This window comes from Lampris incognitus, chromosome 5 (assembly GCF_029633865.1).
Source record: "Lampris incognitus isolate fLamInc1 chromosome 5, fLamInc1.hap2, whole genome shotgun sequence".
In the NCBI taxonomy this organism is placed as follows: domain Eukaryota; kingdom Metazoa; phylum Chordata; class Actinopteri; order Lampriformes; family Lampridae; genus Lampris; species Lampris incognitus.
Genome location: NC_079215.1, coordinates 41,698,603 through 41,842,781, shown reverse-complemented (window position 1 = coordinate 41,842,781; position 144,179 = coordinate 41,698,603). Strand labels below are relative to the sequence as shown.

The window sequence follows — 144,179 nt, the reverse complement described above, 5'->3', positions numbered from 1 at the left end:
TTGAGTCGGTTCATCCTGACACAACGTTTCTCCCACGAAACGTTGTGTCAGGATGAACCGATTCAACTTCCTGTGATTTCCTTACCTGGATTATTGAGCATGCATAAAAACATCATACTCACACTGTTGTCAGCATATTGCATATTTTGTTTCCTAGTATTTTATAGTAAAAATATCTGGTCAAAAACATAGTCAATATTCATCTAAGATAATAAATTAGAAATTTGGAGATCCACACACACACACACACACACACACACATCAACATTCCAAGGTCCTTGTGAGTGTGCTCTCTATAGTCGTCCATACAGACAGACAGACATGTGACACTGACTCCATATAGTTGTGAAAATACTTTATGTGAGTTGTGGATGTCTTGTTCCCTCAAATGTGAATAATAACTAGTAATGAATAACAGATTGGCGTACATGTGTGCAAGTTTGTATGCACGTTAAAGCATGTGACTTGGAATATATTTATCTCTGTGTGTCCAGTTGTGTCCTGATTTATGTCAATACAAGATTTGCCCGCATGCCTAGGTAACTGTATTGGTAACACCTGTTTTGTACCATTGTCCTGGATTGGGTGTGATTACCATGCCGTCATCCAGTAGTGTTATGCTCTGTTTGTTTGTGTCACTGTGTGTGCGTGTGTGTGTGTGTGTCTGTCTGTCTGTGTGTGTGTGTGTGCATCTGAGCATGTGTTTGTGTATGCCCAAGTGTGTATAGGTGTGTTTGTGTTAGCTGTGGTTATGTTTGTGTCTGTGTTTAAGCAGATGAGTCAAGGGTCTGTGGCGTAACAGAGGACAGATGGGGGAAATGGCTGAAACTAGTCTGAAGGAGTTAATCCACTTAATATCCACCACGAATCCCGAAGCTAGCCGTAGGTGGGTTTCCTCTCTAACCACTGATAGCAAGGAAACAATGTTTCACAACGCCAACATTTTGACCAGCATCGTGTTGGCTTATCAGTGGAAAATGCATACCTTGTACCATTCCTAATAAAAGGGATTATATATATATCAACACGGATACAGGAAAAAGATTATATATACTTAGTTAGATGTAGGAAAAAAAACTAATCCATAGCAGTACAAGCCTTTTTCGTGCGTAACGCAATCATCAGCTGCCAAGTTGGCTATACAACAAAGAAAAAAACCCCGCAAATAAATGCTACGTTGCCTCGCACAACGGCCGTGGTTTTCCCCCCTACATCTATCTTATTAGTCCACTCCTCATCTTTTGAGCGCTTTTATCAACACCACTGACCGTTTCAACAAACAAACAAAAAACCCGCTAAAATCCAGTGAGTCAAGTAAATTCTTTATGAGACAGCACACGCCTGTTTCATGCCACAAGCAATCATCAGCAGTCAATAAAAATTTATTTTATTACACGATTTCATAGATTAAATTTGGAAATCTCGTGATACCGGGTTGTAACTACTGTACACTACAAAACACTCCCTGGCCGATCGGCTAGGGCAGGGGTGGCTAACCATGTGCCATGGAGAGCCATGTGTATGCAGGTTTTCGTTCCAGCCCGACTCCACACCAGGTGACTTCATTGATACGTTCTTCCTCTTTGGTTGAAGGGTTGCTAATCAGTGAAATCACCTGGTGTGGAGTCCGGCTGAAATGAAAACCTGCATACACGTGGCTCTTCATGGCAAATGGTTAGCCACCCCTGGTCTATGGGGTCGGCCCCTTTAGTCGAGCGGTCAGTGGTGTCGTCTTGTAGTGGGATTCCACCTGGCTCGAATCCAACAGCCCGTGACAAAGTAGCTCGGTTGCAGTGATCTGTCTTGATGAACATCCCAGAAATGAAGCTACACCTCCATACCAAGACGCATTACAAAAGAGCGGCTCGACTTTTAAGCTCAAATACAACCCACCATTACACACTGACTGCCAGCAAATCAGCAAACGTACCAGAAAACGGAACATCACCTGGCACAACCCAGCCTACAGTGATACCGTGGCCACAAACAGGTAAGCAGTTTATTTTAACTTTTGGATAAGTGCTTTACACCAGACTATCAACCGAGAAAGATATTCAATATGCACACTATCAAAATTAGTTACAGCTGCATGCCTAATATTCAGCAAATAATGTCGTCCCACAACACAAAAACCACGAACAAATTAACGACACCTTCATCACAATCGGACTCCCCCAGCTGCAACTGCCGTGTGAACGACTCAAAAGAAAATGCCAGACGAAGGGCGTTAGTATCTACCAAGCTATGGTGACGAGAAATGTCAACAGCAAACTAGAGACATACGTCGGTCTAACAGAGGGAACATTCAAAAAGAGGTTTAATGCACACGTGTAGCTGCAGAAACAACGGTTTAAAGAATGTAACATCTTTAAGCTGTTATATTTGGTCATTGGCGGACCGAAACATTAATTATTCAACCACCTGGAAAATCCTCTCAAAGAACAAAGCATATTCAACTAGCAGTAAAATGTGCAATCTATGTCTAACTGAAAAACATTTTTGTCATTTGCAAACCAGAAATGTCCACATTGAATAGATATGAGCACATATTTTGTAATTATAAATAAATCATGCCAATAAACAAATACTCCCCCCCCCCATTGGAACGTTAGCGATCACGTGTTTTTGAATTTTTATATGTTGCACCTCTCCCTTCCCCGTTGGATATTGTGCACGTGATGTGCATGACGAGGCAGTAAATGGTATGTCCTTTCCTCGAGTAGCTTTATTGACAGCTGATGTTTGCTTATGGCATGAAACAGGCTTGTACTGTCTCATAAAGAATTTACTTGACCCACTGGGATATATATATATATATATATATATATATATATATATATATATATATAAAACTTTGTTAAAAAGAAACACTCAACGGTAGGGATAGTGCTCAACAAATAAGGAGCAAAATAATCCGGTTAGTCAAGTAAGTTCTCTATGAGACAGTCCAAGCCTGTTTCATGCCATAAGCAATCATCAGCTGTAACATCTCCGGTGTGAAAAAGGCCTTAACACTGCTACTTTAGTCTTCCTTATTTAGTGAGATTTGTAAGTTCTCATAGCACTCTAAGCAGGGTCTCCAAACCTTCCCCAAGTTTTGCAACAAGCTTTTAAGGGGATATCTGATTTTCTTCAGTTTCAGAAACCGCATTGTGTCTCTGATCCATCTCGTAGAGTTAGAAGTTTCTTGTTCCTTCCAGGAGAGAAGACTGAGACGTCAGGCGATCAAGGAGGTAAATACTATTTTTACATAAGTTTTGCCTTTAGGGAACAAGTTTCACGACTCCACCTGGGGTTTGGAGTTATGTTTTTTTTTAAACATCTTACTTTAGGGCTTAAAAAGTCTAGCCCACAATGTGCTAGGGTTGGGGCTGGACCAGAACATGTGAATGTAGTCTTCTGGTTGACCTTCACAGTGAGGGCATGAAGGGGAGAATTTTGGTCAGCCTTGCCTTGGACAAGTGGGAGAATTTTGGTCAGCCTTGCCTTGGTCAAGTGTGCTCTTAGAACAATGTTGAGTTGTGTTAAGCTGTGCCTAGTACAAGGGGAAGAGGTATGTATTAAATCAAGTACTGGCATTTCCCCTCCAAGGTCATCATCCCAATGTTGCAGATCCTCCATTGTGATCTGCTCTTTCAATATGCAAGATATGTAATATGTTCCTCTTATTTAAAATGGGAAGTGCACCTTCTTCTTTGTCTCAATGAATTCTTATGATATCTTGGAATATATTCTTGAAATGTGTGATGGCCATGAACCTCATGGTAAGCAGTTCACCTGTTGTTCCAGGTGTCACCTCACTGATTAGAAACTGGAAGAACTGGAACCACAGGTGACTGTCATGAACCACCTGCTAGAATAGAAAACTGGTATTACTGGTGGTACTGGCGACCTGATTTACTAAGGCCATTTGGGAAAAATGTTGCACGCCGACACACATGTACTGCATAACCTTCTATTTCAATGTGTTTATCTTGCTTGCTTTAATGTGTTCTTCTTCACATTACTGGGCAACAAGTAGAGCTGCACGCAACTCCTAACAGCTGAAACATCTCTTTTTAATGTTTTAATTGGAAATGGCAGAAAATGGGTGTGACTTATCCAGCACACTCAATATGTGTTTAAATACTCCTTAACCAATGCTTTGGACGTGGGAGCCGTTGATAAAACTGGTTTGTTTGAAGTATCACAGTCAATATGTGGACATTGTTCCCTCTTTTTCTTTACAGTAACGGTTACACAATGTGTGAAGAGGTCATTATGTTTGTGTATGTGTGTGTGGGGGGGGGGGACAGGATTTGTAGGCATAATGTGTCAATATATGTCAGTGTGTCATAGGTGAGAAGATGACCTATTTTTTTGTTCTTAGTTATATTCTTGTGTTGTTTTTGCATTGTTGAACTAAGTCCTACTTTTCCTCTTATTTTTGACATGTCACTGTTGATGCCAGTCCTCAGATCTTTAGCTGCAAATACATTTATATTCACAAGACACATGCTGACCTACTTCCTGCTAAGAAGGGGTCAGAGGCAGTAGAGGATGGTAACGACACACAGCAAAGCTTTGTCTTTTCAACGGCAGCCAATTGTGCCTGATAGAGGAATTTCTATTTCCACTTCTGTCTCTTTATTGCACTTAGCATTATCACAATCTTCTCTCTTGCTCTCTTTCTCTCTCTCTCTCTCCTTGTCTTCTTTTACTCTGTCTCCAGCCTCTGTTGCCAAAACTCAGTCCCATCTGTTGAAATACAAAACAAATGTATAACAGCCTCATACATTTCCATCACCATGGCAGTTCCACATCAGCTCAGATTTTGTTTGAGTGAATCATAAAACTTTTTTTTTTTTGCCTTACTTGGTTCTACTTTGTGATTTGAAATCCTGTTTCATCCTGTTTCAAAACTGCAGCGTTGTAGCTTTAATTGGACTTTTTTTTAGAGCCGTACCGATATTGGGTTTAATAATAATAATAATACATTTTATTTGTGGGTGCCTTTCAGAGCAATCAAGGACACCTTACAAAACACAGTTAAAGAAAAAAAACAAGCAACACTGTATCAGACAGTATAAGATCAAAGCAAAGCAGGGTAGACAATAAAAAGTTAATACAACAGATAAGTATAAAATCATCATCAGCACAAAACTCGATGAAGCGTGAATCAGACTGAATATACCAGTTTGAAAAGGTACTTTTTGAGATGGGATTTGAAGGTTGAAAGAGAATCAATGTTGCGAATGTCTTGTGGGAGAGAGTTCCATAGGCGGGGGGCAGAATGACTGAAGGCTCTAGACCCCATGGTAGTCAAGCAGGCCAATGGTGTAATGAGTTCAATCCAGTTTATTGTCATTAAAAACAATGTGCAGGCACATGGTAAAAATGAAATGAGGGCTGTGGCTTCACCAAACAGTGTAAGACAGATACAGACAAACACAGCAAACACAGTATAAGATATACACACATGAAGACCAAAAGCTAAAAATAAGTTAAAAGAAAGAGCAAGAGTACAAAATATTTTAAAATATCTACAGACATTCAGTGGGTGGCCAGGTTCAGTTGGGCAACAACTTGTGGAAAGAAGCTGTTTTTGAGCCTGGTAGTGCCGGCTCTGAGGCTCCTGTAGCGCCTCCCAGAGCGCATGGGGGAGAACAGTCCATAGTTGGGGTGGGTGGGATCTCTGCTGATGCTCAGACCCCTTCAAAGGCAGTGTTTGTGATAAATGTCTTTTATGGCTGGGAGCTGGGTACCGGTGATATGCTGGGCCGTCTTGACGACCCGCGGCAGAGCTTTCTGGTCTACTGAGGTGCAGTTGCCGTACCACACTGAGATGCAGCTGGTCAGGATGCTCTCTGTGGTGCAGTGGTAGAAGTTGGTAAGAATTTTGGGGGATAGACGGGTGCTCCTCAGCCTCCTCAGGAAATGCAGGCGTTGCTGGGCCTTTTTCACAAGGGCCTGGGTGTTTAATGTCCAGGAAAGTTCCTCGCTGATGTGGGCTCCAAGGAATTTAAAGCTGGAAACACGCTCCACTTCCACCCCATTGATGTGTACGGGGGAGTGGCTGCAGCTTCTAGACCTCCTGAAGTCCACAATCAGCTCCTTCGTCTTCTGCACATTAAGGACGAGATTGTTGGAGAGCAGAAGAGGATCTGAGAGTGCAGGAGGGCATGTGGATATGAAGGAGTTCAGAAAGATTTGAAGGAGTTCAGAAAGATATGAAGGAGCTAGCTTATTAAGGGCCTTAAAGGTGAGAAGCAGGATCTTGAAGTCAATACAGTATTTAACAGGGAGCCAATGGAGTTGCTGAAGAACAGGAGTGATATGATCTATGGAAGGAGTTCTGGTAATGATACGGGCAGCGGAATTCTGGACCAACTCAAGTTTATGAAGACACTTGAGGGGAAGACCAAAGAGGATAGAATTGCAGTAGTCAATACGGGATGTAACCAGGGTGTGAATGAGTATGGCAGTGCTGTTAGGTGTAAGTGATGAGCGAAAATTATTAATATTGTGTAGGTGGAAGTATGCAGGCCGAGTAACCTTGCTGACGTGAGCGTCAAAAGATAATGTGCTGTCCAAGATGACACCCAGACTCTTAACCTGAGGCGATGGAGGAACTATAGAATTGTCAATAATCAGCCAAAAAAGTAGATTTAGTACCTACTAGGAGGCCCTCAGTTTTATCACTATTAAGTTTGAGGAAGTGGTATGAAAACCGGGATTTAATTTCTAGTAAGCATTCAGAAAGGGAAATGGGTGGAAGAGTGGAGGTAGGCTTGGTGGATAGATAAAGCTGGATGTCATCCCGCTAGCAGTGAAATTTAATACCAAATTTCCTGAAAATGTGGCCAAGAGGTAATAAGTAAATAATAAATAGGAGGGGTCCCAATACAGAGCCCTGGGGAAAACCAGTAGTAACAGGAAAGGACTGTGATCTCAGATTTTTAAGTTGGACAAACTGAGTGTGGTCAGAGAGATATATGATCCAAACCAGTCAAGGGGGTGCCAGTTATTTCAGTGGAAGCTAATCTCTCTAGGAAGAGGTTATGTGAGATGGTCTCAAAGGCTGCGCTCAGGTTGAGAAGGACAAGTATGGTTAAGAGCCCAGAGTCAGCTGCCATCAACAGATCATTAGTGATTTTCACCAAGGCTGTCTCCGTACTGTGCATGGAGTGAAAACCAGACTGAAATTGTTCAAACAGATTGCTGTGCATCAAGTGAGTGTGTACCTGAGATGCAACTGTTCTTTCAAGTGTTCAAGTGGTTTACTTGTCATTACCTCAATAGACCTGTTTTGGAGAATATAATGTGACCGGAAATTATTTTTCTCGAAACGGTGTCTCCTCCTCCTGTCTTAAAGCCTGTGCTAACCAACTGGCTCCAATGTTCATACAGATCTTCAACAGATCCCTGGAGCTGTGTGATGTTCTCTCCTGCTTCAAATGCTCCATCATCATCCCAGTCCTAACGAAACCCTCCATCACAGGACTGAATGACTTAAAGGTCTGTTGCTCGGACGTCTGTGGTCATGAAGTCCTTTGAATGACTGGTGTTGGCCCAGCTGAAGAACATCACAGGACACCTGCTAGACCTCCTGCAATTTGCCTACAAGGCAAATGGGTCAGTGGATGATGTAGTCAACATGGGACTGAACTACATCCTGCAACACATTGATTGCCCAGTGACATGTGCAGTGGTCTGTTTGTGGACTTCAGCTCGGGGTTCGACTCCATCATCCCAGAATCCTCTTCTCTAAACTCTCCCAGCTCACTGTATCCCCCGCCATCTGCCAGTAGATCACCAGCTTTCTGAAAGGCAGGAAACAAGAGGTGAGGCTGGGGGAAGTCACTTCTGGTATACGGAGAGTCAGCACTGGTGCTCCCCAAGGATGTGTCCTCTACCCATTGCTCTTCTCCTTCTACACCAGCGACTGCACCTCCAAGGATCCAGCTGTTAAACTCCTGATATTTGTAGATGTCACTGCAGTCATCAAATTCATCCAGGATGGCAACGAAAAGTCCCTTGAGGCAAATCTGTAATTTGTGATATTGGGCTATACAAATAAAATTGACTTGACTTGATGAGTCTGCATATTGGCGGGGAGGCTGAGCAGCTGGTGCTCTGGTGTAGTCAGAACAATTTGTGGCTGAACATGCTCAAGACTGTGGAGATGACAGTGGACTTTAGGAGACATCCCTCAGCACTGCTCCCCCTCACAATATCCAACAGCCCTGTGTCAAACATGGAGACCTTCAAGTTTCTGGGAACTACCATTTCCAAAGACCTCAAGTGGGACACCAACATCCACTCAATCCTCAAAAATGCCCAGCAGATGCTTTTCTTTCTTTGGCAATTGAGGAAGTTTGGTCTGCCACAGGAGCTGTTGAGTCAGTTCTACACCGCAGTTATTGAATATGTCCTGTGCACATCCATCATGATCTGGTTCTGAGCAGCAACAAAACAGCATAGAAATAGACTGCAGCGATCGGTAAGAACGGCAGTAAAAATCATTGGCATTCCTCTGCCCACCCTGCAGGACTTGTACACATCTAGAGCTCAGAAACAGGTGGGCAGAATCAACACAGACCCCCCCCCCCCACATCCAGGTCACAATCTGTTGAAACTCCTACCCTCTGGCAAGCACTACAGAGCAATGTGTACCAAAACCACCAGACATAGTAACAGTTTTTTCCTACAGGCCATCTCTCTCATGAACCCTTAACAGTATGGCTTAATAATGATGGAACCTTATCATGTAAATATGATACCTTGTAAACAGCCCCCTCTGGTCAATATGTCTCACCTACAGATCTACGATGTGCACTACCTCTTTTTAAATTAGATTTGCAATACAAATTCACAATTGTTAATACACATGCAACTGCTGTATAGTGATTATAAATTATCAGTTTTATTGTTGTAATTATAACATAAATATATAATATAGTATATATTGGTATATAATGTAATATTATATAATACCTGCTGCTACTACTTTCGGCTGCTCCCATTAGGGGTCGCCACAGCGGATCATCCGTCTCCATTTCTTCCTGTCTTCTGCATCTTCCTCTGTCACACCCTAAATGTCCTCCCTCACCACATCCATAAACCTCCTCTTTGGTCTTCCTCTTTCCTGGCAGCTCCATATTCAGTATCCTTCTCCAAGTATACCCAGTATCTCTCCTCCACACATGTCCAAGCCATCTCAGTCTTGCCTCTCTTGCTTTGTCTCCAAACCGTCCAACCTGAGCGGTCCCTCTAATATAATCGTTCCTAATCCTGTCCTTCTTCGTTACTCCCAGTGAAAATCTTAGCATCTTCAACTCTGTCACCTCCAGCTCCACCTCCTGTCTTTTTGTCAGTGCCACTGTCTCCAAACCATGTAACATAGCCGGTCTCACAACCATCTCGTAAACCTAATATAATATTAGTATATCCATCCATTCATTATCCAAGCTGCTTACCCTAATTAGAGTCGTGTGATGCTGGAGCCTATCCCAGCAGCCATTGCAGTCATTGGGCGGCAGGTGGAGAGACACCCTGGACAGGCCGCCAGTCCATCATAGGGCCAACACACATTCACACCTACACACAATTTAGTACGGCTGAGTCACCTGACTTGCATGTCTTTGGACTGTGGGAGGAAACTGGAGCACCCGGAGGAAACCCACGCAGACGCAGGGAGAACATGCAAACGCCACACAAAGGACGACCCCCAAGGTTGGACTACCCCAGGGCTCGAACCCAGGACCTTCTTGCTGTGAGGCGACCATGCTAATCACTGTGCCACCGTGCCGCCTAGTGTATAATATAAGTTAGACATCATTCAATCATAACAACACTCTGTATAGTTGTGATATGTCTTGTTGTGCATACTACATATTTACCTCCCCCATTCTATTTATTACTCCTATTTATTTCTTTTGCTTCTCCTTTTTGTTGCCTTTCTTTCTTTTTTTTTTAAATTTTATTTTGAGTGATATATGTAGATACTAGAGGCTGCTGTAAACCAGAGTCAAAGTCCTCGTACGCATAAGCACACTTGGCCAATAAAGCTGATTCTGATTCTGAGGCTTAACTGTGATATAGGACATTACAAATAAATGCTCAGTTGTGGTAAGACACAGTCCAGCTTATTGTGCAACGCTGGACACACATACGGCCAAATGATGACGGCTGTTCTCTATATGGAAATGAGGTTGGTGTATGCATAGAGAATTAGGAGATAGCCAGCATGGTGAAAAGCTATTACAAAAGTAGTACAAGTAGCCTCAGCAAACATGAACCATTAGAATTTCCACAAATAAATTCACTTTAGATATGCCATTTTTAGCTTTACTATTTACTGTTAATATTTCCCTCTGGCACCAACATACCAAGACAAATTCCTTGTATGTTATTGTACTTGGCAATAAATACCATTTTGATTCTGCTCTTACAGATGTGCAGATTAAAATGGATGCCGGTGGTTAGAAGTGCAGTTTATGATAATTGTTTTCCTCACAGTTGTTGAAATTCAAACCAGAATAATGATCTCATGTTCCAGATAACTCATAGTATTTGACAGCTCTGCAGTAGATTTTATTGCATGGTGTAAAACTGCTCTGCCAGTACTGTACATGTGTTTATAGCTGATTTAGGTGACTCAGATACACCTCATGTCCTGGAGAGAGGTACCCTCTAACAAGTACACATAACCCCACACACAGTCACACAAACACATGAGTGTACACATACTGAGACACACACACACTCACAAACACATACTTACACACACTAACACACTCATACTGACACACGCACTAACATGCACATACTGACACACACAGACTTACACTAACACACTCATACTAACACACTCATACTGACACACTAACACACACATACTGACAAACACACACACACTAACAATCACACATAGTGACACAGTGCATAAGAGGCTCTTTCACTTTGTTCTCCTTTCCCCATCTCTGCCTCTTCCTGTAATGCTTCTGACCTACATTCTGCCACATCTGTTACATAACCACGGTTGATGGCCACTGCTGTCTCAACAACAAACCCCCCCCCCCCCCCCCCACACACACACACACACTCCTCTCGCTCTCTCTCTCGCTCTCTCATACAAGTACGCCTACTTAATTCACTATTACTTAAGAGTTTGACTTTGGACATTCATTACAACACTAGAGAAGAAAGTAGGTAGACTGTTCTAACTCACTCCACCCCCCCCGCATATGGACCCACAGGGCGGGAGGCTCTAGTCTAGTTTATGTGTGCGTGTGTTGCGTGAGACGAGAGAGAGAGAGAGAGAGAGAGAGAGAGAGAGAGAGAGAGAGAGAGAGAGAGAGAGAGAGAGAGAGAGAGAGAGAGAGAGAGAGAGAGAGAGAGAGAGAGAGAGAGAGAGAGAGAGAGAGAGAGAGAGAGAGAGAGAGAGAGAGAGAGAGAGAGAGAGAGAGAGAGAGAGAGAGAGAAGGCAAAAAGAGAAAATGAGGTCATGCCAATATGTTTTGTATCTCAAGGCATCTGTTTAGAGCAACCATTACCCATGAACACCAGACTGCCCCCTGAGAGAGTTCACCGTGAGTCACCCTAGCTGGACAAGTCTCACAAGGCTTACACCCAAACTTTAAAATCATGCAAGCCTGTAATTTCAGGAATGGGTTGGAAGGTGCAGGTTTTCCAGCAGCAACTCTTTGAAAAGTTGAGGTTTGTGGGATTTATTGTGAGAGTCTGCTGAACCAGGTCTGGCTGTGTCTCTGTGGCAGTTATGTCATACACATTATGTTGGGATGGTAACAGTCCTTGTGTGTGTGTGTGTGTGTGTGTGTGTGTGTGTGTGTGTGTGTGTGTGTGTGTGTGTGTGTTATTGGCTGCTCCCTGAGGGAGAGCCAACAGAGAGCTTTTAGAGCAGTTTGCCTGAGTTTACACTGCAGAGGAATGTGACGTAACCTCCCTCACTCACACCCTCCTTCCTTCCTGCTTACCCCCCTCCCCCCAACACACACACACACACACACACACACACACACACACACACACACTGTACACTCCCCTTTCTCCCTACTTCTCCCTCTCCCCATCCTCCCTACTGACCTAGTTTTACTCCTGGCCTGCTTTTGAAAAACCTTCTACATAATAACGCTTTTGAAAAAAAAACTCAATGAAGTAAAAGAGGAAATGAGAGAAAGAAGGGAGGATGAAGGGAATAGATTAAGAGAGGAAGAAAGAAGAGTGCACAGAAAGGGAGACAGACACAGAGACAAAGAGAGAGACTTTTTTTTAAAAAGAGACAGACAGACAAAGAGAGACAGACAGATAGACAGAGCGAGAGAGAGAGAGAGAGAGAGAGAGAGAGAACAAGAACGAGAGAGGTGTGCCGTCAAGCGTTGCTGTTGGGTGTAATGTCACCTTGCTTTAGCTGAGTGGTGGGTGGCGATGCGGCAGGCGGTAGTGCAGCCTAATTAGACTTCTGTCATTTCCCAGCAGAAAAAGGGAATTGGATGAACACACCGCAGTTTCACTTTACAAACACAAAACAAGGTCCCCCTGTGTTCAGACACACTCAGCCGCACACCTTCACACCCGTCTCTCTGTGATAGTGTCTGGGAAAACCGATGGCTGTCGTGAATTGTGATAATCTATGATTGCTGCCTAGCCACATTTGTCAGTTTAATGTGGACTAGCACTAGAACGACCGTGATTTCACTCCTACATAAAACGACCATGGGTGGTCAAAATGACCGCCGGTTTTTAAACTCTATATTCTGTCAAGATAAATACCCAATTGAGATATTAATGCATTGCATATGCTAGTATGTCTGTTAGGAAACAACTGACACCAAAATTTACATTTTAACGGCTATAATACTATTTTTAAACAATTTAAACTTCAGAGAGACATGGTCGAACTTGAATAGCAAAGCTGAAAAAGTGAAAATATTACCTGAAAAACAAAACGGAAAACACATATTGCTAATCTAACAAACGTAACAAGGCTTATAAAACGTGAAATGTAAATAATAATAATAATAATAATAATAATAATAACCATTGAAACAGTCCCAAACAACGACCGGAACTTAAAAACGACCATGGGCGGTCAAAATCACCGCCGGTTTTTAAATTCTATATTCTGCCAAGATAAATACCCAGTTGAGATATTAATGTATTACACGCGTTAGTATGTCTGTTAAGAAACGACTGACACCAAAATTAACATTGTTACAACTTTAATACTATTTTTCAAACAGTCTAAAATCGCCGCTGTCCCAGAAATGTTGGAAATCATACCTGAAAAACAAAACAGAAAACACATATTGCTAATCTAACAAACGTGACAACGCCTAAAAACGTGAAATAAAAAAAAAACGTTGCGAAGGAAATGACGGAACCAATACACATGACATGACGAGCCGATGACGCGCAAAATACGCGTGGTCATTTTGACCGCTCATGGTTGTTTTAGGTAAATCTTAACTTTTTCGTGTAGTTGATCTAAAACTAATTTTAAAGCAAATGCAGTTTTAGGAGCATTTATAGAGTGGCAGGTCTGTATCGTTTGTTTGTTTTTTTCTCTCTCTCTCTCACAAAGTTATCTTTGAAAATCCAAAACAGTCAAAATGACCGCCAAGGTCGTGCTAGTATATTCTAAAGTTCCGGTCATTGTTTGGCACTGTTTAAATTGGCACTATTTATTTCAGTTCTTTTTGTACTGTAGCGAATTCGGGGCAACGACAGGAACTGCCGCAGCCGGGACGCAAACCCATATCTCCCACACCTTGGGAGATATCGCTAACCGCTCGACTGAAGGGTCCAACCCACCCTTCAGTCGAGCGTTAGCCAAGGGCTAATGTGTCTACTTATTCATGTACGTTACACTACTCCCTCCTCTCTCTTTCCGGAAGCGCGTCCCCGCGCTTCAGCATATCAGCTCCCTCACGACTCTGGGTGCACGCGCTTCCGATGACCTCACGGTCCTTCACAATCTCACCGTCCCACTTCTGACACCAATGTAGCGAATTCGGGGGGCAGCCCGGCCGGACCGTCACAGCCTTGATGCGAACCCGGATCTCCCGCACCACAGGCGACAACGTTAACCAGTCGACTAAAGGGTCCGACCCATTAGCCAAGGGCTAACGTGTCTACTTATTCGTGTACATTACACTACCCCCCCTCCTTCGGGAAATGCTTCAAATGGCCTCACTTCTGAAACCAGTGTAGCTGCATTGGTGTCAGAAGTGGGATGGTGAGACCGTGAGGTCATCGGAAGCACGTGCGCCCAGAGGCGTGAGGGAGTTGATATGCTGAAGTGCGGGGACGCGCTTCCCGAAAGAGGAGTGTAGTGTAATGTACACGAATAAGTAGTCACGTTAGCCCTTGGCTAACGGGTCGGACCCTTTAGTCGACTGGTTATTGTTGTCACCTGCGGTGCGGGAGATATGGGTTCGCGTCCCGGCTGTGGTCACGGTTCCTGGGCTGCCCCCCTGAATTCGCTGCAGTACATTATTATAGTTATTAAAATGTTAATTTTGGTGTCAGTTGTTTCCTAACAGACATACTAACATATGCAATGCATTAATATGTTGAACTTAAAATATAGAGTTTAAAAACTGGCGGTCATTTTGAATGCCCAGTAGATCTTATAACTTTTTCTTCTTTTTTTTGTGATTGATCTAAAACTCGTTTTAATGAAAACAGGTTCCAGCATCCCTGCGACCCTGAGAGCAGGATAAGCGGTTTGGATAACGAATGGATGGATATATGCAATTTTAGGAGCATTCAGGGAGCGGCAGGTCTGTATCTTTTTTCTTTCTTTCACAAAGTTATTAAACTTTGAAAGTCCAAAACGGTCATAATGACCGTCTTGGTCATTCTACTGCTAGTGCTGGAAACAATAAGTCTATTAATCGATTAGTCGATCGACAGAAATTAACCAATTGCAATTTTGGTAGTCGATTAATTGTTTGCATCATTGACCAAGTCAAAATATCAAACATTTGTTGGTTGCAATTTCATAAATGCAGTGATTAGTTTGCTTTCCTCTGATATAGATCATTAACAAATGAACATGAGGGTTTTTTTTTTACTGTTGGTCAGACTATGTAAAACAGTTTTAAGAGTTTATAACTAGATTGTTTAACACAATCTTGGAAAGTGAGAGGATGCCTGAGGAGTGGAGAAGAAGCATACTGGTTCCGATTTTCAAGAATAAGGGTGATGTGCGGAGCTGTAGTAACTAAAGAGGTATAAAGTTGATCAGCCACAGCATGAAGATATGGGAAAGAGTAATAGAAGCTAGGTTAAGAGGAAAGGTGGCGATTAGTGAGCAGCAGTATGGTTTCATGCCACAAAAGAGCACTACAGATGCGATGTTTGGTTTAAGAATGTTGATTGAGAAGTATAGAGAAGGCCAGAAGGAGTTACATTGTGTCTTTGTGGATTTAGAGAACGCATATGACAGGGTGCCAAAAGAGGAGGTGTGGTATTGTATGAGGAAGTCGGGAGTGGCAGAGAAGTATGTAAGAGTGGTGCAGGATATGTATGAGGGCAGTGTGACAGTGGTGAGGTGTGCGGTAGGAGTGATGGATGGTGTAATGACCTACTTTTCACTCTCACAGATGATAACACCGTTTCTGAATTAGCCGTGGAACTTCGGCATGTTTATTTCGCTCCATGCATAACGTGCACATAATCCGACTGCCCCTCGTCTACCTTCCCGCTCCCGTGGCTGCTCTGTTTACTATCCCATAATTCCCTGTGTCCTTAAAGGAGTATTCCCCAAATACTGAACATCACAGATGGGTTCAAGGTGGAGATGGGATTACATCAAGGATTGGCTCTGAGCCCTTTCTTGATTACAATGGTGATGAACAGGTTGACGGATGAGATCAGGCAGGAGTCTCCGTGGACTTTAAGATGTTTGCGGATGACATTGTGATCTGTAGCAAGAGTAGGGTGCAGGTTGAAGAGAGTCTGGAGAAGTGGAAGCATGCACTGGAGAGAAGAGGAATTAAAGCGAGTAGGAGCAAGACGGAATACATGCGTGGATGAGAGGGAGGACAGCAGAATGGTGAGGATGCAAGGAGTAGAGGTGATGAAGGTGTATGAGTTTAAATACTTGGGGTCAACTGTTCAAAGTAACGGGGAGGGCAGAAGAGAGATGAAGAAGACAGTGCAGGCAGGGTGGAGTGGGTGGAGAAGAGTGTCAGGAGTGATTTGGGACAGAAGGGTACCAGCAAGAGTTAAAGGGAAGGTTTAGAAGATGGTTGTGAGACCAGCTATGTTATATGGTTTGGAGACAGTGGCACTGATGAAAAGACAGGAGGTGGAGCTGGAGGTGGCAGAGTTGAAGGTGTTAAGATTTTCACTGGGAGTGACAAAGAAGGACAGGATTAGGAATGATTATATTAGAGGGACGGCTCAGGTTGGACGATTTGGAGACAAAGCAAGACAGGCAAAATTGAGATGGTTTGGACATGTGCAGAGGAGAGATGCTAGGTATATTGGGAGAAGAATGCTGAATATGGTGCTGCCAGGCAAGAGGAAAAGAGGAAGGCCAAAGAGGAGGTTTATAGATGTGGTGAGGGAGGATGTTTAGGTGGCTGGTGTGACAGAGGAAGATGCAGAGGAAAAGAAGGAATGGAAACGGATGATCTGCTATGTGCTCCACCAACAGGAGCAGCCAAAAGTAGTGGTGGTAGTAGTAGTAGTAGTTGTCGTCGTCGTAGTAAGTCAGACTAAGTAAAACAGTTTTAAGACGTCACTTTGGACTCTGAAAACTTAAGATGGGCATTCGTCAGTGTTTTTGACTTTTAACAGACTAAGTAATCAATCCATTAATCGAAAATAACAATAGGCAATAATAATCAATTATGAAAATAATTGTTAGCTGCAGCCTTAATGTGGACAAAAACTGCTTAAAACTTTACTTGCAGATAAAAACATAATTTCCTCTTGAACTCTAAAAAGCCACTGCAAATAGAAATGTAGCAATGCTTCATTGTAATGATGAAAATAGATTATTAATGTTTAGTCATTGTATGCTTTAAGTTCCAACATATCCCAAGCAAAAATAAGTTTACAACAGAATCGTTCATTTGCCCATTTGTTTGGGCCTACATTAGATCACACATCAGAGGAGATATATTGGTATTTCATAGACAACTAGGTATTTAATTTAAATTCTGACTCCTCTGTAACTGACAGGCCACCTATTGTACGCAGCTGAAATTGGCCATTATGCAACCATTGTTGTGAATGTGCTCCCCTGCCAAGTATTTGCTGTCACACTGCTGACAGAGAGAGCTGTTGTTAAATATCAAGGTTTTCATACTGAAGCAGCCAACAAGGATTTTTCATGCTGACATTTTTCCTTCTTCTCCCAAGGCAGTTATGTAATATGTTGCACTTGTTGGAGTGTGATGCATTATGGGAGATTCTCCCTGTCTAAACTACTTAACACGTCTGTATTGCTTGATAACACTGAAAACTGCAGAATAATGTTTGACAGAGGTAACTGCAGGCTATAACTCATGCACTTTTACTTCAAATGTAATATTTTAACTCTTAATTCTGTTTACTATGTTTATACACTTGGTCATAGTAAAAGCTTTCAGATAATAACCAAAAGCTGTGTAATAGCATCTATAACTGCTTTTTGAGGGGTTTGTATATGATCTAAAGAGAAACATGAGTTTATGAACTCGTGTTTCTCTTCAGATTGCAGCTGAATAGCTCAGTAGGTAAGAACATTGGCTTTCCCGCCGGAGATTGGGGGTTCAAACCCCAGTTGGGACAAGTCTCCAGTAAGAGTCCATGGCTTAGACTCCTAATGATATACAAGCTAACTACCTCAGATATGCGTCAGAGTAACACAAATGTAGTCATACCGGCTCGACATCGCCCAGATTAACAAGGTCCACACCAGTTGTTAGGGAACCAGGACAACCTGATGAGAAAATGGGTTACTGGAACAAGACATTCATGGACAAGGGCCAAAAACCTGGAACTGATGGAATGCTACTATAACCGCAGATCCCAGGAGAGTGGCTATATGGGATGTATGTGGGAACTGTGGACCAGTAGGAGACCTAGTACTTCCATATTGACCCAGACGCAGCTAGTGACTCAATGCCTGAACATTAATAGAAGGAAGCTACTGTCACAACTTGAGATGGCGAGGCCCCAACAGGATGGCTATACAATTCAGCACCCTGAAAGGGCGCACAGGTCAATATATGAATGAAAACTCAGAAAGGAATTGGCAACAACACCAGGGCAATGACACTGCTCTATCAACCAGCTAGTGGTTGATAGAGCAGTCACCCAAGACTCTGAGACCAGACAGACCAACTTGAGCATGACCTGGATTAACTACAAGAAAGCCTGCGATTCAATGCCCCCACACATGGTTACTGGAGTGCTTGGCACTATACAAAGCCAACAGGACACTAATAGCCTTCATCAAGAACTCAATGTGGCAGTAGAAAAAAAAACACTAGTGGCCAACTAAAAAAATTAACACAGATAACCATCAAATGTGGCATATACCAAGGTGATGCACTATCCCTGCTGCTGTTCTGCATAGGCCTGAACCCCCCCAGTCAGCTCATCACAAAGAGTGGATATGGATGGATACAGGTTCAGAAGTGGAGATATCATCAGCCACCTTCAATACATGGATGACATCAAGCTGTATGCCAGGAATGAGCGAGACATAGACTCAGTGAGCCACCTCACCAGGATCTACGGCAACAACATCGGGATGCCATTCAGACTGGACAAGTGCAGTTGAGGGATGGTAAAAAGAGGAAAGAAAGGTGGTGAGAACTGAAAGGGTTAAATTACCAGATGGCAGGATAACAAACATTCAGGACAGTTACAAGTACCTGGGTATTCGCAACTCATTATGACTGACAATCCATGAAAACAGTGTGAAAACACGCAATATTCGCAATATTTTGATTTTAGCTCCAGTCGAACAGTATTGGCGGCGGTCCAGTGACATCACATTACGTCTTACACGTCGCAAACATCATTGATACTTCTGTACGATCTCTATTCTGTGGGCTGTGCACTACCACACCAGACAAGACCCAAGATGCAGGCTGTGCAAAGACGCCCCTGAGACAGTCCAGCACTTAGTAGAAGGGTGCGAAATGCTAGTTGGGAAAGCATACACTGAAAGGCATAACTAAGTGGCTGGGACAGTGTACAGGAATATCTATACTGAATACAGACTAGAAGTCCCCAAGACCAAATGGGAAACACCGCCAAAATGTGGTTGAGAATGGCAGAGCCAAGGTCCTGTGGGACTTCAAGCTCCAGACTGACAAGCAGGTGCTGGCTAACCAACCAGATATTGTGGTGGTCGACAAAGAACTGAAGATAGCAGTAGTGATTGATACACGAAGTCAATGACAAGCGCAGCAAATACACCAGACACCACAGTAATCCAAAAGGGGGAAATAATGGACGATGTGGAAAGTGTGGGAAACCGCGGCACAGTAAAGATGAAAATTGCCCGGCTAGAAAATCCAAATGTAATACGTGCAACAAGGTTGGACATTGGAGTAAAGTGTGTAGGAACAGGAAAGCAGTGAGTGAGGTTACAGAGGAAACAGAGCAGCTGCAGTCATGCTTTCCTAGGGCTCTCAGTAAAGCAGATGGGTCATCAGAGCAATGGGCCATCGATTTGCTGGTGGGCTCCACACCGGTTGAATTCAAAATTGACACGGGAGCTGATGTTAACATCATCCGCGCGGAGACCTACCACTCACTCATCCCCAAAAGACCAATGGAGCCTGCAGATATTCCACTGGAAAACCCAGGCGGCAAGCTGCAGTGCATAGGACAGATCCAGAGCACTGTGTCCTACAAAGGAAAGACTCACCCACTCACACCATATGTCATCCGTGGATGCACTGTAAACAACTTACTCAGCAGGCCGCTGTCTGTAAAGATGAACCTAGTGAGGAGAGTTGATGAAACGGTGTGCAACAGAGGACATCAACAGGCATATGGTGAGCATGGGACATTAAAGACTGAACCTGTGAGAATACAGCTGAAAGACAATGCTCAGCCATATGCTGTACACACAGCCCGTCGTGTACCTCCCCCTATGCTGAAAAAGGTAAAGGAGGAGCTCCTGAGGATGGAGAGAAATGGCATCATTGAGAGGGTGACACAGCCCACCCACTGATGTGCACCCATGGTGCCAGTCTTGAAGAAGTGCACAGGTAAAGCCCGCATCTGTATTGATCTCAAGAGGCTGAACGAGGCTGTGAAGAGAGAACAGTATATCCTGCCTACTGATGAGATTACAGCAAAACTAAGCGGGGCCACAGTCTTTTCTTCACTCGACGCCCACCAGTGGGTTCTTCCAGATACTGCTGCATCTAGACAGCTGTAAGCTCACGACCTTTATTACGCCATTTGGCAGATTCAAATTCAGGCGGCTACCATTCGGATTACAAGCACACCTGAATCTTCCAGAGGAAGATGAAGGAGACTCTGCAAGGGCTCGAGGGCGTTGAGGTCTTCATGAATGACATTCTTGTCTATGGGGCCCCAGAGGAGGAGCATGGCAGTCATCTGGAGAAAGTAATGCAGCGCATAGAGATGGCTGGTTTGAAGCTCAACCGTGAGAAGTGCTCCATCAGGCAGAGTCAGCTGCAGTTTCTCGGGCATCTCATTAACCGGTCTGGGATCCGGCCTGACCCCGACAGTGGAAGCTATTCAGCAGTTGTCGCCACCAGCAGACGTGCAAGAGTTGAAAAGGATACTGGGAATGGTGAATTGTCTTGGAAGATACAGCCCCAACCCCTCAACAGTAGGACAGCCACTGTATGAGCTCCTGAAAAACAAGAATGCGTGGACATGGAGTCACACACATCAAGGAACTGTTGACAGCTGCACCAGTACTCGCATACTACGACGTAAACAAGCCCACTGCTGTGTTGGCAGATGCAACTAGTTATGGATTGGGGGGGTGTACTCCTTCAATTCCATGGGGAGCAGTGGAAACCTGCGGCATATTGCTCCAGATGCCTCACAGAAGCAGAAACACGCTATGCCTAGATAGAAAAGGAATGTCTGGCTGGTGTGTGGGCGTGCAAGAAGTTTGAAGATACATCAATGGACTGGAGTAGTTTAAGCTTGTAACTGACCACAAGCCACTAGTGCCTCTCATTAACAGCCGCAGCCTGGACAATGTACCTTTACAATGTCAGCGTCTTCTCATGAGGCTCATGAGATGCAATCCAGTAGCAGAGTATACTCCAAGGGAAACTCTAATCTCACAGACACCCTGTCACGCAGTCCACTGGCTAGCATGTGCACAGAGACTGACACACCCAGTGAGGTGGCATGCTATGTGGCTAGTGTAGTGGGGGGGATCCCTGCGTCTACAAGAAAAATGGATGAAATCAGAATGGCAACATCAGCTGACGCTGAACTGCTGTCTGTCATGAAGCTCATAAAGACTGGATGGCCTGAACACTTAAGCAATGTGCCTATGGATGTGAGAGAGTACGTCTAAGCAAAATCAGAGCTGTCAGAATACAATGGCATTGTCCTCAGAGGAAGCAGGATCTTCGTGCCAAGGTCAATGAGATATGAGATCCTTCAGAAAATTCACGAAGGGCACCAGGGCCTAGTTAAATGTAAGGCGAGAGCATGTTCATCTGTGTGGTGGCCCGGACTCTCTATGGAAATAAACAAGCTTGTGACATCATGCCAGGTGTGCCGTGAACTGAGAGGAACACAACAAAAGGAACCTCTCATCTCTACACCTCTTCTGGAGTGACCCTGGAAGAGAATTGCAATGGATCTCTGTGAGCACAAACACCAAACCTACTTGGTAATCTCATATTATTACTCCAGGTTTATAGAGATACTGCACCTGCCCTCAACAACGAGTGCATAAGTTATCCAAAACCTGCAAACAGTCTTCACCAGGTTTGGCATTCCAGCTGAGGTGGTGAGCGATAATGGGCCTCAGTTTTCAAGTGCGGAGTTCCAGGAGCTCGTGAGGCAGCTCAACTTCAAGCACTGCACATCCAGCCCTCACCACCCACAGGGCAATGGGCACACAGAGAGACATACAGACGGCAAAGAAATTTCTCATGCAATTTCTCAAGATCCTGTGATGGCTCTAATGAACTATAGGTCCACTCCCTGCTCCACCACAGGCTACAGCCCAGCTGAGCTGTTGATGGGGAGGAAAATCATTACCACGCTCCCCACTTTGGAGAAAAATCTCCTACCAAAATGACCCAGCAGAACAGCTGTGAAAGAAAAGTATGGGAGGGATAAGGCTAAACAGCCCCACTACTTCAACCACCATCATGGAGCCAGCCCCTTACCTGCCCTGCAACCAGGAGATGTTGTGTTCTCCAAGTTGGACCATGAAAAGTCATGGTCTTTGCCAGCAGTGATTTCAAGTGAGAGCACCATCCCAAAATCCTTCATCACCAGGACGCAGCAAGGAGCAGAGCTGAGGCGGAACCGCCGTCACCTCCAACCAGGGCCAGTTCCCCAGCCCATCCCAGCAGCGCCCAGTGAGAGCACAGGGACAGACATCCATTCTGATGGAGCCACCATGTTAGAGACTGTTCCTGTCAGTCTGAGTGTGGCTACACCCACAACCCATCTACCCGGCCAGACTGTGACCAGATCTGGACGGGTGTGCAAGCCAGTCAATAGGCTTGACCTGCAGACAAATGCGATCATATGGCCTTTGGGGGGTGGGAAGGACAGAAGGGTACTGAAAAAACCAGGGAGAAAACAAAAGAAAAGTTGTATTGACATTGATGTCGATGTTAATTTGTGTTTATAAAACTGTAACCCTTGGTTGAATAAGAAAGAGACCGGTATGTGTTGAAATGTCTCAATTTGAGTTAATCTTGATTCATGATATGTGTTGTTGAAATAGCCATTTCTGTTAAAGTGTTCGTTTGATGTCATTGAAATAACACAAAAGAGGGGGGGATGTCATATACGGTAGTCAAATGCTCTTGCGCATATATTGTGTGATATACGTTATTCAGGAAAACGTAGGGGCTAGGTGACCTCGGGGAGTTCCGGGAGAGTGTACATGAGTGTTGGTGTGTTGCCTGACAGTTATTCATTAAAACTAGCAAAAGCTAAATAAAGCCTCCGTCGCAATTATTTACACATGGGACACGCTGTTGTGTTTGAATTCAGACCACAATGTGACATATTCTTAGGGCCTGTCACTACCTGATCCATACCCAGAAACATGATTTGTTCTAACCTCAACCCCAACCTGAGCAAACCTTAACCACACTTAGTTTGCGCCTGTGTGAGCCAATAATAACATGGGATATGCGTAGAACAAATCGGGTTTTTGGTACGGATTGGGCAGTTACAGGGCCATCAAATTTTTCAAAATATGAAAGTTGGATAGATGATGGATAATATGATTTTGGAGGGAAAGCAATACTTAACACTTTACAATAAATGAACATATTGAACTTTTAAGTAAAAAAATAAAAGATTAGTCTGTACCTAGAGGTTAAACTATAGTATGGGATTAGTGAATGATGTCAGTAGTAGCAAGAACAGCAGTTTGAGAGCTGTGGGTAATGTGAGCTGCTGGACCGTTAATGGAACAGCATATTTAACATTTTGTCCCGCCGGAGTATGACCGGGTAAATAACATGGCTGTCCATGTGGGTAAATGTAGGACGTGAACCCAGTGTGTGATTAAGTCAGTGGACTGTGTGGTGATGTTATGACATGGCACACAGGGGCCGCGTGTCCCGTTTGAAACTGCTCACAATCAATAAGTCCTCTCTGAGAGGGATGAAAGGACAACATGTGAAGAAGAGGAGGAGGAGTGGGGGAAGTGATGAAGCAAGCAAAGTAGGGCATGTGAGCAAAGATGTTCTGGCTGAATTTGCTCTGGATTTATTCTATAGTCCGCTGGACTTAGTCACAACTTGTGTTATTGGTTTCATATAAGAGATAGCCTGTATTGTGTCTGTTTTGGGTCCCCCCCCTTTTTTTTCTCTCCAATTGTATCCGGCCAGTTACCCACTCTTCCGAGACATCCCAGTCGCTGCTCCATCCCCTCTGCTGATCCGGGGAGGGCTGCAGACTACCACATGCCTCCTCTGATACATGTGGAGTCGCCAGCCGTTTCTTTTCACCTGACAGTGAGGAATTTAGCCAGGGGGACGTAGCGCGTGGGAGGATCACGCTATTCCCCCCAGTTCCCCCTTCCCCCTGAACAGGCGGCCCGACCGATCAGAGGAGGCGCTAGTGCAGTGACCAGGGCACACACCCACCCCCGGCTTCCCACCCGCAGACACAGCCAATTGTGTCTGCAGGGACGCCCAACCAAGCCAGAGGTAACACGGGGATTCGAACCGGTAATCCCGATGTTGGTAGGCAACAGAACAGACTGCTACGCTACCCGGACGCCCTGTGTGTCTGTTTTTATGATGCATTTCATGATGGTATTACAAAGAGGACAAAAGGTCAAAAAGCTAGTAAAATGAACACCCTTTTATTGTGTTTCTTTTTCCTCTTTTGAATCTTTCACAATCAAAAATGATTTGTAACAATTTTGCATATCCACATGTGAAGTATAGCAATACATAATCACTTCTGGACAAGCCTTTTTCAGTTTTCTCCATTTTCATAAAGCCATTCAGCAAACAACAAATGTTATACAGTATTACAGAGTACAAATGGTATCTGGGGTAAAGGTAAGCATAGGTAAATACACAGCACGACCAGGAAGAGCACAAGGCAGATGAATCAACAAGGGAGACAGAAAACACACGTAATAATAATAATAACCAAAATAGTAACGGAATAAAATATAAAATATTAACAATAGTAACATAATAATAATAATTAATAATAAAATAAAACACAGGAAATACAGATAGAGAACTTTACATTTATACACAGTGGCCAAAGGCAGGCACCCAAAAAAGTGGAACATCTAACAAAGTAACCGGTCCAGAGACTGCATGGTCTACTGCATGTACTGAAACTAATACAAGTCCAGCAGTGGAAAAAGATCAGAGCCGCTGGCCTAGATGGAGACAACAGACACCGTAATAAAGAGGCACCTTAAAAAGAGGGAGAAGAGCAGCTTTTCCTGTTGCAACTGAAAAAATTATTTCCTTTATTTCAGAAAACCTTTGAATTGTCTAAAAAAGAAAGATTTTTTTCACTTATTCGACTTGTCGGTAAGTGAGGAATGCCTACGTCCTTGTGCTTGTCAGGTTTTGCCAACAAACCGTGTGTGACAGACTTAAAACAGCTGATATGCCAAATACTGGCCCTGACTGGGAGGCCCTGTGTGTCTGCCGGGTCAGGAGTTGATCATGAGACAGACTTCAAAATTCAGTCATGAATCTACAAATGGTTTTATACATTTTTTTTAATTATTATTATTATTTTTACCAGTTGTGGCTCAAACATCAAGTTGAAAGAAAATCTTTGAGGCATTTCCTAGACAATAAGGGACTGTACACGAACGCTCAACAAGAACAAACCGATCACTTTTCTTAAGTCTACAATGTTGCCATCCCAGTGCTTTTCAGTTGTTGTTTTTGCCACTTTTTGTATTTTTTTTCTTAAAATATATATTCAATATATGCAAATTTATATATCACAGTAATATACAATCCAAGTGCTTGAGAGTAGTGGGGGTTTTCTGTGCCGGTGGAGGGGGTAGAACAAAACTGAGGGATGATGGAGAATGAAACTGATCAAAATGGAGAGGTAGAGGAAGGGTGCATTTTCTTTGGTTGAGGGAATATTTCCATACTGCCATGCAAAAATTGTATATGATGAGCACTAACTAAAGGCAGTGTGGTGAACAATTTGCTATTAGATCATGGGAAACATCCTTAATTCAAACTTCAGAGAGCTTTCTTTCGTCAAGTCTTTCACTTGTTCTGTATTTCACCTTGCTGATTTAAGTGCTGTTGTATTGTTTGTCTGTGAGAACAGATGAATGGTAGGATGAGACGAGGCAGGGGAGGAGGGGAACGAAATTTCATCCAGGAAAACAGATGACATGGTAAAACAAAGTCTAAAAGCCCATCCTGGCTATACTCTTGCCCAGATCACTGACATCTTGTCTGACCTGTGAGGTTGGAAACATGAGTTGACAGATACCTATCCTGTTAAAAACCATCTGGGAGGGAGGCCACCACAGACGTGGACAGACACCCGGGAGCAATGCCCCAAGAGGCTTGATGGGGGTAAATGTGTTCTCTTTGACTTGTCCATATTTAGAGCTTTAGCTCATCTTTAATCTCGCCTCTTGCAACGAGCATTCTTCCCATTGCTGGTTCCCTTTTTCATCTCATCCCTCCTGTTCACCAGTGGCGCCTCCTGCTCAGTGTATTCAGTCTCATTCTCAACTTCTTTGTTTTCACCATTTTCTTGGCCATTCTGTTGGGTGCTAGGCAGAGCCAGGTAGGGGTGCTGGGGCAGGGTGGGCGAGGGGGATACCGACGTGGGGGAGCTCATCGTTACCTCAAACTGAGAGCCCACTGCCCCACTGGAAAGACCTCTGTACTTGAGACGGAGCTTATGGGGCAGGGCTGTGCCTTTGACCTCGGTGTGGCAATCCGAGCTCTGACCCAGTGCCCCTGCAGGCTTCTGGCGATAGCTACTGATGTCAGAAGAGGAGGAGGAGGGGGACTCATCATCTGTGGAGCCCTCCTTGTCAGAGCTGCGAGGATCCCCATCACTAGATGAAGTGTCTTTGCCAGAGAGGTTCTCCTGGTAGAAACCGTCAGCTCTGGGGCCGCCCTCATATGTGAGTACTGGGGGGTCTTCGTCCAGTGTGTTGAGGTAGCCATTGTGCTGCTGGAAGGTAGATTCGCTCTCTTCACTGTTGTGGAGCAAATCAGGGGCAAACGGGTTATGGTGACCCTCTGTGTGCTGATGACAATTTTCTTGGCTCTGGTAGCTATAGTGTCCCTGGCTGCCCTGGTGCTGCTGTTGGGGATGGGAGTTGTAGACCTGCTGCTGCTCCTCCAGTGACTCAGCATGGCCATTCATGTACTCATACTGAGGTGAGTCTGTGGTCTTTGACCTTCCCAGTCGTTCAGCTACTTCTGTGATAGTCTGGAAGCACTCTGAGGTTTGGGAGGCTGAGGTGAGCTGCCTCTGCTGGGGTAGCCTGCTCTGCTGGGCCTGAGGCTGTTGTTGGTCCTCTGGCCTCTGGCTCTCAATGGGGTAAGAACCACTGCTAGAACGGTAAAGGATCACGCTCCTCTGTGCAGACGTGGCCTGGGGAGCCAGGCTGGATGTCTCAAGATGGTGGTGCTGCTGCTGTTGTTGCAGTTGCTGATGCTGGTAGTCCATGGCATGTTCAGCCTCCTGGACATTTTGCTGGTGACTAGCCATCAGAGCAGTGTGACTGCCTGGGTAGACTCCATTGGCCAACCCATTGGGGATATCGTTTTTGTCCAGTCTGCCCATTTCCCTGCTGGAGGACTCTCTCTTGATGTTGTAGTCCATCGGTTCAGGGCTGTCTCTGGAGGAGCCATCCGACATATCAGACAGGGAGCCATGGGGAGAGTACTTAGAGAGTGGGGTGTGGCGATCACCACGGCTCGACTGCTCGGTTTCAGAGGAGTCAGAGTTCAGCATCACTTGGGATGCGCTGGAGTACCCACTGCTTGAGAGGTAGGGGTTAGTGTTGGGCGTGCTATTGGTGCTGCTCTCGCTACCACAAGTGTTGTTACCAGCAGCACTGTTGGAGATTTGCTGGCTTTTCTCCATGTAGGAGGCTGTACTGATCAGACCAAAGCGCAGCTTGAGCTGAAGCAGCTCTGTCTTGAGACGAACATTCTCCTCGGTCAGCGCCATGACCCGGTTTTCCAGCACCATGTCATTGAGACGGCGCTTCTCCCTCGAGCGTTTGGCCGCTTCATTGTTCTTCCTCCGTTTCTCCCAGTAGGAAGCATCTTTTTTCTCATCAGAAATGAACTCCCGCTTACGCCGGGAGGTCAAGTTAGGCTTGCTACTTTTGGCCTGGCGGCTAATGCGTGGCCCACCATCGGGCTGAGGAGACTGGTGACTTTCATTGAAAGTGGAAAAAGTGTCATCCTCCACAGTGGTGTTGTTGCTGGTGGATGGGTGGTGCAGACCCAGGTTTTCCATTGTTGGGGTAAGAGTGTACCTCTAGCAGTTAGGGTGAAGGGGTGGGGACAGGGAGAAGATGAGTAACTGTAAAAGCTAATTAATTTGTTTGTAAAGGGCTTGACCTAAGTTGCAGGATCTGCAAAAAACTGTTGACAAGGTTGTTGAGCTCCACTGAGTGACAGCGTCATTGATTTTGTCTTTGAAAATGTAATGCAATTACTTCCTCTTCTTTAAAATTCCAAGTGTTCAAGTGTCCAAATTTGCCAAGAATATCAAAAAGAGATGGAATGCCACAAAGACCTCACACATTGAAGTAGAGTTCTGAACAAAGGAAGAAAGAAGCAAGTTTTTTTTTTAAACAAAATCCTCTGGTTGTTCTCTGAGCAAACAGTTCAAAGTATTCTCCGAAGTCTCACACAATGTAATTGTGAGTTTGTCTACGATGCTGTTAATCTTCACCAGGGCTTTGATGCCTGTCAGGCTCTGGTGCCCTGCTTCCCTGGGGCGTCTTACACAGGATGTAGGTCAGTCTGTCTACTTCAGGGTTTTTCCACGGCTCAATGATCCCCGAGGACCCAGTTTCTGCACTGCTGCTTGTTCACCATAAACTGGGTTATAGAGACAGGGAGAGAGAGAGAGAGAGAGAGAGAGAGAGAGAGAGAGAGAGAGAGAGAGAGAGAGAGAGAGAGAGAGAGAGAGAGAGAGAGAGAGAGCAAAACAGAGAAGTGGAAAAGAGGTTAACTACAAAAATACTGTAGTCCATTGTGACATCTATTTGTAATTCAGTCCAGTCCAATGATATGTCTTCTATGCCTTGTAGCACAAAGACAAAATGTAGATCCCATATGGTGTGTAACCTCTAACACAATTTGAAATGACCTAAATATGCATGGCAGTCCAGACTTTAATAAACTTTTTCATCTGCTGATTCAACTTGTTCCATGAAACTATGACATAACCAAGTTATGCAACATGTTCAGACTCAGTTTGAACATGAAATTTGATAGTTTCTCATCAAGACTGATATTTTCATTCTGTTCCCTGGCTTGCAGTCAAAACCCAAGATCAAGTTAGTGCCACCACAACCCTGTTTTATATATATAATATATATATATAAAATTAAAAAATAATTTATATTTGTTGGAAGTGTGTGAAAGATGTTGAGGAGCAAACTCTTCTGGCCTCATCAAATTACAAAGTGGAGAATGGAGAGGTGGTAGGCAATCACCAGAGATCAGGCCACTGTACAGATGCATGCACAGAATGTAGGTCAATTGCATTTACTTGTGAGCCTTGACTGGCTGGCTTGGTGCTGGCAGCACAATGGAGAGCAGAGTGGGCTACCATTGGGCTTAGGACTGAGCTGTGCAGTTCTGTACTGCTGCTGCCGCTGCAGAGCTCTTGTGTAATACACCGCACTGTCACAGTCATAAATAGGACTAGGGCAGGCTGACCGGGTGCCAGCTCTGCAGAGACTAACTGAAGGATAGATTGTTGCGGGAGAAAGGGGGAGTGTAGTGCAGCAGTGGTGCACAGCCTTTCTGTTTGCAGTTGAGTTGTTTGATATTTATTTTGCAAGTCAAATATATGTAGGCATATTACATAGTGATAAACACACATTGTCTGTTTAAGAAATAAATTACTTGTAATACTTCTAAATGTCATTAAAGAGAAAGACAAGATTCCCTTGAGACTGGTGAATACCAAACCAATAGTTTCTTGATGGAATTCTAAGATAGGGCTTTAATGCTATGCTACCTTTTCTCATGGCAGATGACATTGGGCTTTATGTGTGATAAATATAACTCACAAAATGAAGTGAGCAAATGCTTGTTACACCTGTATTCTAGGCCCTGGTTATGCCCTGTGTGTGTGTGTGTGTGTGTGTGTGTGTGTGTGTGTGTGTGTGTGTGTGTGTGTGTGTGTGTGTGTGTGTGTGTGTGTGTGTGTGTAGTGAGGGGATGGTAACTTTGATAAGCCTGAGATGGTCAGCTGTCATGACAAATTGGAAAGATCTCCCTTTGTGGGAAATGTCACAAACAACAGTGATGTTATACAATGCCACACAACCCGCTGGAACCCACTTCGTCATATAGATTAATCACAACAACTGAACAGGAAAGCTTGGAAGGAAACATCCTTTTCATGACAAGTCACTAAAAGGCAAGATGGATATTGACACGAGTTCGAGATAACATAAGGTCCATCTCTCTTTTTCTAACCTTGACTTGTTTATTTCTCTCACTACACTACACTGCATGGGTGATCACAGAAATTAACACTTCATCATGATGGTGGCGCGAACTCACGTTTGCAGCAGCCTCACCCAGTACTGATGTGGGAAGATGGCGGTGCGAACTTAACGTTTGTGATGGCCTCACCCAGTGCCATCCATGCAGTGTCTTTGTCTGTGTCTGGCTTTGTGTCTTTGTCTGATGACTGGGAGAGCTGGCACTGGATCAGCTGGGGGAGCTTTGGTCTGCTGCATCCTGTGGGCCCAGAGACCGCGGCCCTGCCCAGGTAGGAAGCACCGAGGGCGGTCTTACAGGACGCGGAAGTGGGGCAGGCTAAGCTAACTGCTAACCCATGCAGACCGGCAGTTCCGATAACACTGAGTTTGGTCTGGCGGTGGCCTCGCCTGGCATTGACAGTGTTTTTGGTGTTGTCGTGTGGAGTGCGGGGGTGTGTGTCAAGGGTGTCTGGCTGGGAGAGCTGGCGTTGGATTGGCTGGGGGAGCCTGGTCTGCTGCCTCCAGTGGGCCCAAGCAGCGCGGCCCTGCCTGGAGCTGTTCCCGAAGACGAAACACTGAGGGCGGTCTGACAGGACGTGGAAGCGGGGCAGGCTAAGCTAACTGCTAGCCCATGCAGATGGCAGGACAGTCATCCTGGCTGGCATTTGCTCTCTTGGACAGTTATTTTTTATTTTTTTTAATTTTTTGGGATATGTTGGATATATATATGTTTTTTTTAGTTTTGTAGTTTTTTTTAGGTTTTTTTGTAGTTTAGATAATGTTCTTGTAGGTTTTGGATATGTTTTGTTTTTGTGTTGCACTGCTGTGGGCTGGGGGAAATTATATTTCATTTCATTTCCTGTACACAATGAAATGACAAAATAAACGTCCCTGATTCCTGATCATCATGCTATGACCATTGATTAACACAAAAACATTATGAAACACACGTGGTGCGTGGGGTAATCTAGGTCATTATGCCAGTGATCCAGGATCACCCTGTTATCCCTTTTACTAAGCAACGACACCCAAACACCTGAACCCAAAGCTCTTATTTCAGCACACCCTCTTTCATGTTATGATTACAGTTCTGCACCTAGTTACCTGAAACACACGAGATATGCTGCGCATTTCACCCACAGGGTAGACATTCAGCATTACATAAGCATTTTCCACAGCAATGGTCATCTCTATCAAAGAGAAGGAACCTAAAACCCTTCAAACGTCTCTACCACAATATTAGGCTACCATGCCATCCTTGATTTTTCCCAAATGTGTGATTTCAGTCCCTTTACGTAAAAATTGAGTACGGGATTTTAGTAGTCATTAACAATTTTTACAAGAGAAGGGCTGGTCTATGTCATGTTGTTAACATCAAAATACACAGTAGGTGGCGTAATATATTGTCGATGTTCTATAAACACCGTCTGTCAGACCTCAGAGGAGGGTGAGAAATCGTGGCATTTTAGGAACCCTTGCACGACAAACAACCGGTTGATTACCTAACTAGGGCAAATGGAGACTAGATTGAGCAACCGTTAAGTAAGCAGGGTGGGACCACAGAGTGAACAGAGAAGACAAGCGTGTCTGAAGAAGCCATGCTGGTCACTTATGTAATTTGATCTGAATTCCTGAAGCCCGGCAGTTTGCATTCATTTGTGATCACTGGATAGTACATCTGAAAAAAGAACACCAAGTAGCCTAAAGGGTGTACTGGTGAAATCCCTATCTCAACGATTTGGACTGGGTTACTGCATCTCTCCTTGCCAAGGACACAGTGATCCTGTTACATAATCTCAAAGGTCAACGTCCTCCACAACTACGACCTTGAAGGAGCTCCGGCTCGCAATATTAATGTCACTTATATGTAACAGCTTGGTTTCTCTTCTTAACAGTATTCTTTCTTTACTCTGACTACGGCCTTTTACTGTCCATTTCCAATTCTATTCACAGGATAAAGTTGAACAGCTGCACACTGCATTTCAGCAGGTATTTTCTATGTTGCAGCAACACAACCATTTCCTGTCATTTCTGCTTGTCATTATGACTAAGAGAATGCTACACCGGAGAGAAAGGGGTTGCTGTTTAGCAGCACTAACACTCCCGCCTTAGGAAAAATTCCATAAGGACTTTGGGAGCGGAGGGGTGGGGCAATGGGAGGGGCAACACGGTGAAGTAGAGGTAGGGGAGCGGGCATACGTGTGCGTTGCCCCACTGACCTAGAAACGACGCTACAGCGTAAACACTCCCGCTGTCTTTGACGATGCGCCATAAAATAGGTCAGTGGGACTAGCGGAGAGGGGAGGGGGGAGGTAGAGGGGAGGGAGGGAGGAGTACTAGAGTGCACTCTAAAAATAGAGCGTCAAAAAGAGGTGAGGGAGGAACAAAAAAAGAAAAGCAACAGGAGGACTAGAGGTATTTAGTTGTTGGTAACGAAGGGAATTTTACAGCCGCTGCAGCATGAGGAGTCGAAAACATTCCTCCAATGCCTAACCAGCCGACAAATCTGTTAGCCAAAGTCCCCAGTTATTCACATGTTGCACTGATTCCTGTACGATCTCTAAACTACGGGGTCAACTTTGCTGTGAGGGACAAAATAAGCGAGCGCGAGCTGAACAAAGATAGGGGACAGAGAGGGGGGAGATGGCTCTGACGTCAGAGCAAACACCCATATCTGCAGCCCGACTCACTTATAACAGCCACTCTCTCAGGGCTGCAGGGGGCGGGGCCTCTGTTGCTATTCCAAACCTATGTGCGCCGAATTTTTCTGTCATGAGGTAAACCTTGTGTAACAAATGCATAATAGATAGCAGAGGAAGGAACGAGAAGGGGCTACGAGCCCATTCTCGCGCCCTCGCTTTGGCCCTGTTACACATCGTGAAATCCAAAGCTAAACATGCTTTAACATCATTGAGGCATAGTAACATTGATTAGGACAGATAAATAGAGATATCTGGACCAGCACAGCTGCTTAACGGGCAGCTGCATAATCATCTACACAATACGATGTGATGGTATAATGTTGTATTATTGCAGTATGGGATGGTTGTGCTGCTGCATAACATGGCCATCTGGAACCATTTCAATCATTTTCACAATTTTGATCAACATGCCTTTGGTGTTACTATGCCGGTTCCTTCATGCATTTAAAAAATATATATTAAATCTAGTTTCCCAAATAAGATTATTAAAATGTAATCTAATCTTCACTTTTCGCATTAAATAAGCCTGAATTCTATCAAAACTAACGACCCACTATAGTCAGACCTTTGATCTTCTTTCATGCGTTTTGACTGAGGAAAATGTTTAACACTGCTGAAGCAGTGCCACGCCACTCGCTGGGCCTTTTGACCCCCTACAAGGCAGAGACTGAGTAAGGCATTGCATCCCCCCCCGTCCCCTCCTCCACCTTTTCAATGCTCCAATCCCACACACGTGGATGAGGCCCCAGCTGGGGGACGTCCATTTTGCCCCGTGGCTTTGTGTAAAGAAAGCCTGGGGATCCTGGAACCTGGGAATCTAAACATTCCACCTCAGTGACTTGTAGCAGCATTCCACAGAATCAATCCACTTCAGGTTTTCCACGTTTAAACAATTCTCTACCAGCGTGATGCTGTGGATGACAAAATAGTCTCTAACTAGAGAGAAAAGGACTTACATGACAGTGGGTCATAAGTTTTTGCTGAAATGTACGCTGGGTTTTAACCTCAGCACAAAATAATATTAACTCCTTTATTGAGGGATTTTGGGGGGTTTTTTTGCCTGTGGACAGCCGTTATTCAAGGATAATTTGATTTAATTTTTGCATTTTTGCAAAGTATCACATTTTCTCATTGTCAGAGAACGTCTGCATTTCAACACATTTATCAAATTTATAGCCACTAGCAGAAAGGAACTCAATTTTGGGCGGTTAGTGAATTTACTGGAGTTTTCACTATGTTTTCACATTTCCCGGAAGGAGCAGCAGCGCAGGCAAAGTATTTTCTCCTGACCTCCTGTTTGTGCCTCAGCCAGACACAAGTTTGACCTATATTCAGAGAGCTAGCGTGGAAGGAGAAATGCAGATGCCTCTGAAACCGGACCAACTGGCAGCTAGAAGCCTCCAACTCACCCATAAGGGGTGGCTTTACTGGCCCACCTAGCCAGAGAGGGGGTCTCCATCCATTGCATCATTCTGGATCCTTCACTGTTATTCTAATTGCACAACAGATCCACATCGAGATCTCACAAGAGGGCTCATGAGAAACAGCTTAAGGGAGTATTACGGATTAAGGGAAATCATTATCTGATGTATCCCCTGTTCTGCATTTATGTACCATATTTTATCTTGGAAGGGGGCTGAGCAACATAAAAAAGTACCAAGATATTAAGTGGTCTGTTGCAACATGTCATTTAGGCTTTTGAATATATCTGTAGAACAAGATGTCGGGGGAAGTTGTTTACCAAACTTAAATGACTTTCAGCTAGCCGAGTAAAACTTGTTGAAATGTATTGCGTTTAATAAGGGGAAGCCACTTGTAGTAACAGGGATCAACTGTGCAGGTCTTCCTTGTGCGTAGCTGTTATGTCATCCAGTCCAAATCCCCCAGCATGCTCTCAGGTTTAGGCCCTCGCCGTCACAAACCACTGACACACTGTTACGTTTATGGATCATAATCTATTTTTACCCAGACAAAATAACATTTCGGCTGCATGAGGACATGTACAAATGTGAATTTGACAGATTTTTTTTTATATGAGATGAGATTATGCCCAGTGCCAAACTGTCCAATGTTGTAACTTCGTAGTAAGTTACTAAAACGAACCATATGTCGAGCAATAGTTCTGTGAATGGCGTGATGGAAGTTTTTAACCGGCCCCTTTTAGGAAGGGGAGCAGTTCTCTTCCAACATCACGCCGTGGAGGCACGTACGTACTCTGAATGGAGTGATTTAACAAATCGGATGTTTGATCACCACGTGACTCGTAACAAAGTTGACCCGATGGCAAACGACAAGAATGAAATCGATCAATCAATCAATCAGCCAATGAAATCAACGGGCAACGTGTAAGACGAGTGAATGTGTGGGTGGAAGGACCGACCAGCCTGCCTCCCTGGGAAACACTACGGGGGAAAGAAACCTCGCCTTGACATTGAGTGTGCAGCGGCCAACCACGTTTCTCCCAACACCACTGTCCAACGTAGGCTACAAAACCACGCAAAAAAAATAAAATAAATAAAGCCACTTAAAACACCCCTTACTGCCTTTGTTAACGAGTATTGAATCGCAGTAACGACCATGTGTGTTGGAAAACGATAGAGAGAAATGTGCCAAAGTCGCAGACACCGACTACCGGTAGGGGCAAGTCGCCATGTGAACAATAGCCCGGCCACAAGCATCACGGTACGCGCCCCGTCCGCGCGGCCGCACGGCTCAATGACAACGCGCCGCCGCTTTCCCACCGACCATCCACTCACAACACGCATCCCAAGTTATCCACACCGCACATTACAACACCCAAGGGTCCTACGTACCTTCCCAAAGTGACGTGTCTGCAACACAGTCGGGCTGCCCGACACAAAAGCTTGTCTCGTTCCGCGGCTTTAAGTTTGCGTCCTTTGCGCTCCCGTCAACCTCCCCTTCCTTTCTTTCTTTCTTTGTTTTTTTTGGTCTCTCTCCGAAGAAGCGAAGTTTCTCCCCTCCGTTCGCGGGCCGGTCAGTGCGTGTGGATGTTGTCGGCTGGATGCTGTTTCTCCTCTGGCATGGCGGGTGTGTGTTGTGCTGGGGACCTGCTCCACATTCCCCCTCTCTCCTCAGCAGAATATGTGTTAGTAGGTCAGTGGTTGCATAACAGCTCTCAGGCTGCCTAGTCACGTTTCTCTCCTCCATATCTCGCGCGTTCTCCATCGAACCCCCTCCCACCACCACCCCAAATATCATTGTGTGAATGCAAAAAAACTAAAAATGGGACTGTAGACCACATCAGTTGCAAATGTAGGGAAATATGATTTGGAGTTGGTGCCTCGTCTTACATATGGATAGTGTTGCCAAGTTTGGACACCCGACTGCGCCCTTGAACCTGTGTGCGTGTGTGCAGTTTTTTTGTCTTTCCAAGCCGATTACACAACAGTTGGTATCAAAGGGCAAATGGCCGAAGTGAGTGACTCTATTAAAGGAACATTATGGGGAGACGAGTAGTTACAAAAGAAATCAGAGTTACTGCCAAACTCAAGCGTAAGAGTGCAGCTTATCCCTCAGTCATGTTGGGCTTTCCCGTATTGAAACACAGCCCCCGCCTCAGTGTATTACCTCTTTAGATCTTATTAACTCTTTAGAGCTCATTAGTATTCGGAGGTGATCAACGGCAGCTGTACCTTTTCATTACAAAACAATGCCAGCGACCTTTGGGATGGAAAAATATTTTGCTGCTATTGTGTGAGACGGATGGGTGGATAAATGGATGGATGGATTATTTTTAAAGTGATGTTCGGAGCAGCAGGCACGACAACATTTTGGGTGACACAAGTCTGCTCTTTTTCCGTCCCCAAAGTACCGTCTGTCTTGTTTCACAGGTTAAATGTCTCCTTACTTACTCCGTACATTTTATTTGATATGATCCGCATCATGAAAGTCGTCTGACTATTCTGCTGTTTTACTTTACAGTGTGCGACGCCTGCCTTCACTACGGCGAGTTTTATTTCTAACGCCTTGAGCTTTAGGACCACAACAGCTTAATACTGCATGAGTCACAGTTTCACCTTTTTGATTTGTTTTGTCTTTCTTTATCGGTAGGCCCATGGATGTCTGGTACATAGGGAAAATAATAATTGGCTTCCCTTAAATATTGATAATAGTATCAATTAGTTTTTTCCTATCATTTTCTACTCATTCTTGATTTTTTTTTCTATTCAGTTTCTCTTTCTTATTTTTCACTATTAATTTTTCTTCCCTTTCTTCTATTTTCTCTCTTTATTCTTCCTCTCTCGTGTTACTTTTTTTTAAGGGTGTGTGCAGGGGATATTTGCTGAGAGGATCTGCTACCTTACACAGCCAGCCTGTGTATCTGTGAGAAGCGGCCATATCACTGCTAGTCTTGCATCATTTGTGTTGATTGTGCCGTGAATGCAACCATCAAAGACGAATCTATTTGCAAGCCATCCCTTCCCCCTGCTTTATCTCATTACACACACACAGGCCTGCTCTAACATAACATACCCATGAAGCCACACACACACCCACACACACACACACACACACACACACACACTCGAGACAATGCTGGAGAAAGCTGCCCTTGAACTTGTCTGGCTCCTCCTCCAGCCCTATGTTATCCAAGCCCGGTGCACGCCCTCTCCTGCTGCTGCTGCTGCTGCATGCATACATTCCCTTGGAAACTGTAGTGGCGCCTGCCTAGCAACCAAAAGGCTCTCGCTCCCTCTGATGGGCTACGGCATGGGGGGTTGTCTGATGAAGGCTGATCCGAGACAAAAGACATGTGCTGTTATTGTGAGAGAGCAAGAGATAGCGCAAAAGCCTACAAAACAGGAGTCTTCAGTACAGGCTCGGCATAATGTTGGTTGTGTATCACACCCCAGTGTTACATTTACATTTTACATTGTCTCGTCCTGCAGACGTTGCTAACCAAAGTCAGCGTTTAGTAGATGTATTTGTGTGTCACCCTGCAGGCGCCCTACTGAATAGTATCATAGCCAAGACTGCATGCCATGTCAAGCGCAGTGTGCAAGTGTGCAGTTGGTAGAGCAACAATAGGGGTGCAAGTAATTGAAGATTCACATAGCAAATTGGCTCGACAATGCCACAGATTGGAATCACAGATATTTCTTTAGGTACATTGCATTAAGGGATGCTGTTGGTGTTTTCACTGTTGTCTCCAGACAGGGTCGTAGACATGCAGCTTCTTTTTTCAATTGTTACCTTATTTAACCAATTTGAAAACACAATTTATATAAACGTATTCACAAGCTTATATTCGAAGAAGCTGATTTCATTTGGCTGTAACATGCGGTGCTCCACTATTCAGATTGTGCATTGGAGAGGGAGACCTCCATCTTCTACCTGACCTGTGGTGTTGTCCTTCACTCCTAAAAGGCAGTTTCCTGAATTCAAGGGCACTGAAACCAACTAATTTTAATTTATTTATTTTTAGCATGAAACTCTATGACTTTTCCTGGAGTGACTGTACCGTTTAAAAATGTAAAGCAGCGCCACCCCACCCCTATTTCTTAGGGTCTATGCTATAACATTGATTTGCATCCTACCCATCAAGGTGTGCTATCGAGTGTTATTGTGTATGCGTGGGTTAGGGCTAAGGTCAGCGCTCTGCGCTGTTCCGACAAGGTAGGCCAAACCGCTGTCTCGATGGTAACCCTAGATTTGCGAAACTGTCGTGGGATTTTTAACCTAGCTTTAACCTAACCTCAACCTAACCCTAACCTCAACCTCAACCTAACCCTAATCTCAACCTAACTAATGCTTGTGACGCGCTACTGTGCCGAATCGAGTGTGCATGTGCGAGAGTTTCGCAAATCTAGGGTAACGATCTAGACAAGAGCTCGCAAAATCATGACAGCTTCTAAAATGCGAGCGTTTTCTAAGAATATTCTCCTATAAAAAAAGAAACCGGCATGTGTGAAGAGTGTGGCATCTTTATACATTTTAAATGTAATGCAAACATTGACATCATATGGCTGTACAAACACGGAGCTCTTCGACAGTACAGTTCATTCTTCTTCTTATTTAAGAGCAGCAGCATTAATTTTTCAGAGTTTCTTCATGAGCTATAGTGGCATTTCTGAACTCTCCCAGTTATAGTCACATCAGACAGTCGCTCCTTTGCAGTCTTTCCAAGCGTTAATGTGCTTCTCACTTTCATTCTTAGCCAGCCGCCCATGTGGACCAATCAATATCCATCTCTGTCTGTCCTGCGCTAAAAATAGCTTTGCTATTGCTGACGTCAGCGATGACTCATTCAGAAACTTGCAGGACCCTCTCCTCTCATCCAAAAACATCCTCTCTGCTCCTTTATCATCTCCATCCACTACGCAGCACCTGCAGACCCTCTCAGGGCAGCAGCCGCTCATCTAACCACCGTTTACCCATTATGTTCCCCAGCAAACGTCTTATTTTATTAAGTTAGAGAAACACTTGACATAACTAAGACAGTGACTGAAAGAGTCAAATAAGAGTGATTGATGAGGGGCCCCCTCTATTTTAACATATAAATGAATTATATTGTACTTTCTTGTGTACACTGTTGTATTGTGTAAATTGCGTAAACACAACATCTATTGCATGCTGTCCGTCTTGGGAGAGAGATCCCTCCTCTGTTGCTCTCCCTGAGGTTTCTTCCTATTTTTTCTCCCTGTTAAATGGTTTTTTTAGGGAGTTGTTCCTTATCCGATGAGAGGGTCTAAGGACAGGATGGTGTGTTGCTGTTAAGCCCACTGAGGCAAATTTGTAATTTGTGATATTGGGCTATACAAATAAAACTGATTTGATTTGATTTGATTTCTTATGTCTATGTTAGATAGATAGATAGATAGATAGATAGATAGATAGATAGATAGATAGATAGATAGATAGATAGATGGACAGACAGATGTAGGAAAAGTGGGTAATGAAATGTAGTGTAATTATGTCTTGGCTGGATCAGACACATTTGGGGTTGATATGATCTCTAACCTCTCGTTTCATTCCACGGGCTGTCATTCAAATGAACGCTTAACACCATCAAATAAATCCAGCCATTTTGTATGTACTGTACTGTACATTGTACATATACTTGTACTCTCTGTCATGTCCATTTACCTCAGCAGGTTACTTACATATGTAAGTAACCTGCTAACATCTATTTCAGCATCTCTGATGCACCATTGCACTTTATCCCCTCTTATTTCGCCTGTATTAGTCAGTCTTTGTGTATATATCTGAAGATTGTTGTATTGTAGCATTGTCATTCTATGTTAAGTACACTGAGAGAGCCACGAAACTGGAGTCAAATTCCATGTAGTGCAAACCTACATGGCCAATAAACATGATTCTGATTCTATCTAACAATGTTAATAACATTCAATGTAACACTATTTAAACTACTTTTGCATAATCTGTGTTGACAAATACGTATATTGGTGGCACAGTAGTTTAGCGGTTAGCACCCAACAGGAGGGTCCTGGGTTTGATTCCAGTCCCTCTGTGTGGAGTTTGCGTGTTCTCTCCATTGTGTGCACGGGTTTCCTCCTCCAGTACAAAGACATGCATGTCGGGAAATGGAGTCTGTACATGGCCCCTAGGTGCGCGTGTAGGTCCTGGGATGGACTGGTGACCTGTCCAGGGTTTCTCCCTGCCTTCTGTCCAAAGCCTGCTGGAATAGACTCCAGTCTCCTGCAACCCTGAACTACATCGAGTGTGCATGAATGGATGGATACAGCCATGTATGTTTTTTAGAGAAGATAGCCTACTGAAGATGAAACTATCTTATGAACGATATTATTGAAATCTCTCAGCACAGATGATGATATGCTGTAATACAACATTTATGAAGTAACACAGCAGCACTTCAGCTGTTTCTATTTAATGTAGCAGGTTTATATCCCCATTTTAATGGGATTTTATAAGATAAATGCTAGTTTGGTTAAGGTATTGGAAGACAGAATAAACAAAAAAAATGGTCACTGAAAATGTAGCAGTCTTCCATGTATAAAAAGAAATTTATTCACAAGTACGGGTCACATAATGGTTGAACGCTTGAATAATGAGTGCTATGTTTACACTATGCTATCATAAGATATCTTAAATAATGAGTGCTATGTTTACAACACACCATCATAAGACATTTTAGTAGTAAAAATACAGTGAATGACACATCAAAGATGCACAGGTAGAGTTGCTTTTGAAAAAAGTGAACATTCAAAATGGACGCGATACAAACTAGATCTTTGGACTTTTTCTGTATGTTTCTAAATGTAGCTACCATGTTGTACATACAGTGTTTCAAACTAACCTGTTCAGTCAAGGACTCCAAAAATTAACAAATTCTTTCAAAAAAATTAAAATGATACTTATCACAACATCAATAATCTGTTGATTAATTCATTCTTAAAAAAATCTTGTAGCTGTACAGTTAATAAAAGTATTTCAATACAATTAAAATGGATCTTTTTTTTTTTAGTGATGTGTTTGACACTCTGTCCATGAAGAGGGCCCAAAACTAAATTCAAGTGAAATAGGTTTTAGATTGTGGTGGGACAGGAATGTTCACTGCCAAACAACTGACCATACCAGCGGTGCACAATGTATATCTCCTCAGAGCTATCCATCTGTCTGTGACCAAGTGCGATGAGGTGCCATACTGCTGCTCTGCTGTCAAAATCTGCAGTTTATGAGCTACCACATCATTCTGTCTTTGAAATTTGAAAGACATGACGGTCATCTTTTTGAGTTTGAAGCAGGTCCCTTCTTTGCATCCCTCCCTGCCTGGCAGACACAGCATCTCAAGACTCATCTTATGCGAGCTTGGAGAATACCTGCTGAGAGAAGAGCTTCTTGAGTTGAGCCACGTCCTGAGACAGAGAGCTGAGCTGGGATATGAGATTGTTGTTCTCCATCATGTACCGTGTTTCACTGGAGCTCAGTGGAGGTGAGGAGCTGTGGTGTCCAGGGGAGGCACACTGATACTGCTGCTCAGCCCCACCGCTGGTCCCTTGCTCCTCCCTTGTCCAAAGAGGCTGATTCATCCCTCTGCTGTCACGGCTGGTGTTGATCTGCTGGACATGTGGTTTCACCGTGGCTAAAGGTGGATAACTATGTTTGCTGTCATGTGATGGGGGCACATCCCCTCCATCGCTGCCTCCGCCAGGGGCTTTGAATCGCAGCTTATGCGGTAGGCTCCTCAAGCTCTCCCCAAAGTCTTGTTTACTCACATACTGTGCCTGGGTGACCTCAGGGGAACAGAGGTTGGGTTCATAACCCTGTTGCCCCTCCACCCTGTACTTTGGAGAGGGCCAGCCGTTTTCATTCAGTCCATCATTAAAAAAAACAGGGCTGCTAACATTTGAGCTACTTGGAGTGGAGATGCCTGACTCCTCTGTTATATTACCCTTGCTGTGACCTGCTGGCACCCCCGCATCTTTCAGCCCATACATGGCACTCTGCTGTGGAGGGAAATGTGTACTGTGATGGGTGCTGTTGGCGGAGGGAGTACTCTGGTATGAGGAGCTCAGGGACGGGTAGTGTCGTTGTGTAGGGGTTACTAACTGAGTGTAGGAGGGTACCGAGAGTGGCAGGATGCTGACATGGGAAGGGTCTTTAACAAGGCCAAAGCGAAACTTCAGGGCCAACAGCTCAGCCCTGAGACGGGCGTTCTCCTCCAGCAGGCCCAGCACTCGTGCCTCTTGCACGATGTCATTGGCACGCCGTTTCTCCCGAGACCGCTTGGCTGCCTCATTGTTTTTACGCCGCTTATCCCAGTAGCCTTCATCCTTCCTCTCATCTGGGATGAACTCCCGTTTGCGGCGGATGCCATTGTCATCACAGCCGCTTCCTGCCGTGTCATTGGTATTGGTGTTAGCCAGACTCTCTTGAGGCTTCAGGGCAGAGGTGTGGCCCAGCAGCGTTCGGGCAAGGTGGCTGGTGGACGTCGGGATAGAAACAGCTTCCTCTGTGAAGGACGTAGGCCGAGGGTGAGACTCCGTACTTTCCACACTGAGCAGCGGAGGAGTTGAGAGATCGTGGAGGATACTGCCCATGATGAATTTCTGACTGTGTAAAGCTCCCCTGTCTCAATACTGCCCCAATGCGACCCATTTACCGGGTGTCAATGTTGGGGGGAAAGCGATTTCCTGAGGAACTGTAGTTGTAGATGATCCACGTTGCAATGGTATCACCTAGTGGTCAAAAAAAGATCAGAACAAAAAAAAATTTGTGAAGCGAGGTGAATTTGTTTCCCAGTTTACATAGGTTTACAGCGACACTATACCGTTTTATTTAAAGCAAACGAGTGCAAGCAACACAAAAGGATTTCACTGATAAAATTAGAAATACACACTAATTGTGATGGACTTGTGCAGTAGCACAACTCTGATGGATGTGATGTGCTGCAGGGACCAGCACATGTGTATGAAGCGGACGACTAAACAAATGTGATTTTTGGAAAATAAAAAATGCCCAACACCAGATACATGTTACATTGGCTATGTTTGCAGACCTGATGCACACAATCTTTAAGGAGAGGTAACGGTGATCGGATAAGAGGAAATCACCCAACTTGGGCTTTTTCTAAACCGTCGTTGGCTCCTCCTGTTAACTCCTCGTTAAGAATAAGTCACAAACTTCGTCACGTCCATTTCAGTACAAACACCCGAATCCACTGTAGCGTGAACCGCGCGACGTATCTGCACAAAATCACGATAGACGACGTCATCGGATGGAAACGAGAGAGAAATAGAGGTAATGTCCTACCTGAGAGAATCTCCTCCAAAACGCATGGCCTCTTCAAATCACAGACGCGGTGAGAAAACACGCAGACATGCGTGTGCGCGTCCGTCCCGTCAGGTCGGCCGGTTCGCCTCTGTCTCTTCATGGGACCCGTAACTCATATTGGTCCCCCCCCCCCCCCCCCGCTCGGTTCAGCTGGGGTCGGCCCGTCACCCTGACTGAACCCGCCGGCTTTAACCGCGGGCTGTGAAGGGCCGGGCATGACAGTCCCGCCCCCTCCCTCTCTCCCCACATGCATTAGCGCGACACCCCGACGAGCGGCGAGCCCGTCGCGCGCCACTGGAGGCTGTTACGCAAGCTCCTGTCCGCCTCGGTCTACTTACGGGAGCTGTGATAAGATTACAATACTACAATATGCGCGAATGGAGATAAAATCGCACGTCAAATTGCATTGCAAGCCTTTCTGTCTGTCTGTCTGTCTGTCTGTCTGTATGTTTCGAAATTTCAGTCATTCAAGTCCGGTGTTGTCTAACTTCACCCAGAGACCTCCATACTTTCTGAGTAGTTGGCCAGTCATTTGTGACCTTCGCGTAGTGTTTTTCACACGATTTTCGATAGTCGGCACAATCCAACTGCTCCGCTGAATACATAATGAAAGTCAGTTATTAAAACCATCCATGCATCAACGAACCACCACATTTACACCCTTTTTTTTAGCTTATGCTAATGATTTCCAAATGAAAACGTGGCTGTTGTACATTATTCATCTCATATTCGTTTTACTGCGTGGGAGATGATGGAAAGGGCAGCCAGACAATTCATACCTTTGTTCACCTAAGCTCTCTAAAAAAAATCCCTTTGTGGGTAGTATTTCATTATACTGTTCCTTTGTATCAGCCTCATGTGAGATCACTCAGTCACTCGCGCTCTCTCTCTCTGTCTGATCTCAATTCAATTCAATATTTGCTTTATTGGCATGACATACGTTTTTGTACATATTACCAAAGCATGTAAAACAACAGCACAACAACAACGATTATGATATCAAACAACAACAGTAGCAAAGTTTATGGTTGCGCGGCCTAGCTGGCAAGAACACGGCACCAACATGCCGTGTTCTTGCCGCCATCTCTCTATCTCTATCTCCCTCCCTCTCTCTCTCTCTCTCTCTCTCTCTCTCTCTCTCGGTCTGATCTCTCTGTCTCTCTCTCTCTTTCTCTCTCTGTCTGATCTCTCTCTCTCTCTCTGATCGCTCTATCTCTTGTCCTCTCTCTTTGTCTGATCTGATCTTTCTTTCTCTCTCTCGCTCTCTCTCTCTCTCTCTCTCTCTCTGATCGCTCTATCTCTTGTCCTCTCTGTCTGATTTCTCTCTCTCTCTGATCGCTCTATCTCTTGTCCTCTCTCTTTGTCTGATCTCTTTCTCTCTCTCTCACTCTCTCACTCTCTCTCTCTCTCTCTCTCTGATCGCTCTATCTCTTGTCCTCTCTCTTGGTCTGATCTGATCTCTTTCTCTCTCTCTCTCTCTCTCTGATCGCTCTATCTCTTGTCCTCTCTGTCTGATTTCTCTCTCTCTCTGATCGCTCTATCTCTTGTCCTCTCTCTTTGTCTGATCTCTTTCTCGCTCTCTCTCTCTCTCCCCCCACCCCCACTCATACCATACAAACACATAGGCCCAAACCAGTTTACATAATAAAGCATGCACACATCTACTACATGGTATCTGACTGGCAGGTTGCCCATTCTATCTCTGTGCAGTAATTGGAGGCTGCTCCTGGTGTGACGAGTTGGGAGTGAGAATGGACTCGCTCCTGCCACTTGATGCTTCATACCCTATATGACGGCCATGTGCTGCAGACCCAAGCTAGTCCATTTTATATATATATATATAATCTAGTGAGTCAAGTACATTCTTTATGAGACAGTACAAGCCTGTTTCATGCCATAAGCAATCATTGCTTATGGCTCTTTATTTGTTGAGCACTTTCCCTACCGTTGAGTGTTTCTTTTAACAAAGTTATATATGATACATGCGTATATCCATCCATCCATTGTCTTAACCGCTTATCCTGCTCTCAGGGTCGCGGGGATGCTGGAGCTTATTTCAGCAGTCATTGGGCGGCCGCCAGGCCATCACAGGGCCAACACATACACACACACCCATTCATTCCTAGGGACAATTTATTACTGCCAATTCACCTCACTTACATGTCTAAATGATGTACATAAGAGAGCAAACAAGAATGAGAAAGGAGGGAGGGAGGGAGAGACAGAGAGGTAGAGAGAGAAAGAGGTAGAGAGAGAGAGAGAGAGAGAGAGAGAGAGAGAGAGAGAGAGAGAGAGAGAGAGAGAGAGAGAGAGAGAGAGAGAGAGAGAGAGAGAGAGAGAGAGAGAGAGAGAGAGAGAGAGAGAGAGAGAGAGAGAGAGAGAGCATGCAGACAGGGAGATAGAGAGCAACAGAAAAAAATGAACAATGTACTTACATACACAAAAGAAACGAAATTTGGAAAAAAATAGCAGTCTTTCAGCAAACCACACAAGGAAGAACTGGCTATTCGAAATGGTGAAATATGGAAAAAATACTTCAAAAACCTATATAGTACTATTAAACTGAATTCAGCCCAAAACGATCTCCTCAACAAGCTACAAATCCTAGAATCAACCATTAAAGATCATCAAAACCCTTTAGACTACCTAATTACCGAAGAAGAGCTACAGGCTAAGATCCAGGCCCTACAACCAACGAAGGCCAGTGGTCCTGATGGTATTTTAAGTGAAATGCTGAAATTTAGCAACCATGCATTCAACATTGCCATATCAAAATTATTCAACCTCGTTCTGAGTACTGGACATTTCCCTGACATCTGGAGCAAGAGAATTGTCACACCAATCTTAAAAAATGGAAATAAATTTGACCCAAGCAATTACTGGGGCATAGGTGTCAGCAGCAACCTGGGGAAATTATTTTGTTGCATCCTAAACAGTCGACTGCAAGATTTCCTCAGTGAACATAATGTCCTGAGCAAAATTCAAATTGGTTTTACGTCACAACATCGAACTACAGACCATATCTATACTCCCCACACCCTCATTGATAAACATGTCCATCAAAACAAAAACAAAATTTTCTCTTGCTTTGAAGATATCAAAAAAGCCTTTGACTCAATTTGGCATAATGTTCTGTTCCTGAAATTAATTGAAAAGGGGGAAAATATATGATATTATTAAAACAATGTATACAAATAATAAATGTGCCGTGATAATTGCCAATATGGAAACAGATTTTTTTTCCCCCAAAGTAGAGGTGTGAAAGCGGGCTGCAGTCTCAGCCCTACCCTGTTTAACATTTATATTGATGAATTGGTAAAATCACTAGAACAATCAGAGATCCCTGGTCTCACCCGCTCTGACACAGAATTAAATGCCTACTTTTTGCAGATGATCTAATATTATTAGCTCCATCTAAGGAGGCATTACAACAGCAACTGGATCATCTGCAAAACTTCTGTCAGACCTGGGCTCTGACAGTTAATCTGAAAAAAAAACTGGAATTATGGCCTTCCAGAAATGACCAAGGTGTCAGGGAAACCCAAATAGATTCTTACTAGGCTCCACTGACATAGAACACACACACAGCTACAAATATTTGGGACTAATCATTATCTCTACAGGAAATTTCAATCGCGCTATTAATGATCTCAGAGACGAGGGAAGAATGGCTTTCTATACTATAAAAAAAAGTATTCAAACATAGACATACCTGTTAGAATATGGCTGAAAATATTCAAATCTATAATTGAACCAATTTTACTATATCATAGTGAAGTGTGGGGTCCTCTTGTAAATCAGGACTTTGTAAAATGGGACAAACATCCAATCGAAACCCTGCACACTGAGATTTGCAAGAGCATTCTCAGAGTCCACAGGAACACACCCAACAATGGATGCCAATCAGAACTAGGCCAATTCCCCCTGTTAATAATGATGCAAAAAAGAGCAATCAAATTCTATCCATCCATTAGCCAAACCGCTTATCCTCCTCTCAAGGTCGCAGGGATGCTGGAGCCTATCCCAGCAGTCATTGAGCAGCAGGCAAGGAGAAACCCTGGACAGGCCACCAGTCCATCACAGGGCCCACACACACACACACACACACACACACACACACACACACACACACACACACACACACACACACACACACACACACACACACACACACACACACACACACACATAACTGGTGGTGTCTCGTGTGCGTTGTGTTTGAGGAATTGTGCCAGACCAGGATATCTTTGGAGGCAATCTCAGTTTATTCTGACAAGGTTAAAATCAAAATCAAAATCCTCCGTTCAATAGTGACATGTGTTCTTCAGCCTCTCTCACATGTATTACACAAAAAGCCCATAATGTTGCAGTCAGTATACCAAAATATACAAAACATACCTGACAGGGTTAAAATCAAAATCCTCCGGTCAATAGCCCCTATACAAATTAAATGACATAGGAATATGTTAGCATGCTACACAGTAAGTTTAAGCAAGTGACCCCAACTCCTACCATTACAAAGCTCTCCATTACCAAGAGGAAAACAAAAATAGGAGTCCCCTCAGCCAGAAGATCCTAAGGCTGAGCTCAGCCTACAGCACACGGCATCAGGACAGCCCTCACACAATCTGGCCCAACCAAATTATAGCTAAAGAACAAGAAAATTACATTAACTGTTGGACATCTATCACAAAAACTCAAAGCAAACTTCAATGTTATTTGACTCTAAGCAGACAGTACACGATGGCAGACTATCTGACCACTGTGACTGACCAGAAACTGAGAAAGACATTGACTATGCACAGACTCAGTGATCACAGCTTGGCCACAGAGACTGGCTGACACAGGCAGACCTGGCTGCCTAGAGAAGACAGGCTGTGTCAGCTCTGTCCAGAGAGACAGGTGGAGACAGAGCAACACTTCCTGCTACATGCTAGATGCAGCAAGATATGTCAGGTCATGTCACAGCCTGACAGACAAGCAGCACAACACATGACATCTGTGGTCTCCTCACAACCCATGCTCTACCTTTTGATTTACTTCTGTTTCTTTATAGTTATTGTTGTTTTATTGTTTCTTTATTGATCAGTATAATGTTGTGTTAATCTTCATTATTAATGTTATTGTGTACTGTCCAAACTGTATTTTCATGCTTTGGCAACATTGTTTTAAAACTTTCATGCCCATAAAGCCCATTGAATTGAATCGAATTGGATTGGATTGAATTGAATTGAAAGAGTGAGAGAGGAAGGGAGAGAGAGGTAGAGCGAGAGAGAGAGAACGCGAGAGAGGGAGACAGAGAGGGTGAGAGCGATAGAGATTGAGAGAGAGCGAGAGAGAGAGAGAGAGACAGAGAAGGAGAGAGAGCTAGAGAGACAGACAGCGAGACAGAGACGGAGAAAGAGAGAGTGTGTCAGGGCTTGTGTCCTGGTGACAGGGTGACAGGGCTACAGTGTGACAGGGCGACAGTGTGACGAGGGGTGTTATGTAATCTCCCTCAGGTCTACAGACCATGTGACTCCAGTGCTGCAGTGGAAGCGAAGGTTGGGTGAGGTTACAGAGAACAAGCAACATTGTTCCATAAGTAATCCCTTATGCAGGGCTAGACTGCACTCATTCACACATAAAATGCAATTGACTGGGCGTTTACTCTAAAGCATCTCCTGCTACCAAGCATCGAGTACCTGAATTGAGTAAGAGCAGAATAGAGGCAAAACCAACAGAAGACTTTCAAAAAGGGCTACTATATAGTATTGCCTGCTTTTAATTTAGTCCTCATACCAGTCTCAAAGCTATGGTTTCTGTTTCTGTACCATTGCAGAAGACCATATACAGCAGTATTAATACTGTGGATATTCATTATATTTCACAGTGAAAATAAAAACCAAGTTAGTTTTTAATCTTTCTTGCCTTTGCATCCTCATTAAAATAAATCTCTTATGCACATCAACAAACCATCCTCTGACACTGACCACCATCTGACTTGAACCAGTGTACTGTGCCAGAGGTTATTACTATTTACATTTCACTCAAAATGGAACATTTCTGCATGACAGATACGATTATAATCATTGTAAAGACAAATTATGACAGAAATGAAACGGTGACACCCCTGCACAGGCATGGACAAATAAACCCTGTCGTCCATGTACCTACTGAGATTGCATTGGTTAAAGGCAGTTTTAGCTTTAAAGCAGGTTTTCTTAAACATTCTCAAACATGCATTGCTCAAAATAAAAGCTGAATGGACGAGAAGCCATGGTTTAGAAATGTGCTGTAAACAGGCCATAAGCTTCCTTAATGTGCTGTAATAGCATGTGTTGGTACTTTGTACCCTGCCGGCTACGCTGACCTCATGTAGATCAGACTACATCAGATTATTCCATGTTTGCCAATGCAGGCACAGGTTGTTTTTCATGCATGCATGCGTGTGTGTGTGTGTGTGTGTGTGTGTGTGTGTGTGTGTGTGTGTGTGTGTAGTATGTCTTTTGTGTGCGGTTGTGCTTGTATGTGGTATGTGGCCTCATTTGAAAATTGAACTTTGTGCAACCGCTAGTGTGGAAGCAGTTAATCGACTGTTTAAGGAGTGTGTTCATCTGTGGCCTTGTTTGACTCTGATGTCCTCACTCCTCTCTCTGCCTCTTCTTCTCTTCCTGTCATCCCTCTCCTGACTTCCGAGAACCAACACTCCCCCTCGGTGGTCTCTTACGCTCCAAATCCCCGAGTTGCTCCTCTAGTCCACATTAAGTATTATTAGCACACTGGCCTGGGATTCCCTTTGTTCCAGGCTTTGTCATACATTCCTGAATGGGAAGCCTGTCATTCTCTCTTCTGATTGGATGAGTCACTTTTTTGGGGGGGGGCTTTTCCCCCTCTTTTTCTCCCCAATTGTACTTGGCCAATTACTCTATTTTCCGAGCCATCTCGGTCACTGCTCCACTCCCTCTGCCGACCCGGGGAGGGCTGCAGACTACCACATGTCTTCTCTGATACACGTGGAGTCATCACCCGTTTCTTTTCACCTGACAGTGAGGAGTTTTGCCAGGGGGACATAGCACGTGGGAGGTTCACGCTATTCCCCCCAGTTCCCCCTCCCCCCGAACAGGTGCCCCAACTGACCAGAGGAGGCACTAGTGCAGTGACCAGGACACATACCCACATCCGGCTTCCCACCCGCAGACACGGCCAACTGTGTCTGTAGGGACGCTCGACCAAGCTGGAGGTAACACGGGGGACTCAAACCGGCGATCCCTGTGTTGGTATGCAACGGAATAGATCGCTACGCTACCCAGAAGCCCAGATGAGTTACTTTCATGCCGTAGCATAACCCCGGCCAGTACCACGTTACAATAGGACTACCCTTATAACGGGCTTATGAATGGTTTATAATTAGGTCATTAATTAGTTTGTGAACATTTTGTAATTTACTAATGTAACCCCTTTTTCACTGGCGGGCAACGCCAAGCACATTTAAACAAGACAAAAGTCTAATGCTACCAGTTACTGAAGTGTTACAATACGAATCAATAGCACAACCGGATCCTGAGTTCTCAGCGGTGGAATGGTGAGCTGGCTGAACCTCCTGTGTACTAGTAGGCTAGTGCCACTAATGACAATATTAGTGATAATTGATCATATAAATAATTAACCAAGATAATAATAAATTTAGTAGCACGGTGCCTCCACTGTGAAAATACTACACTTACCTAAGGCTAGTGAATGGTGTATCTTCCCAGAATTAAACAAACATGTGGTTAATGCAGATCTTATAACCCTGCTGTGTACTGAATTACTGTACAAGCTTATTACCAGCACTCTATAAGTAACCTAGGTTTTGCATATGCGGAAAATGAGCTGCCAATACGACCGAAATATAATTAATAATAATAGGATTTATTTGATAATAATGAGAGAGAGAGTACCACACGAGTGTAGTATTGTTGATCAAATAAACATTAATTAAAATTACACAGGGTGTGACAACCGGTCACAATAAACAGAAAGAAAGTATCAAAAGAACACAAAAATACCCAGCACTTTCTGTTGGGGCCCGTTGGTGCACATTAAAGCAGTTCTCTGAGCGGAGGGCAAGGCAGCCACCGCTATGATGCCCAGGCGACGAGATAAAAGTTTGTGTGTGTGTCAGTATAAATGAAATTTTCCGGTTACTCACAACCCATCGCTTCCTTGACCGGGAGGCTGTGTGCAGTCCAGAGGATGGAAGGTGTAGCGCCAGTATTGGTTGTGGTTGCTATAGTTACCAAGCCTCCCTTCCGGTCTGCCTGCGTTGCAGTCTGGGTTGTTCTTCCTGTTTTAACTAAATGGCTGCTGCCGCACGTCTCCATCTGCATTGTGTGATTCATTGATGTCGTCTCTCATTGCTGGCGTGGTGGCAGCGCTTACCAGACTTACGTCCCGAGGACTGATATTTACCGAATTAATCGCGGTAGCCCTTCCAGGGGAATCACAGGGTAGTTACGTCTACCATCAGACGCAGCTGGGCTAGCTCAGACACAGTTGTGCTAGCTAAGTGGGCAGCATGGCGACACACAGAGCACCGACGCAGTGGTGTTTAACAAAGACCGAGACGGTGAACTCTTTTGAGAACTGGCGTCAGAACCTGCTTTATATACTGTTGCTCGACGCCGGGTTTGCCCCCTTCCTGCTCGATGGCGTGGAGTGGGAGAAGAAGTCTAAAACATCCCCTGTCCGGGGATTCACAGATGACGGTGAAGATATTCCCTCGCCCCGACGTCGCAATAAAGAACAGAAGGTAACCATGTTAGAGCTAATGTTGGGACAGATAGCCAATTGTTGTCCTGTAATCTCTCGTCACAGCATAGTCAGGAACTCCACATCTATTGACGGCATATGGCAGGCTATTCATCTACATTATGGCTTTCAGTGCACCGGGGCTGTGTCTGAACTCCCCAAGTCAAAGCAATCCATCCCTGTCTGGACACGGAGGTCATGTCCCCTTTGTAAATGTGCCGGCAGGCCTGATAATCATTTCCTCAGCAAATGTTCCTTTCTGCCCCCCCCAAGATAAAATGTACATGGCAAAGTCGCGCCAGGTTTTGGGAGAGCAGGTTGAGACTGATGATGAGGTAGAGGAGTGCGTTAGTGGGGAGCCAGCGCCGTCTAGTGGTGTGAAACGTGTACTTGTCAAACAGTCCCCTTACCTCGATGCCTTCCATGGACACTGCCCTGTGCATCTCACCGTTGATAGTGGGGCAACAGGCAACATGATGAGGGCCTCATGCGCGACCAGGCTGGGCGTCACCGTCACAGGAAGTACGCAGTCCGCATTCCAAGCAGATGGCTTGTCCCTTGTGAAAGTATTGGGAGAGACACAGACACACTTCCAGAGAGATGGCCATGACCTCTATTTTGAGGGCCTCGTCGTTGAGAATCTCGAATCTGACATCCTGGCTGGAATTCCCTTTATGGAAAAGAACGACGTCTCCATCAGACCAGCCAAACACCAAATCTGCTTGGGCGAGGATATATATCGCTATGGCACCCTCCAAACACCAATGGACAGGCATGCCGTACGGCGCACGCACGTGCTCCGTGCTCCGGGTAAATCTACTGTGTGGCCAGGGGAGTACATCGCGCTCGAGCTGCCTCCTGAGCTGTGCAATGTGGACAGTGAGCTGGCTGTTGAACCACACGTCGATGTCTCATGTGACCAGTCCGACACACAGCAGTGGCCTGCCCCAACTTTGCTACGGGGTGTGTCTGGGAAGATCCGTGTCCCAAATCTCACTGGCGAGCTGCGGCTGGTCCAGAAAAGCCACCGCCTATGCCGTGTCCATGCCACATATGTCCCGTCACTCAGTGGCGCCGCCGTGCCAGCTGATCCCCCCCAAAACCGGCCCCGACGACCATGTCAGCCTTGTCCTCTGACCTTGTCGCTCTGGATCCAGATAACATCATGCCTGCTGACATCAGAGATAAGTTACGCGCCCTGCATAGAGAGTTTGATGTAGTGTTTGATCCCCACTTTGAAGGATATAACGACTCTGTGGGTCCGTTCCAGGCCAGGGTGAACATGGGACCTGTCCTACCTCTGCCCTTCACCAACAGGTCGACCTGGCTCGCCATACAGGCAGGGTGCTCTGACCTCAGATGGACCCGTGCTCACCTCCAACAGGGTACGCATCCATCCAAGAAGCTGACTAACATTCGTGATGTGAAACGTTACCTGAACATCACCACAGTGGCTAAGGACGGCCTCCTAGTTGTTCACCGGCACACACCCCTCGCAGCCTCAACGGACTGCATCGTTGTGCCTTGGTCTGTCCTCGATGGCCTACTGACCTCTCTCCATATCAAGCTCGATCACCCCACCAGCACCCAGTTGAAGACAGGTGTGCAACGCTACTTCTACGCGTTGGGTATGGACTCTACTGTGCAACGTGTCTCCAGCGGCTGCCACCAGTGTGCAGCTCTGAAGAAAGCTCCTGCGTTTGTACCTGACCAGTCTACAAGTGACCCTCCGGAAGTCATCGGGTCTTCTTTCGTGGCTGATGTGTTCAGGCGGGACCGCCAGTTCATTCTGATTGTCCGGGAGTGTGTCACGTCTTTCACGCTGTCTTGTCTCATCGACGACAAGCGCAGAGACACTCTCAGGGATGCTTTAACCCGCTTATGTATGGGTCTGTGCCCTCTCGACAGCCCCTTTGCTGTGATCAGGACTGACCCTGCCCCTGGTTTTGCTGCATTGGCAGGGGATGGGGCCCTCGCTATGCACAGACTAGTTGTTGTTGAGGTGGGCAACGCCAAGAATGTCAATAAGAACCCAGTGGCGGAGAAGGCTGTTCAAGAGATTCAGGGGAAGATTCTTCGCCTCGAGCCTAAATGTAGGGCTGTTACTCCCCTGTTACTCTCTGTCGCTACGGCCAACCTGAACAGTCGTGTTAGGTCGCGTGGATTGTCTGCCCATGGAATGCTGCTTCAGCGTGACCAGTTCTCCCATAGGCAGTTGCCTGTAGTCGACCAGGACCTCATCTTGAAATAGCACTCGGAGCATGTCACCAACCATCCATACAGCATGAAGTCAAAGGTGTCCTCTGGTCGTGTGGCCGTGCCTCCCGCCATTCGACCTGGTGAACTGGTGTACCGGTATGGTGACCAGAATAAGTCAAAGGCCCGTGACAGGTACCTGGTCACGAGCGTGGATGGTTCATGGTGCAATATCCAAAAGTTGACGGCGTCTCAACTCCGTTGCACCTCCTACAGGGTCAGGCTGGGTGACTGCTACAACGTGGAAGGTCCCTCTACGGCCTCTGAACCCCTCGCGGACGATTTTGCGTCTGATGAGGACTTGGACAACCCTGCCCCGCACTGCCCTGACATACCGCCAGCCATTGCCGAGCCCCCACCTGCACCTTGCCTGCCTTGTGATAACGATATGAGGCTGGGGGATGAGACTGTTCCTCCCGTCGAGGTCAAGCCTGGGGGGGGGGGCTCCCCTGGTGAGTGTGTGCCTGCTCTTTCACCTGATGCTGCGCCTCGACACTCGAAGCGTCTCGGGCGCTTGCTGCAGCATTTAGAGGACTTTGTACTTTAGGCCAGTTGTTTGTGTATACTGGTGATAATGTTTTGTCTTACCTTACAGGTCTAGTTATATAGCCTGAGCTGTGATGTTGCCTGGTGTTCTGTGGTGTTATTGTTGTACTGTGTGAAGGGGGGGGTCTTTCTTTTGGAAAAAAGGGGTGACGCCAGTATTGGTTGTGGTTGCTATAGTTACCAAGCCTCCCTTCCGGTCTGCCTGCGTTGCAGTCTGGGTTGTTCTTCCTGTTTTAACTAAATGGCTGCTGCCGCACGTTTCCATCTGCGTTGTGTGATTCATTGATGTCGTCTCTCATTGCTGGCGTAGTGCTAGCTGTCGGCTCCCCGGTAGCGGCCTCCACCCGCAAGATGGCCACAGGTTGCAATGTTCAGACAACCCTGGCGAAGATAATGGTCCTCCGGTGGGCCCAGCGCCGGAGAGCAGATGAAGCAAGTCCTCTTTGGACAGCAGACAGGTCCCAGGAATGGAGCAGAGCGGCTCCCCTAGTTAGATCAACGTCCAGCACAGCCCGATGACTTCTGGGTAGCCTCCACAACTCTAGTCGGCTAACACACTAGCACTGGATGCTAAATCCACTTAGCTAGCTAGCGGCGACACTGGCTATGGGGCAGAAACAAAATAATCGGACTAAATCAAACCCCACCAGCAAGCATACGACCGCGGGCCAATCGCAACACTCCTGTCTTCAAATGCGGGCCTAGTACATGGCTGTGTATAAAGTCTCCGCGAAACGGGTACTCAGACAGAGCAGTAGAGAAAATGGACGTCTCTCCTCGGAGTCTTGCCTCGAATGCCAAACTCCTCCCTTCCCGTGAGGAGATCGACCGTTGCGAACCTCGCGATTTCGCGGGCATAACAACTCCACACCACATCATTGGCTAATAACAAAATTCAAATAAAAATACAAAGAACAAATACATTCCATTGGTCCACATGTTTAGAAACCACACGAGCATAGGAAATATCCAAGACACAAAGCATGCTGGTAAATGAAGTACCACAACATATGTACAATAGATTTTAGAGGTCCTTACACTAATAAGCTGTTATAACACATTAGATAAAAAGGGCAACAGTGACCTGTTGCTTGCCAAATAGTGAGCCCACATCTATCTGTACTGTTCAGCCCCATATCTCATTGGTTACTCAGCTAGCAGCCAGTAAGATCTGAGATTTAACAGAGTAGATAACATTTAGATAAAAAGTGCAGCAATAACTTGGTCTTGCCAAATAGTGAGCCTGCATTGATTTATGAAAACTGTTATAACTTGTTTATAATTGTTTATTAATGACTTATAGTGTTTACAACCTAGCTATAAACCAGTTATAAATATTTTACAAGGGTCTTATGTAAAGTGGTACAAACTGCCTAATAAACACATGATCAGCAAACATTAGTTAACAGAATGTTGATTTTTCTTTGATATAATAACCGCTGATCACACCAGTGCTTAAGTGCGCTGGTAAACACTTTACTCAAGGACAGCACCATTTGGTAAAAGGAATATAATTTGTCTGCAATCATCGTTCAATAACCGTTGAAACAGAACAATTTATTCTGAGCCCTTTATTCTCCTCTGTTCTGCTACAAAATAGGGTCTCTTGTTGCTAAATTGCATGGCAAAGTACATGGCAGCGTTGAACAAAAAAAATGAATTTCAGGGGCTTCCGGGTAGTGTAGTGGTCTATTCTCTTGCCTACCATCATGGTGGTCGGCGGTTCGAATCCCCGTGTTACCTCCGGCTTGGTTGGGCGTACCTACAGACAGAATTGGCCGTGTCTGCGGGTGGGAAGCTGGAAATGGGTATGTTTCCTGGTCGCTGCACTAGCGCCTCCTCTGGTCAGTCTGGGCGCCTGTTCAGGGGGGGGGCCGGGGGGACCGGGAGGAGTAGTGTGATCCTCCCACGATCACACTGGCGAAACTCCTCACTGTCAGGTGAAAAGAAGCGGCTGGTGACTCCACATGTATTGGAGGAGGTGTGTAGTAGTCTGCAACCCTCCCCGGGTCGGCAGATGGGGTGGAGCAGCGACCAGAACTGCTCAGAAGAGTGGGGTAATTGGCTAAGTACAACTTGAGAGAAAAAGGGGTAAAAATTAAAAAAAAACAACAAAAAAAGAAGTCCACCAATCACAAGGTGTCGTCACATGGACTTTACCACCTCACATTATCACTAGAATTAAAAAATTACAAGAACTGTTTCCTGTTGCTGTCTCAGTGGTGTTCATGAAGAGGGCATGTTTCTTCTTTGTCTCCTTGTGTTGTAATCTTACTGAAACTGAAATAGGACTGGTAAACAGACGCAGACAGAGAGAGGAGGGGTTAGTAGTATCGGTGATAGTGGCTGAACGTCAATTGCTCTATTCATACGTACAGATTAGATCAACAAAGGTTAATGACCGTTGTTTTTGACAAAGTTAGACTACCGTGGATGGAGAGCCATAGACAGACTGTCCTTCTATCTGCTCCTTCTGTTGGTGGGCCAGTTTGCACTCCCACCCTCTCCAACCATGAGTATTGTGGAATGCTCTAAAATATTCATCATCCAACCATTTGGTAGGTGGCTGGGATTCGTTCCAAGAGTGCACAAGTTGTCGTTTCAAACCATGCACATAATCCCAGTACTTCAAGGAAAGGGATCTCTCACAGTCTCTACTCTGTGTGTTTGTGTGTGTGTGTGTGTGTGTGTGTGTGTGTGTGTGTGTGTGTGTGTGTGTGTGTGTGTGTGTGTGTGTGTGTGTGTGTGTGTGTGTGTGTGTGTGTGTGCGTCCAGAGGGAAAGGTTACGTAATCACAATTTATATAATCGTGTCATCAGCCCAGTGAATTTAGGTCAGCCAAGGGAAGACAGAACATTCCCAATGCACACGGTCCTCATAAGTTACTGTTTTGTCCTGTTGTGATCAGACGTGTTGACCAAAAATAAGGTGTGTAAATGCGTGCCTTGTCTTGTAAGTAACAGGAGCACATTGAAAAGCAGACCTCCCATACTCTGTTTCATCCCCACAGTCGCTCTGCCATCTGACATGACGTCAGTATGAGTCACCATGTGAGTATGTAGAAACACTACAACGGGTGACCAGGTAGCGTGGCGGTAATTGGCTGGATACAGTTGGGGAGAAAAAGGGGGAAAATTCCAGCAGCAAAAAGAGAAACACTACAACACATCATACTGTGTCTACTCCGAATTTGTTAAGGCATGGCCAATGAAAACTATTTCAGCCAGGGTTAAAGAACAAAATGGACTATCATAAACTATGAGTCTGAACTGATCATGAACAACAAATTGCAAGTGATCCACAAGGTAATGAAGAGCTGTCATTCTAAACGAGTCGGCCTTTGACAGTAAACCAGTTTAGCTGGCAAGGCACATGTTGCAGTGAGATCAGTGGTGTATAATCCCTCTCTCTGTTTCTATCTAGGATCAGTCCTGCACAGTCAGGATGTGATGAATCTATGCATGTACCAATGTAGCGAATTCAGAGGGTAGCTGGGAATCGATAGCCCGGGTGGACTGCACTAACCAGTCAACTAAAGAGTCTGACCCGTTCCACAAGGGCTAGAAAGTCTAGTCATCCGTGGTCATTACACTACTACCCTCCTTCGGGAAGCACTTCCCCACGCTTCAGCATATCAGCTCCCTCACTCCTCTGGGCACAAATGCTTCCAATGGCCTCGCGGTCTCACCATCCCACCTCTGACACCAATGTAATTAATTCAGGGGCAGTCGGGAATCCGTCGCAGCCAGGAATCGAACCCGCATAGCCCGAACCACGGGCGACCTTATGAGCCGTCCCAATTATATCTTGTTGGAAGACCAGTCATCAGCGGTCACTTGGGGTCGAGTATGAGGGTAGAGGTTGATCCTGGAGCTGCATAATGGGAGGACGCCTGTGTATGATAGCTTTGTACGTGGAGTGGCTGATGCACCTGCAGCCACCACACGGTCCTTCACACGGACAGGGGGTGGCCAAAGTCCAATGGCATGGAGAACCAAGATGATTGGGGACCACCCTCTGTTGCAGCCTTCAGTCACCTTCACTGGCGTTGTGACCTGGCGATATCTTCCACCAGTTCCGGCATTGAGATGTTTGTTGGATTGTGCTTCGTCTGTAACCTCCCCCTTGGCCTATCTGCCTTGGGCGACCCTACCAGGAGCCAAGCTCCGGATGGCATAGCTTTTGTACACCCAGGCTTCTCCACCATGGTAAGGTGGCAATCCAGGAGAAGCAAGAAGACCAGTGTTGGAAGACCAGTAAACCACAGGTCACACAGGTCAACAAGGCTGAGTCTCAAACCAGCTCTGGTTGTCATTACTCCTATAGGCTGTAAACTCATACTGCCATGAACCTCCATCTGAGTCCTACTGTGCTTCCCATTGTGTTTTTTAATATACAATACTTGTCTCTACACTTGATTTTTTTTTTTTACCAACAGTGATTGTGCAGAGTTCCCATTCGCAACAATGTAGTGTTTACCTTGAATTTGAACTTGTCTCATGCTGAGAGCACAGCCAGTGGGATGCATGAGGAGTTTAACAAGATCCATTAAAAGATCCAATTTGTTCCATCCATCCATCCATTATCTGAACCGCTTATCCTGCTCTCAGGGTCGTGAGGATGCTGGAGCCTAATCCAGCAGTCATTGGGCGGAAGGCAGGGAGACACCCTGGACAAGCCACCAGGTCATCACAGGGCCCATAACACACACACACACACACACACACACACACACACACACACACACACCCATTCATACCTAGGGACAATTTAGTACAGCCAATTCACCTGACTTACATGTCTATGGACTGTGGGAGGAAACCAGAGCCCCCGGAGGAAACCCACGCAGACACGGGGAGAACATGCAAACTCCACACAGAGGACAACCCAGGATGACCCACCAAGGTTGGACTACCCCAGGGCTCGAACCCAGGACCTTTTTGCTGTGAGGCGACCGTGCTAACCACTGTGCTGTCCAGAGCCAATTTGTTTTTTTAGATAATTAATTGGACCTATAGAAATTTAATTTTGTAACACATACTCCATAATTAAACAGTAAATGTTTACTCCATACCTTAACAAAAGTAGAAAACCAAAGGTTTTACAAACAAATTTAGTGTTTCATCTCTCACATTATAGAGATTGTAAAAATGTCTCGCATGAAGCAAATGAACTGATTTCATTCATTCAGTACATCAGCTTAATCCAATATGGGGTTGCAGGCTAGGGGCTTTGGCCTTTCCCAAACTTCCCACTTTGTACGCAAAGTGGGAGGTTATCATCTTCTCATCTGCACGTGTATGAACCACAAGAAGTCCATAACCTACAGGAAAGATCTGAAGAACATCAGGAAACCCACAAGAAAACAGAGAGAATGGTCAAAGTCCACACCAGAGGATGAAATGCAGGTGAGGTGAGATGGTGTTCAGTTTATCCCATCCTGAACTGGGAAATAATGAAGATGTGTATATAGCAAATCCCAGTCCTGTCTTGCAGCAATGCTGAAAAAGAACGATTGTGACAGACAAGTTCAATTAAACAATAAAATAATTTACAACATTCACACAGTAAATCAGTGGAAACAGCACAGTCACCTCAGGAGACATTTAATGACACATAGAAACAGTTCACCTTGTAGGACACGTCTATTCTGCCTTCCAGCGTTGTTATTCCTCACCTCAGGTCTTTGCTCTGAATGCTGAATCTGTGATGGAGAAACAGCAGATATAATGATAAAGGTATTAGGAGATGGCATAATCACTGATGACTGAGTGGGCACTGGCAAATCCATCTACAACAGGTTAAATGAGAAGATTCATTTAGAGAATAAGCATCTGAACTCAGATCAGACCTACCTTGATCCCTGGTTAGCTGGCTGAACTTGTACTTACTGTATTTAGGCATTTTGCAGAGGGCCAGCAGGCCTAAACCATAGCCTATGTTATGCCTGTGTGAAAGATGGAGTTATCGTCAATCTCAGGATTTGAAACCCAGGAGAAATACAGGCTCCTGATATGAAAGGGGTTCTCATGTTAACGACTCAGTGCTAAAACACACAGAAGTGAAATTCATGGAGCTGCTGTCAGTCACTGGTGACTCTCTGCAAAATAGGTAGGCTGAGTAGGACAAAGGTGACACCTGACGTCATCCCAATTGTATAGTATATTCAAAGCTGAGGGCAAAGTCTAACAGAAGTACATTACATTCCTACACTTTTATCTGATTTTAGGATCATGATGACTGATCACTACAATCAGCATGTCTCCACCTTGCCTTTTGCAGAATGTTTTTTTTGGGGGGGGGTGTTACAGTATTACAGTTAAATACTATTTCACAAAATAAAAACCAACAGATTTCGTTTGTATTTCGTTTGCAGTGTAATGTCATTGGGTTTTCTGTTGCAGTTATCAAATATGCTGAGAATTAAGGTTCAGAGTACTGGTGGCAGCTGAATCCTTTATTTCAAATGATGTCAACTTGTTGACTTTAAATATGAATGATCAGGCCCTTATTCACCCAAGGGATATTAATTCTGAAAGATATTTACTGATTTATTTAATTCGCAAAGTTCTTGGTGGCTGTTGCTTGTATAAATTGGACGTTTGACACGGACCCAACGCTGAAAAGCTGCAGTGCTGATGTACGACCAGACGGTGGCAGCACACACCAAGGCCGGGTTTGTCCTGGGGGAAGACCAGACGTCCAGAACCAAATGAAGGTTTATCGAAGACCAGAATGATGCTGTTGCAAGTGAGGAGTCACCCCTGAGGTCTACCCAGCGGAGGGACTTGGCACTCAAGTCCCAAGTCAAGTCCCGAATCTTAAATTTATGCAGATCATGAATGCTTTTCAAAAGTTACCTTTATTACTGATTTATTTATCATTGATTCAAAGTGGATCTGTAATTACGGAAAGGAAGAGTTGACTGGCTGCACACTTTTGTAAGCATTTTACCATTGGGCTTGGAGAAGGTACCAAGTCTTTCAAGTCAAAAGGCTGAAGTCCAAGTGAAGTCACGAGTCATTGGTGTCAAAGTCCAGTACAAGTGTTTTCAGTTTTGTCAAGTCAAGTCTATAGTCTTCAAATTTGTGACTTGAGTCTGACTCGAGTCCAAGTCATGTGACTTGAGTCCACACCTCTAGCATCAAGACAGTGGAGTGAAGTGCCGTCCAAACCTCTGACCTGTACTGTGTTCACCAGGCTGCATGAGGAGTTGGAGAACAGGCGGATCAAGGGATACTATGAATACAAGGCCAAACAAGAAGCTCTGAAGCAGCTGGACCCACCTCAGCAGGCTGCCTGCACAATTGTAGACAACAAGACATACATACAATACATGCCCCTGTGCAGGAGGACATCCAGCAGTGAGCTGAAGGCACACTTATTCAAGGCTCATTCCTCAAACTCTGTTCTTCCTTGAACCTGGATCCTGGACATGATAAAACTGACAAAACATCTTCATTTGGAGGAAGATGGAGATGATCTCTTTGTCTGAAGTCTGCACCCTGAATAAGGTCTGGGCTCTAACAGAAGAGAGCCATTCTTACTGATATACCTTAAAGGGGAGATCTGCTTTAACTGACAACCTTCGACATGAGTGTACATGTAGAAGGTTGTCAAGGTTCTACATGAGGTCTGGGTGTAGGGAGCAAAAAAGATAATTTTTTTCCAAAATCGTGGTCACATTCAGTAACAGCGTTTCAGCATGGTTTTCCCACCTGATCTGACTCAAAAGACCCAAGAGTTTCTCAAAGTCTCCACAGTACTAAACTTAAATGACTTTTTAGCATATATTACTTAATCCTAAACAGGACTTACATTGGCTAACGTTGTGCAGCTTTTATCTGCAAGGCCCCTGGAAAGCATCTGAGCTCTCATGCATGTGTGTATGCATAGTGTCCAGTTCTGATCAATTATACATCTGCCTATCCTAATAAAAATAGGGGCATCTTTTACATTGGAGACTTATACATGTACGGTCTACAGCAGTGGCTCCCATCCTGGGTCAGGCTGTAGAAGACATCTGTTTTGAGGTTGTCAAAAATAAATTCCCTAAACATGTTGTACAAAATGACATTTACTCATGAATCCAAACATTTCTAAAAGATTAAACTCCTTATTTAAATCTATTAAAGAGGATTCCCTTATTGCATTTTCCTCGGGATCCTTGCTTCAGATCAGGAATCAGGAACAATTTGTTGTCATTTCTTTCATGTACTTGTGTAGTACACAAAAGAAATAAAATTCTGTTTCCCCCAGCCCACAGCAGTGTGACACAAAAGACAAAAACACACATCCAAAATTCCCAAAAACGACACCGTCAAAAACATACAAAACCAGAGAGAACAAAAAAATAAAAAATACATAAAAAAACAAAACCGGTTAACAACACAGTCAACTCAGTGCAACACAGTCCAAAAATTCCTCTGTCCAGAGAATGAACACCAGCTAGGATGACTGTTGGAACTGCCAGTCTGCATGGGCTAGCAGTTAGCTTAGCCTGTCCCGCTTACGGGTCCTGTCAGACCGCTCTCTGTGTTTCCTCCTCGGGCACAGCTCCCGCAGAGCCGTGGTCCTTGGGCCCAACGGACGCGGCAGACCAGGCTCCCCCAGCCGATCCAACGCCAGCTCTCCCAGCCAGACACCTTTGACACACTTCCCACACTCCATATGACGACACCAAAACACAATCAACGATAGGCAAGGCCGCTGTCAGACCACCCTCGGTGTTATCGGAACTGCCGGTCTGCATAGGCTAGCAGTTAGCTTAGCCTGCCCCGCTTCCGCATCCTGTCAGACCGCCCCTGGTGTTACCTCCTCATGCACAGATCTGGTCAGGGCCGTGGTCCCTGAGCCCACAGAATGCAGCAGACCAAGCTATCCCAGCCAATCCAGCGCCCCCCCAGCCATCAAACGAAGACAAAACAAACCTAGAAGCAGACGTGGACAAAGACACCACTTTGACGGCACTGGGCAAGGCCACCGCAAATGCAAGCTCATGCCGCCATCTTCCCACACGTGTGCAGATGTAGTCCACATCCTGCCACAGCATCACAACACTGAGTGAAATATCAAGTTGTTAAAGTTTGCTTATTTTTATATTTTGCATTTTTTTTATTTCTCTTGCAAGTTTAAAAAAACCTGAACAGCAGAGGAAAATGAAACTGTTTTTGTTTTGATATAAATTGTGCCCTATGATGGCCTGGTGGCCTGTCCAGGGTGTCTCCCCGCCTGCTGCCTAATGACTGCTGGGATAGGCTTCAGCATCATGCGACCCCAATTAGGATAAGCGTCTTAGATAATGGATGGCTGGACATGGCTGAGAAACAGAATGGGACGGATGTCTAGGTCAGGCTCTATCTCCAAAAAGTAAAAGGTACATTTACAAATAATTCAAAGAATGTCAACAATTTGAGAGAGTTGAGGTTAATTTTGCATAAATGACGTGGAGTATTTTGGAAAGGAGATGAATGACTCTGTTAAAGTGTGTGTGTGTGTGTGTGTGTGTGTGTGTGTGTGTGCGTGCGTGTGTGTGTGCATGTGAGTGAGTGTTTGGGTGTATGTGTGCATGTGTGTGTATGTGTGTTTGTGCGTGTATGTGTGTGTGTGTGTGTGTGTGTGCACGCGCGCATGTGTGTCTGCGTGTGAGTGAGTGTTTGGGTGTATTTGGGTATGTGTGTGTGTGTGTGTGTGTGTGTGTGTGTGTGTGTGTGTGTGTGTGTGTGTGTCTCGGCAGTGTGGCTGCCCACAGGGAGTTGTGATGCGTCTAGTGCAGCAATGTGTAGTTGGAGAGAAGCTGCATGTGTTCTTTCAACCTGCTTGCATCCCTCCTGCCTTTAGCTCACTGCCGCTGGCTAGTCTTTGTGGCGAATAGGGAAGCATCCTAGCGTGTAAGCCTTCCCTTGCTGTAATGTTTACGGACATGTACAACATTAGAGTGATTAATATTTACGACAGTGACGTATTGCCGTCATGTGCAGTCATATATTACATGAGGCAGAACCCAGAAATCAGTTAGTCAGACAGTAGTTCACAGTACGGCTGTATGCACTGAACCTGAGCTTCTCCAGTATAGTTCCGCATTTGTTTAATAAGTTATCTGCCTATTTGTATTACACACGAGAACATCACACTTGCCAGTACATAGCCTCTCCTTCACTAAGACTCCTGCCAGGCCTCCCCGTGGCCACACATGGTAACTGGGATCTTGCGGCCCCAGGCTAACTTGGCAGGGGATCTCGGCGCAGCAGTGGGCCCCAGAGATATGGTGTGCAGGCCCACCCTGGTGGACATACCCTGGCACCTATCAACCACTGCCCCGCTGCCTTGTGGGTGAGTGTGGGAAGACACAAGGCTAAGGCAGCTTATCCCAACAGAAAAGCAAGCTGTGGCGGCATGCTTTCAGGCAGTTTCGGAAAAACTGGATTTCCGGCAGCCTCCTGCAGTTGTGAGGAGGTACCAGTCTTCTAGGGGTCCCCCTTGCCATCGGAACCATCTCCTCTACAATCAAGTCAGTGGTGTTGGGAGAAGTGCACCCCCCATGCCACTTTAAAAACCATCTCTGCGCAGGTATCTTCTTCTGCTACCTGAGTCCCCGGCCTCACAAAGTCTGGCAGTGATGGAGTATCCAATGACGGGAGCAGGTCTGAATGAGCTGGGAGCTCTTAGTTGGAACTCTGCACACCAGCGGCACAGAGCAACGGTCGTTAGCAGCTGGGTTTGAGTGGTAGCTGTTTCCGGCAGACCGCTGTGCATCTGCGCAGCCCTATTTAGGGACCGCACTGCTCACCCTATTTGGGGAACAGCCTAGAAAAGATGGCCCAAATATTGCCCATTCAACACTGTGCCTGGGCAGGAAACCACACCTACGCGGTCGAAAAACATACTATCCCACTATGAATTGCAGCATGGAACATAAGAACACTCCTGAACATCAGCCATGGTACAGACAGACCTCAATGCAGAACAGCACTTATTGCCAGCGAGCTGAAGCACTATTGTGTGGATGTGGCAGCACTCAGGCTCCTTGAAGAGGGCTCACTCAATGAAGTAGGAGAGGGTTATACATTCTACTGGAAAGGCTACCCCCTAGGAGGTCAACACATCCATGGAGTTGGTTTTGCAATCAAGAACAGTTTCTCACCCAATCTTGAAGAAACACCAGTGGGCATTAGTGAACGGCTGATGACTCTCCGCATACCCCTCACAAAATGCCTACGCTCCAACTTTACCATGCCATGATAAAGAGAAATATCGCTTCTACCAAGCACTCGATGACATACTGATCAACATCCCAAGGAGCAACAAAGTAATTTTGCTTGGTGATTTTAATGCACGAGTTGGGAAGAACATGCAAAATTGGAATGGAGTGATTGGTGCCCATGGCATTGGAAAAGTAAACCCCAGTGGCATAAGACTTCTTAGTCTGTGCTCGGAACATGACCTCACTATCACAAACATCATTTTCCAACAAAAGAATAAATACAAGACATCTTGGATGCATCCCAGATCCAAACACTGGCACCTGCTTGATCATGCTATCGTGAAGCGAGCTGATCTTAAAGATGTGCTCCTTACAAGAGCCATGTAAGGAGCAGACTGCTGGACAGACCACCGTATGATCCTGACAAAAGTTGGAGTGCATGTCCGACCCTCAAGACGCCAATCTGGGCCAAAAAAGAAACCACTCCACTGCGCCAGACTCTCCAACAGCGACACCCGAAACACTTTCCGTCGTTCTCTAGCCGACAAGTTAGTTGACATTGAGCAGCTGATCAACTCAGAGTCTGGGATGTGTAAGAAGTGGACCTCTCTGAGCACCACCCTCTTTGACAATGCAGCCTAATCCACTGGCTTCAAAACCAAGAAATATCAGGACTGGTTTGATGACAATGCCGGAATGGTCTCCACCCTCCTGGACAATATGCATAAGGCACACGAAGCTGCCCTCAGCAACCCACTATCCCAACCTCTCAAGAAAAAATGGCAAGACGTCCACTCTGAGGCCCAAGCAATTCTGCGGAATCCGCAAAATGAGCGGTGGATTTTGCAAGCCAATGAAATCCGGACTCATGCAGACAGAAACGACATGCATGGTTTCTATGACACAGTTAAGACCATCTATGGCCCCAGAAACTGCTCCCTGGCACCCGTTAGTTCTGCTGATGGAATGACTTTTATCAAGGACCAGGCCCTGTTCGTAGAGTGGTGGGTCGAGCATTTTAACACCCTGTTCAACCAGCCCAGCCCAGTGGACTCAACTGTACTGGCAGAGCTCCCTGAACAGCCTACCTTGCAAGATCTAGACCTCCCACCAGCTTTCAAAGAAATCCTACGTGCAGTCAAGACCCTGAAAACAACAAAACCCCTGGACCTGATAACATTCCAGCTGAAATCCTCAAGGAAAGTGGCTACCTCTGTACGAGGACACTATCTCTACACCCTTGAGGTGTGGAGTCATGAGTGTGTCCCCCAACAGTGGAAAGACACCAGCATTGTGACCATTTATAAAAACAAAGGAGACAAATCCATCTGCTCCAACAGTAGGGATATTTCACTACTGGCCATTGCCGGAAAGTTCGTAGCCAAGGTCATGCTCCGCAGACTAACACTCATAATAGCCGAATGGGTCATACCAGAGTCACAGTGCGGCTTCCGAAAGGATGGGGGACAGTTGACATGATCTTTGTCATATGCCAGCTCCAGGAGAAATGCTGAGAACAGCACAAGGATTTATACATAGCATTCACAGACCTCTCAAAGGCATTTGATACAGTTGACCGGGCCTTGCTGTGGCAAGTCCTGAAGAAATTTGGACGTCCACCCAAGTTTCTCACCATCCTTGGAAAGATTCACTCAGGAATGATGGCCCGAGTGGGAGTGAGGAACCACAGTTCTGAGCCCTTTGTTGTGCAGACTGGAGTCAGACAAGGCTGCGTGCTAGCCCCAGTTCTGTTCAATATCTTCATTTCTGTTACAACACTGTTGCGAAGGAGGATGGAGAAGCAGGCTGGAGTCACCATTGACTTCAGGCTCAATGGTAACCTATTCAACATCAGGAGGTTTCAGGCAACCACCAAGTTGACCTCTGAGAACATCACTGAGCTACAGTATGCTGACGATTGTGCCCTGGCAGCCCACACACCAGAAGCCCTACAAAAGACTCGGCAGGTGTAACTGCATACAGGAGAATGGGACTGATTATCAACACTCAAAAGACAGAGGTAATCTGTCAGATGAGTGCTGGCCTCCCAAGCCACCCAGCAACCTTCATAGCAGAAGGGCAACAACTGGCCACTGTTTCTGCCTTCAAATATCTGGGAAGCATTCTACCTGACACCTGCACAATGGATGACGAGATTCAGCACTACCTCAAACAAGCCTCAACATCTTTTGATCGTCCAAGGGGAAAGGTTTTCCAGAACAGCAACCTCAGTCTCCACACCAAAGTGTTTGTTTACAGAGCAGTGTGCATCTCCATACTACTCTATGGATGTGAGGCATGGACCATCTACAGCCACCATCTCAGAAGCCTGGAGACCTTCCATGTGAGATGTGACCAGAGGATCCTCGGCATTACTTGAGAGGGCAGAGTGCCACACACAGAGGTGTTGGAACAGGCAGGCAGTTGGAGCAGGCAGGCAGTTGCAGCGTGGAGTCTAGCCTAAACCGCCATCAACTCAGGTGGCTTGAGCATGTCATTCACATGCCTAGCCAATGACTCCCACGTAAAGTCCTCTACGGCCAACTACACCTTGGTCAACGCACTGCTGGAGGGCAGAAGAAGCAGTTCAAAGACCAAATGAAGACCACACTGAAAAGATGCCAGATCAACCCTTCTTCTCTGGAGGAACTTGCCTCCTGCCATACCATCTGGTGCTCTCACGTCTCAGAGGGAGTGAAGTATATGGAAAACCAGCGCACACAACACCGTGTAGCAAAGCGTGTGAAGAGGTATGCTCGCAAAGCTACCCCTGCCCCCCCAGCACCACTTTTACATGCCCGGTCTGCAACTGCAACTGTGCATCCAGGATCGGACTATTCAGCCACCAAATGACTCACAAATAGGAGAAGATGGTCATCATTGGATACGATGGTCAACCAGCAAGCAAAATGTGTGTGTGTGCATGTGTGTATGTGTGCATGCGTGTGTGTATGTGTTTGCGCATGCGCGTGCATATGTGTTTGTGCGCATGTGTGTGTGTGTGCGTGCGTGCGTGCATGCGTGCGTGTGTGTGTGTGTGTGTGTGTTTGTGTCATACATGGAGCCAGTGATGTAGAGATTTGGTCAGAACAACTTGTGATGCAGAGCAGAGCTATTTTACAGCACCAAAGACCTTTATTGAAATATGAAAATAGTTCCAGTGACCAAAAGCACAAATTGATTTATCCCAAAATGTAAAAAAAAATACAAACAAAGATATATATTTAATGATTATGTAGAGAGCTTAATAAATATGTTTTTCATTTAAAGAGTATAGTAACCTATTGGGAGAAAATGCAAATTATTCACAGCTTGTAAGTTCTTAAGAAGAGAAAAATACAGAAGCATGAGTCTCCATATTTATAAACCCAAAAGTAGACAAACATAAATTAGATGAAAATAATATAGTCTCTTACATTGCGGATTACTTCCAATATTTTTCAATTATATTGAACTATCTACATAAAGAACATTAAATCATTGAACGTTGTTAACAAAATAGTGAAGGTCATAATTTGCATGATGCAGGAAGTAGATAAAGATATCCTGCATCTTCAGACATGTGGCAGGTAGCAATCATCACACTCATCTGTGTGTCCAGGCTGCTTATTGACTCTCTATTGTAATCTCATCTACACACACATTTCCCCGCCAGGCTTGTTAGTGTTCAACAGTCTTCTCCACTTGCCTTTAGTGTGTACAGTGTATTTGCATGTGGTCCCGTTTGCTCTTACTTTGTGTGTGTGTGTGTGTGTGTGTGTGTGTGTGTGTGTGTGTGTGTGTGTGTGTGTGTGTGTGTGTGTGTGTTTGTGTGTGTGTGTGTGCGTGTGTGTGTGTGAAAAACAGAGAGTTAGCAAGAAAAGAGGTGGAGGGAGACAGACAGATTGAGAGAGAGAGAGAGAGAGAGAGGGAGGGAGAGAGGGGGGCAGTGTGTGAGAAATATTAATTATTATTAAGTATTAGTACACCGTATGTATGTGTGTGTGTGCACACGTGTGTGTGTCTTTGCGATGTGTGTGTGTGTGTCTTTGCATTTGTTTGTGTGTGCACGCGCGCATGCGTGTGTGTGTGTGTGTGAGAAAAACAAAGAGCGTCAGCAAGAAAAAAGGGGGGGGCAGTGTGTGAGAAATATTAACGTATTAGTACACCGTGTGTGTGTGTGTGTGTGTGTGTGTGTGTGTGTGTGTGTGTGTGTGTGTGTTTCTCAGGTGTGTCTCTTCATGTGCAGGGCCAGGTGGTCAGAGCGGGAGAAGGCCCTTTGACACAGCAGACACTGGTAGGGTTTTTGGCCCGTGTGTTTGCGGTAGTGGCGTGTCAGCTCGTCTGAACGGGCAAACTTCCAGCCGCAGCCCTCCCATGAGCAGTGGTAAGGCTTCTCCCCTGAAGAGAAAACCATTAAAACACAGACTATAAAAACATGTCATATCGAAACAGAATCATTATCTTATATGCCTCCAGTTTGATTATTAAATCTGGGACCAAGGGGGCTGCGCTACTAGACACAAGGACCGAGCTACTAGACACATAAACTGTTTCACAAGACTCTAGTCCTGAATCTAGCCCTGAATCTTCCTGTATGTTAATGACAGTCATATTCAGTAGATTTAGATTGTGTCGCTTGTTCCCATGTGGGGTGGACTGACTCACCTGTGTGGGTGCGGAGATGGGCCTTGAGGTGGGAGCTCTTGGTGTAGGTCTTGCAACAGCCAGGGTATTCACAATTATGGATGGCCGGCCTTTTTTTGCCTGTGGACTTCCGGCCACGCTTCACTTCAATAGCACTTGGAGGTAACGTTGGTCCAGCCAGGAGGGGTGGAGACACGGGGAAGTGACCGCCGGCCTGGCTGTGTGCATAGTCGCGGTAGATGTTTGTGTGGTGTGGGAAATTTGGGATGAAACTGTAGTGTCGAGGATCGGGGGTCAGGATTTGGGGCTGAATGAACCTATTTTCAGGGTAGGTTGCAATGGAGGTTTGTTGCTGAGGATAGTAGTTGCCCAAGTTCCAATACGTGATCTTACTGACGTTTCCCCGGTCATTGCTGTTTCTCTCCAAATGGCTTCCTTGGGGAAGGCCAAACTGATCTGCGTTTGGCTGAACAGGAAACAGCAGACATTCTGGTGGCTGATCATGGCTGTAGGCCCTATTATAGACCTCAGGGAGGCCGGGCATACTGGAGCTTTCAGCCGGGGGTTGGAGCTCCATGGCCAGGCCACTGCTGCTCATCTGAAGACAGTGTTGTCCCATTTGGTCCTTGGACGTGGTGCCCTCTTGATATAGCTCCATCTGGTCAAGTTGTGGCAACTGTTGAGCATTGTAGTCCAGAGGTGGGTCGAAGTCAGATAATGGGCTGTTCCAGTCAGCCAGGAGAAACTCAATGTCCCATGATACCCCTCTGTCATCCTCCAGATGCTCCTTTGTTGTTTGCTGAGGCTCCTGGTGCTGGTCAGAAGAGCCGGGTGACCGTCTATGACTGTGAGAGTCCACGCAGAGAGAGCCATCGCACTGAAAACATAACCAACGGTGGCAAGAAAGTCCAACAAGTTATAACCACAGACATTTTATACGGTTATTGTGCCAAAGAAAAATGACCACAATAGAGGTGTTTGAGAAGAAATGAAATATGGTTTGCTATAAGAGTACACAATGCAATACGAGTGTGGAGTGAATATTATGTTTTCATTTCCTGTTTAAACAGCAAGTATGCCAATACACATCATATTCATAACTATAATATTAGTGATTCTCTCAGAAACATAAAAAACAAATTGTGTGCAATGATTGCAACTTGTAGGTACTGGTCAATTTATTCAGTAGTACTTTTTCCTGGATTCATAGGAATCATATTCATAGGAATCAAATTAAATCAGCCCCACCACATACCTTCATACTGTCACTGAGGTGGATGAGATCAGAAAAGGAGTTGAAAGAAGGAAGCACAGCCTGTGTTACAGCCATCAAGCTCTGTGGATGTTCTTCTGCATCACCATCTTCACCTTAAGTAACCCAAAGTCAGCCAGGAAGTCACCAAGCCCTGTATCCCAGTTATAGTTCTCTTTTTGCCCGGGCCAAAGATCTATTACATCTGTCTGCTCTGCTCCATGCTTCCCCTGCTATCTCTCCCTCCTTCTTCTTGTCTCTGTCTGTCAGCTCCGTGCTCCCCTTCAAATCTTGGTGTTTCACGTAGGCTTCGACCGTTGGGAGGTGGAGCGAAGACCCTCACCGAGGAAACATGGCAACTCAACTCTGTCTCACCTCAACTCACTGTCCTGCAGCCATCGACTATCATAACCATCTATACGTGCAGAAAATGCAAACACCATGCAATGACCGCCGGAAAAAAAAAACACATTTCCATTTAGATCCTGATCCATTATTTTTAATGTATGTTCAATGTTCTTTTTTTCAAAAAGAAAAAGTAAAGCAAAGATCCCCCTTTCAAAGGTAAAGTCCTTCACTGTATCCATCCTCCTGTAATTTTCTCTGGATAGATGTGTGCCATCACAGTGAACAGCCTGTATCCTCAGTATCATTTGTATTCACTGGTAAACAATTTAGTAGCAGACAAATTGTTGGTCCCCATATTTGGAAATGCACCGAATGTGTGTGAGAAGCAGTCTGCCGTGTGGAGTCTGAAGTCTTTACCGACACATCTTGATTCTTTTATGTTTACTAAAATGACAGTATTCTGCAGAGCTCTATCCAGACACTTTATCATGGAGACATTTTCAGACATTCGGTAATCATTTATTATACGGCAGGGATAGAAAAATAAGTAGGACGACGGACCAAAATTACATAAGTTACAAACAAACATACATAGATAAATACACACAAATATATATACGAATGGTTTCAATACAAAGGCAGGAAGGTGGGATGTTATGTTCTCTGTTTCACTCGGTTTGCAAAATGTGCCAAGCGCGTGTGTGCGCACGCACACACACATTTGAACATGTTGGTCCCTGGTGTGCTGCCTGGGGTTATGGGTTATGACTTCTGAGAAGACCTGTGTGTAGCGAGTGATTATATTCTGGGCTGTGTTTATCAGTTCATTCGGGTCCAAGGCAGGCCCCTTGCTTTTTCTCATAGATAATGGACCCCTGACTGCTGCCTATGCCTGGTGACTGTGCCAGCACAGATAAACACTGACTCTCCGGGTGAAAGACTACACAAGAAAATCCACTGACGTACACTAGGCTATGGGCCACAGAAGAAGAATCGCACCAGAACCACATTAGGACCCCTGCAGTCTCACAAATCAATCATGTCACAGCCAAGCATACATTATGACTTTATCTGCATGAATTCAACTTTTCTGAGATGTAAGATACAAGCAATTTCCAAAGAGATTGTATTGAGATGTGTTGCCTGAATTTGAGTTGATAACGTCTGACGTGTGTCATCTGTGGTTGTAGTTTGCCAGTGTGGACGCCATGACATGAAGAAGTCCTCTCAATGCTTCTCTATGCTTCTGAGAACCTGCCAAACATGAATGAGTGCATTTGTGTGGTTCCCGAAATCTTTTTTTTTTCATGCTTGGACAGAAACTGGAACAACGGAAAAAACGGATGATTATTGTGATTGTGATTATAAAGATTTTTATTATTTCAAAACAAATCTACTACTACTACTACTACTACTTTCAGCTGCTCCCGTTAGGGGTTGCCACAGTGGATCATATGTTTCCCTCTCTTCCTGTCCTCTGCATCTTCCTCTGTCACACCAGCCACCTGTATGTCCTCCCTCACCACACATTTATTTATCATTAATTATTATTATTAGACCACACGTTTATTTTAACATTTATTTCATTTATTTGTTTATTTTATTATTTATTCTATATTGATATTAAATATTAATAGGGTTGCTGAAGCGTCTTGTGATCAATCAGTCAATCAAGTTGCATTTTTATAGCGCTTTTCTATGTAGGCTGAAAGGTATAGACTACCAATTCCTGCATGTGTGACAAACCCCGATAGGCCCCTCCTCATGGTATTAACAGGACTTCACTTGTGGACTTGGCGCAACCTGGGCAGCACTCAGCTGGCTAAAGTCTAACGGGACCGTGGACTGGCGATTATAAAAATCCCACATATCCCTGGCTCATAAGTGCCTAACAAGTGGGTAGTCCGGATTCCCAATCTGACCATCACTTGGGTACAACCTATGGCGGATCCCATCATCTTCACTTTTGTGTTGCCATGGAACTAGATCCTCCCAGGCCAAGCAGTGTGGACCAGCGTCGCGACCTGATCACCACTTTAATCAAGTTTTTCGAGGACCATGCCCCCCTCCCACAAACTCCAATGCTGCGGAGCGACAGGAGCAGGGACTGATCATCCTGGAAGCTCCTAGCTCCAAAGGCACACAGCTGGCGGCAAGGATCTGATGGTTGTCTCTACATGAACCTGTGGAACTTTGTGTGGATTCGGCAGCAACCTTTTGATGAAGCAGCCCTTTTTATGGACAACACTGCTCCTCCCAATCAGGGGGAGGGCCTAGAAAATGAGGACTAAAAACAGCTGTTTCCCATGTCTCCTGACTGGAATACCGCATCCAGTGGGAAATCCATTTCTTGCGGGTGAAATAAAGAAGTTTTTACACTACTGACTTTTGGAACCTGGAACATTAGGACTCTTCTTGATCAGAATGAATCTGATAGACCAGCACGACAAACTACCCTTATTGCACAACAACTCTGTAGCTTCAACATCGATCTTGTGGCTCTCCAAGAGACAAGACTTGCAGATGAAGGCCAACTCGAAGAAAAAGGTCTCAGATATACGTTCATATGGAAAAGATTACTAGAAACGGACTGCCGAATTCATGGAGTCGGCTTTGCGATCAGTTCCAAACTTGTCCGTAACCTGAATCTAACACCTGTCTGCATTAACGAACGCATCATCTCCATCAGATTACCACTCCAAAATGGATACTTCCTGACTGCCATCAGTGCTTATGCTCCGACTCTTGATGCTGATGATGAGATGAAAATAGCTTTCTACAACACCCTATCAAGAACTATTTCTACTGTTCCAGCAGCTGACAAGCTCATCCTTATGGGTGAACTCAACGCTCGCATTGGCAGAGACAGTACAACATGGAGCAACAGCATTGGGAAGCATAGAGTCAGTAAATGCAACTCAAACGGAAGCCTTCTCCTTGGTCTCTGTGCGGAACATGGCTTCACCATCACAAATACTATCTTCCAACTGAAAATGAGCCAGAAAACTACCTGGACGCATCCGCAATCCCACCGCTGGCATCTCATTGACTTTGTGATTGTACGGTGAAGGACCGATCCAATGACCATGTCACCAAGGCACTCCCGCATGCTGACAATTGTTGGACCGATCATAGGCCGGTCATCTCCAAGCTCCATCTGCGACTCAAAACCAAGCCTAGATGACCTGCCATGACAATCCCGCTAAAGAAAATCGACGTCCAAAAGCTTGACGATCTCAGTGTAAGAAGAAGCTTCCGAAGATCACGAAAGTCCTGAAGGATGTTGCCTTCATCGAAAACAACCCAATATTAAACCGGCTAAACCTAAAAACGACCCTCCTTGCTGTAGCTGAAACCGAAATTGGTATTCTCAAAGATGTCACCAGGACTGGTTTGATAACAACAACCAGGAAATTCTCAACCTGATTAGCACGAAGAATCAAGCTCCTCTCTCCTGGGAGAAATATATAACCTCCAAGACGAAAGGAAAGCACTACAAGAAACTGAAGTCAAACACCCAAGCTCAACTCTGCTCCATGAAGGATGCTTGGTGGCAAAGTAAAGCCCTTGAAATCCAGGGCTTCGCAGACCAGAACTATCTCCACAACTTCTTCTCTGCTACCCGTCCCATCTATGGGCCCTTCAAGACCGCACCAACACCAATGAAAGCAGAGGAACAATTGATTTCTGAGGGATGACGTAGCCATCAGTTAACGACGGAAACAGCACTTCCACCAGCTCCTCTGCAAACTATCACGAACGTCTCTGGACTGCCTTGATGGCCTACCTACTCTGCCGCAAAAACCGTGGATGTCTGCACCTCCTTCCGCCAAGGAGCTTCAAGCAGTGAGCACTCAGATGCGCAACACAAAGCGGCTGGCCCCGACAGAATCCCTGCAGAACTGTACAAGTATGGAGGACTACCTCTTCGGAAGCGACTATACAAAATCATCTTGCAGATCTGGGGAACCCGGATCGCCCCAGCTGATTTCAGAGACTCAAATGCCGTTACTATTTTCAAAAAAGGGGACCAAGGAGTGTGCGGCAATTACAGAGGAATTTCACTCCTCTCAACAGCTGGGAAAATTCGGTCGCAGATCCTTCTGAATTGTCTCACCACCCTGGCCGAAGAAGTTCTCCCCGAATCCTAAAGCGGTTTTCGATCCCACAGAGGAACAACCAATATGATCTTTGCAGTATGACAGCTCATGGGGAAGGCAAGAGAAGAACAGAAGACAATGTTTCTCATCATTTTTTGACCTTGAGAATGCATTTGATTCTTTCTGAGAGCCATTTTGTGGACGTGCTATCCAAATTTGGATGCCCTGACCACTCATCCAGATGATTCACGCCCTCCATGATGACATGAAAGGCTGTGTCTGTTTTCGCGGAACCCTTTCCGAGCCTTTCCCCACTGATTGTGGACTAAAGCAAGGCTGTGTTCTAGCGCCTACGTTATTTTCCATGTGCCTTGCTGCTCTCTTACAGAAGACAGATCGGTCACTCAACGGTAAAGTCAACATCCGTTGCTTCGATGGCAGCCTGTTCAATCTCCAGCGCTTGAAATCTAAGAACAAGACATCCACCAACGTCATCATTGAGTTTCAATGTGCCGATGATAATGCTGCTCCTGCCATGACTCCAGAAGGTCTTCAGTTGATCACCAACTCCTTTGTTCAGGCCTACGAAACGTTTGGCTTTTCTATGAACATCAGGAAAACCAAAACGCTTGCTGTTGTGCCTCAGGATAGTCCAGGAGTTCCGCTTCAAATCACCATCCATGGCCAACCTATAGAACAAGTTCAATCCTTCCAGTACCTTGGAAGTATCCTTGAAGAAACATGGTGTCTAGAACCAGATATCACCAACCCTCCTGTATTGCTGTGAAGCCTAGACCCTCCACAAGTACCAAATCCATAAACTAGAATGTTTCCACTAGCAAAAACTGAGAAGTATTCTGGGAATTTCCTGGCAAGAACGGGTCACCAACAAGTTCTCGAAAGAGCCGATCTCCTTTCCATCGAGATGACAATTGAATGTCACCAGTTGCGGTGGCTTGGCCACATCCAGAGGATCAGAATCAGAATACTTTATTCATCCCCGAGGGGATATTGGGTTCTACTACAGACACTCACACTCTAATAACTAAAAACTAACAAGATACAAGATAAGAAAATAGAAACAGAAACAAATAGAAATAAAGATAAATAAGAAAAGGAAATAAGAAAAAAAATATATCAACAAGCATGGTGCACATAACACCTATCTATACTGCACTACCGCAGCACACAACAAGCAGCACAAACAAAACTCGACAGGACCAGTCCAATGACCATTAACTCAGAGTGTCTGACAGTCTGAGTCTGAGGGAGGAGTTGTAAAGTTTGATGGCCACAGGCAGGTTTGGCCTCCTGTGGCGCTCTTTGGTGCTTTTCGGCAGAATGAGTCTGTTACTAAAAGTACTCCTGTGCCCAACCAGCATGTCATGGAGTGGGTGGGAGACATTGTCCATGATGGCATGTAATTTCAACAGCGTCCTCCTCTCAGAAACCGCCACCAGAGAATCAAGTTCCACAATGTCACCGGCCTTGCGGATCAGTTTATTGAGCCTGTTTGCATCCGCTACCCTCAACCTGCTGCCCCAACACACAACAGCAAACAGGAGAGCAGGATGCCAAACGACAGACTCCCGAAACAAATCCTATACTCCGAACTGACTGAAGGACAAAGAAAAAGAGGAGCTCCCAAAAAACGCTACAGGGACTATATCAAGGCAACGCTGATCACCTTCAACATCGACCCCAAGAACTGGGGAAAAGTAGCGGAAAATCGAAAATACAGGAGAGCTGCCTGCCTGGCTGGTTCCATCAAGGCCGAAACTGACAAATGAACGCACGCAGAAGAAAAGTGCCACCGCCGAAAAATCCGCCAAGAACAGAGAGTCGCAGGAACGGGTCCACCACCTATCCCCTGTCCACGCTGTTCCCGTCTCTTCTATTCTCACCTTGGACTGTCAAGCCATCTTCGTTTCAAGCACACACCTTAATCTCTTGGAATGGATCCTCGGACACGAGAGACGCCAACGACGAAATATTGAATTATTTATTTATTTATTTGTTTATTTTTAAGCTCGATGTAGGAAAAAAACATCAATACATAGCAATACGAAACAGACTTGCTCCTCATTTGTTGAGCACTTTTATCAACACCATTGATGGTTTCCGGAAAAAAAACCGCTATTGTAGCGGACTCTATGGAAATAATTCACCATAATCAGTTCTTGTCGCTTTAAGAAAGTGTTTGACAGGGTGAGCTATGACGATGACTGGTTGGGGCAGTGCCATGGTTCGACCATATGAACGTGGACCTAGGGGCCCTCCCGGGACCCCCCCCCCCGGCGGTTTTACTTACCTCCTCACCATGGTGGAAAGGACCACTGGATGGCTAGGAGCCGTCCCACTGTCATCGACGACGACCACCGACGTAGCCCGGGCACTCATCGGGACCTGGATCGCCCAGTTAGGCACCCCATCTGACCTCTCCCCGGACGAGGATCACAGTTTGCGTCTGAGCTCTGGAACGCAGTCGCAGAGACGTGAGGGTGAAGCTCCACCGCAACACTGCGTACCACCCACAGGCCAATGGGTTGTGCGAGCGGTTTCATCTCTATGAAGGTCACTCTTCGGGCCAGCCTCAAGGATAGCAGCTGGGTCAGCTCCCATGGGTCATGCTGGGCATCAGGACCGCCCCTAAGGAGGATCTCAAGTCCTCACCCGCTGAACTGGTCTATGGACAGCTGCTGCGGGTCCCAGGGGATTTCGTCCCCAACACCCCGGCTCCCTGGTCTGCAGCCCATCAACGGACCACGCTCCTGGATAATGCCAGAGCTTTCGCACCGGTCTCCACTTTGCAACACGACCTCCCACAGTCTCACATCCCCGGAATTCTGCAGTCGGCGGAATATGTTTTCATCCGCCACGATGCCCACCATGGACCCCTGCACCTACGACTGGACATTCTGCGTCCTGGAGACCGGGAACAAGCACTTTGTAGTGGAAGTCGACAACAAAAGCCAGAGCGCATGTCATTGGATCGCCTCAAACCGGCTCACCCGAACTTGGCCCGACCTGTTGGACTTGCCTAGCCCCAACGGCACCCTCCTACCCTGGCCCCACGCCCCCAAAAAGGCCCTATCTTTCCTCCACCCGCACCCTACCCCCACGCTGTCGCAGGGTAACTAAAGCCCATCCCGTGGGCACCTGTATGGCAAAACCGTTGTGGCCGGACCATCCGCCCCCCTCCACGTTGACGATTTCTATTATGGTGAATTCTGGGAGGACGTATGTAGCGGACTCTATGGAAATAATTCACCATAATCGGTTCTGGTCGCTTTAAGAATGTGTTTCCGGGTTGACAGGGTGAGCTGTTGCTCGGGCTGTTGGTAGACTAAAAGACACATGCGTTCGTGTAGTCAATGAGAGAAATTGTCTGTCTCTATTTTCCTACAATTCCTACAATATATATATATATATAAACTTTGTTAAAAGAAACACTCAACGGTAGGGAAAGTGCTCAACCAACAAATAAGGAGCAAAACAATCCAGTTAGGACAGCTGATGACTGCTTATAGCATAAAACAGGCTTGTACTGTCTCATAGACAATTTACATGACTAACTGGAGATATATTTATACATTTATTGTATTTTTATGTTTACTTTATTAACGTTTATTTGTGTTTGTTTTGTTTTATTTTATCACGTTTATTTTAAAACAAATATGTGACCCAAAAGACCATAAAAGTGTTCTACCTTGTGGACCGGGCATCTTCTCTGCTGGCTTTTAAAAATAATTTTTTTTAACGATTATCGATGAACATGCACTTAGTAATCGGATATGATCGGATATATATGTGTGTGTGTGTGTGTGTGCGTGTGTGTGTGTGTGTGTGTGTGTGTGTGTGTGTGTGTGGTGTGTGTGTCTCCCCGCCTGCCGCCCAATGATTGCTGGAATAGGCTCCAGCATCCCCGCGACCCTGAGAGCAGGCAGGATGAGCTGTTAAGATAATGGATGGATGGCTATATTAAGCTGTTTCAGCGTAGCAAAGCAGCCATCAGAGCCGACAATAATCGCTCTCTGTCGCCACCCAGTGGTACATGTGTGGCCTACAGTGTCTACGACTGTGTTGTGGTTGTCATAGCAACGGACTCGTCTCAGCGGAGGGGAAACAGACAGTAAGTCTTCGAGCTGTAGAGATGGTTTATCACTGACGACGTCGGTTTAATTAGACTAGTTCTAACAATTTTGTGCCTAACTTCACATTTTCATACCGGATCTTTGGTGTGGACTAACGTTTTAATGACCTCTGTCGCAGACGAGCCGACGGTGAGCAGTTACTTAGGCCAACTAGAGACTGGTGGCTTGCATGTTGACTGACCGATGTTTTTATTCCTCCCAGTCTTGTTTCTTTTTGTGTGGCGACTATGGAGGGCGTTAGTGAAAGATGATTTTCAACCAAAACTATGTTGATTAAATTGTGCAGATGGAGACCAATCCGCAGCTTCAGGCTGGCAAAGGACTGTGGAGTTGTCCCAGAGCCAGCCAGTACAGCAAGGAGACCCAGGAAATGCTCAGAAGTGAGCCTGTGTATGAGTGTTTGAATGTGTGTCTGTGTGTCGTTTGAATATGTGCCGTTTTGGGGTTTTTTTTGTGTGTGTGGGTTTTGTTTTTGTTTTTTTGTCATTATGCATTTTTGCACTTTTAACACAAGCCTCTCTTTTGATGCTCAGTAATGATGCAGGAGTCAAAGCTCACCAACTTCCAGCAAAGACAGATCAAGGACTGTCTGAACAGTAAGTCTTTTTGGCCCTTTCGGAAACTATAACATAATTTAATTACATTCACATTCAAATAGAATCATTCAGAATCAGAAACACTTTATTTGTCATTTCATTTCATGCACTTTCGCACACGAAATGAAACAAAACATCATTTCCCCCAGCCCACAGCAGTGTAACACAAGGGCAAAAACACATTCAAAAACTGCAAGAACTACAAGAACGCATATATCCAAACTAACACATATATCTAAACTAAAAAAAAAAATTCCCCTCCAGGAGAATGAATGCCAGCCAGGATGACTGCCGGAACTGCCGGTGTGGGTTTCATTTCTGCTCGGGTACAATATTGACTCGGGGTCCTTCAACTATATGTGACGTCACGGATTATGTTGCTAGCTTAGTTATTTAGCTGTGTGTTTTTTACAATCCATGTTTACATAGAGTTGGTTAGTAAAGCTGTTTCCCGCTGTTCCTAAACTGAACTAGCCCCCTACCCAATCATAATGTGTGAAGTAGTGGTGTCATCTGTAGTCGCAGGACCCCAAGCACATCCGGTAGGTCAAGTAGATGGGCTAACAGTTAGCTTAGCCTGCCCCCCTTCCACGTCCTGTCAGACCGCCCTCGGCGTTACCTCTTCGTGCACAGCTCCAGGCAGGGCCGTGGTCCACGTGCCCACAGGATGCAGCAGACCAAGCTCTCCCAGCCAATCCAGCGCCAGCTGTCCCAGCCATCAGATGAAGATAAACTATGCAGATGTGCATGGACGGTACTGGGTGAAGCCGCCGCAAACGTGAATTCGCGCCACCATCTTCCCACGCTGGAAGCGGAAATCAGACAGTTGATGTCCAAAAAAATATCGAATGGACTATCTTTACTTCATGATTTTTACATGACTACATTCTCCCACTCTTTCCCTGTCTCTCTCTCCCCACAGAGGGAGCTGCTTTGCCAGTGAATTGTGATGTCAGGTCCAGGGCTCGTCCCCCTCGGCCTGCAGAGGGGCTCATCCCGTGTGGGCTGAAGGGTCTGCCGGCCAGGCCGCAGAGACGCAGCGCTGAGAGCTGTCGTTCTGGGGACGGCTACAGCAGAGAGAGGTTTCACCCCCGTCCGACACGTAGGGCCTCCGGCTGCATGATGCCGTCCATATGCTCTTTATAAAGACTCACACCTGCACAGATGAGGCTAAAACAGAAACATAGATACACCAACAAATCAAAAAAAAAAAACAGGTTGTGTCTACCTTGCACAACCGCAGGTCTGTCTAATTTTACCACACAAAACCAAACCATGATATCCGTGGCGTGCTGGAAACCACTCGTACAATTTGATGTTACGCTGACAGATCCAGAGCTTCATATTCATTTCAAGAAGAACATTGTTAGTGTACATAAATAGGAATTACATTTTAAAAAAAACATCAGAATAAAAAGTAACTGTTTGTTCTGCAGGGTTTTTGTGAGAGTAATGTTGCAGATAGAGTAAATGTCGGTGTGAGGAGGTTTCTTACTGTAGCACCAAGCTTCATAAAGCTTGATACAGCTTTACATTCCCCTCTGCAGACAACAGATACTCGGGCCCTGAACCCGGTGGACCATACTTTTTAATATTTTCCACCCAAGTTTCTTTTTTTCTGTTTATCTATCTACTACTACTACTTTCGGCTGCTCCCGTTAGGGGTCGCCACAGCAGATCATCCATTTCCATCTCTTCCTGTCCTCTGCATCTTCCTCTGTCACACCAGCCACCTGCATGTCCTCTCTCACCACATCCATAAACCTCCTCTTTGGCCTTCCTGTTTTCCTCTTGCCTGGCAGCTCCATATTCAACATCCTTCTCCCAATATACCCAGCATCTGTCCTCCACACATGTCCAAGCCATCTCAATCTTGCCTCTCTTACTTTGTCTCCAAACCGTCCAACCTGAGCTGCCTCTCTAATATACTCATTCCTAATCCTGTCCTTCTTCATCACTCCCAGTGAAAATCTTAGCATCTTCAACTCTGCCACCTCCAGCTCCACCTCCTGTCTTTTCATCAGTGCTGTTGTCTCCAAACCATATAACATAGCTGGTCTCACTACCATCTTGTAAACCTTCCCTTTAACTCTTGCTGGTACCCTTCTGTCGCAAATCACTCCTGACACTCTTCTCCACCCACTCCACCCTGCCTGCACTCTTTTCTTCACCTCCCTTCTGCACTCCCTGTTACTTTGAACAATTGACCCCAACTATTTAAACTCATATGCTTTCATCATCTCTACTCCTTGCTTCCTCACCATCCTCACCATTCCAATGTCCTCTCTCTCGTTCACACATTGTCTTGCTCCTGCTGACTTTCATTCTTCTTCTCTCCTGTGCTAAAACCACCTCACCAGGCTCTCCTTAACCTGCTCCCTACTCTCATTATAGATCACAATGTTGTTCGCAAACATCATAGTCCACGGACTTTTTCTGTTCATTTGTATTGTACAAAATTTCAAGAATACGTTCTGTCCCATTCAAACACACAGCGGTACAATATCATCTCATGTACGAGCCAAGGGAAGGACGGGAATCCCTGACTGAACCGTCATAACTAGTGCTGCACATGAGAAATCCATCATAAGAACAGCATGATTGCGAACAGCCTGATTTTTCTCTTCACATCCAGTACAGAAGAGACTTATCTAAATCTGTTTCCTTTGCTTACCTGCTCAACATGGACATTTGACTTTACCACGGTTACATGTGCATGTACAGTGTGTTGTTTTATGTGCAAACCCATTTAAGAACCACAGCAGCAGACACAGTGAATAGCAAACATTTGGATTATGACAAATTGAACGTGGTTTGATATCTTACATGGTTAAAAAAAATAATGTTTTGGGCATTTTAATTTTGGAGGCTGAAAAAGGCAGTAAATAGTTAAGTCGATTGGAAAATGTGACTGTAGAGCTGATCCGCAGACCGGATGTGTGCAGCATAAGTTACTGTGGTAAAGTGCCCTGTTTAAATACGCCCCATGTAAAAGTGAGCCAGCAGCATGAAACAAGGGTGATACCCAAAGTTAGCCCACTAATCCACTAATCTGATTCAGACGTACATGCCCTTCTGCTTTGGCTAGCGTTCAGACTGCTGAATTCAAACAAAAATAAAACATGTCATTCATGTCATTGCTCAGCCACATATGTAACTAGTTATCCTTCAATCAGGAGACACACAACACAATTCAAGATGCAAAAATGTACTTTATTCAAATACCAATGAAGACTTTAAACTTTGTTTTGGCATTTACCTCGTCATGAATAAAATGTTTAACTTTGAATTAATGGGGATGAATAATCCCATAAATGTAATATTGAGGCATACCCACGAGTCGTCCTTGCAGAGGTGCTGGGAGATAGACGGGGCTGAGACGGGTGGAGGGGTGGATGAGGACAAAGGCACATAGCACTGAAATGACATTAGCATGAAGCATTAGGTAATCAGCTTTAAATAGACGGATATCATCATAGACTGACTGTCCAAAAAAAAAAAACAATCAGCACGGTGGGTGCAGTGGTTAGCGCTGTCACCTCAAAGCAAGAAGGTCTTGGGTTCGAACCCTGGGGTTGTCCAACCTTGGGGGTCATCCTGGGTCATCCTCTGTGTGGAGTTTGCATTTTCTCCCCGTGTCTGCGGTGGGTTTTCTCCGGGTGCTCCGGTTTCCCCCACCATCAAAAAGACATGTATGTTAGGGTTAGTACTCCTGTCTGTGCCCCTGACCGAGGCATGGCACAGACGAACTGGAGTTGGTCCCTGGGCGGCTGCCCACTGCTCCTAGCTACACAACTAGGATGGGTTAAATGCAGAGGAAGAATTGCCCCACGGGGATTAATAAAAGTAGTTAAAAAAAGAAGAAAAAAAATAGATGTGTCTGGGTGGAGAGTGTGTGTTGCCTTGCCTGTTAAGGTTGTAAGAAGCGAGAAAAACGTGCTAAGAGAATTGGATGAAGATGTTGAGAATGAGCTACTGACAGGTCCTACTGCTTGTATTGCCAATAGGAGTGTCTGTTCTGTACATTATATCTCAACTGAACGACAGACAGAATGACTGGATGTGTTGCCATGCAGGGCAGGTCTTCCTGAACAAATTCATACCAGGAGTTTCATTATGACTGAAAGCAACAAGTAAAATGGCTCTGGACTGGGCAAAGATGTTTAGAAGTCATCAACAATCAGAACCCAACCTGCAGAGTTAAATGGGTCGGAACATATATTCTTTGATCAAATGCACAACAACGTATCAACTTGATGTGTTTTGGTGCCTTTATGGTTTCTGGCTGGTTTCTGACTGTAGAGTTCCCGAGTACATTTTTCACTCATGGCACAGGACCTGTATTTGACCTCCTTTTTTGGTATTTTGCTTAACTATCCGTCTGTATGCTTAGCACCATTTGGCTTTTTTCCTTTCTCCCTCCTTTCCTCCCTTTGTTTCCCTCTGTCCCTTAGGAGATTTAGAGGAAGAAAAAAGGAGGTTACAGTATATCATGTCCAATGGAAAGGAAAAGCCCAAACCGAAACCACCCGAGAGAGCTCCACCACATCAGATACCAGATGCAGTGGAGAGAGACAGGTTCCAGGAAGGTAGGGCGGACCACACGGAGACAGACGGATGATGTTAATAAACCACAGGAACCTTTGCAGTTGTGTCGAATAGGTGCCTTTACAACCTGAACTTTTACTTTTTTGCCTCCCTTTTTCTCCCCAATTGTACTTGGCAAATTACCCCAATCTTCCGAGCCGTCCCGGTCGCTGCTCCACCCCCACTGTCAATCCGGGGAGGGCTGCAGACTACCACATCTCCTCTGATACATGTGGAGTCACCAGCCGCTTCTTTTCACCTGACAGTGAGGAGTTTCACCAGGGGGACGTAGCGCGTGGGAGGATCACGCTATTCCCTCTGCCCCCGAACAGGTGCCCTGACCGACCAGAGGAGGCACTAGTGCAACGACCAGGACACATACCCACATTCGGCTTCCCACCCACAGACCAAGCACGGGGTAACACGGGGATTCGAACTGCCGATTCCCGTGTTGTAGGCAACGGAATAGACCGCCACGACACCCCAACCTCAACTTTTACACAGAGCTAATGCGTCCATTGCCTTCCAAACCACAACACAGAAAACTAGATATCACAGTCTGTAGGACAGCAGAAAATATGGACTGTAGTCTGGTCCAGCTTTCATAGTAACCTGGTGCAGCCCCCTTCACCCTTACTCAATTTTCAAATACAGTCCGACTTCACTAAACATGCTGTATATCCAGTGCAACTTGAAGGGCGTTTTTAGGTTTTAACAATTTCTTTTTATTTTATTTTTTTGTCTTTCTGCAGTTCTGGATGAGATAGAGGAGAGGAGGATATTTCTGGAAGATATGACTGCTCTGGGTCAGGGGAAACACTATCACAACCTCATTAACAGTGAGATATCACAGGTAAAGGGCTCAAGGTCCTACTCTAATCTGGCATGATGTAGGCCTTGAAAAAGCATATCAGAACAACAGGTAGCTTTACATTAGTGATTATCATTGACGTAGAATAACGTCTGTTGTACACCTAATTGACCAAGAATAATTTTAGGGGCAGCACGGTGGCGCAGTGGTTAGCGGAGTCGCCTCACAGCAAGAAGGTACTGGGTTCGAGCCCCGGGGTAGTCCAACCTTGGGGGTCGTCTCAGGTCCTCCTCTGTGAGGTTTGCATGTTCTCGCCATTTCTGCGTGGGTTTTCTCTGGATTCTCAGGTTTCCTCCCACAGTCCCAAGACATGTAGGTCAGGTGAATTGGTCATACTAAATTGTCCCCAAGTGTGTGTGTGTGTTGCCCTGTGAAGGACTGGCGGCCTGTCCAGGGTGTCTTCCCGCCTGCTGCCCAGTGACTGCTGGAATAGGCTCCAGCATCCCCGCGACCCTGAGAAGGATAAGCGGTTTGGATAATGGATGGATGGATAGAATAACACAGCAATTACTGTTGTGCTGTGGTTGATTTGGAGAACCCATATACCGCCTTACAAATGTTCAGAAAGGGGTACACTTGCATGGGACCCGCTGCTGTTGAGGAATTCATTAGGATACTGCAGGAGTCTGACTGGTGACCCCATCTGTCACTGCTACCTGATGACCCTCTCATTGTCATAGTGTGTCAACCTATATTTAGTCAAGCAACTCCAACTTTCATTTGAACACCCTTTTTGTCTCTCAGAGACAATTATACTCATCCTACTGTTTCACTCCAACCTGTCTTCAGAGAATTCGGGAGCTGGAGTTGATGGACGAGTCCCGCAGCGCTGAGCTGAGGGCTACGTTGATGCCAGAGAGCAAGATGGCGACGAGGGCTGAAGAGAAGACGGGAGGACAGGATCAAAAGAGATAAGAACACAGGATTGACTGCAAACGACTGGACATGACCCAACAGCTTCAGCTCTTCAATATATTTAAAAGTCAAACTTCCAACTAGGAGGTAACGGAAATAAACCATCGAGGCTAGAATTGACAGTGGGATGTCTCTGCCTCAGACTCATTCAGAATATGACAGCGACTTGGCAAGTGTGATATTATGAGAGCAATAGCGCTTGACATGTAAGAAATGGTATTTGTGGGTGTCCGGGTAGCGTAGCGGTCTATTACGTTGCCTACTAACACGGGATCTCCGGTTCGAATCCCCGTGTTATCTCTGGCTTGGCCGGGCGTCCCTACAGACACAATTGGCCGTGCCTGCAGGTGGGGAGCCGGATGTGGGTATGTGTCCTGGTTGCTGCACTAGCGCCTCATCTGGTCGGTCGGGCCACCTGTTCAGGGGGGAGGGGGGAACTGGGGGTAATGGCGTGATCCTCCCATGCGCTAGGTCCCCCTGGTGAAACTCCTCACTGTCAGGTGAAAAGAAGCAGCTGGTGACTCCACATATATCAGAGGAGGCATGTGGTAGTCTGCAGCCCTCCCCGGATCTGCAGAGGGGGTGGAGCAGTGACCGGGATGGCTCAGAAGAGTGGGGTAATTGGCCATATACAACTGGGGAGAAAAAGGGGAGGGGAAAAAAAGACCCCCCCCAAAAAAAAGGTATTTGCATATCAAAGTCTGATGATGCTGAATACTGAGGAAGTCACACTACGCTGTGCAACCAATTCTCTGCAACCTAGTGCACGGCTCAGTTGTAACTGTAAGTCAGTGAAGACAGACAGCATCTCATCAAGCTGTAAGAGATTGTGATTATGCATTACATTTACAACCGATGGACATTGAGAACCAATTTATTCTTTTTCTTCTGTCTTTTCATAACAGTATTTGCAGCTCCGCTGTTGGGGCTTCAGAACATTGTAAAGCTATCATTAACATGGTGCTACAGAAGCCCTTGGTTTCAGCTGGACACCAAGAGTGGAAACACAGACACTGACACACACACACACACAGACACACACACACACACACACACACACACACACAAAACAACCACCACTTACAGAGGAAAACCAGTAAGTCACATATCTCTGACAGAGACAGATATTTAACAGACAGAGACAGTATAAATGAAAGTTAGCGTAACATATAGGAAAATAATATAGATATTCACTTGAAATTAACAGATGACGCTCATCCACGAATGCATTTAAATAAATGCCACTCTTGCAAACATTAAAATTGACAATATCAACAATACTGTCAGTTCTACAGGTTTTAAGGCAACATAACATTTAACACACAGAAAGGCATTATGAAAATATAAATTAGATGACTGCATATTCAGGTTTGCCCAATGGTTAAAACTGTTAGAAATTACTAATTTGCTACCATTAGTAAAATATGTCCACAATCTAAAACCTTTCTTATTGCATCCATAACCTCTGTGATTTAATCATCAGGTCTTTGTTGTACTTTTTAAAAAAGTATCTATAGGATACTGACAGTTAAAATTCGTTCGACAATGCTCTCTTCTAGCTCATACATTAACTAAACATGTTTTACATTCAGCAATTTCCTCAACTTTCTTTCCAGTCACGCTCACAGAAATCCACGATTATCCGGCTATTAAAATGGTCTTCGATAAAATGCATTTATGGGTGCAAGATGTGTGAGGCTATCCCGTGATTCCTCATAAATCCATCACCAAGGGAACTATGAAGGAAACTACAAACAACAGCAACATAGCAGCCATCAGTGCCCCTATTCCACCATTGGGGATCCATCAGTTCACATGACGTTTCTGTTTGTCGATACAGTACCGCGGGTTTGAGATCCAATAGGACTTCAGAAGTTCTCACACTTTACCTTCTGCCCATTCAATACCGAGACCACTGAAAACAACTTCATCCTAGTGAGCAGAGTAGAAGATAAATATACAAAGAAAGGTAACTCAGGAGCAGAATCCATTAAAGAAAATGGATGTCAAGGGATTAAGACGAATTAATTTTGAACTCAAAAAACAGTATATTCCTGTTATTGGGAGTGTCTGACCTCTTCTGACAGCCTTGCAGTCCCATCTTAGTTAAATACTCACAGATAGGCCTACAGGCCTACTGGCAGAGTCCCTGTGCTATGTTATTTATGATACAAAGGGATAGTAAAGCAGGTTACAAAGCTGTTTCTATTCAAGGTGAGGAAGACCTCTGTACGTCTTGCAGCACTTGAGTTTTCATCCAGTCAGCTCATTCAACATGGAAAAAGGCAACTGAAAATGTATAAAGCCATTAGCGTTTGGTGCATTTGGAGAAGCTTCTGGTAAGATGAGCAGAAATTGTTTTTTTTTTTTTTTTTTTGGTTACACACTTTTATGTCTTTGATAAAGCAGTGACGCTTAGTCCTTTCTTCTTGACCTAGTATTTTCTTTCCTCCCATCATTTCTTTTTTTCCCCCAGTCTTGTTAAAATAGTGTAGTATTCTCTTGCAGAGGAAGGGTGTGCCTTTTTCATCATTCCATCAGTCTGGTCACATCCACCTCTTCTGTTCAGCTTTTCTCTTTTCGTGGGCTCGGGCTTTTGCCAGGTTCTCCCTTATTGCTGAGGCGCTTTAGCACCTTCATGGGTTTAAACTTTGCACCCTTTTTCTTCTGTGGCTCATTCTCTGGATCTTTATGGAAGTCTGGGGAGGTCGAGAGAGAGAAACAGTATAATGAGTTATCAGGAAGTCAAGGAGAGATAACAGATAGGGAGGTATAAGGGAGGCAGCTTGTGGCAGATATGACAGCTGCTGACCTTCAGACATCAGGGCCACTTCACAAACACTGAGATGTCAAAGCTAGAGTGCTGTAGCTGACTTTCAGTTGCGGTTTTACTAATTCAACTAAGTATAGCAGTTAAACACACATGTTAGTCTTGGCATATAAACTAAGAATTGAAAATAGCATTCAGAGACTCAACCAGCTGACATCAAAGAATCAAAACTGTGCACATACACAAGCCTTCTGGGAAAAACATTAAAAATGACTCACTCACATCCGCTTTACGGGTAGATGTTTAAGGAGACATTTTTTTTGTATTGATCAAAAAGAAGTAAAACTGCCCATGTAGGCTGCCAAATGGTATCAATATGATATTGCAATAGCATTGTTATATACACGCATGCACACACAAATAAAATATATTAAACTAGAAACACCAATCAGCCAAAACATTAAAACCACCTGCCTAATATTGAGTAGGTCCCCCTCATGCTGCCAAAAAAGATCTGGCTCATCGAGGCATGGACTCCACAAGACCTCTGAAGGTGTCCTCTGTTATCTGGCACCAAAACGTTAGCAGCACATCCTTTAAGTCCTGTAAGTTGTGAGGTGGGGCCTCCATGGATCGGACTTGTTTTACCAGCACATCCCACAGACGCTCGATCAGATTGAGATCTGGGTAATTTGGAGGCTAAGGCAACACCTTGAAATCTTTGTCATGTTCCTCAAACCATTGCTGAACAATTTTGCAGTGTGGCAGGGCGTATTATCCTGCTGAAAGAGGCTACTGACATCAGGGAATACCACTGCAATGAAGGGGTGTACATGGTCTGCAACAATATTTAGGTAGGTGGTACGCATCAAAGTAACATCAACATGAATGCCAGGACCCAAGGTTTCCCAGGAGAACATTGCCCAGAGCATTATACTGCCTCCACCGGCTTGCCTTCTTCCCATAGTGCATCCTGGTGCCATTTCTTCCCCAGGTAAACGATGCACACACACCCGGCCGTCCACATGACATAAAAGAAGATGTGATTCACCAGACCAGGCCACCTTCTTCCATGGTTCCATGGTCCAGTTCTAATGCTCACATGCCAATCGTAGGCACTTTTGACGGTGGACAGGGGTCATCATGGGCACTCTGACTGGTCTGACACATGTCTATCATAGCCAGCATTAACTTTTTCAGCAATTTGAGCTACAGTAGCTCAAATTGCTGTAGGTTTGGACCAGACGGGCTAGCCTTTGCTCACCACGCATATCAATGAGTCTTGGGCGTGTCACCGGTTCACTGGCTGTCCTTCCTTGGACCAATTTTGGTAGGTACTGACCACTGCATACCAGGAACACCCCACAAGACCTGTCATTTTGGAGATGATCTGACCCAGTCGTCTAGCCATCACAATTTGGCCCTTGTCAAAGTCGCTCAGATCCTTATGCTTGCCCATTTTTCCTGCTTCCAACCCATCAACTTCAAGAACTGACTGTTCACTGTTGCCTAATATATCCCACCCCTTGACAGGTGCCACTGTAACGAGATAATCAATGTTTTTCACTTACCTGTCAGCGGTTTTAATATTTTGGCTGATCAGGACAGACAGACAGACAAAGAGACAGACAGACAGGTACATAGATAGATAATTTACGCTTATATCACATGTAAAATCACACTTATACAAAGCCCCTACAGATGAAACTCATTAGCGATCCCACCTTTTTTCTGCAGCATGGCTGCCATTAGCTTATCCTCCTCTTCTTCCCTGTAGCAAAATAGAAATTAAATCACCAATACATCCAGCTTGTCCTTTATTACCAACTACAACTTGGGCGGTGGCAATAAAACAGAAATTAAACTGTCAAGTAAAAGGAGGACATTACCTTTGCCTGTCCTGGTCCATGTTGTTGATGATTTGGTTGCGCTGTTCGATGATGGTGACCAGCTCTGCCATCAGCTCCTGTTCCCGACCTTTGTCCTCGTCACTCCACTCTTTCTCTGAAAGGTGAAGGAAGGAAGTAATCCATCTACTGAATGACTGGTATTTTCTGTTCTTCAATACTGAAAGGTGCTGTGGCATACACTCAAACATAAACACCCCCTATCAAGTTTTGTTGGATGGATTTTATGGATTCAGTTCCAGATCACAACTATGTCGAAGGTGTCTGGCTGGGACAGCTGATGTTAGATTGGTTGGGGGAGCATGGTCTGCTGCATCCGGTGGGCCCAAGGACCACAGCCCTGCCTGGAGCTGCGCCCGAGGAGGAAACACCGAGGGCTGTCTGACAGGATACGGAAGCAGGGCAGGCTAAGCTAACTGCTAGCCCATGCAGTCCGACAGTCATCCTGGAGTTTGCTCTCTTGGACAGTGACTTTTATTTATTTTTTGGATATATTAGATATATGTGTTTTTGTAGTTTTTTTGTAGTTTGGATATATGTGCTCTTGTAGTTTGGATATGTGTTTTTGTTTTTGTGTTACACTGCTGTGGGCTGGGGGAAATAATATGTCCTTTCATTTCATATGCGGAGGTGCATGGGATGAAATGACAAATAAATGTTCCTGATTCCTGACAGAACTAAACCAGACAAAAATATAAAAGTGAGTACTTTTGGCATATACAATGTACAATTGGTTTGATATTTATTTTTTTCATGAAAGCGAAGGACTACATTGGACATTGTTGTTTTTGTCTCTGTCAGGAGTGCCAAACATAACGTAGTGACTAAAACACTTAGCAGCACAGGAAAGGCTTTGTTCAAAAACACTTGAAAAACATACAGTCCATGGGCCAGACGATATTTCGGTACACTCAAGGTGGCAAAACTTACTTATAATTTTTGAAAGGATCCATGTCTGTAGATGATATTTTGGTATGATAACCATTCCTGAGTGGCAGCTGTATCACAGTTATCAGCTCATGAAGTTAACCACCCCCTAAAGTAAATTGCATTTTAGACGCTGGTGCATATCCTGGTTTAGCCTCATGGTCAGGACATTTTTCAATGTTCTATAATATTGTCTTTGGTATCATTTTAAAGGGGACCTTCTTAGCTTTCATTCAAGCCCTGTTGTGGATATTTCTCACAAATATAGAGGTCACTTGAGCTCTTCAACCCGTCAATAACACACATCTTTCTGCAATGTTCGCCTAAACTATATACTTTCTTTTAGCCCTGTGGCATCTAGGAATATCAGGGACACAAAACACAAAAACTGGAATACTCACAGGACTGTAAAGATTCAGGAAATGTATAATATACCCATACTATTTCATTGTGTGAGGTGATTGTGAGCCTTAAATGAGAACTAGACCAAAGCCAGTTAGGTCACAAACTGGTCTCTATACATTTGTTTAAATACACAATCAAAATGCATGATAAAAAGGAATACCATAGTGAGGTAATGAACTATTTTAATATTTTAAACAACATTGACATTTACATATACTTAGTCAATGATACATGTAATCCCATATCATTAGTGGGTATATGTAATGGTAATGGGTAGGGTAATGGGTATATGTGAACATGGTTACATTATTGTTATCAAGCTCTGGGTAACCAAGTCCAGAATCAACATCCTGTGCATCAATAGACTACTACCACAGTAATACCATCAGAATCATCACACTTTCATTCATCAAACTGCTCGTTTCTCTCATCATCTGACTCCCCAAGTTCAAAGTCCAGTTCTGGACCATCCTGCTGTTTTTGGTTACTGCAGGTCTGTAACCTGCACATGTCTGTGCATGGAAGTCCATTTGACAGGCACATGCAGCTTGGCATTTTGCATGAATGCACACACTTGCATGTTAGCATTTCCAAGACCACATCTGGTGCAGGTGGGGAGCGCATCCAGTAAATGGCCAGCTTGCCTTCATCGTCTGTCCATCCATACTCAGTAGGGCTTGGCACCACAGGGTTAGCCTGCAGACAGCACTTCCATATTGCTGCCTGATAGTTGGCTCGTTGAACATGCATAAAGAGACAGTCTCTACATGGTGGCAGCTGGCTGGACTCAACCTCTCCCCTTTTGGTGCAGAAGAGCTGGTAACGCAGTTTGTTCACCTCAGCAGTGCTGCTATTAGCAACATACATCCGACAGGTGAACTGCTCAATTTTCTGGAACAGCTCATCATTCACATTCCATGTCTGTCCCAGTTGACTAAAAGTCTCTTGGCAGGAAGTGTGCTTTCTCACTATCTTCAGGGCATTCAGCTTCCCTCGACCAGCGAACGCACTGACAGTGTCGCAGCCTGTGAAGGCATGTAAGCCAATTAGGCTGTCACAGATGCTGTCTCCAAGTGAACTTGCCAGTTTGGTGATGTCGACAAACCGTGTGCGGTTCTGAGTCCCACACTTCTGGTAGATGGGACAGGTGATGTCCTTCTGGAAGCCAAGACAAAGCACCATGACATCAGTGTCCTCAGCTGTGATGATAACTGACTTTGAGCCCGCATTTGCTGCATGCAATGCATGCAGGAGCAGACGGGTGTCAGCTTCTTCATGTGTGGAGTGCAGTTCTGCTGCTTCCTCACACCCATCTTCTGTCAACTTGTAGCAGGTTTCCTCACAGGTCATGTACAACACCTTGCCATGCAGCATAGCTCTGTATCGTGGGAGTTTCCACTCTTCCACCAGAAACTTGATGAGACTGGTCTTGTTGGAGGAACTGCACAGAAATTTTCTCCACTGCTGGACGTGGTGTCCCCCTGCAAGATTCTTGTACTGGAGAGTGATGTCTCCACCCCGGTTTAGTCGTTCAGCATCTTTGATCGAAGTCTGGTGATAGACATCAAAAACAACATCAATCCTCCCATTCTGTGCTCCCTCATGGAGGACCTGGGTCAAGGCTGACTCTGCCACCTGTGCAAAGGTTTTGTTGTTGCCATTCATTTTTTGGACCAGGCTCATCCCATCAATGATGGAAGTAGATGGGATTGGGATGTCTTCTGCAGGAGATACATTCTTTTCAAGCTCTCTGGCAAGTGCAGCCTTGTTTGTTTTTCGTAAGGACCCATCAGCATTTGCCAGTGCCCATGGTAGTGGGCCCAATGGGTAGGCAAGGACATCCTTCAGATTCACCTTCCTGCTTTCAGCCACCAGGATCATGTGACTGAAAAGGTTTTTATCTGCCTTCAGAACCACATCCTGTGCTTTCTTTCCATGAGCTTGTTTTGTGCTGACATTGGAGAATGTTTTCAGACTTTGCTTGGTCATCTTGTCATGGAATTTCACAGGTGGTGGGTCTGCATCTAACCTTGTTTGCTGGAATGCTTGGTAGGCCTCTTCTCCTTTCTCAAGAGCTCTGAAGAGATCTATGGTCACATCAGGTGGAGCCATGTTGCCAGTGGAGAGGCTAACCAAATCAATCTCATCAGGGGACATAGGATTGAGCCAGTTATTCTCCATAAGGTCCATGAGAGACTGGACATCTGCTTCATCTCTCTTGATCCTTGGACTCTGTAGATCTGGATGAGACCATTTGCACCTGCCTTGACCTGTCAGGTCTCTCAGCTGTCTGAGGTACATGCTTCTATACTCAGCTGTGAGATAATATTTGGTCACAGCTCCTGGCTTCAAGCTGAATCCCTTTGTCCCTCCAGCTGTTTGGGTGTCTTTGTTCACCGTTTCTTCTATAGCTTGGTCAACAGGGATTCGGCCAAAGGGATTGGTGGAGCCCAGTTGGACTGAGAAGCCTCCTTCCATGAATTCTGTGTACACATCTGGGTGTGTGATGGGCAGCTCAGACATCTGGGCGTAGTAGTAGGGGAGGTAGCGTGCATAATTCATCCTGTCATAAGCAAAGCACCATGGGATCATTGCTCGAATGCTAGCCAAGTGTAGCATCCAGTCTCCCTCTCTGGATGCTCGGATGAGCCCCAACAAGATTTCAACCATGTCCAAATAGGACATCCAGAAGTTCGAGAGGCTGCCGTTTCCACCTCTAAGGAACTCACGGTAGACTTCAAATAGATCCATGATGCGTGTACAAGAGCTATTCTCGAGGACCTCCTTCAAAGCATGTTGTGAGACTTCTTTCCCAAGGCTGTCAATGGTCTTCAGTGTCTCATTCAGGTGAACCATGTCATTCCTGTGAGTTTCTTCCAACCAGGACAGGAAACCATTCAAGGTCAGTCGCATGAGAGCCTCATACAGGAGCTTGTGTAGTCGCACTGCCCTGTTGTACTTGCGGCCATCCATAACACCAGCAATTGAGCCTTCTGCAATCATGCCAGACTCAATGCAGAGGTCTTTGAGTCCAGCATCTTGGAAACGCTTTCCTATTATTGCCAGCAGTGTGCAGATGGTGTGGAATACCCCAAGCCTAACGATGATATCATGGAACTTGTCATGGTGTTTCCATGTGATCTCGACAGCCTTCGCATACAGGGCTTGGTCAAAGACACAGACAATCTTCCTCAGGCCTAAGCACTGCATGATGCTCAGTGACTGGTTAAGCACCTCGTTGACAGTAGACATTTGTGTCGCTGGAGCATTGATGGTAGGCAGATAGCCTATATTGTCGGGGATGACCGTCATCTCTCCTCGAGTCAGGATGTTGAAGCCTGTCCAGCTGCTGACTGACTGTTCTTCTTGTTGTGACATGCGTGCTAGGACCCAAAGAAGGTTTTTCTCTCTGGAAAGCTTAGTATTGGCTGCAGTATCGGCATCTGACTTTTTGCTTTGCGGTGGCCCTACCCGTTGTCCAGCATTGTAAGTTGGTAACATTGGTGGGGGTCCATCAATGCTTCTCTTCTTTGTTTTGGGAACAGTGGGCATGGGTTGGACAGGAAGTGGGTTGACTGGCTTTGCTTGCACAGCAATCCCATTGACTCTGTGAGATGTTCCCTCACCACTGACAGTTTCTTCAAGACGGTCGATATTGTCCCAGGCTAAAGTTGTGAATATGCCAGGATGGATGTTAGCTGGAAGGGCAATGCCACTCCCTGATGATGAGAGTTTCTGGAGACACAGGGCAGTGTTGATCTCTTCCATCTGTGAATAGGACACACTGTGACCAAGTCGGTTGAGGATGTTTATCAACTCTACATTTCCTGTCAACGATTTGACACTGAATGGCAGAACAATGTGCTTGGAAGGCTTGGTATTTCCACATGTCACTGCATATACTATGTCATGGCCAAATGACTGCAGAAGGCACTGCACTCTCTGGGATGCATGATCAGGATCATTTGAGCCTGTGAGTAGAGAGTACAGGAAGATAATGAGCGACTCTGGAATGGTAGGACATTCTGCTTCTGGTTTGACTTCAGGCGGCCAGGTTTGAGGAACATCTTGACTTTTAATGTCTGCTCTCAATTTGATGGCTGCTTTGGCTATAACATCTTGTGCACTGACACTTTTCAGGGTCTGCAGCTCCCTTTTGAGAGACTGATTTTCTTTGGCAAGTTCCCTCATGGACAAGTTATCGGGATAGAGGAGGAATTTTCCTTTCTCATCAGGGAATATCTGCAAGGCTCCAGCAAACTCACTCTCCAGGTTTCGCCTTATGTGCTTCTTGGTTGATTCCTTGACTTGGGCAATGCCTTGGGAGTTCATTGAAGCTACCAGTCTAGAAAAAAGATCAGTCATTGTCATCACTTGAGGATTGCCAAAAAGCTCCATCCTGATGAAGAGGAACAGCTCATTGTATGCCTTATTCACAGCAGCTTCATACTGGGCTGCAGCATCATCATCTTCATTGCTGGCAACCTCTCCTTTGGAAACCTATTCTTTGGTGTAAAGTCTATAGCGTGACCTGTGGTAGTGCCCTTCAGCTGCTACAAGGTCTCTTACTCACAATGGCAAGGATTCTGCTGTCCCTTTTCTTTGTGGCTGCACTCCTGGTCTTTGCATCAGCTCGCAGTTCTCGACACTGCACCAGTACTTCTCTCGTATTCTGTCTCTTGGAATATTTGCTGTTTTTCTGACAAAATATGCACTCTGCATCATAAGTCCTAGATGTACTTGGAGCATGTCGAGCTACTCTCTTAGATTGTTTCTCTTCAGCAGAGACACAACTTTTCTTTTCTTTTGCAAGGAGGCCATCAAGAATTTGCTTCATAGTGAAGATACTGCGACACTTTCTGTGGTAGTAGATTGCTGGAATCTGTCCCTCAGGAATGTCTTTTGCCAGTTTCAAAACTGGTGCATGATTTCGTATCTGAGCTGCCCTGAGCAGAGTTCTCCATGAGTCGACACTTTGTAGTGAAACCAGCTTATCTGTATCATCAGAACAGTGGATAATGCACTCCACCCGTGGGCGCTTTGGTATTGGGTAAAAACTTGCTTGTTCACCAGTGGCCATATTCAGTCAGTTTTCACCTGCCACATACAAACAAATACATGTAACTTAGGTGTATGAACACTACTAAAACAAAGTTTACTTTGCTTCACCAGCGTCATATTACCATTATTTATCTTACATAGCCACAAATAGATACATTACCTAGTTGCTATGCAACAGCTGTATTTTGTCCACATGAGGCCGCTAAAATCAACACAAGATGAAAGTTCCTCGTAGCCACTTTAACTAATCATATTAACATATACATTAAAAGAACATGCTAACATTATGGGAAATTAGCTTACAATCTTCTCCAGAGTGAGACAAGAAGATAGATACCAGTTTCCTCTATATGTGTTTAGTAGAAAGCTATCTGGCTGCACGTTAGCCTAGCTTAGCACAATGAATGGAAGTACACAGTACTGGTTATCCTTGGTTGTTGGCCAACTAAGAACTGTCCCAGAGTTTAAGCTAGGCTAATCAGTACCAGGGGTGTTGAAATGCTATATTTGTAAAAATCTGGACAAATACACAATCGTGAGAGGCACAGAAACAGGTTTCCTGAAAGAAAAATGAAATAGCTGCTCATTTGGAAAGGTTATCATGTATTATTTTACTTCTGTTAGTGTACCAAATAAAATGGCACCAGTGAAGTTGTGTCACCTTGGGTGATATCGATATCTGGTCTAACCCATGGACTAACTGGCTTTGGTCTAGTTAGTTTCTTAGTAATAATGCCCTTCTAATTTAAGGTTCACAATCACCTCACACAATGAAATAGTATGGGTATATTATACATTTCCTGAATCTTTACAGTCCTGTGAGTATTCCAGTTTTTGTGTTTTGTGTCCCTGATATTCCTAGATGCCACAGGGCTAAAAGAAAGTATATAGTTTAGGCGAACATTGCAGAAAGATGTGTGTTATTGACGGGTTGAAGAGCTCAAGTGACCTCTATATTTGTGAGAAATATCCACAACAGGGCTTGAATGAAAGCTAAGAAGGTCCCCTTTAAAATGATACCAAAGACAATATTATAGAACATTGAAAAATGTCCTGACCATGAGGCTAAACCAGGATATGCACCAGCGTCTAAAATGCAATTTAGTTTAGCGGGTGGTTAACTTCATGAGCTGATAACTGTGATACAGCTGCCACTCAGGAATGGTTATCATACTAAAATATCATCTACAGACATGGATCCTTTCAAAAATTATAAGTAAGTTTTGCCACCTTGAGTGTACCGAAATAGGAAATTTTGGGCTCTGGCCCATGGCCTAATAGACAGTGAAATCAAACTAGAAAGTTCTCCAAAACAGGATGAGATTAAAACACACCTGGCTTATTGAGGAGACACCTCAGCTCATACTCAACATCTGCCTGCCTCTCCTCCAGGTTCTGCTGCTTGGCCCTGCATAGAGGAACACACATGTACCATACAGACCCGCACCCTCCTTTCCACTCCTTCCTGTACACTGCCTTTACATGCATACAATAATGAGAAGAAAAAAAAACGTTTCCATTTAGTCTGATACATACGTGTAGACCAGTTCAGCCTCCCGTCTGACAAGAAGGTGTTTCTCATGGATAAGCGTAAACCAGTCCACCAACAGGTGCTCCTCTTCCTCGTCTGGAAAAACAGGAGTACGGCGACATACCAGTTATGTTAAGACGCCTCTAATTCTACACCCCCCCCAAAAAAAAAACCCAATGCATGGGACATAGCAAAATGTAGGACAATAAGACATGTTGATGAATATTTCAAAGAGAGTCAAAGAATCATGGTGTCTGCATCCATAGGATTATCAAGTGGACAAGGGAGTAAAGGGATTTCAGAAATGATAAGACTATAAAAAGTAAAATATCCATCACCCATCCCATCCATTATCCAAACCGCTTATCCTGCTCTCAGGGGATGCTGGAGCCTATCCCAGCACTCATTGGACAGCAGCCGGGGAGACACCCTGGACATGCCGCCAGGCCATCACAGGGCGCCCACACACACACACATTCACACCTAGGGACAATTTAGTATGGCCGATTCACCTGACCTGCATGTCTTTGGACTGTGGGAGGAAACCGGAGCACCCAGAGGAAACCCACGCAGACACGGGGAGAACATGCAAACTCCACACAGAGGACGACCCCCAAGGTTGGACTACCGCAGGGCTCAAACCCAGGACCTTCTTGCTGTGAGGCAACCGCGCTAACCACTGCGCCACCGTGCTGCCTAACTCAAAATATTATTTACAGAAATCTGTTGGTTTTCTGCTACTATAATGAGCAATATTCACAGTATAGTATAGCCAATCCCAGCAGGCTGGAGTGAAGGCAGGGAGACATCCTGCACAGGTCATCGGTTTATCACAGTCCAAACACCATTTATACCTCTGTATCCAATTCACCTAACAAGCTTTTCTTATGACTGTACTCCCTTTAAACTCCATTCTCAACTCTGCAGGGCATTCATTTCAACTCCGTAGAGTGACTTAATTATAGTCATTTTAGTTAATTATAAAATATGATAATTAAGAAGTGGCTCAACAAGTTCAACTTATTTTAGTTTATAGTCATACCAATTCCATTTTGGTTGAACAGTCTTTAATGCACTACATTTAAGGCAATAAGTGGATTTAATTTGAAAGGTTACAAAATAAAGAAAACTGCAACTACCTATGTGTATTGTAAACAGAATTAATTTTTTACTTTCACATATCATTAGATTCATTTACGTTGCGTACTGTGATGTCTATGGGAGAATGACACAATCATCATTCAGATCAGATCCCAAGAAGTCTTGTTTTTTGTATTTTGTCTACCACTGGGCATAAAACCTCCTGGGGAAATAAAGGTTTACTCTACATCTCACATACAAGTACAGCAATTTTACTTTGTCTTGTCTGTGAGCATAGCTCCTCTTCTTCTGTGATAGTATTTTGAGCTATGGCTTGTAAATAAATGCATCTATATGTTGTCACTACGCTATGAAGAAAACAGAAGGGCCTCAGTTGTCTTTACAACAGTGACATTAAAGATGATGCTGAAATCCAAAGTTATCTGGTACCACTTTAAAAACATATTGTAGCGAATTCGGGGGGCAGTCCGGGAACCGCCACAGCCGGGACGCGAACCCGTATCTCCCACTCCGCAAGCGACAACGTTAACCAGTCGACTAAAGGGTCCGACCCGTTAGCCAAGGGCCAACGTGTCTACTTATCCATGCACGTTACAATATGTTAATGGGTCAAAATTGCATATGCGTGCAACACTGTCTTTTTATTGTCATCCTCCAGCAGATTCCTGCACCTACGACTACCACCGATAGCAACGGATAAGTGGTGATCCAAGATCAGAGAGTAGGCCCTTGATTTATCCATTCTGAGTTGAAAAATCAGCACCCAACAGATAAAGGTTTTTCTCTACAACATGACAATGTGATACCATTGGGGTTGTCTCTTAGCTTCCTCTCCAGCTCCACTCCTCGCTGCTCCAGTTCATCTAGCTGTTTCTCCAACTGACTCATCTCTCCATAGATGTCCTCCACTGGGATGTACTGGTCAGACTGAACCTGGACACAGACACACGTATGTTAGATCACTTAACTGTTGATTCCTAACTGTCCTACATTGAGAAGATGCAAATATACATCAAAGATGATCACACTCAATGCACGGGAAGGGCACCTACATAGCATTTTATAACATACAGTTCATTTACCAGCTTTTCTAAAAGTCTATTGTGCCTTTTCTTGCAAAGTACCAGAGCTGCCTCTGCTTTGATCTGATAAACATTTTACATGCCAGAGTGATCATTTGGTCTGTTTCTGAATAGATGTGTCCTCCCGCTAACATTCCTGGTCACGTCAATTTTGGAATAACGGGGGCGTCCGGGTAGCGTAGCAGTCTATTCCACGGCCTACCAACACGGGGATCACCGGTTCAAATCCCCGTGTTACCTCCAGCTTGGTCGGACGTCCCTACAGACACAATTGGCTGTGTCTGCAGGTGGGAAGCCAGATGTGGGTATATGCCCTGGTCGCTGCACCAGTGCCTCCTCTGGTTGGCCGGGGCGCCTGTTAAGGGGGGAGGGGGAACCGGGGGGAATAGCGTGAGCCTCCCACGTGCCATGTCCCCCTGGCGGAAATCCTCACTGTCAAGTGAAAAGAAGCGGCTGGCGACTCCACATGTATTGAAAGAGGCATGTGGTAGTCTGCAGCCCTCCCTGGATCGACAGAGGGGGTGGAGCAGAGATCAGGATGGCTCAGAAGAGTGAGGTAATTGGCCGGATACAACTGGGAAGAAAAATGGGGGAAAAAATCCCCCCTCCCAAAATAAATTGGAATAACGTGACATGAGGTTACTCAGGTGAATAAGAGAATACTAGTGATTTAGCATGATGAAGTAATAGCCTAACAAGCAGAGTCAGCCTGACTTAAATAACAGCAAAGTAAGCGGTAAAGCTATTCAAAATCAAATGTGAACTCACAAAAATGCTTTATACATAGTAGTAGTAATACAGCTCCCAACTCTATGAGGAACAACCACACTTCTTCTTTCAGCTTGTTCCCTGTTTCTCAGGGGTCACCACAGTGGATTTTATAGTTTCAATGGCACCCTGTGAGGGCACAGCACCAATGGCGGTCGTTGTTAACCCCAGCCTCGACCAATCCGACATGGAGCCTGGACCAATCTGGTATGGTCTTGTCAATCTGCATACCGATTTGGCAAATTTACGTTGAATGACCTTCCTGGCACATCCACTAACCTATGTACGGGGGCACAGGTAAAGCACTGGATGCCATCCCAGTATTCATGGACTTGCGCCCATGCCTGTCGCCAGGAACAACCACACATTATGGTAAAATTATATTCATAATCTGTTACATATAAAAGCCATGATAAAACTGAATTGAGCCAGCACTGGTATCTCAGACACTAGCAGAGAGGTTTTTGGCCATCTACACTACAGCGTCATTCTGACACACTGGGGTTGACACTACCCTAGTTTTTGCCAAATAGTTGCCCAATCTTTGGAAACTGGCTCTGATTTGGTCCTGCGTCTGGCATTAGAGCCCTGTGCGGGACTGTTTTCTTAATCCCACTCCCACTGGATTTCTGACCATTACCGCCCGCACCCGCGATGTACGTGTTACACTCCTACAATGTGCTTGTCCACTCCCGCCCGCTGCCGCAAACATTCTGACCATTCAGACCCGCACAGTAGAATTCCATTGATTTTGTGTCTTCTCCCGTGCCGCAGGGAAAACACACTATTTTACTGTGTACTATTAATAAAGGATTGCATACCTGTCAGTAATAACGGAAATTACGTTCTAGTGCATAATTACATTGATATAAGTGCAATGACAAAGTGTTCCTGATGCCTGATAATTACAGATCTTCCAGTGCAATAAGGGCCAAATTAAACTGTATTTATTTGAATTATTATTTTCGAACCCATGCTGTTTGTTTTGCTGAGGTTGTTTTACATTTCCCTGTGTCTTAACGCACTGATCAGGAGTAGTGCTCCTCTATTCTGTTCCCCTCCTCTTCATTCATACATGACACGTTGATGTACTATCAAAAACACTGCACCATTAAACGCAACTGAAAAACGAATCAACTGCATTGCAACAAAGTTTTTTATTTAGCTACTAAAAATAAATAAATAAATAAATAAATAAAAACAAATAAGGGCAGCAACTATGTTGGCTCCACGGTCAGTGACAAACATAACATGGATAACTAGCAGTGATGCGTGACACGTCTCTTCCAAACGCACGGAGTTTCCCCAAACAGCAGGTTCCTGATTTTCTCTCCTGGTTTTGACACACCATCTTCGAAGGGAGCCGCAAACAACACCCTTGAAACGAGACTGAAATCGTTGTTTGTGTAGTGGATGGTGCTGGATATGAATGATGTTTTGTGGCAATTCTCAGTCTGTTGTGATGGCACAGCCATATGTTTCAATGATGGGCTTTTATCTCCGTTACCACTGACGCCTGCAGTGCCTGAGCTCTCCCCTCCACATGTCTGGATACAGTGGTTGGGTGAGGTAAAACATCTTTTACATCAAATTTGCCATATTTAGCGACTACATTACCAATGTCTTGAACTACGTCAACAAAGCCTTTTCTGGCGACAAAGTCATACGGCCAAATGTCTCGACAGCAAAGTGCGACACATTTCTGGATTATATCTTGTTTAATATGTGCAGGGAGAACTACTTTATCTTTGAAAGACAGCTTACTCTGTCTGGGGAGAAGGGAGCAGGTATGTCACCTCAACCCAGAGGTGCCAGACTTGTGCCCGTTGTACATCAACACTTTTGCACATCTGTCGCAGCTAACAAAGTCCAGTTCTTTCCATCTTTGTCTGTCACAACTGAGAAATTTTTCCAAATATCAGACTTCCTTGCTTTGTTTTTGTATTGTAAGGACAAACTTTGAGTTTCTTTTCAACTTCATTTGTGTTGACTCCATTTTTCTTGTTAGCGCTAGCTAAATCACGGGACCTGCAGTTTATTTTTGGACCGCCCGCTCCCACCCGCAGCAAAGTTAAAACCGCCCGCTCCCGCGAGATTTGCGTTGGGTCCTGCGGGATCCACAGGATCCCAATCCCAACACAGTCCTCTATCTGGCATAAGAACTTGTTTTACCTTGCGTTTGATCAGTGGGAAGCCGTGGCCTGGGGCAGGGGGTCTGGCAGGTGGCGGCCCCCGTGGCGGTCTGGCTTTAGACTTAGCAGGGGAGGGAGAGGCTTTCCTGTTGAACGGGTTCTCCTTACAGATTCGCTAAAAAAACAGGAAAGGATCAGAGTGAAAATATATCCACAAGGTAAAAAAGTAAGATTAGATTGGTTAGTTACACTTTATAATGAGTTGCTGTAAATACTGATGAATAAATGAGTAATACACTTATAGGCTCCTACAGCAGACGGCTTACAAATATTAATACCCGTCTTACTAGTACTGCTCACAATAATGCATCTTGTGTCCTCTTCCTTTTTTATATCCAAAATCCTAAAAGTACTTACCAGAATAGACTGTCTAGACCAAAGGATTTGCCCTAACATTAGCCATTTACGACCTATAGCCTAAACCCAACCTTCAGACTTGTAATGCTAACATTAACACGTATCTAAAAATTATAAATTATTAATATTTTGAAGCGCCTGCTAATGTTAACAAGTGTTTTGTTAGAGCTTATAAGTGCTCCATTACTAATTTATTAATCACTATTTACAGCTGCTCATTATAAAGCACAACAGATAAATCTTATTTTATAATGTTATTATCTAACTGTGAAAGCGAAAATGTGAGAGCAGCAGGCAGACATAGAAGGGCGAGGGCCAAAACGCATTGCAGAATAAACCAATACAAATACTGTACAGTTATATGCAATATGGAGTGAAGGAAGTAATAAACCTAAAAGAATAGAAATATAAAAAAGGTAATGTTAATGTAAAAACTAAAGCAACAAGATTACGACAGGTTGCAGTGATGGCTTGGCTTACTGCACTAATTGTGATGCTGTGCATAATTCAAGGTCAAAGAGAGGTTGGGCTGGGATAATGTTGAAGTTGCAACCATGTTACAGACCAGAGTCTACTGTCACAACCATGGCATAATGAGAGACTGTTGGAGCCACTGGAACAAAAGACTTGTTACAGTCTTTCGTTCACCTTGGCTGAGGTGGTCTGTGGCAGGAGCTGTACTGTATCAGCAGCATGTCATGGAAACATTGGGATAAAAAAAAAAACACATGATGGAAAATTTAATTAATATCCATCTCTCCAACTTAAAACTGTCTTGTTACCTTGTTGTTTGAAACCGGTGCTCCTGAGACTAGAGGACTAGGGGTTGTAGGGGGCCGTGGCGGAGGGGGCCGACCCCCTTTGCTCCCAGAGCTCCGATTGGTCTGTGGGGTGGCTGGGGCCGAGCTGGCATTGGGTGGTGTGCAAGAAGGGGAAGGGCTCGGGGAGAGACGGGACAGGCGCTCGGCTGACGAGGCGGCGGGGGAGGGGCCGGAGTCGCACGGTCCACAGATGGAGGGCTCTGAGACGCTTTTGGTAAAAGGATGTTCTTGGCTGCTGCTGGCACTGTCTCCCAAAGGGGGCTGGGAAGAGCTGTGGTCTGAGCCAGAGGAAAGACTATCCATGCTTAGAGCTGGAGAGGGAGAGCAAGAGGAGGGCTGAGAGCAAGGGAGAACTGAGGAGGAGAGGAGGGCAAGATAACAACAAACAGACAGCCAAGATGGCAGAATTGACAGAAGAAATTATGGAGAAGTTGGGTGAATGGAGGATGGTGAGACAAGAAAAGATTTCTATCAGCATTCAAAACTTAATGAGTAGCTTCTATAAATTTGGTCAATTTCACCAATCACTGGATGTCAACTTGACATGTAAATATATATATTTTCCCCCTTTTTTCTCCCCAATTGTATCCGGCCAATTACCCCATTCTTCAAAGCCATGCTGATCACTGCTCCAACCCCTCTGTCGATCCGGGAAGGGCTGCAGACTACCACATGCCTCAATACATGCGGAGTCGTCAGCCGCTTCTTTTCACTTGACAGTGAGGCATGTCGCCAGGGGGACGTAGCGTGTGAGAGGATCACGCTATTACCCCCAGTTCCCCCTCCCCCCTGAACAGGCTCCCTGACAGACTAGAGGAGGTGCTAGTGCAGCGACCAGGACACATACCCAGATCCGGCTTCCCACCCGCAGACACAGCCAATTGAGTCTGTAGGGACGCCAGACCAAGCTGGAGGTAACACAAGGGATTCGATTCGGCAATCCCCGTGTTGGTAGGCAACAGAATAGACCGCTATGCTACTCAGACGTCCAACATATTTTTTATTTGTGGTAGGAATGTTTTGCTTTGGAGAGTGGGGCCGTGGATGAGAAACTCATCTCACTCACCTGGGTTGGAGGTTGGGGGCTGTGGGACGCAGGGTGCAGGCCGTCTCTTACTCTTGTTGCCCTTGGGGCTGGCAGAGTGAGAGGAGCTACCATCACCGAGGGGTGTGTCTGTACCTGTAGCCTCCGCAGCATGTGTGATTCTGTACCACGGATGATTTGCCGCCACTGTGGTGGGGATCACATCTTCCCCGACACCCTCCTTTTCCTCTGCCTCGTCATTGTCCTCATCCTCCTCAAACGGGTTGGATGGTGGAAGAGGCATACTGGGCGTGGAGCTCTCCCCTTTGAGAGAGGACAGAGAGCCCATGTTGGGAGGAGTTGCCAATCCAGCTGAGGGAGGGGGAGGGGCTTGCTTCTTCTTGGGTTCTGATTGGACTAGGGCAAGCCAAGGCGGGTCTTTAGGTTTTGGGGTGTCACTGGACAGGCTGGAGACAGGAGGACACACGGAATGGTTGGGGGTGAGACCACACAATGCAGACGGTGGCACAGAGAGACAAACCAATAAAGTGCATGCCGTTGAGTCAAAACAAATTTTTAAAAACCAACAATGTTATCAAGGTAAATGGAAGGGTCAGAATAAAAGATGAAATGAGTAAATAAAATAAAAAAACATCATTTGATAAAAATTCTGGTACCTTCCAGGAGAGTGGGATCTCTCTCGAGGTTTGGGAGGAAGCAGAGGCTTCTGATTTTCACCTGTAATTCCAAATAAAGGGAAATTGGAGACAAATGGCATTGTTTTCCTCCTCATTGGTATTCATTTTTGGTATTCATTACTCACCATTGACTGTAAAGCTGTCTGTTGTGCGAGGAGTGCGGGCCCTGGGGGCGGGGCGAGGAGGAGGTGTGGGTTCAGAAACACGGCGTGGGGCTGGCACCGGCCGATTGGTACCTCCAAAGTGAGTGACAGGTGTAGAAATGAAGACACCATTGACACCTTTGGTTGGTGTTGGATTCTCTTCCTCCTTTCCTCTCGCTTCCTCTTCCTCATCACTCTCGTCAAAGGGGTTGGGAGGAGAAGACGGAGCTGGATTTTCTTGATGGTCTTCAATGACACCCCCCTCTACTTCTTTTTCCAATGTGTCCATTTTGTGTGTTTTAACAGCAGTGGTTGAAACAGAGTCATTGTGTGTGCTCACATTGTGATTAAATGTGACTTCTTCTGGGGGTGGAGTTTTTGCCTCGTTCCCCTCAGGGGGCGGGGTTTCGCGTTGGGCTGCTCGACCAGTCCTGGTTGACTGAACTCCTGTCGGTCGGTTACTAAGGTCTGGCCGACCATTCTGATTCGCTAGCGCAGGCCTCGTCAAATGATGAGTGCAGACCAATGACCCGGAGTCGCCTTGTAGTTTGTAGGATCCAGGAAGTAGAGTGCTGCAACACTCTCTGCACCTGCGCGAACAATGGGTTGAGATGGGAAAATATTCAGTTAAGCAGCTCTACGATGATCAGAAAACAAAGGTGAATCAGTGAAAGGGAACATGAGGGAATCTTAAAAGAAACTACAAGGTAATTTCAAATTCAGTTTAAAAGCTCTACGGCTGGGGCGTCCGAATAGTGTAGCAATCTATTCCGTTGCCTATCAACACGGGGATCGCTGGTTCAAAACCCAGTGTTATCTCCGGCTTGGTCAGGCGTCCCTACAGACACAATTGGCCGTGTCTGCAGGTGGGAAGCCGGATTTGGTTATGTGTTCTGGTCACTGCACTAGCGCCTCCTCTGGTCAGTTGGCACGCCTGTTCGGGGGAGGGACTTGGGGGAATAACGTGATCCTCCCACACACTACATCCCCCATGGTGAAACTCCGCACTGTCAGGGGAAAAGAAGCGGCTGGTGACTCCACATGTATCGGAGGAGGCATGTGGTAGTCTGCAGCCCTCCCCGGATCAGCAGAGGGGGTGCATCAGTGACCAGAAAGGCTCAGAAAATAGGGTAATTGGCCAATTACCAAAGAGGGGAAAAAAGCCACACAAAAAAAAAAAAAAAGCTCTACAGCTAACCGAGACAGTGTGGCCAGGTGATCACAAGCCTCAAAGTCTTAATTTTTGCTGCTGTGCCAGGATTCCTGTTCAAATAATTTCACACATGGCATCTACCTCTACAATAAAAAAGTAGCTGGCTGAAGCTACAGTGCTCACCTGAAGCAGTTGCGGTGGTAGAGCTTGCCATCCACCAGGAACCTCTGCACTAGGTGGACATGTTTCTGACAGGCAGCACACAAGCTGCTGAGGGTGCTGCGCTTGCCTGCCACGACCGCCTCTACACCTGTCTGAGCGGTCTGGCTCAGCTAGCACCGGAGACCAAGACAACGTTCACAAGAAGGAGAATGGGGGAGGGGAAGTCAGGGAAGAGGGCAGATGGAGAGGAGAGGAGGCGGGGGGGGGGGGGGGAGATCAAACATGGAGTCAGGATAAGAGGATGTGGATTTGTCATTCTGTCTCACTAGCTGAGAGCTACGTCCAGTCGATCACTGCATCATCTACCGGTCATTGATTCTATTGGTTGGTTACTGCGTTCGTTTTGTTTTGCGTTTTTACTATAGGTTACAAAAATTTGATACGTCTTCTGTTTAAAAGTTTGCATTGGTACAAAAGATCCAGAACAGCTAGAGGTTTGTGACTTTGGGAGCTACATTTTTCTAAGAAATTCTAGCAGGCATTAAGGAACATTCATTTGGGTTTCTTAAATAATGGGGTTTGCAGCAGAGTATTACCAAACTTGGCACATAGTGTTATAAAAGTACAAAAACGATTGTTAGTCTTTCATTTTATGTGTAAGAGATAGTTATATATATATAAAATGATATAAAATGATTGACGTACTATGTGGTTTGCTTTGACCCCTTGCCCGTCCCACCCCCCATTCTACTGCCTATGCTCAGCGCTAGAGAATGGAGGGGAGAGCAGAGGTGAGTAGGAGGAGGAACAGGAGGAAGAGGGAGAGGAATGGCTTTGCGTCTGATGATGGAGGTGGGAGTTGAGGAGGAGAATGCCAAATAAATGGGGGGTATGGGAATGGAGCAGATAAGTCAAAGAAGGCATGCAAGAAAAAGGAGAGACAGAATACAGAGGCTATCTTGACAGACTTACTCTACCTCTATGACTTTGCCTTCCCATGCTGCACAAATACAAAGCCCAAATAAAGATACCATAATCAAAATATAAAAGCATACTTGTATCTATTGCCATTATACTACCTAAACATTGCACAGGTTTTTGTGGTGTGCTTAATCTGGCGAGTTAATACGCCTGTAAAGGACATGCTAAAGTAGTAAATAAGCCCTACAATCCATTACATTAAAAAATATTTTCAAACAAAACAGAGCATTTCCACTCCATCTCAGTCTATAGAAAAAAAAAGTTCCAAATATTATTTCCTTGCACGAACAAGCCACACATCCTCGATGCTATGTGTGCTGGTTTAGTCTCTGTGAAGTAGGAACACAGATTTTTGAGGAAAATAACACGACCCATGGAAATGCAAAAAAAATATTCTACAGGTTGAAAATTTCCATGACTGCACTTATTATCTCTCTCTGGATCATTAATGTCACAAACTCTAAAAAACTTCACCTGGAAAGCATAGCTTGTATCTTGCAGGTAAACTGTAACTACATAGTTACATTTCATGTACTCCAAAATGGCTGAGAGGGTTATTGCATTCGCGAACCCAAAGTTAGTAACAACATGCAGAACTAATAGTGGGAGTTATATTTGGGAGCTTGCTGGCTTCAAATAAGGCCCCAATTTAACAGATCTGAGAATCTTGTAATGCAAAGTTTTTTGTTTTTTGTTTTTTTTTGCTGTAATGCCCTCTGCTAAGGCCTGTTCTTACCTCTGCCTCAACCACGTTGTCTTCCAAAGGGGGCGTAAGCTTTTTCTGGGCTGGCTCATTGTGACCTATAACACTTGGCCTCTTCATGCAAGGAGGGTTTACTGCAGGGGACAAAGTCATTGGTTAATAACATAATCAAGCAATACTCATATTTGCAAATTATCTAGGGCAACAATTCGAGAAGTATTTAGATTATCTGGCTTGAAATCTTAGATTATAATTAGTTAACAATTAGCAGGGACATGATCTTAAACGGATAACAAATGTAACATAAGTACATCAGGAATCAGGAATATTTGTTATTTCATTCCATGCACCTGCGCAAATGAAATGAAATATCGTTTCCCCCAGCCCACAGCAGTGCAACACAAAGACAAAAACACATATCCAAACTACAAGAACACATATATCCAAACTACAAAAAAACTACAAAACACATATAGCCAACATATTAAATACATAAATAAATAAATAAAGCCACTGTCCAAGAGAGCAAATGCCAAGATGACTGTCAGAACTGCCGGTCTGCATGGACTAGTAATTAGCTTAGCCTGCCCCACTTCCGCATCCTGTCAGACCGCCCTCGGTGTTTCCTTTCCTCCTCGGGCGTAGCTCCAGGCAGGGCTGTGGTCCCTGGCCCACCGGAAACAGCAGACCAAGCTGTGATACCCCCGACACACCTCCCCACACTCCACACGATGACACCAAAAACACCACAGTCAACGCTAGGCAAGGTTACTGCCAGACCACCCTTGGTGTTATCGGAACTGCCGGTCTGCATGGGCAAGCAGTTAGCTTAGCCTGCCCCACTTCCGCATCCTGTCAGACTGCCCTCGGTGTTTCCTCTTCGGGCGCAGCTCCAGGCAGGGCCATGGTCCCTGGGCACACAGGACAGCAGACCAGGCTCCCTCAACCAATCCAGTGCCAGCTCTCCCAGCCATCAAACGAAGACACAAACTTAGATGCAGACGTGGACAAAGACACTGCATGGACAGTACTTGGTGAAGCCACTGCAAACGTGAATTCACGCCACCATCTTCCCACACCGTTTCCAGTGTGGGAACAGAAACGGTACATGCTGGGTTGGTAACTTGTAATATTAAAAGCCTGTAAGAAAAGTTTCAGGTACGTTTGACCATTTAAGAGGAAGTTGTCAGCATTTTTGTACCACTGTTCTACTGCCACTGTTGGGCTGCATGCCATCACACAGGCTCAATGCTGAGAAAACTCCACTGGTGTCAATATTCAATACAAGATAAAAGACTTAAGCTGAACATCTGTAGACAAGATGGCAGAAGATGACACAGAAGGCAACAAGTATGAATTAGACTGTGTCCTTTAGCACAGGAGAATAGTGTAAAAAATGTTTGATTTAATGGCCTGTGGTCCCATTACTTTACGGCTTACTCTCCATGTGTGGAGCTTACGTGACATCTACACAAGCAGTCTGCTGGATCTCTGAGTGGTTAAAAACGTTTAATGGCAGTGCTCACTAAATTGTCAACTCTGCTTATAAACAGTGTGGTGGAGTGAGGTGTAGACCAGCTGTAAGTGTGATTAACTCAGGACAAATTAAATAAGAGTCCACACCCCAGTTGAAGACACAACAGAGACAGAGATAGCAGACGCCATGGGGACGCAAACCCAAGCTCCTTCATCCCCAACAACAGACTGTGTGTTTTTAAGTGGGTTTAATTCTTGGTGTTTTTAAATGTCTTTGTTTCTACCAAACAGGCTGTTGAGCCCTCAATAACCATCTTTGTCTGTCTCTGTGCCAGAGAGCCCCAGCTGTGGTGTAGCATTGCCACAGTGCTAGCCCAAATGAGGTCGCTGGAGCCCTCGTATGCTTTGGCTGCTGTTTTTCTCCAGTCTCATGGCCAACTCTTTTCACCACACTTGCAGTTTTGGACTTGAACACCGGCACAAATAATGTGATGTGTTTCCATGAAGCAGTCAAGTCCATGCTTGCAACCAGTGTGCTCTGAAGAAAACCAAACAATTGGGACAGACTTTGATGATGTCACATACTAACTGCCTTAAAGTAGTGGAAACTATGGAGATGAACCTGCTAAAATGCTCAGCACAATAGCATCAATGTTAGCTGTCATGCTATTTAAAGTCATTTGCAATATCCGTCATAATATCTTAATATTTTAAGACGATGGTGTGTGTGTGTGTGTGTGTGTGTGTGTGTGTGTTTGCGCGTGCGCATGCATGTGTCTGGAGGTGGTGGTATTAGTATTAGCAGAAGGGCACATCAAATACACATTGAACAAGCTTGTCTGTGTCATGATCTGGGATGGGAACATACTGCACACTTGATATCCAGCACTGTTAAGACCGCAATACTACAAGTGCAGGCAATTGGAAAAGATCCTCAGAAAAAAAAAGGGGGGGGGGAATGCAGCCACACTTGTCTCGAGTTAGCCTAATTGGCTCAAGACAAGTCAAATCGCAGCTGAACCCCCACTTTGCCGCGGACTTTCAGAGATGGATATCTTTAGCTGTATGAGCGATTTATTTTCAGTTATTAGAATTTAGACCAATATCTATCTTCTGCATTTTTACCATGGGTTTACTTTTTCTTTAAGATCCAAAATATCTTTTAAATTTAGTAGGTGTTCAAACCGCTCTCACCTACTCTGCAGCAGTGTGGAAACCCCCTGACTGTAACGTACACACCTTGAGCCTTGTTGGTGAAGAAGTTGTAGTACTGAGAGACATAGGTGATGATGCTGAGGCGGTCAGGCACTTTCATGGACACCATGTCCTCGGGGTCCAGCAGAGCCGGAATTCCCAGTTGTGTTTCTGCCACCTCAAATGCCTACGAGGAAGTACAAAATGAGCCAAGGAGGGTTGCAAAGATGGAGAGGCGTAAAGAAGTAAGAAAACTAACACAAAGAAGGGAAATATGAAAATCCATACATGATATTGTTGTATTTTTGCATGTATACGTATGTATGCAAATTTAACGATAATAGCCTACCTATCAGCTGACACATGACGCCTTGAACAGTACCTGCTTCTGAAAACATGCTAGTTTTTCATTCCAATATGTTTTGGCCTTGCAGGATAACCATCAAATTTAAAAAGTCCACTGAGGACATGAGAACAACCCAGAGCAGGCTGGGATACATACAATCGCTTGGCAGATGTACAACACCGTGAAATAATCCCTCCAATGGATGTTACTCACAAATGAAGCAGAGACAATACATGGAAGGAACTATGCCCACATTCATCAAAACATATTCCTTTAGACTGTAGATTTTATTGCTGAATGACTGCTGGGATAGGCTCCAGCATCCCGCAACTCCAATTGGGATAAGCTACTTGGATAATCAATGGATGAATGGATGGATGTTTATTGGGCCCTGCAGACTAAGGCGATTTATTTGTAGCCGATACAAATCTATTGTGATTCACTGCAACCTGGTCACAGTAACAGCTATTCCGCTCTCAACATTATGGAATTATTTAATCTACAACAGGCCAAGTCAAACTGAAGATATTTTTATATGCAGTTCAGCAGAGATTTCCAGTCTAAAAGCTGATGGATGCAGGACTCTACATCCACTCTGCAGCCTGCCACAAATAGACCAAATCAGGATTACACTACAAGCAGAGTTAGAAAAGTAATCTGGGTAAAGACATAACAGCACACATACTCAGGGAAACTCAAGTCTACCCTCTTAAACTCAGGAAGTTCAAAACAGCAGATTTTCATGCTATCTGCATGTTATGGCCTGTGGATTAGTTATGCAGTCTGACGCCTATAACGCCACAGTGAATTACTAACTCTGTGTAAAGAGACTCGAGTGGCAGCCAGAGGGTTGGGAACTTTTCTCTGATGTTACTACTACCAGCTGCTCTGCTTAACCTTGAAAGCTGCTGGATGAATAGAATGTAAATAATAGCACAGAGATGCCAAAGCTGAACTCAGACAATGTGTCAGGGAATGTTATTTCTTCAACCAGTGTTGCCTGCTATTACACAAGTTGTGGAATATTTCTAAAAACCTTGCTTGAAAACATGATGAAAATATCTTTTTGGAAGTTATTCCTCTGAAAATATGAAGCTGCAAATTGAGCACGCTTGGATTTAATATGTTCTCTGCATGCTCTCTCCTCTGGGTTATTCTGACTCTGACCGCACACGCTGTTCTTCCTTGTCCCATGTTGAGCTCCAGTAGGATCAAGTGACACTACTTTCCACACACACCCGGTGTGACTACTGAGGTCATTCTGTGTAGTAGTTTTGATTGCCGAGCAAAATTCATAGCACTAATAGACGTAATAGCTGGAGGATAAGAAACACCTAGCAGTTTGCTGCATAGGTCTGGCGACTTCGCCCCGGTGCTGTAATTAGGTGTGATGAAATATCTGGCTGACAGCATGACGTCAATGGATTGCTCAAAATTCAAAAACATGAGATATTGACTCACCAGTCGGTTGTTCTCGAAGACATTCTCTTTAGATAACGAGTCAAAGTCTCTGGAAGAAAGGGAAAAATATATACACAGCATATATTAGACAGAAAAAAAAACAGTAAAATTAAGACAAGCTATGAGAGACGGCTCAATTCCAAGATGAGCTATGCACTTTAAAGATATAGCTTGCAACAATTATCAGGAATCAGAAACACTTTATTTGTCACCTCATTTCATGTAACTAACCCATATATCTAAACTAACACATATATCCAAACTAAAAAAAAATCACTGTCCAAGGGAACGAACGCCAGCCAGGATGACTGCATGGGCTAGCAGTTAGCTTAGCCTGTCCCACTTCCGCATCCTGTCAGACAGCCCTCAGTGCTTCCTCCTCCGGTGCAGCTCCAGGCAGGGGCCATGATCCTTGGGCCCACCAGATGGAGCAGACCAGGCTCTCCCAGCCGATCCAACGCCAGCTCTCCCAGCTAGACACCCTCAACACACCTCCCCCCACTCCACACAACAACACCAAAAATACCAAAGTCAACGCCAGGTGAGGCCGCCGCCAGACCGCCCTTGATGTTATCGGAACTGCCAGTCTGCATGGGCTAGCAGTAGCTTAGCCTGCCCTGCTTCTGCACCCTGTCAGACTGCTCTTGGTGTTACCTCCTCGGTTGCAGCTCCAGGCAGGGCTGTGGTCCCTGGGCCCACAAGACGCAGCAGACCAAGCTCTCCTAGCTGATTCAGCGCCAGCTCTCCCAGCCATCAAACCAAGACAAAACTTAAACACAGATGTGGACAAAGGCACTGCATGGACGATACTGGGTGAGGCCACTGCAAACATGAATTCGTGCCGCCATCTTCCCACACCGGGAGCGGAAAAAGTAAAATTACATCTCAACGGTGACAGCATCTTTGTATTTTATATTATAACATAAACAAAGCAACTGTCCATGGTGAGCATTCAATTCAATTCAATTTATTGTCATTAAAAACAATGTGCAGGCACATGTTAAAAAAGAAATAAGGGCTGCGGCTTTGCCAAACAGTGCAAGACAGACATAGACAAACACAGCAAACACAGTATAAGATATACACAGATGAAGACCAAAAGCTAAAAATAAGTTAAAAAAGAGCATGAGTACAAAATATTTAAAAATATCCACAGACATTCAGTGGGTAGCCCAGTTCAGGTGGGCAACAGCATGGGGAAAGAAGATGAATTTGAGCCTGGTAGTGTGGGTTCTGAGGCTCCTGTAGCACCTCCCAGAGTGCAGGGGGGAGAACAGTCCATGGTTGGGGTGGGTGGGATCTCTGCTGATGCTGAGACCCCTTCGAAGGCAGCATTTGTGGTAAATGTCTTTTATGGCTGGAGTGATATGCTGGGCCGCCTTGACAACCCGCTGCAGAGCTTTCTGGTCTGATGTGCAGTGGCCATACCACACTGAGATGCAGCCGGTCAGGATGCTCTCTATGGTGCAGTGGTAGAAGTTGGTGAGAATTTTTGGGGATAGACAGATGTTGTTGGGCCTTTTTCACAAGGGTCTGGGTGTTTGATGTCCAGGAAAGTTTCTAGCTGATGTGGACTCCAAGGAATTTAAAGCTGGAGAAATGTTCCACTTCCACCCCATTGATGAGTATGGGGGAGTGGCTGCAGCTTCTAGACCTCCTGAAGTCCACAATCAGCTCCTTCGTCTTCTGTACTTTGAGAACAAGATTATTGGTGGTGCACCATGATGTGAGTTGCTGAATCTCATCCCTGTAGGCCGTCTCGTCATTGTTGGTGATACGGCCAATGACTGTACTGTCATCTGCAAACTTAACTATTACATTTGAGTGAGTTGGCAGGCAGTCGTGGGTAAAGATGGAGAAAAGGAGGGGGCTCAGAACACAGCCTTGAGGGTCACCTGTGCTGAAGGTCAGGGTGGAAGAGGTGTGGTCACCTAACCTAACAGACTGAGTTCTGTTGGTCAGGAAGTCCAGGGTCCAGTTACAGAGGGAGGGATTGAGGCTAAGATGGGGTATGACTGCATTTTATCTGCTTGCTTAATTCTACTTATGACCCATCAGAAGGCTGTTATTGGCTCAGCAGTATGACAAACAGAAATGGTGATCACCCAACTCAAACAACCCAACCATCTCGACACAGACAATCCCCCACCCACCCACCCACCCACTCACCCACTTCCAGAACACAGGGCCTGATGGGAAAAACTGCTGGGATAAAAAAGGACAGGAGCTGCATAGCCAAACAGGAGTAATGGGGTGATAATTACAAGGCGGCTGTTCTGACAATCCCGGAGCAAGGAAGTAGACCCGAGCTCCCACAGTAAACATCCTGCAGTACATTTTAAGAGCCGTTTTTGGATCACAGTTTGCCTGGCTCTGTCAGTGGTGTGGGCACACATAGAGGTGTGTAAAACAAAACTATGTGCATTTGTATTGAGGATTACATACAGAAAAAAAAAACCTTCAGGTCCCAAAATGGAATGCCGAGTGAACACTATGTTGGAGCCACACAAAGTGGCCTCTGTTCTGTTAATCTAGTTCCCATGTGCTCCCATGGTCACAAATGCACTCAGCAGTAGCAGCAGAACTAATATCAAAATCGGGTCAAATCTATCTGCCTCTGTTGGGGGCTGCTTTCCCATAACTACCAGCATTGCCACTTCTCCCAGTACTGGATGACAAAGTTGAAAGTCTGTCATTCACTTGATGCTATAACGACTGCTGCCTGAACCAGTTTTTGAGTCTGGCGGATTGGAGTGTGCAAACTGCAAACCTAATCTGTTATGACTCGGAGAATCTCACCCCCCCCCCCCCAGGTTTATTTTTGGTGACAGGACTGCTGAGAGACTGCGTGCGTGTGTGTGTGTGTGTGTGTGTGTGTGTGTGTGTGTGTGTTGTTTAACAGCTGCATGATCGAAACCTGACTGGTATTCAGAATCAGAATCACAATACTTTATTCATCTTCGAGGGGAAATTGGGTATTGCTGCCGAGTCTGGTCAGGCTGGCACGGCACTGGCCGGGGTGAGCTTGCCTGTGAATGCACAGAGCAGTGGGATCTCAGAATGTAATCACAGTCAAAATGATGAGCTATATGACCCGAGTACTCAAAACAATTTGATAGACAAGACAAAACAGGGTTGCTATATGCAGACTGGTTTCCATTAGGGCCAAATGGGAAATGAAAATAAATAAAGGTTGACAATTTCTCTACTGGGATGAATACTAATGCAATTTATACATTGTAAATGGAGTGTGCGCATCAATTATGAGGGTCCACCAGTGATCTCTGTCCCTATCTATAAAACAAGGTAATTAATTTTCACAGAGTGGCTGCTGCTTCTGCGTTATGGGGGTTTTAGTAGAGGAAGCTGAGGTGAGATAAAGTGATACATGCAGGCCTCTCTGCAAGTCTTGTATTGTGGCAGTATGAGAGTACAGTGCAGTGCAGCACAGTGCAGCGTATCCCTTTGATGGCCTGGCATAGTGTTAGAGTTAAATCCAATGTGACAGGCGGAGGTCTCAGCTGCAGATTAGCCTGACGGACTGTCTGTCTGGATCAGAGTGAGTCCGGCCTGGACACCACAGCTACTGAGGAGGAAGGACTGGAAAGTAGTACACTGTCACACAAATCTAAGAGGTCAAGCTAGAGAGCTGGGTTTGTATTCTGAACTCTCATATAACTTTTACTTTTTTTTCTGGCTGAATACATGGGACTACTTGTCCATTAGCAACTTGTTCAGCCAATGTTTCTTCTATGAGTACTAAAGCCTGAGAGGAAATATTTGCCAAGAAAGAAAATCTCTACCCCCTGGTATAGGAATAAGCTTCATATTCACTTGAATAAAATGAATTTAACTTGCAAGAGAAAGAGTTTTGCTCCAAGGCCCAGACAGAAGCCCTAATAAATCCTCTACATGAGTCACATTAAGGCCAATGTTGCTGTACAGCCCATCTTCACTGTGTGACTACAACAACAGTTTGTCATAATGAACTGATTAAACGGTTTGTCATAATGAACTGTTTAAACCTGTTCAGCCTCTGATTCCACCAGCAAACTGACAGTAGTGCATTTTAACGCTGTACTCTGGATACAGAAACATGCTTGTTAGGAGTGCACGACGACCTCAATACAGTACACTAAACCTAAATACATGACTGGAATAAATACACTCAACTAATAATTCAGGAAACATGCCACTGTGCAACAAAAAACAGATGCTTTTGTTTCAGTGTCTGATAAATGGTACATGAGAGGCTAGTGGTCCTCACTGAGACTTTCCCCACGATTTGTTCTTCAACAAAAGGTGGGCAAGTCATCACTTCTCAGTCCTCTGTTATAAGCAACTGTGAGCAGGTTAGCACTGTGGTAGACAGCAAGTGTGTGTGTCAAGGTATGTGGAAGGATGTTATAAACAAGGCAAGGCTTGTCAGCCTGCTTAACTACAGTGTCATAGCCTCCCACCTTAAACAAAGTACAACTGGGTCTAAGTAAAAACAGACAGAAATATTGTTTGCATGATGGCGACGATAGAGGAATTACAAACAGCGCTTTAAGTTTATCAAAAAATAAATTGACAAATAAATAACAGACAGAAAAAAGTCTGGCAACTGCAGGAATTCTGAAACTAGAGGCTATACCTCCTTACAGACAGCAGGATTATACGGTAGTATGAATAACACTTAACACAGACAGTGTCTTTATGCATGCTCCATAACCCAGATATAAGAAATCAACGAAAGTTGAATCAGTTGATCTGGATACAACATATCCAGATCAACTGATTCAACTTACATTGATAACACAGAGTCGACATGCAAGGCAGACAGCGGTTTAAATAATCGCAGTCATTATATAACTGCTGTCCATCGCATAATCTAGACTCCATCTGAGGTCTGTACTGTACTACGACGTTACTGCTGATCATTTTCACTTGAATCGAAGTTCAACCCCCAAATTTAAAAGCCTGTCACTTTGTAACACTCCACGGAGATGTCCGTTACTTGCTGACAGCTGCCAAATTTGTGTAACGCTTTTTTTTAACACGTTACAGTAACACAATGCATCCAACTTCTCTACAAGACACTCATTCACTTCAAGGGACGTGATCCTGAGCAGGCCTCGTGATTTGCTGAAAACATACTATCATACGAGTCGTCTCATGCACGGCACACATAAGCAGTTCGCTTGTTGGTGACTAAAACGCCGCCATGGTGGCTATACTCACATCAAATCTGGTCTGTAACGGTGTATGATGGCACAAAATGCCAAGCCGTCTCGAAAAGACGTTGACATATTCCTGATTTCCACATCGTTGTAATCTTCGCATTGTATCCGGCACCACTCCTGGAGAGCTTTCAGCGAGCCCATCGTGTCTTATTAAGAGATGTCCCGGTGGAATAAACGGGGTACTTTGTGGGTTACCGTGTCCTCTGTGACTGCGGTGGGAAACGAAGAGACAGTCTTTCCTCTAGTCCTTCACAGTCCATCAGCAGCGATTCACTGAAGAGGAGAGCGGCAACACCCGAAATTACAGATCGCGGTACATTCATTTGCAGCCAATGAGTCACGCTACACAAGCTAGCATGGCTAATGGGCTAGCCAACTTTTGAAACATGCATTGTAGTCTTGGTTTAGCTGGAGACCAACGTTTGACCGGCGGTGATGACCGTTGCTAAACTTGAAGTGTGAGCGGAGTCATAACGTTAAAATCACAGCAGATCGACAAAGTTTATATCGCCAGCTTGCTAACGAGCTCAAGTTTCTATTCAGCAGGAATCCGGTTGTACACAGCCCAAGTGGCAAACGTGGATCAGGTTGATCCTGCAGCTTTTAATTCCGCTTTTCGCTGACGTTAGAGAAAGAACGAATATTGTTCTTACTGTTTTTATTCAGCGTCGTTGACTGATGTTTTTTCCAAGACAAATCCCAAAAAATTTTTTAAATTTTCTTACTATTTAGATTTCACGACAATGTAGTTATTGTTCCTTGGTGCAGGATCCAGCTGCGGCATTATACCATTGTCTTCCTTTGTCATTCCTCTAGTCTGCTCACATGAGAGAAATTAGTTTAGTCATGTACTGGTGGCGTACATTATAGTATTACTGGCGTGCAGATAAACTATAAAACATTCATCATGAGCTGCTCAGTGGTCCAATGCCATTGGCAGCCACCCGGTTCACTGGCAATGTCACGTTGTTCATTATCTCGTCTCCCGGTAGAGGGAGCTGAGAGGCTCAAAGCAACCAACGCGATAAGATACGTAACACTGCGATAACTGCGACGTTAGTCACAGGAATTCCCAAAAGATGGCGGCGCCTCCGGATGAGGCGAGCTTGGAATCTCGCATCAGTAAGTCATCATACATCATATTAACATTTCTTCAGCTGTATGTCTGTATTAGTGTGAGGGAGATGCACTGAAAGTTTGCATTTGCGCCTGTGTGGCACAATCCAACGCATCGACGCAAAACACTGTTTCTGCCAGTTGAGAGCAAATGTCATCAAACCCTCTGGCACCAAGGAAGAGAGCTCCTCATTCAAATAATATTGGTTTAACACTTTGATAATCAGGAACTACGCTCATCGAGTGTGCCCAGACGGTATCCGGCTGTCGGTGTGATATAGTCTGCTGGTGATGCAAGAGAATGACAGTTTTCACTGAACTTTGAAACACTAATAGTGTCACCCCATTTGCTAACCTAGCTTTAGTTTTAGATTGATTACCCAGTGATATTCAGTAATGGTGGTGCTGACGCTGTCACGTAAAACTGTGTATTAGTCACGAGCTGTATATTAGTCCTGTAATCTTGATATATAGCCTTTTGTAACAAAAAAAAACAACAAACAAAAAACAAACCAGGAACGAAGGCTCCAATGGTTAATGTAAACAGCTGACAAAACTTCCATACTACATTTGGCAGTGAATCAAAAACTATGTGGGCTCATTACATTTGTATAGAATTTGACATCAACATGTCCATTGTTGGATTGTAATACCACCAGTTTGGAACACTGACCAAAATGTGTAACTAGCCCTTGTGAAAGTATGTGAGCTGCGTTTGTCTTCTATCTTCAGTGAAACACCTTCAAGGTGTGTGTTCAGGTTCACAGATTCAGTGAGAAGATCACAATACAAATGTAACATTGACATTAGTGGTGTTTGATTTTCCTTTCACACAGACAAGGCCACCAACCCTCTTAATAGGGAGACTGATTGGGACAGTATCAAAGACTTTTGTGAACAGCTCAACAATGACCCAGAAGGGTAAGATAAGGAAAAAGTGTTTCACACCGATTAGTATGTGTCCTCTGTACAATTTAGTCAACCTTACTTTGCCATTGTAAACATACTTCACGGAGACTAAATATGCATACATATGCATGTTGTTGTGAAGCAAGCAAATTTCAAAACTTAAATCAGACCTCATCACAGTATGAAACATGTCTAGCCACCCACAGATTATGATATTTTCTTTTCTCACAGGATATCTGTTTTGCATTTCAATGATCACTGCACCACATTTCCATGACAGGACAGTTGCAAGCACGTAGAGAGCAGCTCCATGAGGTTGCAAGCACGTAGAGAGCAGCTATCTGCTCTTATCAAGTTAGCAGCTGTCATACACAATTTGTTAACATGTAAATGTGTAAAAAGCCAATGGTAAGAACAAATGTTTGATTGACTGTATTTGGGAAATAATTATTACTGCATACAAATATTGTCTTGATTTGTTTTCACATTATCAGTCCCCAGCTGGCAACCAGGCTCCTGGCTCACAAAATCCAATCACCTCAGGAATGGGAGGCAATACAGGCACTCATGGTATGTAACAGCTCCAAGACAGTGCATTGTGTTGACAAACCTTATTTCTATCAAAGCACACTGCAAAGGAGTGACTTCTGTGACTTCCACAGACCCTCTAGAGACTAAAAGGTCTGTGGAAGGCCAGACCACATTTTAACCATCATGAATTAACTGTCAATAAGGCTTGTCTGTACTGATGTAACACCTAAAGACTCAATACAATCACTGGTTTCACCAGGCTCTTGAGACGTGCATGAAGAACTGTGGAAAGAGGTTTCACAACGAAGTTGGCAAGTTCCGCTTCCTCAATGAGCTTATCAAGGTGGTCTCCCCCAAGGTATTGACTGACAGAGAACCTTGGTCCCATTAATTGGTTGGGGAGCATTTTGTTGCACCTTTTGGGTGCCTACACTGCTTTCTTAAAAGTTGGGTTTTTGTTTTTTGTTTTTTTGCATTTGGAGTCATTTGTATGAACAGTTTTAATCAGATAAAGTAGATTTTGCTGGCCCTGTCAATCTTCATTTGTGTGTTTTTTGTGTACTATGAAGATGAAGAACTGATTGTAGGGATATTCAGGATCCAGCTTTTGATAAATGCAATTAAAACAAAGATGTGAGAGACAGAGAATAATCTCACAAAATAATAGTCGCTGCCTCTTGCCTTTTGAGGGTAGCCAGATCCCTGTTCTCTAATCCGCTCTCCTTTTCTTTCTTTTTTTCTTTTTTTTCAGTATTTGGGATCCCGTGCTCCAGAGCCAGTGAAGAGCAAGGTTCTAGAAATGATGTATAGCTGGACATTGAATTTGCCAGATGAGACCAAGATAGCAGATGCTTATCAAATGCTCAAAAAACAGGGTGAGCATTCCAAAGCTTTTGGCAATGCTGATGTCCCACCAGGCCATAGAAGTGCTGAGCAGGACTCTCTCTTCAACACACCTTGGTGAAATATGACTAATATGACCCACTCTCACCGCCCCTCGAAGCAGGACCCTCATTGTAACCTTTTGACACAACTTTTATTGACCGTTCTGTCTGATTTTACTTCAGCCCTTAAACAATACTTTCTCAACACATACTGGTCATCATCACTAAATTACATTTTAAATTGAATTTATTGTCCACAAAGCAGTGAGATTAGGCAACTTAAAGACATACGGTAAAACCATCAGCAATAAGTTGAAAAGAAGCCATGACTATGAGCCCTGCTTTTGTTGATGATGTAACTGTATGCATTTAATATAGTGTGTACAGTTCTAGATATCTTGATGCATGCTCAATAATCCAGATAAGAATATCAAAGAAGGTTGAATCAGTTCATCTGGATACAGCGTTTATTGACAGATATGAGTTGCACAATTCTGTTTCGCATGGAGTTGAACTATCACTTCTCTTTTTTAATGAAACAATGAGACGCTAACATGAGACTAACATCCTTATTCAAAGCTTTTATATTTTGGGAACAACCTTTGTGTGGCAGTTACACCAAAGCTAAAACAGCAGCCTCAACGTCTATCATGAGCAGTCTGTTTATCTCCTTATGTGGGGCTATAGAAACACAAAACCCTCTGTAATGCCATTTTTGGTATCACTGCAAACATTGAAACATCAATAGGAATCTAAAAGCTTTAAAATGTTGATTGTTTTGTTTTTGGGGGGGGGGTCGGATTTTTCCCCCCTTTTTTTCTTCCCAATTGTATTCGGCCAATCACCCTGCTCTCTGAGCCATCCCAGTCACTGATCCAACCCCTCTGCCGATCCGGAGAGGGCTGCAGACTACCACATGCCTCCTCCAATACATGTGGAGTCGCCAGCCGTTTCTTTTCAACTGACAGTGAGAAGTTTCGCTAGGGGGACATAGTGCATGGGAGGATCACGCTAGTCCCCCCAGTTCCCCCCCCCCCCAAATAGGCGCCCCAACTGACCAGAGGAGGCGCTAGTGCAGCGACTAGGACACATACCAACATCTGGCTTCCCACCCACTGACACAGACACAGTCAGTTGTGTCTGTAGGGACTCCCGATCAAGTTGGAGGTAACACAGGGATTCGAACCGGCGATCCTCGTGTTAGTAGGCAACGGCATGGACTGCCACACCACCCCGCCACCCCCCCCCAAAATTTTGCATTTTTAACATGTATTACCAGATTTGTCTGCTAGCCTCGAGGTTTTGCTGAGACTATAAGTTGAATTTTGTTCAGTTCATTTATTTTATGATTAATATTTATATTCTCTTTAATTGACTCTGTCAAAATGTGCCTTTGTTCTTCAAGGACTTGTCTAAAAAGACACCATCTCAGAACCAGTATTGGATCGCTTACCCAGACGTTTGTCTTTGACGGTCTTTTTTAAGGTTTTATTTTTGCCTTCTATATTTAAAACAAAGCTGTTTACAGCCAGTCAAAATGGTGACCTGGATATTATTTTTACGATTGCTGTCTGTACATGTGACATGGGGATGCTGTTGACAGACAGTGGCGACAGGCTTGGGCCCAAGTCCATGAATACTTGGATGGCATCCAGCGCTTTACCTGTGCCCCTGACCGTAGAGTTAGTGGTTGTGTCAGGAAGGGCATCCAACGTAAAATTTGCCAAATTATTATGCGGATTCTCAAGACCAAACCGGATCGGTCAAGGCCTGGGTTAACAATGACCGTCATTGGTGCTGTGCCCTCACAGGGTACCAGTGGAAATTATCAAATCCGCTGTGGCGACCCCTGGGAAACAGGGAACAAGCCAAAAGAAGAAGAAGGATGCTGTTGACAGACTGTTAAATCATGTGAATTGGGGTCCTTGTTCTCTTCCAGGTATTGTCAAGCAGGACCCAGTGCTTCCTGATGACAAGGCCCTCCCACCCCCTCCCCCCAGAGCAAAGAGTGCCATCTTTGAAGATGAGGAGAAATCCAAGGTAGAGTGATGAAGAAACACAGACCACCCTCACTAGTTTCACATACAGAAGGATGAACACATCATCTCGCTTTCATATCAAACAGGTCTTTTTTTTACCTGTCTGGACCTTTGACCTGAAAATCATTACGGGACAAAGTGGCTTCACGTCATATCCTCTCTCTCCCCCATACCCCTTCTCTTTTCGCCTCTCCTATCCTGTTTGTGTAGATGCTGTCTCGCCTATTGAACAGCACTCACCCAGAAGATCTAAGGGCAGCAAACAAGCTCATCAAGGAAATGGTGCAGGAGGTGAGTCATAGTCTTTGTTTACCCGGCGTCAGGTGTTTGTTTGTGTGTTCACATGTGTGCACATGTCCGTATCTGTGACAGTGTACCTCAACCATATAAATATATTACGTCCATATCATGCACCATCTTAATATACACCTAAATCCTCCTTTTTAAAAGTATTTTCAAATCTGATTGTATTGGTGGAATTTACTATACATAGCGTGAGACACATTGAAGCATCTAATTTGACCTGCAAGTTAGATTGTGGGGCATATATTTAATGTAATATGACAATAATATAATAATAATAATATAACCAGCTAACAAAATAGCTAAGATTTTCATTTAAACAATGATTGGAGATGTACAGCTATCCTGATCATTTGTGGTACAAATATAGTGATTCCCACAATTATACTATAAGAATTTGGTAATTTCTTCAAAATACGTGAAACATCTGAGCAAGTTGTTAAACAACTGTTTTAATTACAGTAACATGTATTTTTTTACATATTATTTTGCAGACCTGTTGTCAGTTTGCATGATGTGATTTCTTGTGAAAAATGATGTTCAGCTACAGGGTGATGTTGATTTGCCACTCTTCAGACACAGAGGAACGCTACCCTGAAACTTAGGCTTCACCTGAGAAATTAAAGTCTGGAACTGTGTTGATTTTAGAATTTAAAAATGAATTTGGAACTTAGGTACTGTGGCCTAGTTTGTCTCCCTTCCTTTCTGCCCAGGACCAAAAGCGTATGGAGAAGGTGTCGAAGCGGGTGAACGCCATTCAGGAGGTGAAGGAGAGCGTGAGCCTGCTGAACCAGCTGCTGGAGGGCTACAGCAGAGAGAGCACCTCCCAGAGCAACCAGGAGCTCATTAAGGTTAGCAGAGCTCAGCAAAGAGCTGCAACAACAACAACACAGCAGGAACCACCTTTTCCAATTGTTATTTAACCCAAGCTAACACTTCCCTTATGGTTATTTAACCCCTGCTTGCCCTACATGCTAGAAGAGAACTATACTGTATACTCACAGAAAGTTGAATCAGTTCTTTTGGACAGTATGTCTATTGGGAGAAACGTTTCATCACTCATCTAAGTGACCTCTTCAGTCTCAACTGACTTATAAACAATACAGTGGCATAACGACCGAAAACAACGATCAGTTTCATATTCAAATTTCCATAACCATTAACTAGGGTTACAATGGCAATGTGTACAATTCACAGAGGATTGGGGAGGGATAGTTGCAATCACAGCATTATAAGATGGCAACAGATGTACTCTTAGCCCCCCCCCCCCCCCCAAGTTCAGGGATGTTCGTTCCCTCTTCACATGGATGTCCTCTTTGACTCCCCATTCAAACCAGCCTTCCTCTCTATCAAAGATGTGCACATCCTCATCCTTGAAAGAGTGGCCACTGGCCTGTAGATGGGTGTAGACTGGAGTTCTGGCCTGACGCGTTGGGTCTTCTGTGTTGTGCCATCCTTTTGGCCACCATCTGGTTGGTTTCCCCTATGTACAAGTCATGGCAATCCTCCTGGCACTTAACAGCGTACACTATATTACTGTGTTTGTGCCAGGGGACCCAGTCCTTGGGGTGGACCAATTTCTGGTGCAGCGTGTTTTGGGGTTTGAAAGCCAACTGAGACGCGGTAACTGTTCTGACACTCCCACCACATATGGATCACCACTGGTTTATGCTTAGGCAGCTGTTGTCCTTCGATCGACTGGTGCAGTGTTTGGGCGTCTTCCTGGCTTTGACAAACCTCAAGTTAAGATAACCACATTTAACCAGGGCATGTTTAATGTGGGATTTCTCCTCTTCCCCGGCTGCTGTGTCAGTGAGGACATTGTTAGCTCATTGGTACAGTGTCCTGATGACTCATAGTTTGCGCTCCAGTGGATGATGAGAGTCAAACCTTAAGTACTGATCATTATGTGTTGGTTTACGGTAAACATCAACAATCAAATGTCCCCCATCACCAATTGCAATTTCACAGTCTAAAAAGGCTAATCTGTAATTTTTCACATCCTCCCTGGTGAACTTGATGTGGTTGTCCACAGAGTTAATGTGGTCGGTGAAATGTGGTACATTCCGAGATTTAATTTTAACCCAGGTGTCGTCCACAAATCTGAACCAATGGCTAGGTGGTGTTCCTGGATAGGACATCAGAGCCCTCTTTTCCACTTCTTCCGTGTACAAGTTGGCCACTACAGATGAGACTGGGGATCCCATAGCACACCCATGCCTCTGCCTATATAGTACTGCCCCCTGTATGTGAAGTATGTGGACTGAAGACACATCTTCAGGAGCAGACACACTTGGTCAGTGTTAAGGGTAGTCCTATTGCTAAGGGTGGGGTCATTTTGTAATTTCATATGGACCACTTCCACTGCTTCATCAACAGGAACGCACATGAAGAGAGATGTAACATCATAAGAGACCATTGTTTCATCCCCCTCCATGATGCTGTCCCTCACCTTATCCACAAAATCCATAGTGTTCTGAATGTGGTGTTCATTACTGCCTACCAATGGGTTAAGAATAGATGCCAGAAACTTAAGAGATGTTATAAGTCACTGAGTTAATCATACAAATAATAGGCTGTAATGGCACATCCTGTTTATGTATTTTAGGTAACCCATACAGATTAGGTGTAGCTTCCCCTAGGACTAGGTATAATCTATGGTACAACATTTTGTCGATAGCATTGTCCTGTTCTAACAGCTTCAGACAATCTATCACCTTTTTCTTGTAACCACTGCCTAGGTCTCATTTCAGGGGCTCACAAGTATTCATGAGCCCCTGAAATGGCTAAGTAATGTCATAACTTTCTCATGGTTCACCCCGTTTATTGTAAAGTGACTTTGAGTGTTAGAAAAGTGCTATATACGATTGATTTATTATTATTATTATGATAGTCTGTCTGGTTTAATATAACAGGGCATCTGCCTTTGACCGCCGGAAGGATGATGATGTTATTATCCTTACTGAGAGTCCTGAGTGCATTCCTCTCATCTCGGCTGATGTTGGATAGTGGCGGCTTCGCATTGCTTAGGCAGGCTGAAACGTTCTTCCGCAGTTTCTTCGCTTCCGGGTCCGTGCTGTTGTTTTTACGAGTCGCTGATTCCGTGGCTGTGATCAGTTCCATTAGTGTGATATGCCTCGGCATGACAGCAAAATTCAGCCCCTTAGCTGGATGTTCCGATCATTGTTTTCAGTCGTTATGCCACTGTATTGTTTATAAGGGTGGGGATACCTGCACTCAGTTGAGACTGAAGAGGTCACTTGGATGAGTGATGAAACGTTTCTCTCAATAAACCTTGTGTCCAAATGAACTGATTCACCTTTCTGTGATTTCCTTACCTGGATTATTGAGAGTGCATAAAGACATATACTGTGTACTGTGAAGAAAATCACACCGTAGAGACTGGGTGGTTGCATGCACTTGCATGTATGTTGTGGGAACCTGCTAATAAGTTTGTATTTGCAGGATCTTTACCAGCGCTGTGAAAAGATGAGGCCCACACTGTTCCGATTAGCCAGTGATACAGAGGATAATGATGAAGCCTTAGGTAAGATAGTTAATGATTTTTAATAAAAGCATTACTTTGGTGTCATGCTATCATACAATGTAAATCAGCACACTTAACCCTCCTACAACCATTCATTCGGTCCTGTCGTAGACAGTTCACTTGGTGGGAACCAGACTGACTGAAAACACAATTTAAAACTTCATGCCAACCTGATGTCAACAACCCTTTAAATGACCTTATAATGAAAAGTTTTCAGTGGTAAAATAATGGACTCATACATACTTCAGATGACTTGCGCCATCATGAGTCTTGCAGATAGATTGCAGCAGTTCTAATATTGAGTATCCCCTTTGGAAGTGAGCAAAATTGCCAAACATTGCGCAGTCTTCTATCTCTAGCTATATATTTTGATGAAAACTCCATAACCAGCAATGATGGACTACCAACTTATCGAGAGCTGTTCCTTTACTGGTTTCTGGATCGGCTTACTAAGCCCCTACACCAGCATACAAAATTCCCCACGGCATCCACGGCAGTTGCCGTGGAAGCCCTCCCGTTTAGCATTAAGGCCCTTGTAAAAAGCACTAGTTGTAAAGGCAACATTACCACTTTGCCCTTCGTAGCAGTTTTTTTCCTCATTGTAACCGCTTTCTGCTGTCTGTCTGTGCGAAAGTGCCCCCACATTCCTCCCATTTCATTTAAGTCACTCGCAACCCCTGACCCTGTGTGCTCATTTACGATTGCCCGGCGCCACTGCTGGGTTGGCAAGCGGCAATGTAGGGTGTAACGCATTGTCTAACGTTACATTAGCTAGCTAGCTAGCTAAGCAGCTCTAACAGGTGAGTTTGAAGATAAGTTACATGCATAACATTACCATATTCCGATCGATCATAACATGTGAATATGTTATGATTGGTCCATATTCTGGTACTTAAGCCTATATTCTGAATAGACTGATTACATGCTCTGAATAAACTCAGCCTCCACAAATATGCCTGTATAACGTTACCTCCTCCGAATGTGTTTTCCCTCTGTAATTCCCTTGCCTTAATGCTTTTGTTATGTCTCCAACTGCTATATGCTGCTAGCTAGCTAACCAAACTAGCAATTTATTGAGAAGTATTTCAAACGCAACAGACAGTTGCAAATACCACATAGCTACCATAATATGATGTGTTTAAACGAATTTGGTAAGAATAATTGGCCATGTTTTTGTTTATTTTGCTGGAAGTTCACATCTTTCTGTCAACCAATTTAGCTAGCTATATCACTATGTTGGCTAGCTAGCTAGCAGTTGCCTTTGGTGCCTGGCTATTTGCCTTGGTGCCCTGGTAAAATTAGGCGTCATCCAAGGCAAAGTTGCCTTGCCCTAAAAACAACGAATTTCGAACCCTGCCCTAAACTAGCTCATCTAGTCATGAAACTGATTTTTTATTTCTGGTTTATTCGACAAGGAAAAACTGGGGGGGGGGGGGGTATGACTTGCAACAAAGGTCACTGGTCGGATTCGAACTGCCGACATTGCAGCAATGTGGTATACGCTATAACTATTCAGCTACTGAGGCGCCCCCACAAAACTGATTTTGAAAAGATTTCCAGGTTTTATCACGTGTTTTTGTGGTTGCAGCGGATATCCTACAGGCCAATGACAGCCTAACACAGGTTATCAACCTGTACAGACAGCTAGTGAAGGGAGAGGAGGTGAATGGAGACAGCAAAACCATGGCCTCAATACCAGGTGTGATTGTGTTTCCATATTTATTCCATACTGCTAATCTTGATTGCAAGGGTATTTCTTGAAAATTGCTACCAGATGCATCACCTTTCAGGTTTTTGTTAAGCATCATTTATATGATGCATTTTCCTGCAGTTGTTTCAGTGCAGGTGAACGTGCACTTTTTTAAGAAGTGAATGGATGTTCTCTTTTCCAATCAGGCAGCAGTAGCACAGCACTCCTCGACCTTACAGGACTTGACACATCACCTAACAAAGCATCCACCAACCAAGACATTAACTCTCTACAGGCGCCATCTAAGGACATTGGTGTCAGCCTATTGGATGATGAGCTTATGTCACTGGGTAAGCCACACCAGACACTCCTTTTACTTTAGATATTTTTAAGTACAGTTATGTCTTGTTTCCAGCACATTAGGTGTGTTGTAGTGACCTGTCTCGTCAAAAAGCCAGAACTAGTTTTTGAGACCTGACCATACCTCGCTGGACCACATCAGAGCCATCATCATTTAACAACCATCCATCCATTATCCCAACCGCTTATCCTGCTCTCAGGGTCACGGGGGGGCTAGAGCCTATCTCAGCAGTTCTTGAGCAACAGGCGGGGAGACACCCTGGACAGGCCGTCAGGCCATCACAGGGCCAACACACATACAGTCACACCTAGGGACAATTTAATATGGCCAATTTATCTGACCTACATGTCTTTGGACTGTGTGAGGAAACCAGGTCACCCAGAGGAAACCCACATAGACACAGGGAGAACATGCAAACTCCATACAGAGGACGACCCCCAAGGTTGGACTACACCAGGGCTCGAACCCAGGACCTTCCTGCTGTGAGGCAACCGTGCTAACCACTGCACCACTGTGCTGCCCCTCATCATTTAAAGGGTGGCACGATGATGATCGTATGATAATGATGAAAATTAAATGATCATTTAACAGCAATGCCAAATTTCATCAGACCCTAACACAAGTTCACAAGCTCTAAAAGAGAATAACTTGTTATGGATTTTAACTTGAATGTATCCAATTAATCATGGAAAAGTTGTTGGCAACATTCAGTTTGAATCAGTAATGGGATTAACATGAATCTGATCTGCTTCATTGGGACACATGAAATAAGATAAATATGAACATTTCAGTTGTCTACTGATTGTTTAACTGCTGTCAAACTTGAGTACTGAAACTAAATTATAATGATAATGATTCATTGTTATTAGAGTCATGTAGGTGTATTGTAAAGAGTGTCTAGAATGTTATTTGATTCTGATGTACTTATTTTCAAAAATATCTATTATATGGCAAATGAAAGGATGCCCAGACAAACTCTTATATTATCACCCTATTTACACCTGGTATTAAAATTAGGTCTATATCTATCCAGATACATTATCTGTACCCGGAGAGGGGTTCTTGTACTGACAAGTGGGCGTTTCTTTTTCTGATGTGGGCGTGTGTTGCACTGTGAGGGTGTGTTTGTACTAGCTGCAGGCTGCAGATAGATACACTTGAAGCTAGAAGGGGTCGGGGGTAGGACATACGGAAAAGCTCATGACGTTGCGTTGGTACAGATGCCAACACATTGTATGGATTGCGCTACACCTACCTAAGATCTCAAAAGAATGCAAGCCAGGCTACCTCAAGGATATGGTCAGGCAGATCTGATCACGATGCATTTACACCTTGCACTAACATGCTTTTTTCCTTATTCGGATAAAACGTCCGGTTACAGATTGCATTTTAATACCAGGTGTAAATGGGGTCTATTTACACAGGTGTAGATTTATGCAGATGTAGATGGCTGCGCAAATTCACGTTTGCAGCAGCCTCACCTAGCACTGGTGTGGGAGGATGGCGGCGCGAACTTGGGTTTGTGGCAGCCTCACCCAGTACCATCCGTGCAGTGTCTTTGTCCACATCTGCATTTAAGTTTGTGTCTTCGTTTGATGGCTGGGAGAGCTTGGTCTGCTGTGTCCTGTGGGCCCAGGGACTACGGCCCTGACTGGAGCCGTGCCCGAAGAGGAAACACTGAGGGCAGTCTGACAGGATGCGGAGGCAAAGCAGGCTGAGCTAACTGCTAGCCCATGCAGACCGGCAGTTCCGATGACACCAAGGGCAATCTGGCGGCAGCCTCCCCTAGCATTGACTGTGTTTTTGGTGACATCATGTGGAGTGTGGGGAGGTGTGTCAAGGGTGTCTGGCTGGGAGAGCTGGCGTTGGATCAGCTGGGGGAGCCTGGTCTGTTGAGTCCGGTGGGCCCAGGGACCACGGCCCTGGGCCCATCTGTCAGACCGCCCTCTGTGGTCTGACAGGACACGGAAGCGGGACAGGCTAAGCTAACTGCTAGCCCATGCAGACCAGCAGTTCCGACAATCATCCTTGCATTCGTTCTCTTGGACAGTGAAAATTTATATATATATATATATATATATATATATATATATATATATATATATATATATAGGATATATGTGTTTTTGTATTTTGGATATATGTTTTTATGTAGTTTGGATATGTGTTTTTGTCTTTGTGTTGCACTGCTGTGGGCTGGGGGAAACAATATTTTCTTTCATTTCATGTGCGCAGGTGCATGGAATGAAATGACAAATGTTCCTGACTCCTGAATGTTCCTGATTCCTATGACAGTTAGTCAAGTCCAGGTTGAGCCTATCTGCTGAAGACAAGGGATTACTCTTCTCTTACTGGTTCACTACTCATACTGTGTTTGCTGACCTCATAGGACTGAATGAAGTAACGCTAAACTCAAACCCTACCCCTCGGCTGGGAGACTGGAATACTTTTCAGGTGGGCATAGAAAAAACACACAGGCTGTCTTATAAACAGACACTAGGTTAATCTTCACCCCATTTTACATGATCCCCTCCCACTAATCCTGTGCTGGGTCTTTTCCAGTCTTCAGAAGGTGTAAACCCAGTGGTACCTGCTGCAGTATTATTGCCAGCCGTGGCATCGATGCCCCAAGATTCAATGACAGGGGCCACAACTTCCTCCTCCAAAGCTCTGGATGAACTAGACATGTTGGGAAAGACCCTGTTACAGCAGTCCCTACCGCCAGAGAGCCAGCAAGTCAAGTGGTGAGAACATTTCACTAGAGAGGTCATCAGTCACATAAATTATTACTGTACCCTTCTACTGCAACAAGTGACTGCAAGAGAATCTGAAATGAATCAATCATCATTAATAATTAAAGTGTGCTATCGATATGCTTCAAAAGAACTGTATAGCTTAATGTTCAATTAACAATGTGAATTTACAACTGCTGTCTGATAGTCTATAAATATTCAACAATAGCACCAAGAAGCTTAAGGGGTTGTTTTTGATTTTGTTATGGATACATGAACATCATTTGTTTTCAACAATAATTCTCCTGTTTCTTTGTGCCCCCGATTGCAACTCTTTTGCTCACTCTCACACACACATACACAGGGACAAGCTCCAACCCCAGCACTCCAGACCCAGTTTGAGAGACCTCCAGACCAAACCCAGCACCAACTCAAATCCTGCACCCAGCGCAACTACTGGGGACACCTTAACTCCAAGCCTTGGCCCCAGCTTGGCCATCTCCTCAGACCAGCCTGGGCTTCTGCTCAGCTCCGATACCAGCCTTTCAGCTCCTGCAAAGGACACAACCCCCGCTGCCGACCCCAAGAACGACATCTCCCTGAATGATGTGAACGTTCCTCTGGAATCCATTAAACCAAGTACGCACAAGCTTGAACTGGGCTTCACTTTACATGAAGGTCAACAGTAGTGTGCATATGTTATGAAATAAGAACAGCAGTGACATATTACTGCATGATATTTGCTCCTCCTCTTGAGTGAAATGAGTAACAAACTCAATGTTCACAACCTTCCCTTATTTCCTTAAGATCACATTCTTGTTTTGTATTTCTTGCCACACTTCTGCCTTCCAGGTAACTTGTTACCTGTGACTGTAATTGACAAGCACAGCTTCCGAGTTCTGTTCCACTTTGCTCGCAACTGTCCACCATCCCGGCCTGATGTGCTGGTGGTGATCATCTCCATGTTGTCCTCAGCCCCCGTTCCCGTCACAAACATCCGCTTCCAGTCAGCCGTACCAAAGGTTGGCTTATTATCCCTACTATTCATATTAATTAAAGGGTGACTAGGAGATTTGAGACAGTCCTGAGACACTTAACCCCTGCTTGCTCAGTTTTAGTCTGATGCACTGGATTGAGACCATTGGCTAACTCACTGAAATGTAAATGACGAAGGCTATGCAAAGAAAGGCAAAGTTGATTAAGCAAATACATTGGCTAGTCTACAATGTAGTAGATTTCCTGATTACTCTGTGTGTGTGTGTGTGTGTGTGTGTGTGTGTGTGTGTGTGTGTGTGTGTGTGTGTGTGTGTGTGTGTGTGTGTGTGTGTGTGTGTGTGTGTGTGTGTGTGTGTGCATGTCAAGGTGATGAAAGTGAAGCTGCAGCCTCCTTCCAGCACCGAGCTTCCAGCCTTCAATCCCATCCTGCCTCCAGCTGCCATCACACAGGTCCTACTTTTGGCTAACCCTCATAAGGTACCCCACCATGAGAAGCATCTCCTCATCCCTGCTCCTCTCTACCAGTTTAAATTGGATTTAATTCAGCATTTCTGCCCTCAGTATTTGTATTTGCCTAATCTTTCATGATATCTTTCCCTTAATGTGACCAACAGAAGTGATGATAGCAATTCACTTAAAAACTTGGAAGAGGTTTCATCTTGCAGATGACCCTAAGTCAGTAAAAGTGTATTTCCCATTGACCATCTCTCACTTTAACACTGAAACTTCATCACACTTACTAAATATGGTGGTGTTTTCATGAATTGACTGATACTGCAAGAACTGAGGTAAAAACAAGTATGCAGATTGTGCTTTACCAGGGATGATGTGGATGTTTGTCTGTGTATTTGTTTCAGGAGAAGGTGCGATTGCGATTCAAACTAACGTTCAATATGGGAGAGAAGTCTTACGACGAATCTGGTGATGTTGAACAGTTCCCCCCTCCAGACACCTGGGGGAATTTGGAGTGAGATGGACCCAACCCCGTTCTCTGATGAGCTGCTTCCTTTAGATATAGGTTGAAGGTGCCCCCATTTGTTGGTCAAGGCAAGATGACCTTTTTACTTGTTAATGGTTACATACCGGGTTTGGCTCAAAAACGGTTTAAGAACAGTTTTTGGAAGTAGTTTCTACCTTGTGCCTTCCTTCATAACCCTCCAGTCATTATTCCATTACTCTGATGTTTTTGCTTTGTATTTTCCTTCCTCCTGCAGTTTAAATACAATCAGAGCTGAATTAGTTGACTAGGTGAAAACTGGTAAAACAGTGAATCGGTGCAGTTACTAAGGAGAGAGCATGTGTGCATTTATGATCTTCGCACTCTTGCACAACCTTTTCAAAAGGACTATGTTCATGCAGCTAACAGCTGGTGTCTTCGTTTCATGTCTAATTTTATCTGGTACCCAACCAATAAAGTAAAGCATCCAAATATCAGGTGCATTCCTAAATTAGCACCCTGTGGCGGAGTGTCCTAAATTTAGATTAACGTCAGAGGTCCCAACTATACATTCAGAAGTATTTTGGCCAAACGTTGTTCTTGAGTGCAGTCAAGAGACAAGCAGGTGCTTATGCACACCTGAGGCTTTGGATGTTTGATAATCAATTGGCAACATGCTTAGCTTCCTGACTTGTCTAACTCTACCAAATAGCAAATACTAAATGTACATGCAAGACACTTGGGAAATCATGAACCTTGTGTTTTCACAAACAACTACCATTTGAACTACCCACACATACAGCCTTTCGATACTCCAGTGCCCTCTCTCCATTCCAAGTTATTTTAGTTTCTAAGTGGAGTATCGGAATGGATTCACGTCTGCACCCACAGAAGACTTCACTGGAAACGTGGCAGAAATGGGACCTGGAGGACTGAATGATTTTACACAGGGTGCTACCATCCTTAATGAACTTTGTAAAAAAAAAAAATTTTTTTTTTGTATATTTAGATAAGTTTCCATTTGTATTCAGTCTTGGGCTGGCTATGTATTGAAGGTGTGAAATAACAGAAGGAAACCACATCTCTATCTTGTTAACATGCTGAAATTGAGGCTTTTAATTTCTGCACTTTTCATTACTCTTAACAAAATTAGTTACCAAGTAATGTTTTACTCAGGTTTTGTTTTTTGTTTTGTTTTTTTGAAATTCCAACACACATAACCTGAACTTATGGTGCCCTTTCTCCTTTTGAGTTTTGCACATGAAATAATTCATCCTTTCTCATTTGCTTCCTTCTTTTGACGGTTTACTCTTGAGTTGTCTGTGTTGACCTCCATTTTGATACTGCCATATGTGCCTGCATTGTTTTTGCTTTTCCTTTACTTTGCATCTTTGTACACCTGTTTTGGTTCAAATTAATATGGTCATAAAACAAAACAAAAAAAAAGCTTTTTCCTCGTTTTGATCATTTCACCAGTCTTTCTTTATGCACGTTTAACTGATTTTGACTCATGTCTTTGGTCAAACTAAATGACATTGGAAGTAGACTGGTTCTGGTGACTACTTTTATCCTGGGATACTGTGATATGTATTATTACCTTACAACACAAGGGGGCATATTAGTATGTACAAGGCTATCTTTACATTCAGCTGTGTTGTTTTCTGCTGTCAATCAATGGCAGGCTTGAGAGTCTGCCGACTGACTATTCCATTGTAAGTAACCTGGTACCATGTCAAAACTACTTATTTCAAAGTGATCTGAAGATCGGTCCTGTTATGTTTCCTCTAGTCTACATTCCAGTTCCGTTTTCTGACCTGACTGTACAAAATTCATTCAATTATGTACATTTGCCATTATATGCAAAGAGCAAATATTGCTGGAAGAAATCAAGAATGTAAGTGAAAATGTATCAAAGGGAAATAAAGTTATTCTTTTCTTGAATTTGTTGTGGCTTGTTTTTCCTTGCTTCTTGGAAGAAGGAAAAAACAGATTTTTTTTTATTTAACACATTGCACTTCGGTAAAAGAACATGGGATGCTGAAGCATTATGTAACTCCTACACAAAATTATACCAAACAACCAATTCCGTCAACTGAATTGTTTTGTCAAGCACTTTTTCATTGGAAGATACGATGCATGCACAACTAGCTGAACCAGCTGACTTGTGTAACCTGTTCTGTCCTGCATCTCCATTTTGTTAAAACAGGACACACTTCAAAGCATACAGCTTAGTTTACATTTCTTACGTTTAAGCTGCAAACACGGGATAGCACTGAACCTTCAATGTATTTCATGTAATGTAAATTCAATGTAAAGTAATTGTGATTTGAAGTTTTGTATTTGTATTACAAACCCCAATTCCAATGAAGTTGGGACGTTGTATAAAACGTGAATAAAAGCAGAATGCAGTGATTTGCGAATCCTTTTTGACCTATATTCAATTGAATATACAACAAAGACAAGATATTTAATGTTCAAACTGATCGACTATTGTTTTTTGCAAATATTCACTCCTTTTGAATTTGATGCCTGCAACACGTTCTAAAGAAGCTGGGACAGGGGCAACAAAAGACTGGGAAAGTTGAGGAATGCTCAAAAAACACCTGTTTGGAACGTTCCACAGGTGAACAGGTTAATTGGAAACAGGTGAGTGTCATGATTGAGTGTCATGATTGAGTATATAAGTGTGATGAGAACTACAATGCCCAGCATGCTGTGTACGTAAGAGGAGGGGCACGCAACCATATGTTTTAGCGCGGTTCTGTACTGGGGCATTCTTGGGATTGTCCGGGTCGGGGACTGGAAGCAGATGGCTGAATAAAGCACGTTATTAATCGCGACTCCCTTGCCTGTCGTTTATGCCCATGATATGGTGTCAGAAGATCTTCGAATCCACTTACCTCAATAATCGGGAATGGAGTTGGTCCAGTGAGACGAGGAATGGCAAAAGTTAATCCCCCCGAGGCATTTGATTTCACGCAACCGGCGGCATGGCCGATTTGGATTCAGAGGTTTTCCCGGTTTCGACTAGCAACCAAGCTAAATGCGGAGGACGGTGAGATCCAAGTCAATTCCTTGATATACGCAATGGGGAAAGATGCAGAAGCTATTTTTAATTCATTTACGTTCGAAGAGGCTCCTCACGTTAACGATGATGACAGGGTGGTCAGTAAGTTCAACGAGCATTTCGTGCCACGGAGAAATGTAATCCACGAATGTGCATGTTTTCACCGGCGCTCGCAGAGAGCTGGAGAGACTGTCGAGGCCTTTGTGAGGAGGAGTTTATATGAGTTGGCAGAACACTGCGAGTTCGGGGCATTAAAGGAAGTGCATATTCGTGATAGAGTTGTGATCGGAGTTGCTGACCGAGACGTGTCACTGAAGTTGCAGATGGAAGATGAGCTCACGCTAGGAAAAGCGGTGCAAATGGCCCCCCGTCAGTTCGAACTGGTTAAACAGCAAAGTGCGGAAGGAATTACAGCTGAACTGAACGCAGTTAGCAAAGCACAGGGCGCCAATACCAACAGCGACCGCAGTAACGCTAGCAACCACTACAATAAGGGCAACGGAAACGCACAGCGGCCCAAAACAGCCTGCCCCCGATGTAATCGCGTGCACGGGCAGCAGCAGGAATGCCCTGCACACAACAGGCGTTGCAGGAAATGCGACAAGCTGGGACATTTTGCTGCCGTATGCAAAACCAGAGACGGGAGGGAGGTCGTTTACCAGGATGATGCGTATGAGGGCGAAGCGAAAAGTGAATGCCGCCCCTACTTCCTCGGTTGCATAGAGGGGATGGATTTTGAGAAAAAGTGGCAAGTGGAGTTACCGATCTGCGGCAAGTTGGTTAATTTTAAAATCGATACGGGGGCGGACATCACTACCATGTCACAGACTGCATATAGGTCACTGCCTGAACGGCCAAAGCTGGTTAAAACATCAATCGACCTGAGAAGCCCAGGGGGAGCACTGCAGTGTGCGGGGAAATTTGTGGCGTGCACGGAGAGACAGGGGAAGATGCACAAAATTGGGATTTTTGTGATAAAAGGGCCAAATGCCAACAATCTATTGAGTCGCAGAGCTGCATGTGAAATGGGCCTAGTTTTTAGAACAGATCAGGTTAGCGAAGATGTTTTCAGGGACATTGGATTGCTTAATTGTGAACCTGTCATGATTGAGCTTAAGCCCAATATACAGCCTTATGCCCTCAGCACGCCACGCAGGGTCCCTTTCCCTCTCATGCCAAAGGTGGACGACGAGCTGCAACGCATGCAGTCCTTGGGGATCATCACAGAAGTGACTGAGCCCACAGAGTGGTGCGCACCCATGGTGCCCGTAGTCAAAAAGAACGGCAAGATACGGATCTGTGTGGACCTAAAGCGGTTAAACCAGGCTGTTAAGCGCGAGCGGTTTATGCTTCCCACGCTGGAGGACATTATGCCCAAGTTAGCAGGGGCAGGGGTTTTTACAACGCTAGACACATCGTCTGGCTTCTGGCAAATTCCGCTAGATCCCAGATGTGTAAAACTAACCAATTTCATTACTCCCAGAGGCCGGTTCTGTTTCCAGCGGCTCCCGTTCGGCATCACATCGGCACCGGAGATCTTCCAGAGGGAAATGTGCATTCTGCTGAGAGACCACAAGGGCACGGTCGTCGTCATGGATGACATACTCATGTACGGCAAGGACCAGGACGAGCACGATAGAAACTTGGAGGTGGTACTGCAGACAATCAAAACATCGGGGCTGAAGCTCAACCGGGAGAAATGCCGCTTCAGCAGGAGTGAGTTGCAATATTTCGGGCACATCATCAGCAAAGATGGCATCAAACCAGATCCAAGCAAGGTGAAGGCCATCTCAGACATGCAGAGCCCCGAGAATGTCCCTCAGGTGAGACAGTGGCTGGGTATGGTAAATTATCTGGGGAGGTTTCTACCTGAACTGTCATCAGTGCTACACCCGGTGAGTGAGCTGCTGAAGAAAGACGCAGAGTGGCAGTGGGGGGAGCCCCAACAGCAAGCCTTCACCAAGGTAAAAGCAATGTTGTCTTCCACTCCTGCCCTGGCATACTATGATGTAGAAAGGCCCACCATTGTGAGCGCGGACGCTAGTAGTTACAGGCTGGGGGCAGCACTGTTGCAGGTTCAGGGGGACAAAGTTCAGCCTGTTGCCTTCTGCTCCAGAACTCTCACAGATGCAGAGAAGAGATACTCTCAGTTAGAGAAGGAATGCCTTGCAGGGGTGTGGGCCTGTGAGCGGTTTTCCCGTTATCTGTTAGGCTTAGCTGAGTTTAGCTTACAGACAGACCACAAGCCCCTGGCTCCCCTCATTAATGCATATGATCTGGACAAAGTGCCGCCGAGATGCCAGTGGCTTCTAATTCGTCTAATGCGTTTTAACCCCAGAGCAGTGTATGTTCCGGGTTCACAGCTGGTGGTGGCCGACGCCCTTTCCAGGAACCCACTCCAGGACGGCCGCGGGGCAGACACAGACGGGGGATATGCGTGCGCATGTCGAAGCTGTGATCGAAACCAAACCGGTGTCGAGCACGAAGCTGGACATGTTAAAGCAGGCCACGCGTCAGGACGACACAATGCAGAGGGTGATCGGGTACACCAGAGAGGGATGGCCGAGGCACATGCCCTTTTATCTGCATGGCTACCACGCTGCGAGGGCATCGCTGTCCGAGGCAGACGGGCTGCTCCTGTACCAAGACAGGATTGTAATTCCCCCCGCATATCAGGAAGACATCCTACACAGGATTCACGAAGGGCACCAAGGCCTTACAGAGTGTCGTGAAAGAGCCAGGATGTCTGTCTGATGGCCCAGCATCGGATCGGACATTTACCGGAAAGTTACACAGCGCACATTCTGCCAAATCAATAAGCCCTCACAGTACGAAGAGCCCCTATGTACAACACCACTGCCGCCCGGCCCATGGCACAAGATTGGGGCAGACCTTTGCGAGCAGGATGGAAAAAACTACCTGGTAGTGGTTGATTATTATTCCAGGGACATTGAGATCGCCCAGCTACAGACCACCTCCAGTCTACAGGTGATTGAGCAGCTGAAAGGTATGTTCGCATGATGGGGCGTCCCTGGGGAACTCATTAGTGACAATGCCACACAGTTTACGTCAGCCGAATTTAGGCAGTTTTGTAGGAACTATGATTTCTGCCACACAACCTGCAGCCCCCACTTCCCCCAGGCAAATGGAGCTGCCGAAAGGGCCGTCAGGACGGCCAAAAGAATTTTGCGGCAGCCTGACCCTCACCTAGCGCTGATGTGCTACCGCGCCACACCAATTGCTGCCATAGGTGCGAGCCCCGCGCAGCTCATGACCGGCCGCCAGATCCGGACCAACATGCCTGTGCTGGAGAGGAAACTACAGCCACAGCTCTTCGACCACAAGGAGGTGGAGAAGAATGACAGAAGGGCAAAAGAGGCTTATAAGTTTTTCTTCGACAGGAGACACTCTGCACAAGCCCTAACCGAACTGCACTCAGGTGAGAGGGTACGAGTCAAACTAGACGGGCAAAAGGGGTGGAACATGCCCGCAGTTGTGGTGAATC

The 144,179-nt window shown here is 45.0% G+C and overlaps 6 protein-coding genes across 6 annotated transcripts; 2 read left to right on the top strand and 4 right to left on the bottom strand.

The window, feature by feature from the left end:
- Positions 1–24,486: 24,486 nt before the first annotated feature.
- nfil3-5 (nuclear factor, interleukin 3 regulated, member 5) lies at positions 24,487–36,199 on the bottom strand. Its single transcript, XM_056280891.1, has 2 exons — positions 35,886–36,199; positions 24,487–28,748 (listed from the first exon to the last, which is right to left on the bottom strand). Exon 2 carries the CDS (start codon positions 28,156–28,158, stop codon positions 26,293–26,295), a length of 1,866 nt encoding a protein of 621 aa, XP_056136866.1. The 5' UTR covers positions 28,159–28,748; positions 35,886–36,199; the 3' UTR covers positions 24,487–26,292.
- Positions 36,200–41,066: 4,867 nt separating this feature from the next.
- nfil3-3 (nuclear factor, interleukin 3 regulated, member 3) lies at positions 41,067–43,964 on the bottom strand. Its single transcript, XM_056280938.1, has 2 exons — positions 43,828–43,964; positions 41,067–43,253 (listed from the first exon to the last, which is right to left on the bottom strand). The coding sequence occupies exon 2, from the start codon at positions 43,113–43,115 to the stop codon at positions 41,874–41,876; it is 1,242 nt and encodes a 413-aa protein (XP_056136913.1). The 5' UTR covers positions 43,116–43,253; positions 43,828–43,964; the 3' UTR covers positions 41,067–41,873.
- Positions 43,965–70,829: 26,865 nt separating this feature from the next.
- klf1 (Kruppel like factor 1 (erythroid)) lies at positions 70,830–72,827 on the bottom strand. The gene is made up of 3 exons (XM_056281006.1): positions 72,507–72,827; positions 71,273–72,128; positions 70,830–71,005 (listed from the first exon to the last, which is right to left on the bottom strand). Exons 1-3 carry the CDS (start codon positions 72,579–72,581, stop codon positions 70,830–70,832), a joined length of 1,107 nt encoding a protein of 368 aa, XP_056136981.1. The 5' UTR covers positions 72,582–72,827.
- An 8,564-nt stretch (positions 72,828–81,391) lies between these two features.
- Positions 81,392–88,074, top strand: c5h22orf23 (chromosome 5 C22orf23 homolog). The gene is made up of 6 exons (XM_056280515.1): positions 81,392–81,485; positions 81,639–81,701; positions 82,624–82,803; positions 86,156–86,290; positions 87,041–87,141; positions 87,949–88,074. Exons 1-6 carry the CDS (start codon positions 81,392–81,394, stop codon positions 88,072–88,074), a joined length of 699 nt encoding a protein of 232 aa, XP_056136490.1.
- Positions 88,075–90,639: 2,565 nt separating this feature from the next.
- On the bottom strand, positions 90,640–121,795 carry micall1a (MICAL-like 1a). Its single transcript, XM_056280751.1, has 16 exons — positions 121,561–121,795; positions 116,338–116,386; positions 114,576–114,717; positions 111,894–111,994; positions 110,198–110,346; positions 108,844–109,451; positions 108,698–108,758; positions 108,063–108,487; positions 106,958–107,349; positions 105,799–105,933; positions 102,583–102,709; positions 100,681–100,771; positions 100,479–100,552; positions 92,734–92,848; positions 92,569–92,615; positions 90,640–90,773 (listed from the first exon to the last, which is right to left on the bottom strand). The coding sequence occupies exons 1-16, from the start codon at positions 121,701–121,703 to the stop codon at positions 90,640–90,642; spliced, it is 2,793 nt and encodes a 930-aa protein (XP_056136726.1). The 5' UTR covers positions 121,704–121,795.
- Positions 121,796–122,641: 846 nt separating this feature from the next.
- LOC130112464 (ADP-ribosylation factor-binding protein GGA1-like) lies at positions 122,642–140,003 on the top strand. Its single transcript, XM_056279818.1, has 17 exons — positions 122,642–122,684; positions 123,515–123,599; positions 124,082–124,157; positions 124,378–124,476; positions 124,870–124,993; positions 126,942–127,042; positions 127,252–127,332; positions 128,058–128,195; positions 130,810–130,891; positions 132,480–132,590; positions 132,788–132,931; positions 135,332–135,396; positions 135,505–135,686; positions 136,039–136,313; positions 136,527–136,696; positions 137,037–137,147; positions 137,528–140,003. The coding sequence occupies exons 1-17, from the start codon at positions 122,642–122,644 to the stop codon at positions 137,639–137,641; spliced, it is 2,001 nt and encodes a 666-aa protein (XP_056135793.1). The 3' UTR covers positions 137,642–140,003.
- The last annotated feature ends 4,176 nt before the right edge of the window (positions 140,004–144,179 follow it).

What these genes read in the sequence shown, in the direction of transcription:
- nfil3-5 (XM_056280891.1), bottom strand. Translation starts at nt 28,158, where the DNA reads ATGGAAAACCTGGGTCTGCACCACCCATCCACCAGCAACAACACCACT.
- nfil3-3 (XM_056280938.1), bottom strand. Translation starts at nt 43,115, where the DNA reads ATGGGCAGTATCCTCCACGATCTCTCAACTCCTCCGCTGCTCAGTGTG.
- klf1 (XM_056281006.1), bottom strand. Translation starts at nt 72,581, where the DNA reads ATGGCTGTAACACAGGCTGTGCTTCCTTCTTTCAACTCCTTTTCTGAT. An exon ending in ACCTCAGTGACAGTATGAAG is followed by an intron (nt 72,129 to 72,506) that starts GTATGTGGTGGG and finishes TTATGTTTTCAG; the next exon opens with TGCGATGGCTCTCTCTGCGT. An exon ending in CCATCTCCGCACCCACACAG is followed by an intron (nt 71,006 to 71,272) that starts GTGAGTCAGTCC and finishes TTTTCTCTTCAG; the next exon opens with GGGAGAAGCCTTACCACTGC.
- c5h22orf23 (XM_056280515.1), top strand. Translation starts at nt 81,392, where the DNA reads ATGGAGACCAATCCGCAGCTTCAGGCTGGCAAAGGACTGTGGAGTTGT. An exon ending in GAGAGACAGGTTCCAGGAAG is followed by an intron (nt 86,291 to 87,040) that starts GTAGGGCGGACC and finishes GTCTTTCTGCAG; the next exon opens with TTCTGGATGAGATAGAGGAG. An exon ending in TTAACAGTGAGATATCACAG is followed by an intron (nt 87,142 to 87,948) that starts GTAAAGGGCTCA and finishes ACCTGTCTTCAG; the next exon opens with AGAATTCGGGAGCTGGAGTT.
- micall1a (XM_056280751.1), bottom strand. Translation starts at nt 121,703, where the DNA reads ATGGGCTCGCTGAAAGCTCTCCAGGAGTGGTGCCGGATACAATGCGAA. An exon ending in CACCGGTTTCAAACAACAAG is followed by an intron (nt 105,934 to 106,957) that starts GTAACAAGACAG and finishes CTGTTTTTTTAG; the next exon opens with CGAATCTGTAAGGAGAACCC. An exon ending in GCTAAGAGACAACCCCAATG is followed by an intron (nt 100,772 to 102,582) that starts GTATCACATTGT and finishes CTGTTTTTCCAG; the next exon opens with ACGAGGAAGAGGAGCACCTG.
- LOC130112464 (XM_056279818.1), top strand. Translation starts at nt 122,642, where the DNA reads ATGGCGGCGCCTCCGGATGAGGCGAGCTTGGAATCTCGCATCA. An exon ending in GAGCTTGGAATCTCGCATCA is followed by an intron (nt 122,685 to 123,514) that starts GTAAGTCATCAT and finishes CCTTTCACACAG; the next exon opens with ACAAGGCCACCAACCCTCTT. An exon ending in GGATAATGATGAAGCCTTAG is followed by an intron (nt 130,892 to 132,479) that starts GTAAGATAGTTA and finishes TTGTGGTTGCAG; the next exon opens with CGGATATCCTACAGGCCAAT.